Source organism: Protomyctophum parallelum (genome assembly GCF_964188405.1).
Source record: "Protomyctophum parallelum genome assembly, chromosome: 21".
NCBI lineage: Eukaryota > Metazoa > Chordata > Actinopteri > Myctophiformes > Myctophidae > Protomyctophum > Protomyctophum parallelum.
This window is the reverse complement of record NC_139713.1, coordinates 30,977,584-31,121,762: the sequence shown is the minus strand read 5'-3', so window position 1 is coordinate 31,121,762 and position 144,179 is coordinate 30,977,584. Positions and strand designations below refer to the sequence as shown.

The 144,179-nt window shown below is 41.8% G+C and overlaps 4 protein-coding genes across 7 annotated transcripts; all 4 read right to left on the bottom strand.

The window, feature by feature from the left end:
- Positions 1–38,473: 38,473 nt before the first annotated feature.
- On the bottom strand, positions 38,474–87,296 carry abl1 (c-abl oncogene 1, non-receptor tyrosine kinase). 2 transcript variants are annotated; one of them, XM_083794129.1, is made up of 11 exons: positions 85,416–87,296; positions 50,942–51,106; positions 49,027–49,322; positions 46,264–46,536; positions 45,805–45,889; positions 45,150–45,327; positions 43,865–44,049; positions 43,338–43,490; positions 42,593–42,682; positions 41,948–42,076; positions 38,474–41,731 (listed from the first exon to the last, which is right to left on the bottom strand). In XM_083794129.1, exons 1-11 carry the CDS (start codon positions 85,540–85,542, stop codon positions 40,071–40,073), a joined length of 3,342 nt encoding a protein of 1,113 aa, XP_083650255.1. In that variant the 5' UTR covers positions 85,543–87,296; the 3' UTR covers positions 38,474–40,070. The 2 variants fall into 2 exon arrangements, with proteins under 2 accessions (XP_083650255.1, XP_083650256.1); XM_083794130.1 differs by lacking the exon at positions 85,416–87,296 and adding an exon at positions 64,854–65,510.
- A 1,963-nt stretch (positions 87,297–89,259) lies between these two features.
- exosc2 (exosome component 2) lies at positions 89,260–96,065 on the bottom strand. The gene is made up of 9 exons (XM_083793137.1): positions 95,932–96,065; positions 95,501–95,602; positions 94,579–94,624; positions 93,781–93,870; positions 93,312–93,377; positions 93,125–93,193; positions 92,383–92,559; positions 91,779–91,907; positions 89,260–89,828 (listed from the first exon to the last, which is right to left on the bottom strand). Exons 1-9 carry the CDS (start codon positions 96,051–96,053, stop codon positions 89,748–89,750), a joined length of 882 nt encoding a protein of 293 aa, XP_083649263.1. The 5' UTR covers positions 96,054–96,065; the 3' UTR covers positions 89,260–89,747.
- A 4,494-nt stretch (positions 96,066–100,559) lies between these two features.
- prdm12a (PR domain containing 12a) lies at positions 100,560–104,303 on the bottom strand (the record flags this gene model as incomplete). Its single annotated transcript, XM_083793562.1, has 5 exons — positions 100,560–100,993; positions 101,207–101,321; positions 101,563–101,718; positions 102,246–102,436; positions 104,081–104,303. The coding sequence occupies 5 exons, from the start codon at positions 104,301–104,303 to the stop codon at positions 100,560–100,562; spliced, it is 1,119 nt and encodes a 372-aa protein (XP_083649688.1).
- Positions 104,304–109,209: 4,906 nt separating this feature from the next.
- fubp3 (far upstream element (FUSE) binding protein 3) lies at positions 109,210–143,680 on the bottom strand. 3 transcript variants are annotated; one of them, XM_083793669.1, is made up of 19 exons: positions 143,403–143,680; positions 136,004–136,076; positions 129,239–129,269; positions 128,694–128,743; positions 128,489–128,560; positions 127,079–127,136; positions 125,638–125,797; positions 123,598–123,696; positions 123,036–123,140; positions 122,485–122,605; positions 120,201–120,301; positions 119,112–119,241; positions 115,671–115,831; positions 115,313–115,386; positions 114,805–114,884; positions 114,291–114,347; positions 113,960–114,004; positions 111,622–111,825; positions 109,210–110,912 (listed from the first exon to the last, which is right to left on the bottom strand). In XM_083793669.1, the coding sequence occupies exons 1-19, from the start codon at positions 143,538–143,540 to the stop codon at positions 110,890–110,892; spliced, it is 1,782 nt and encodes a 593-aa protein (XP_083649795.1). In that variant the 5' UTR covers positions 143,541–143,680; the 3' UTR covers positions 109,210–110,889. The 3 variants fall into 3 exon arrangements, with proteins under 3 accessions (XP_083649795.1, XP_083649796.1, XP_083649797.1); XM_083793670.1 differs by having other exon boundaries at positions 122,485–122,587; XM_083793671.1 differs by lacking the exon at positions 114,291–114,347.
- Between the last annotated feature and the right edge of the window lie 499 nt (positions 143,681–144,179).

Genomic DNA, 144,179 nt, shown 5'->3' with positions numbered 1-144,179 from the left:
CTGAAACGTGACCCGACATTACGGAGGCACCGTCATAACTCTGAGCAACAATTGGGATGATTTTTAAACCACCGATCTCCAGTCCTGTGTTTATAGCGTCCACTATAGCAGCTGCACCACGAGATGCTGAGCAATCAATAAAACACAGAAAACCCTCCTTGATTTCAAGCTGCTCAACGTATCTTAAACAAATTGACAATTGTTCCGTTTTAGAGGACCTGGCCTCGTCTGCCATAATACTGAAGAAACCAGTATCCTGTAATGGGGACCGTACCCAAGTTCCCTCAGGCCTATGTTCCCTCAGCCCTATGTTCCCTCAGGCCTATGTTCCCTCAGCCCTATATGCCCCCTGTAAGGCATCAATTATACTATAATGCTACCCATACAGTAATTCACCCTGCAGCAACAGAACACATTACAGATACCAAGTTACAGCAATGACACTACTGCATGGGGTCTAGTCTATCTACTTTGTTATAGCAAATGCTCCACAACAACGAGGGGCGACTGTGGCTCAAGAGGTAGAGCAGGTCGTCCAATGATCCATGGGTCGGCGGTTCGAATCCCGGCTCCTCCTGTCTACATGTCGAAGTGTCCTTGGGCAAGACACTGAACCCCAAATTGCTCCCGATGTGCTGGTTGGTACCTTGCATGGCTTCCGCCGCGATCGGTGTATGAATGGGTGAATGTAATGCACAATCTATGTAAAGCGCCTTGGATAAAGGCGCTATATAAATGCACCATTTACCATTTAACAACACAGTGAAACAGTGAACAGTGAAACATTCCTTTAAATCCTGACATGCATGGCCTTCATGAATCACTCATCATGTACTTAATTATCTGTTTTGAATCTCAGGTATGTTTCCATTGTATAGTTGGCTCATCAACCTAGAGTACACACCTTAATGAACTGACACCAACTATTTAAGCTACGTTGACAAACAAAACTAGTTTAGCCTGTAGAACTTCCTGTCTCCTCATGTCCCCAAGTAACACTGTCCTCTGAAAGGCCATCTGCAATAATTCACCATTCACCTTTGCAGCTAAGGGTCCCTTTCTCGGACTGCAACTGTACTTACTGTATAAGACCCATTTATTGAAATCCCAAACATGGAATATACTTGGACCATGCATTATGCCACATATAATGCCTGTCTCAGGACGGCCACCTGCCAGTATACAGTGGATAACTTCCCAGTCTTGCTGGGTAAGTTAGTTGGGTAACTATATATCTAACTACTTTAACCCTGACATCCTGATTTTGGGCATGTCATTATAGGCTAAGAAGAAAGGACAATTGCTGATCTACAAGGTCACAACATGCCGTAATGTGTTGTAGCTTTTCCCCAAAAATAAGTTTTGATAAGTGACTTATTTTAAAATGTGTAGCGCAGTGGAATAGAGTAGACAATATATGACACGTCAAGAGTCTATTAGTACTGTAGGCTATACATTTGTGTTCTGGTAATTTGTTTTGCATGTACGTGGCAAAAATAAAACATTAATGCAAATGTCGATCACATGCACAAGCTGGCATAGTGATGCCCCCGGGTGCAGATAGCTGCTGTACTATCATGGTTATTGGTGGTGAAGACAATACTAATAATGTTAGTCTGGATATATCAAATCCTGTGTTGAGGATTACACAAGAATAGCATGCACGTTATGAACAAAATAACACCCAAACCAGACAATTAATTAAAACGTTTCATAATTACAGTCTGCTTGAGGTGTAATGCCGCTTTAAACAAAATAGCAGACAGTGGCACTGGTACATATCTGAACTCATCTCCTCCTCCTACAGTGCGTGTCTGTCAACCACATTACCACATACCAATCGTTGCATAGAAGCAGCATCCTGCCCCGTGGCTTTGACCCCCACCAGTTCGCTTACAGGGCCAATAGATCCACAGAGGACGCCGTGGCCACAGCCCTCCATGCTGCACTGTCCCACCTGGAGCAGCAGGGGAGCTATGCGCGGATGCTCTTTGTGGACTTTAGCTCTGCTTTCAACACCATCCTCCCCCACAGACTGGTGGATGTTCTGGGGGAACTGGGTTTTCCACATAACACCTGCATGTGGATTAAAAGCTTCCTGTCTGGTCGCAGTCAGAGGGTGAGAGTGGGACAGCACATGTCTACGTCCCTCAGCCTCAGTACCGGCTCCCCACAGGGCTGTGTGCTGAGTCCGCTGCTCTACACCCTCTACACACACCAATGCACCCCCGCCCACCGCAGCAACACCATGGTGAAGTTCGCGGATGACACCACAGTAGTAGGGCTCATCTCCAAGGGAGATGAGTCAGCCTACAGGGATGAGGTGGCGCAGCTGACGGACTGGTGCAGAGAGAACAACCTGCTCTTGAACACAACCAAGACCCAGGAGCTGGTCATAGACTACAGGAGGAAGAAAACGGACATTCCACCCCTGTTCATTAATGGGGACTGTGTGGAGAGGGTGTCCTCTTGCCGGTTTCTGGGAGTCAACATGGAGGAGGGCTTGACCTGGAGCACGAACACCTCTGAGCTGCTGAAGAAAGCCCAGCAGAGACTGTACTTCCTGAGGGTGCTCAGGGGGAACAACATCACACAGAGACTGCTGGTGTCCTTCTATCGGTGCTCCATAGAGAGCATACTAACGTACTGCATATGTGTGTGGTACACCAGCTGTACAGTGGCACAGAGGAAAAAGCTCCAGGGGGTCATAAATACGGCACAGAAGATCGTTGGCTGCCCTCTCCCCACACTGGAAGAACTACACAGAGACCGCTGTCATAAAAAAACTCTGAACATTATAAAAGACACTTCCCACCCCGCTCACTCACTGTTTGAACTGTTGCCATCAGGCAGACGGTACAGAGTGATCAGGTCCAAGACCAACAGATTCAGTAACAGCTTCTATCCCACAGCGGTAGTTGCACTCAATGCTGCTATAAAATGATCTGTTGCTGCGACACTTTTAGTTTCTATTATCCATTATCTATTACCTTCTATTACTATTTATTATCTTAAGTACAATAAGGGTTTGTTGTGCGATAACAGCTGAAAATGACATGCTTGTGCATTAGGGCTGCTGGGGTTGTGCAATAACAAGAAGTCATGTGTGTTTTTGTTTTATCTTGTACAGTATGTTGTTTTGTGATATGATGCACTGATTGGTTGGCACTTTTAATTTCGTTGTACACGTTGCAATGACAAATAAAGATCTATCTATCTATCTTTTGTTATGCGTACACACCCATGGTACTGTGCCAAGAGAACTCACAAATCAAGATAAACGCACGCACACGCAGTCAAGTTGTCTACCGATGTTATCTCAAACCCTCACCCTATAAACCTAACTTCCCACGGGACAGCACACCTAAACCTAACCCTTAACGCACCCCTCACCAACCTTAATCCGGTCGTCTTAACGCACCCCACACCAACCTTATGTCTAACCAAAGGATGCCTTCCGAGCCACTTCCAATGTGATTGAACTATCTGGGGCTGACATATTAGCCCCAATGTTGAGTAAATCAACAAAGGTGTTGCAGCACCAGGAGAGTGTGACCAAACTTGATGTGTTTTAAGAGTCTGTTTAATTATTTAATAATTTCGTTTTATGAAGGTTTACAATTAATACTGTGAATTAATTGCACTAGCAAAGTGTAACATGCAGTGAGGACGGAACGTTTGTTCTCTGGGGTCCCAATATAAGGAGTGCAGCTTCCGGTTCCCCCCTACGCAGGGTATGGCAGCATCCTGGGTCCTAAGGCCTTCAGGAGGCTGAAACCCTGTATTGGCATAAGCCAGCTGGATGGCCTCCTGCACAATACACCGGGAAAGCCATACTTTAGTAATATGGGTTTCCTTTAGCTCTGGTACCCCATGTCACAAATCCTGAAGGGAGATGTCTTGGTCATGTACAGTCTGAATATTTCATATCTTTTGTCAGGTGTGCGCTGTGAACAACAAGTCTGACTCAGCGTTTTTACACATTACCACATTTAACCAGACAAGGAAGGTAAAAAAAAAATATATACAAGGAACAAGGAACTGAAAAATTATACTCTGGGAAATCGAAACAATAAAGTTCCTTTAAGGACAGTTCCGTGAGTGCTGGTATTGTCTTGTTTAACAGGTTCTTCCTAGACCGTGCACCCGATAAAAGACATTAAGATTAATTGCTGTCGTGCCTGCTTCCTTGATGCGTGGTGAGACGAGAAAAAAGGACGAGACGAGAAAAAAAGATGAGAAAAAAAGACGAGACGAGCTGTTTTGGGGGGAAATAGTACCATCTAATGGCAATTTCATTGGGAAAAAAATGCTGTCTGTATTAGGCCTACTCTTATTACACTATTACAGTATTATACTTATTACACTATTACATTTATTACACTTGCACTTATCGGATTGAGGGAACATAGGGTCTGTTTTTAAATGGGAGAACATACTAGGCCTATGTTCATAGTGAGGGAACATAGGGCTGAGGAACATAGGCATGACCCCCTGTAGGGATTCTGCAATATCTGCATAAACCAAGTTTGCACAGATATAAATTATTTCGTTCTGGAAATTTGGGGATGTTGAATTAAAATGATTTGACTGCATGCTTTCAAATCCAGAATCATATTTAGAGAAGAATCTCAAGAAAATTGCCCCGTGTTTGTGAATCTATCCCCTCCCTGTGTCCACGGAAAGTCAATCCAAGTTTAGACAATAGCCTAATAATATCAACAACTTTGGACAGATACAACCTGTTCTTCTCTACAGTAGCTTTGTGACTTTCTGAAAGTTTAGCTGCAATAGAGCCTGAAGAGTGAAGATGCACTCTTTTTAAAGTGATCATGCAACTCTTATGGGCATCGGATATCGCATGTTTGTCCAGTTTCGAGCCCAGTCTACTCCAGGCACTCACGGCGGTATTACGAAATTAGTCCATGTTGCTGTCATTCTGGAAGTGTCGGCAGGCAAAACAAAACACTGCATCCTTTAAAACGGAATATTCCATCCACGCATGCTTCTCGTAATAGAAGGTGGAAAATTAACGTTTGTTTTTTCCCATTAACGTTGTGGGGAATTGCTGTAAGACAGCCGTGTTTTTCCCCAAGATCACCATCCACGCGGCGGGTTTGTTGTGTCCAAACTGCCCGGACACGGTGGTTGTGACTGCTCTGCTGGGGCAGGCGGGGCGATAAAATAATGTGACATGATGACTACTATAAAATGAATGTATTGTAAAACAAAACATAATAGAATTCAGATTTGTTTCTCACAATTATTATAATTTTATTAAAATAAAAATAATCTTGTTCTTTTTTACTAAAAAAAGAAGCAATTTCACCCCGGCCACCAGGGGGTGCAATGCAACCCCTGAACCCCCTCAAGCTCCGCCCATGCCCTGTATAAGAGAGATCACGAGGAGCTGTGTTTCCAGAAGCTCTTCCAGAACCTTGACTTCAGTCACTGAGGAGGACATCATCCCTGACATCATCATCAACACTTGGAGGACTCGTCCAGCTATTTGTCCACCATGGAGAAGACCAGGGCTATCACCCTTCTGCTTCTATGTCTGGCTCTGACCACTGTGCTCTGCAAGGTAAGTGCTGCTCTTGTTCATGGTCAAATTGTCAGGTAATTAATGGCAGAGGTTGGACAAAATTGCATCATTTTGTTTCTCAACTGATTCTGACAGGACATTAGGTCTGGATAAAACATTACGCTAATCTGCTCACTGCTAATACCTTAATCCAAGACGGCCCTATTAATAACCTATTATAAGGAAATATTTTCTAAATGTCATTATGACATTATGACACGACTAGGGGGTTTTCATGATTCATCCATTCCAAGCATTAGTTTTGCACAAAAAAACACTCCTGGGCTAAAAACGTCCATAGCCGTCATCATAAATGTGATGAGGTCAGCACATTTGGTGGCTATGGCCGAATATGATGAAAGTTATGCCTTATAATAGGTTATCAATAGGGCAGTCTTGGATTAAGGCAACATTTAGAGTATTAGCAGTGAGCATATTTTATCCTGGCTAGTAGAGCTAATGTCATAATCAGTTGAGAAACAAAATAATCCAATATTGTCCTGAGAGAACTACTACTATTATTTATTAATTAGTAATAAAATAATCCAATGTTGTCCAACCTGAGAGGTGTCACGGTTCAAGTCAGGAGAGTTTGTAGGACCCAAATGTAGGAGGAGGCAGAGGCAGAGCAGGTCATTTCAAAAGGTTTAATAACTCAAAAGAACTATAGAATACAAACAAAAACACTGGAAGCACAAAAGGTGTCAAGACAAGACACACGCAACATACCACAATGAACTAGCAAGGAAACACTGGGATCAGGGGGGGTATAAATACACACAGGCACAGGTGAACAACACTGTGATAGGCTGGGGAACAAACAGGACAAGGTGGAAACACTAGGCTAATCACAGCACAGGTTGACAAGGCAGGCAAACAGTAACAAGGCAGACAGGAAACATTATGAACAATTCTACAAAATAAAAGCACACAAGGGTAATGCAAAACTCAAACAGGAACTAGGAAAACAAGAACACAATACTTCATAGTATAAGTAGTATAAGTATAATATAAATCAGAGGAACACAACAGAAAAGTAAAACACAAACCATAACTGGAAAACATGAAAACCAACACATGTCACGGATCGTGACAAGAGGACTAAAAGGTTCTTCTTTATGGTTGTATCTTATGTATACAGATACATGTGGAGCAAGTCAAAGTGTAACGCTTAGTTTAGTTTGGCTTCTTTACCCATTTAATGGCATTTAGCTATCTCCCAATTTATATTGTAAAATCAATGTTAATTTAACTCTGTTAAGACACTCACACATTTCTTTACACATTTTGTACACTCTCAGAGTTACAGACCCATAAGGGTCCACTTGGTTCCAAGCTGTGTACCCCCTGGAACTCCCTCAAGGATCCCTGGGGGTCCCCGGACCACACTTTGGGAATCACTGTATGCTACATTATATGTACCCACAAGAGAGAGAAACAGCACCATCTACTGTTGCCCTCCTGGATTTTAACTTGATATTTCATTATTCACTTTTCTAGACTATAGCCACAGAGCCAGAAGGACCAGAAGACCACGCCAGGGAATCTGTTGAGACGAGGGGAGGAGGTGAATCAGTTGAGATGATCGGAGGAGGTGAATCTGTTGAGAAGAGGGGAGGAGGTGAATCTGTTGAGACAAAGGGAGGAGATGTAAGATATCCCACTTATTATTACATGGCTACTTAATAAATAAAAGTATTCCATTAGGGATGAAATAACACACAGCTGAATTGAGCAATTGACCAATCATTCAAACAAGCCGTGTAATAAATGCACATAACCTTCACATTGTTATGCATTGTTACCTTGTAAATCTGTTGACACCGGCATGCAATGTATTATAATGAGAGGGGTCATAACGCTTACAAATGATCATAAGCTACATTTGATGGCATATACACGAACAATAAAGCAAGCACATTGATAAGAAAGTGCTGTCTAAATAATTTAAGACAAACCTATATTAACTTATAATGCAGTCATGGTTATTATTTTTCCATCACTTCCATATTATACTAATATAATATGGAAGTGATGGAAAAATAATATGTCCCGATCGCTTCCGATCCCGATACCACAATTTCTGTGTTATCCAATACCGAATACAGATACCAGTGTTGTGATCTCATGTTGTGTTTATAGCTATCTATCTATATATCTGGTGTTGTGTTTATAGCCACACACACACACACACACACACACACACACACACACACACACACACACACACCTGGTGACATGTGAATGACTGCAACATTTCTGTGTCTTTATTCCAGGTGTCGCCGTCACAGATTGAGATCGGGTCATTGTTGGGGATAGCGGCAGGGGATTTTTTCGGTTAGGGGTCTCTGTCTCTCCAGCTCTTAAGTAAACAGAAAATAAACTGTTATCATAAATAATATTTGTGGGCCTGCACTTTCTTTGTTTCTTTTAGAACAGTGGTATTTCTGAAAAATGTGAATATTAAAGATATTTTGGGGTGAAAGTGAAATAAATAAATGTAAGGGTGCTGAATCTGGGGGAAAAAAATAATAATATATATAGGCCTATATATTGAAATTTATTGTAATTGAAATTTATTGAAAAGATTTCAAGCACAGGATGAAATCCTCTACGCCAGACTAACAACAGACATAAATACATATTAAAATTCACAAGTACGTACATACATACATAAATACATTTGTATTATTTCTTTTCTTTTTTTCTTTTTTTTACACTTTAAAACAAACCAAGTTCATGTGGACCCACCCTCTTTGGGTTTTTTTACTTATACATAATACACTTTCAAGTCCTGTATTTACCAGTCTATGACCTTACAAGCCAGCCCTATAGTTATATACCCAACCTATAACTCTGTTGTCTATAAAGTAAGACCTTAATTTTGACACCAGTCTCATATATATATATATATATATATATATATATATACACACACACACACACACACACACACACACACACACACAAAATAATCCACTCCATCTTTAACCACTAGAGGGTGGTGAATCTCCATCTTTAACCACTAGAGGGTGCTGAATCCACTTTTAACCACTAGAGGGTGCTGAATCTCCATCTTTAACCACTAGAGGGCGCTGAATCCACTTTTAACCACTAGAGGGTGCTGAATCTGAAAATCTTGGTTTCCAATGTTCTTGTTTTTAACTTTCTAATTTGCATGCATAACAAAATGGCTGCCAAACTATTTAATCGATAACTCTGTAACAAGGCAAGCTAAATTAAAATAAACTATTTCATCGATAACTCTATAACAAGGCACGATAAACTAAAATAAAGTGTCCATATCTATGTTCTGATCTGTTCAGACAATGTGTTCTTATGTTATTAGTGCTAAGCCTACTCCTACATATGCAACAGTAACATAAAACTATATGGTCTCCCTCCAGCATCGAATGTCCACACAATGATTATAATGCAAATAGTAAAGTTTACTGAAAAGCTTCGGCAGGATAAGAAGTTAACAACAGAGCAGCATGCTTTACGGCAGATTTGCAACGCTGCGGTCAGGCGCAAGACTGACCGAACGCTAGGGGGGGATATCCATCGAAAAATCCATCCCCCCCCCACCACCCTAGGGGAGGGGGGGATTGGGGGGTCTAACCACAAAAACGTGGGGTTATGCATGGTTAGGGTTTGGGGTCGGACTACAGAGAGGTTGTTCCAGTGACTCAATGTACATACAAAACTGCGTTTTGGCACAGTTATTATTATTATTATGAATTACCTGGCTGTGATTCCTCCTCCCCATTTGTCTCAAAACGTAAAAGTTTAACTACATTATCAGCAGCGCCTCGAACAGGTCAAAACTCACTGACCATCTGATCTGTAAGTTAGCCTATCCTATAAAATGTACAACACCTGGGAGGTTTTCAGGAGAGGATGTTTTAATGTAGTTAGTGTTAAACCCATGCAACTTGAGAGGAAAGAAAACCCGCAGCGCCTTACCTGGTGTTGACAGTTTTGACAGTGTTGACAGCTTTCATTAGCGCATTTAGCAGAGTCGATCTCCTCCTTCCCCATAAATCCCAAAATGGTGTAATAATATAAGTCCCAAAGCGGGGTCCGGCCGGGACCCCCAGAGGACATTGAGCGAGTTCCAGGGGGTACAACTACATGATAGTTTGTGGCCTCATGTGGACGCTCTCAGTTTTTTAAATTAACATTGATTATCAATTGCAGTCCCACAGCTAGAAATGGCATTAAAATAGGGTCCGTCCGAGCTGTATAAATCTTCTCTTATGGGGGTCCTTCTCTTCTCTTCAAATGGGGGGGTCCGCGGGCTAATACGTGTCCATTTGGGGGTCCTTGACATGAAAAGGATAAAGTAAATCCATTCATCTACTGATAGCCAATACACGACTTATCAAAAGTGGTGCGTGACACCAAAAGCGGTGACCTATCATTACAGAGTGCAAAGCAAATTGGGTCACTGATGGCGGTGTAACAACTCCCAAACTTCTGAAAACACAATAGAGTGTCGCAGTCCCGCCCCCTCAAGAGACCCGGAAAATAATTCCCCGTTCATTTTCCTCATAGACTTTTCAGAAAGTATTTATTTAAAGACGTTTACGCCGCGGACAAAGCCAACTCTTGTCGTGACAAATCATGACAACAAACAACATTTTTCAGGGTGAACAAATAATTAGAAAGAAGAAGAAAACGGCAGGTTACAACACTTTTGTTGTTTTTATTCTTTGTAATTATTTGTTTGGTCCAAAATATTGTGTTTGTTGTCATGATTTGTCACAACTCGAGTTGGCTTTGTACGACTCTTATAAAAGGTATTTAAATAAATACTTTTTGAAATGTCTATGGAAAAAATACATTGGAAATGATTTCCTGGGCCCAGCCAAGAAAGCTTAGAGAAGGAAAAGACACCAGCGTCATGGTGTCACGTGACTGGACGCCGGGGCTGCGCCATGACACCCCACCACGCCCCCATGTGCCAAAACTCACACTGGAAGTTTGATGAATACATGGGAGTGGATGGGAGACCGCTGGACATCTTGTAAACAAACATTATTTATGAACGATAGCGACCTTTGTCATATAATCGGTTCAGGAATATAATAGAAGACATATCACAGATTGTTTTCCGACTGGGTGTTTTTCGACTTGCTAACTGTTTCATTTTATTCAGGAATTTAAAGAGCACAGTAAGGCTCTGGGCTGAATGGGCTTAACCTGACTCCGCCAGCTGGTGGCAGTATTGGGTTCACAATCCTGCCTTCAAAAGCCTAACATTACAAACTAAATAACGCTTTAAAAATGTTGAGAATAAAGGATTTTGCAATATTACAAGTCAGTGGTGTTTTCACTAAAGTAAAAGTTGCCTAGCAGTAGCCTATCACAATATGCTCTACAAGTGGTTAAGTTTCAGAATAAATACGCAAATTAACAGTAGCCTTAGGACCAACCCGCCTAGTATAATACAACAGTAGTTTTAAGTAGTACAAGACACTGTTAAAAAGTGATTAAAGTATCATTGTCTTTGGCTTTGTTCATCCCCTGAGCTGGGGAGAGGGGGGGGCTCTCTCAGATCAATAGATGGATCGATAGGGACATCGATAGATATATCAATAGATGGAGTAAGAGAGAATTTCCACAGGCCGACCATCACTCTGGACCCTGGATGGATGTCTGTCAGTCTTGTGCAGTCTTGTGTCATCAATTGCCATTGTCATCTTGCCATAATATATGTTAATGGCAGGGTGGTAACTATAGGTGCAATTTCCCATTGACAGCCTATACATCCAAAGAGAAGAAGTCCTATCTGATTGTATTAAACAACGTCAAACTCACCAACAGTGCAGCTGTACGAAAAGCTTGAATTTTCCTCTTTCTATCTGCAAAGTGTTTGTTTCATAAAAATCCACCGTAGACAGGTTACGAGCTACTTTCTTTCCTTGCAGGTGCGCGTTTCTAAGTGTTGCAGTTTGGAAGTGCTCGTTAGACATCACTCAACTGCCCGGCGTACCACCTGATTTGAATCTGCACTTAATGCATGCAGGAGGCAGCAGGACGCTGCTTTACTGAAAACGAGCACTTCCAAACTCTGATGGCAAGATGGCCGTGGTGTTCGTACAGGGGTCAGGGGTCACGGACAGATGTGTCCATGGCGCATATATTAGTTTTTACACACCATCATGATGTTTTATCAATAGGACCAAAATAGGACCCCCTCATAACTCTGAGAGTGTACACATGGGACCAAATGGACTCGTAGCCTAAGGGTCCATGTGGTTCCATTTGTACACTCTCTCACATTTACTCAAGTACTGTACTTAGTACTTGGTTACTTTACACCACTGAATGTAATAATATAAATCTGCAAAGTGACTAACGCTGTCAATAATAAAGTGGAGCATTTGTCTCTGAGATGGCTAGCACACACACACACGCACACATGCACGCGCGCGCACACACACACACACACACACACACACACACACACACACACACACACACACACACACACACAGTGTTTCAGTGTGCTCTTTGAGTATTAAAACCACTTGAATTCACTCCTCTGCCTGTGCCTGGTTCGTTCTGCACCTGAGTCCTACACCTACACTTTTGCCGAGTGGCAAAGTGAGTTTAAGGTTGTTTAATGCAATCCGATAGGACTTTTCTGTTTGGATGTATGGGCTCAGGCTGTCAAGGCCAGAAAGTAGTTTTTTTGTGCCACACAGCAGGCGTTCCCGCATGACTTCCGGGTATGATGATATCACTTGCATACCCTCTATGTATTTAGTCTTAGTTTTAGTCATCATATAGCTTAGTTTTTATTTAGTTTTGGTCAGTGAAAAAAATGTCGACCAACATTCTTTCGTCATAGTTTTAGTCGACGAAATAGACACTGGAGTGTATATAATATACACTCCAGAGAAGAGGTGTGTGTGTGTGTGTGTGTGTGTGTGTGTGTGTGTGTGTGTGTGTGTGGGTGGGTGGGTGTGTGTGTGTGTGTGTGTGTGTGTGTGTGTGTGTGTGTGTGTGAACCCCTAATTGCTCCTAATGAGCGGGTTGGTGCCTTGCATGTGTAGCCCCCAGCCAAGACCCAGCCCGCAACAGCCTGCCAATCGGGCTCAGCCCTATTGGCACGGTGGGTTGCACATTGGTCGAGCCCCGGGTTCAATCCCCACTTCCGCGTAATGCTCAAGGAAACTCTGAGCAAGGAAGCTCTTAGAAGGAAGTGAAGTGGTCACGTGACTGGGCTGCGCCATGACACTTTCATGGACACTTTCATGGGAGCCAAACTCACACCGGTAGTGCAATGAATACATGGCAGTGAATGGAGCCGGCTAGACCAGCTCATAACAAACATTATACATGAACGATTGCGAGCTTTGTCATATAATTGGTTCAGGAATATGAAAGAAGACACATATCACACGTTTTTTCCGAGTGGTTGTTTTTCGACTTAATAACTATTTATTTTTATTGAGGTATTTATAGAAGAGCACATAGTAAGTTTTCTGCCTGGGCTGCTCTCTGCTCTTTGAAAAAATAAATCACATTAAGTAGTATGCACATAAGACAGCCTAAAATAACGTGTTATATATATTATTCTATTCTCCAGAAGCGATCACTTTACAAAAGGTCTCAGTCATTCATAAATAATGTTTGTTCATGAGCTGGTCACTGAGCTCTCATTGACTCCAATGCATTCTGCCGAACTTCCGGGTGTAGTTTGGCTCCCATGAAAGTGTCCATGAAAGTGTCATGGCGCAGCCCAGTCACGTGACCACTTCACTTCCTTAGAAGGAAGTGAAGTGGTCACGTGACTGGGCTGCGCCCACGCTTTGCGCACGCAAAGCGTGCGCGCGCGATTTTTTTGACCTTTATTTTATTATTTTAGCGTTTTTACAATGCCCTAACCCCTAAAAATGAGTTATTTAGGTAGTACAGCAGCTCACACACATGCACTACAGCCATATAGCGAGTCATCATATCATGATAAGAGAGATGATTACAAACTACAGTCAGAAGGTAAGTTTAAAAAAAAACAAAAAAAAAAAACATTTTTTTTTTATTTATTTTTTTGCCAGGGGGTGCAGTGCACCCCCTGAACCCCCTCAAGCTCCGCCCATGTCTAAAACTAGTGCATATCGTCAATATTATTCAATTCATAGGCTAAGTATGGGTTAAGGGAGTGGTTTATATACCAAAACTGCAGTGGATTCGTATTAATGCTCTTTTGTTGAAAAGCATACTCAAATAATATTTTCGTTGCGCCCACATGAGTTTGTTATTATCCACGCGAGAATCGACGACTATAGTCAACAAAAGCCATTAAAAATACTAAGCCCTTATACGGAGCCCTGTAATGGCCATAGAACAGAATATCTCGACCGGTCGAGATCTTAATATAACTATAAGATACATCGCATGGATTGGATGTAGCCCAAACATTTCTCGTATAGGGTTTTTACGAGAATCTAAATGTTTGGGCTAGATTGGATGCACCTGGGACGTATCCTCAGTGATGTTTCGGGTTTTCCAACATAACAGTCACCTTTCAAATAACACACACGCGCGCACAAAAATATGGTTTGTGGACAGTCAACTGTTTGCTAGCTGCAATATGACCAGCAGATGGAGGTGTTGGATATCACAGTCAGTCTGACATTTAATAAAGCTTTAATTAGTGTGTGTATGAATTTGCCATCTCAAGTGAAGTGTTACTGAACAGACGTGTGTCACCAATTGCATCCAATCTGTACTCATCAGCTTCCATTTGAGTTCCAATCCAGTTTCAATGTTCTCTGCTGCATATCGTCCACCTTCAATTGTTTATCATGTTTACTGTAAGGGGGTTCTCTGCTGATTGGATACAGTATACCCACCTGAAAATGCATTTTCTAAAGAGCTGGAGAGACAGGTCTCCCTGTTATATTACTGAACAAGCTTAGCTTAGACATAAAACCGAAAAAGATTCCACGTAAATTGCACACTGCCTTCATGATTTGAGTCATTTTCAAAAATCCACCTTATCCGTGGATATCCACGGATATCCCAAGTTTGTCAACATTGTGAAGCACAACGTACTCTAAAATCTCCTGGTTGTGTTGAAACCTCACTGTGTTTTATCATTAAGTCCAGTCCGTATATACAACCGTATAGGCTATGACTATGTCATAGCCGCTATGATATATTACAGCACTGTGTGCTTTGGCCCACAGAGCTAAAAAGTTGTGAATCGCTTCAAGTTTTCAAGATCTCAATCATTAATGGAGTTCATAATAAGGTGGCACAAATGTCTTTTCAATGTGCTTGTTCACCCCCACAGCCCCGCTGTAGGGGAGAACAAACAGTGGCTAGATGATCCAATATTCCAACAAATATTCAGGTTAGGATCAAATCTCAAAGGTTTGCAACTTACGCACACAAGTGGAGATTGGAGAATTGGTTGTGCAGGAAGGTTTCGGAGTAGGAGAGGTTACAGGTAGAAAGTTTTGTGAGGATCTGAACCATGAGGAAGTGAGTGTCTGCCTACCAGAGTGTCGAGTAGGAGAGTAGCGACACACTTTGATCTCTATGGGCTATAGTTCCAAACATTTCTCCTGCGGCTGGAACTATCCCATTGAGATAGAATGAGCACTTCCGCATTCCATCCATTCTGCAGTGCTGTCTACCTAAGTAAACAAGCTGCCATTCACTCAGGCTTGATTGGATGTTGCCTCTCCATGAGCCTTTTGACGTACATGGAGCACTTATTTGCCATTTTTCACTATTTTGAAAATAAATTTAAAATAATTCAACTAGCCTACATCATAGCTGTGTCACATGTTGTAAGCTTGTAGATTGGTTATTTTAAAAGGTGTTTCAAAATAGTAAAAATTGCAAATAAGGGATAAGAAATTAGAAATTAGGGATAGGGATAACAATAATCCGTGCCTTTTCTGGTTTTAACCTCTTAGCAGACTTTAACCTGTACCTTCCTCAGACTGTACCCTTTCTGCAAATAATTTCAATCAATCAAAACCATCATCCTGTCTAGTGTAGAACACAATAAGCGTAGCAAGGTAACCCTCAGCATCAAGCAGCCACAGGCAACGTAATGTCACCACTCACCATAGGGCCTTTCTTGGCCCCACCCCTCTCTCATTTGTTTATATTGTGTTAAGGATCCAAGATGGCCCCAGCACCAGGAGGGGGTGGTGGGGTGGAGGCTTAAGGCCTATTCATAGTCTGGATTTTCGGTGATGAGGTGACCACCACTCCAGTGGTGAGCTGACCACCGGAGTGGTGGTGAGTAAAAACAGAGAGAAGGGCTGGAGCGGTGGCGGTGGTTTGCTCTTCACCGCAGCTCGTGACGTCATGTTGTAGTTCGGTGGTCACCTAACCACCGTAATTCCAGACTATGTATGAGCCTTTAGGGTGCGTTCGGAAATGCGCACCGGGAATGTGGTCAGTTTGTTGAGTGTGGTGGGCGGTGACGTCACAGTGTGCCTTATTTACGAATGACCACAGCTGTGACGCATTCACACCACCGACACCGGACAACCCCAGCTTCAGGGTAGGGTCGCTCAGTGCGGGCACTCGGCACACACGGTGCGCAACGCACTGGGTTTTCGAACGACAACGCACAGAGTGCACTGAATAAACGAACGACAAGAGAGCACAACAGTTCATACATGAACGCACCTGAACGTGTGCAATGATAGCCAACGGCAGCGCATTCATGTGTTTGGGTCCAATCCATTCCAAAATGCACTCTGTTCCTACACGGAAGGTGGAGTGACAGGTCAAAGCAAAAATCACACGGGTGTGATTTTTCTTCTTACAAATGATTTGATCTGCCCAAAACATTGTGTTTACTGTCAGGATTTGTCACAACTTGAGTTGGCTTTGTCTGCGGTGTAAACATCTTTATATATATATACACACACACACACACACACACCGGTAAATACTTTTTGAAAAGTCTGAGGGAAATGAACGGGGAATTCACTTCTGGTCCTCAGGAGGGGACGGGACTGCGAAACGAAGTTACCATGCTATCATAGAAGCCATTTTTCTCGAGATAATAAAAATCTTATATATTACACACACACACACACACACACACACACACACATGCTGATATATATTTCAAGTAGCACAATTGCTTTGTATTTTATTGCATCAAAAATTGCACCAAGGCTAGAGTGAGGAACAAAGACAAAAATAAATTATCTATTTACAAAAATAGAAATGAAAAGAAAAAAAAAAAGTAGTGGCATGATTGGTATTAAAGGAGGAAGAAATTAAAATGAATAAGAAAGAGCCAACATTGACAGTACCATGTTATGTTGAAATCAAGGCAGTTTGTGCAAGTTGTGGTCGACTTGTGTCCCTAGGCATCGCAGTCAGACAGGGCACATGGAGTACAGCACAAATACTGTCAAATAGATCGTTCCCACAGGAGCTACAGAAGTGTGTACAAGGAACATATAGGCTACAGTGGAATTGTTTTTGGTATTTATTTTTTTACAGTGTGCATCTCTTGAAAAAGTGGAGATAATTGACTAAATACACGTTTTGTGCCAGAACTATCACATGGACTTTCACATGGATATAAAACTAGAGGACCAGACTGAATAGGCCTTAAGCCTCCACCCCACCACCCTCTCCTGGTGCTGGGGCCATCTTGGATCCTTAACACAATATAAACAAATGAGAGAGGGGTGGGGCCAAGAAAGGCCCTATGGTGAGTGGTGACATTACGTTGCCTGTGGCTGCTTGATGCTGAGGGTTAGCTTGCTACGCTTATTGTGTTCTACACTAGACAGGATGATGTTTTGATTGATTGAAATTATTTGCAGAAAGGGTATAGTCTGAGGAAGGTACAGATTAAAGTCTGCTAAGAGGTTAAAACCAGAAAAGGCACGGATTATTGTTATCCCTATCCCTAATTTCTAATTTCTTATCCCTTATTTGCAATTTTTACTATTTTGAAACACCTTTTAAAATAATCAATCTACAAGCTTACAACATGTGACACAGCTATGATGTAGGCTAGTTGAATTATTTTAAATTTATTTTCAAAATAGTGAAAAATGGCAAATAAGTGCTCCATGTATGTCAAAAGGCTCATGGAGAGGCAACAGTGTGCACAACAAATCAAAGAAATTAGCAGACAACATTGGAACTGGAACAATATAACAGCTGATTTGGTTCTCTCTCCTGGTTAGTTGAAAATGTGCAACCTACCTGAAAATGTATTTTCTGTTTATTGAAGAGCCGGATAGACCCCTTTTTAATGAATAAACACACAAAATAGCAATGATTATTATCACGCCTTGGAAATTATGAGTGTCTATTTCAAACAAAGTGTTTTTTGACTGGGGGGTCATATTTTGACAGCAGGAATTGCCTGTCATAATTTGTATTAGGATGTATCAGGATGTTGATATTCATTCTTCAGCCAACACTCCCCACTGACAGGTATAGTTACCCCCTCAAACCCACAATTCAACATTTTGGTTTTAAGATGTTGATATTCATTTTGTATTCATCCTTAGGACCCCAAATCACACCTTGGAAAGCATGAGTGTCTATTTCAAACAAAGTGTTTTTTGACTGGGGGGGTCATATTAGGATGTTGATATTCATTCATCAGCCAACACTGACCACTGACAGGTAGTATCCCCCCCAGAGAGGACGTATAGGGCCTTAGTCCTACTCCTCCTCCCAGCCAACACTCCCCACTGCCATGTAGGCCAGTCTTGAAATCATCATTAATTTCAATGACCCTCCGTGCATCAGCAGATAACTTTGTATATTCTTCTCTGAGCTCTGACTCATATAAAGTGTCTTTCCTGGTGAGGTAGTTAGCCATTTTGATCAGTGAGATGTCTTTCCTTTTCAGGTTGTTTGTTGATTTTGGAAGTTGAACTTTTTCCACAGGTGCTTCTGTTGTTTGTGACCCTTTCATCAGCTCCCTCTGCTGGACTTTCTGAAGCATTTTATCTTCTTGTCCTGTTGCTGGACTGATGAGTTATTTTTCATCAACAAGCTGGCACGCTGTTGGTTTTCAACTGTCAAGTTATTCGGGATTTTTTCCAGAAACCTTTATGCCCAAACTTGAAAAACGGCTTAGCCGACAGGGGGAACTGTGGTCAACTCAAAAAGACAACTTCTTTCCTCTTTTGTTTGTTTTTACTTTGGTAAATTGGTAGTGGTACAGGTAAGTACAGTTGTATTAGGTTGAAAACCAGTGGCATTCCCCTTGATGGCTTCAGGTTTCGGTCTTCCCAGCTTCAATGTTTGCAGTTAGTCTTTCAGTTCTTTCAGTTGTTCTGCTTCTCTCCATGCAGTGTTCTCCACTGCTGCTGCTCTCATACTGAACAAACACTTCCTGTTTTCAGTGCCTCGCCCCAATCAGTGATTGTCACCAGGTGCTGACTCATGATCAGTTGGTCGACACCAATGATTGATGCCAATTAGGCCAATTTGGGGTTTGACAGCACGTGGTGTGTATATGTATGACTAGCTCTTCACCCAAACTTATATAGATAGAAACTTGAATCATACTTATAATACTAGGTGTTTATATGCATAAAGTAGGTATAGGTAGCAAATAGTTACATCTAAAAATTATACATTTCAAACGTTCCTTCACAGAGATACTGAGATTTGACAGTTTACAGCGGTCAAAAGGACTTGCGCGCTCTGCTTGCGCACTAGTTGGCCATTTATGGCCTACTAGTGTGCAACAAGCAAGTATGCACTCGAAAGAGTGCAGTTCTAGTTTTTATTATTATTACAGTAGAAGTATTTTTCTTATGAAAGCAGAGAGTCTTATGTTTCATACGGTATATAGTATGTATATGTCGCTATAGGCCTTATTTTGTGAATATTGAGCAGTTCAGGTCCATGTCTTAGTCTTAGTTATCTCTGGTGGGCACAAGCTGAATTCAATGACCAATTACTGTCAAACTGTATATGTGTACAATGTGTACTGTTTTCCTCCTAAAAGTAGACATTCACGGCTTTCATTCAGTGTATGGTATGTATAGGATAGTATTTGTGCTCATTTTTATATCGGTCTGTTGAACTGAAAAAAAAAAAGAAAAACTGAACTGAAATGTCTGTCAACTTCAACCTTCCATATCTCTGCTGTTTTTTCAAGCGAGCAGCGTGCAGGCAAAAGCAGGTGTTAGAAAAAGGTCAATATCTCCAGAATGGAAGATGGTAAAATCATTTAAAAAAAAAATGTAATTGAAGTGGACAAGTTGGGCTTTCTTTTGATTTATGCGGTGTGATTCTCGCTATAAGAGGCCCCTCGCTGTGGGCCCCGAAAAAGTTCAGAAGTCCAATGTTAATCGCTCAGCACCACCAAGCCTGAGAAAATTGAACACTGTAGCAATCAATGTGTTTTAACACTAGCAGCATGAGCAAATATTAGCCCAAACATTTAGATTCTCGTAGAGGTTTTTTTCGATTCTGACGAATCTCTCTACGAGAGTCTAAAATATAACCCCGCCCCTAACATGCACATGCTTATTTTTCAATAAAAAAGGTATTTTAATCAACTCTGTCTCGGAATCTGGCGGCCATCTTGCTTTTCTCTCCATTGTAAATGCGCAAGAGAACCCTGGCCGCTAGGGGCGCGGGCAATATTCTGTTGCGCCGTTTACCGCATTTACAATGGAGGATTCAGAAACAGAGTGGATTAAAATACCTTTTTTATTGAAAAATAAGCATGTGCTGTGTTTAATCTGATTCCGAACACCTCACAAACAAGTGGGGCAACATTTAAAGCAGCTTAGATTTTGCATTTGTACAAGGTAAGAGTGATTTTGAGGCACAAACGTTCCTTCTTCGACGTTAGGGGCGGGGTTATCTTTTAGACTCTCGTAGAGAGATTCGCCAGAATCGAAAAAAAACCTCTACGAGAATCTAAATGTTTTACTTACTTACTTTACTTAGGCCTTTGAATTCCTTTCGGAACATAGGCCATTGATGAGTCTTTTCCACCCTCGTCTGTCTTGCGCCATCCTCTCCAGCTGTTTCCACGTCAGTCCCTTCTGCTTGACATCTAGCTCCGTGCTCCTTCTCCAGGTGTTTTTGGGTCTCCCTCTGCTCCGTTTTCCTTGTGGGTTCCATGTTAGTGCCTGTTTAGTTATTGCTGTGTTGTTTTTTCTTAGTGTGTGACCAATCCAGCTCCACTTTCTCCTTATCAGCTGTATCTCTATTGTTTCTTGTTTGGTGCGTTCCCATAGGTTGATGTTGTTGATGCGGTTTGGCCAGAAGATCCTGAGGATGCGTCTTAGGCAGTGGTTGATGAATGTTTGCAGTTTATTGGTGATGTAGTTGGTGGTCCTCCAGGTTTCTGATCCGTACAGAAGTACGGATTTGACATTGGAGTTGAAGATTTTGAGTTTTGTGTTGAGTGAGATGTTTTTGGTTTTCCAGATCTTATTTAAAATGTTGAATGTTGCTCTTGCTTTCCCTATTCGTGACTTCACATCTTCCTCTGTCCCACCGTCCACTGCTATCACACTTCCCAGATATGTGAATTTGTCGACCTCTTCCAGTGTCTGGCCTCCCATGTTTATTGGATTTGTGCTTTTGTTGTTTATCCGTATTATTTTGGTTTTTGGTCCGTTTATTTTAAGCCCCAATCCGGCTGCTGTTGTTTCCAGGAGTTGGCATTTCTCTTGCATCTGTTTGTGGGTGTGTGAGAGTAGTGCAATGTCATCCGCGAAGTCGAGGTCTTCCAGGTGTTCTGTGAGACTCCATTGGATGCCGGTCTTTTTATTGTGGGTTGTTTGTTTCATGGTCCAGTCGATGCACAGGAGGAAAAGGAAAGGGGAAAGCAGGCAGCCCTGTTTCACCCCAGTGAGCACTGTGAAAGATTCTTGTGCATGTCCCTGGTGGAGCACTTGGCATTGCATGTCCTGATATGTGTTCTTAATGATGGTTATTAATTTTGGGGGGATTCCGTAGTGTGTCATTAGGTCCCACAGCAGCTTCCGGTCTACACTGTCGAATGCCTTTTCAAAGTCGATGAAATTGACATAGGTAGGTGTGTTCCACTCTATGGATTGTTCTATTATGATCCTGAGGGTAGCAATTTGGTCACTGCATGATCTTCCGCTCCTAAAACCAGCTTGGTTTTCTCTCAGTTCGTCATCAACCCCCTTTCGCAGTCTCTCTAGGATAATGCGATTGAGCACTTTGCCTGGTGTTGATAGCAGCATGATCCCTCGGTAGTTGTTGCAATCCCTGAGGTCTCCTTTTTTAGGAATAATGGCGATAAGACCGCCCTTCCAGTCTGCTGGTATGCTTTCCTCTTCCCATATTTTTTTAATTAGCTGGTGTAGCATGGTGGTTGAGGTTTCAAGATCCGCCTGTAGGGCCTCCGCGGGGATGTCGTCTGGCCCTGTTGCCTTGCCATGTCGTAGTGCCCTAATGGCCTTCTTTACCTCAGTTCTTGTTGGGGGGGTACAGTTGATGTCGAGTAGGTGTGCTGCTGGTGGTATTTCTATCACTTGGGCAGGGGGTGGTCTGTTGAGCAGTTCCCTAAAATGCTCTGTCCATCTTTGCTGTTGTTCCTCCTTAGTAGTAAGGACTCGTCCCTGTTTATCCCGGACTTGGGAATTTGTCTGCCTAAACTTTCCAGCTAGTTTCTTTGTGGTCATGTATAGCTCCTTGAGGTTGTTTTTCCCCGCTGCTTCCTCCGCTTCTTTTGCCAGAGCCTCGATGTAGTTCTGTTTGTCACATTTAGCACTTTTCTTTACCTCCTTGTTTGCTATCTCGTAATCTTTGTGGGCTGCTGCCTTTTTTGCTCGGGTTTTGCATTTGTTTAAAGTGTCCTTTTTTGCCCTCCTTTCTTCTACTCTTCTCAGTGTTTCTGTTGACAACCAGGGTTTGTGGTTTGTTTTCTTTTTCCCCACTACTTCCTGACATGTCTCCTTCCATATGTTCTTCAGGCTGTTCCAGTGTTCTTCAACTGGTTGTTGGAGTTCTTGTAGGGCTTGAAACCTGTTCTGTAGGGTGGTCTGATACAGTTCAGTTGTTCCTATGTCCTGGAAGAGCTGGATGTTGAATTTTGTTCTGCTGTCTGAGGGGTTGATACAGCGCTTCAGCTTGAGTTGGAGTTTTGCAGTCAGTAGGTGGTGGTCTGACGCAGCATCTGCCCCCCTCTTCACTCGTACATCCAGGAGAGAGTGTCTGAACTTTCTGTTTATACATATGTGGTCGATTTGGTTTTCGGTAGTGTGGTCAGGTGATATCCAGGTGGCTTGATGGATGGGTTTATGGGGGAAAACGGTCCCTCCTATGACCAGGTTGTAGTCTGCACATACGTCTGCAAATCTCTCCCCGTTTTCATTCATGATGCCAAGTCCTTGCTTTCCCATAGCCAGTTCGTATCCATTGTTGTCATTTCCCACCTTGGCATTCATGTCGCCCATGAGAAGGAGGAGGTCTTTTTCCTTTCTTGTCTGAAGTATCTGTTGTAGCTGATTGTAGAAAATGTCCTTTATTTCCTCATCTGTATTGTTGGTGGGTGCATAGCACTGTATGATTTGTAGGTTGATTCTTTTATGGGAGGTTTGGAATCTTGCAGTGATGATCCTTGAGTTGATGGGCTCCCAGCTGATGAGGGCCTTCTGTGCTTCTTTGGAGAGCATAAATGCCACTCCTTCCGTGTGTGGTGCTTTTTCATCGGCGTGTCCAGAGTAGAGTATGGACTCGCCACTAGCCAATTTGACTTCTCCTGTCTGGAGCCATCTGGTTTCACACAAGCCGAGGATAGAAACCCTGTATCTCCTCATCTCGTCTGCGATGACTGACGTCTTTCCTGCTGTGAACATGGTCCTGATGTTCCAGGTTGCCATGTTGGTAGGTTGCCTAGGAGATAGAAGATTCCGACGCACCCTCTCCAAATGGTTTTCAGTATGCGTCTTCATTGTCCCTTTAGCTTGTGTGCTTGTAGGGTCTTCGGCTCCTAGGTTGCGGGGTTTCTTTTTCTTCATCAAAAAAAAATCTAAATGTTTGGGCTAAGCAAATATCAAACAAATCGTTTGGTGAAGCCTCACAGAAATTCTCGCTTTCTCAGTTCACCACACACAAAAACGATTTTTCTAGCTGTGTCTAACACTCTATCTCCAATACTTCACTAGAGCATACAGTCCTAAAAACGAATAAAGTAAACAATTAAACTTACAGATTAATATCCAAAAGCCCATGGAGCAGCCATGTCATTCTCTTCTTCAAGGAAGTTGCTGTGAGGTGGTGGGTGTGGTCTGTGCATGTCTTCTGTGATGTGTATGGCTGTGTGCAGGCAGGAGGGCGGGGCTAACTCGTCATTTACACCAGTGCTGTATTTTTGCTATGGCAGGTTACATTCAGCATACATTCACCTTACAACCTGTTACAGTACCAATGTAAAATATTCCCGCCTAGTCAAAACTACCCAGAATGCAATGCAAACTAAAGTACTTTACTGTAATAAAGAAATGTAGCAATGTACTGCAGGGTTATACAGTACTGTACTTCAAACTACAAGGGTTAAGAGTGATAGCAAAAAAAAAAACCCCACTTTGAGTCTTTGACGGCCCAAACATCCACACAGAACAACATTCCTCTCCGATTGGATTAACCCATTTTGGGCGGGAACATGAGTGCACATGAGTGACGTCATAGACTGGTCACATGGGGTCTGGTTTAGTTGACTCAATGTTTTCTGTTTTTCCTTCTTTTAGTGACCTTGTTGGCAGTGAGCACACAGTTGGTTCCCACACACAGTTCCCACCTGATGTCGTGTGGGAGTTCTGATTGGTCCAGACCGTACTGAATAACTGCTAGTTTACATAAAGTCTTAAGAGAAGGACTCAAGTCTAAGATATACAGCTCATCAGAAATCCTGTGGTTTCCCTTGCATCCTCCAAAGAGGATGATACGATCTCCCACCATGCAACAGCACATACCATACATTGGACCTGGTCCTTTCCCTTTGGGCTCAACCTTCTTCCAGGAGAAGGTCTCTGGGTTGAATTTCCAAAGATTATTGAAGGTCTTATTCTGCTTGTCATCCGCCACATATTTGGTGGTTGCCATTTGGCAGCCACCAAATATGTACAGCTCTCCATTGTAGGTAAAGGCTGAATGACGGTAGCGTCTTTGTGGACGACGAGGCTGTGCAGAAGGCGTGCTCATCCAGAAGTCGGTCTCTGTGTCAAACACTCTGATGGTGTTGAGGTACTGATACCCCCAGCCGTTGAGGTACAGACTCCCCAAGCCCCCAAATACAAACAACTTTGTCCCAATGATGGTAGCAGAGTGATGGCATGTAGTAGTTCCTCCGGTGATAATTGAAGACCAGACCATTGTGCTGGTGTCCAACTTGTACATTTCATTAGTGACCGTGTGGATACCTCCATAGATAAACATGTCCTTCCCCGACACACAGGCTGAGTGGCCCATCCTCGCCTCTGGAACAGCTCCAGAAACCCTGCTGAGTTTCAACCACATGTGGGCGTCCACATCAAATGCATAAAGCTCATTGTAGCATTCCCCGACACAGCAGCCTCCCCAGATGTAGACTGTATCTTCTACCAGCACAGATGTGTGTCCGAAGCACCTGGATGGAACCTCAAGGTGACCGTCTCCTCTTCCAGGACTCACTGGAGGTAACTTCTCCCAGAATAAAGACATTGTGTTGAAGACATGGACATCCATCAGTTCCATGTTGTCCATGTTGTCCATGTTGTCAGCTCCAAAGGAATACAGTTTGTTCCTCACTGCTACAGCAGCATGATAGCGTCGCGTTGGTCCTCCTGCTTTGGAAATGGTCCAACGCAACATAACCCTGTCTGTCTGTCTCACTCTGTGTTTCCCAGTCTCTCTCTTTCTCGGCGTGAACAGTCAGTATCAACACAAGTCATCATCTTATATATCCTGGTGTGAAATCACACGCAACACAAACTGTTACCATGCACGCCTAAACAACACCAATTTGCACAGCAGTTCTCATCTGCACCCTTTATTCTGGCAATAAAATGGTTTTAAGAACCAATAATGAGTTGTTTGTTTAGGGCAGTTATGATTGTTTTTGCCAACCAAGTCTATGGAATTTAATGTTTGTTATCCACAAGAAAATAGCTGATCTACAATCTCTCAACGCATCGCACTGCGATGCGTTGAGAGCTTGTAGATCAGCTATTTTCGGGGCGTGACCCGTCACTCTTTAGCTACTGACTGACAAACGGTGTGTGTGTGTGTGTGTGTGTGTGTGTGTGTGTGTGTGTGTGTGTGTGTGTGTGTGTGTGTGTGTGTGTGTGTGTGTGTGTGTGTGGCAACAGGGACGTGTGGATGTATCGGTCACGTCTTCGTCAGGTCATCAGGTATGTGTGTAGTCTACAACATGCAGAGGAGAAGTCATAACAGAACCATCTAAACACTACAACATGCAGAGGAGAAGTCATAACAGAACCATCTAAACACTACAACATGCAGAGGAGAAGTCATAACAGAACCATCTAAACACTACAACATGCAGAGGAGAAGTCATAACAGAACCATCTAAACACTACAACATGCAGAGGAGAAGTCATAACAGAACCATCTAAACACTACAACATGCAGAGGAGAAGTCATAACAGAACCATCTAAACACTACAACATGCAGAGGAGAAGTCATAACAGAACCATCTAAACTCTACAGCATGCAGAGGATAAGTCATAACAGAACCATCTAAATACTACAGCATGCAGAGGAGAAGTCATAACAGAACCATCTAAATACTACAGCATGCAGAGGAGAAGTCATAACAGAACCATCTAAACACTACAACATGCAGAGGAGAAGTCATAACAGAACCATCTAAACACTACAGCATGCAGAGGAGAAGTCATAACAGAACCATCTAAACACTACAACATGCAGAGGAGAAGTCATAACAGAACCATCTAAACACTACAACATGCAGAGGAGAAGTCATAACAGAACCATCTAAACACTACAACATGCAGTCATAACAGAACCATCTAAACACTACAACATGCAGTCATAACAGAACCATCTAAACACTACAACATGCAGAGGAGAAGTCATAACAGAACCATCTAAACACAAGTAAGACGCGCAAACGCGGGAAGCGAACGCAGCTTGTGTGTGTGTGTGTGTGTGTGTGTGTGCTACAGCTGCGCCCTGTGTGTGTGTGTGTGTGTGTGTGTGTGTGTGTGTGTGTGTGTGTGTGTGCTACAGCTGCGCCCTCTGGTGGCGGGCGGGTGGTGTAACAGCGGGACAGACACAGACACACACACACACAGACATTCAGCCCTTGCTGTCATAGTAAGTGGCTCACTGCGTTCGCAACTACAACATGCAGAGGATAAGTCATAACAGAACCATCTAAATACTACAGCATGCAGAGGAGAAGTCATAACAAAACCATCTAAACACTACAACATGCAGAGGAGAAGTCATAACAGAACCATCTAAACACTACAGCATGCAGTCATAACAGAACCATCTAAACACTACAACATGCAGAGGAGAAGTCATAACAGAACCATCTAAACAATACAACATGCAGAGGAGAAGTCATAACAGAACCATCTAAACACTACAACATGCAGAGGAGAAGTCATAACAGAACCATCTAAACACTACAACATGCAGAGGAGAAGTCATAACAGAACCATCTAAACACTACAGCATGCAGTCATAACAGAACCATCTAAACACTACAACATGCAGAGGAGAAGTCATAACAGAACCATCTAAACAATACAACATGCAGAGGAGAAGTCATAACAGAACCATCTAAACACTACAACATGCAGAGGAGAAGTCATAACAGAACCATCTAAACACTACAACATGCAGAGGAGAAGTCATAACAGAACAAGTAAGACGCGCAAACGCGGGAAGCGAACGCAGCTCGTAAATTGCAATAACAACAATTAGAATAAATTACGTACTTTTTTTTCTTTTTAGTTAGTAATTTTTTTAAGTTTTCTACTGTGTGTGTGTGTGTGTGTGTGTGTGTGTGTGTGTGTGTGTGTGTGTGTGTGCTACAGCTGCGCCCTCTGGTGGCGGGCGGGTGGTGTCACAGCGGGACAGACACAGACATGATCTGGTGGGTCTCATAGTTAGTGCTCAGTGCGTTCGCAACCATCTAAACACTACAGCATGCAGAGGAGAAGTCATAACAGAACCATCTAAACACTACAGCATGCAGAGGAGAAGTCATAACAGAACCATCTAAATACTACAGCATGCAGAGGAGAAGTCATAACAGAACCATCTAAACACTACAACATGCAGAGGAGAAGTCATAACAGAACCATCTAAACACTACAGCATGCAGAGGAGAAGTCATAACAGAACCATCTAAACACTACAGCATGCAGTCATAACAGAACCATCTAAACACTATACAGCATGCAGAGGAGAAGTCATAACAGAACCATCTAAACACTACAGCATGCAGTCATAACAGAACCATCTAAACACTACAGCATGCAGAGGAGAAGTCATAACAGAACCATCTAGGGACTTGTTTTTCTTACACCACGTCTTTGGAATTATTTAATGGGTGAGTACAAACGGAGCATTTATCACATTTATGCCGCATATGTTAAAGTTCTACCAGGACCCGGTGCAAGCCATCTATGCCTGTGATACATGAAAATTTACAAAGTATAATTAAATGATCACAGGCATTCTAGGTCTAATAGCGCGCCAATATTATTTGAAAACTGTCAGGATTTATAAGACATTTTTAGAATCTGATCTCAGGTCAGAATGCGTTAAAGAACCACCATTCTTCTGTGCGTTAGAATCTGGTCTCAGGCCACTGGTCTTAATATTACGACTCAAGTTTCATGAGGGAAACTTTAGTCATAACTCAAGTTTAGGAGGGAGAGTTTTGACATTGTTTTCTGTTTCTGTTTTGCAGAGGTGTGTCCGTTCTGTGGGAAGCCCTTCAAGTGGCTGAAAACCCACCTGCCCCACTGCAAGGCCAAGGCAGCACCCCCCACCCCCACCCTCCACCCAAAAGACTCCTCTGATGACGGCCTGGAACCTCCACCTTCCAAACTGACCCCAGCGGAACCGCCACCTTCCAAACTGACCCCAGCGGCGACACATCAAAAACCACTAGCAAGTAAGAAGTCCCTAGATGGTTCTGTTATGACTTCTCCTCTGCATGCTGTATAGTGTTTAGATGGTTCTGTTATGACTGCATGCTGTAGTGTTTAGATGGTTCTGTTATGACTTCTCCTCTGCATGCTGTATAGTGTTTAGATGGTTCTGTTATGACTGCATGCTGTAGTGTTTAGATGGTTCTGTTATGACTTCTCCTCTGCATGCTGTAGTGTTACTGTAGGGTGGGGCCACTCAGCCTGTGTGTCGGGGAAGGACATGTTTATCTATGGAGGATACAACAAGCTCACTAATGAAATGTACAAGTTGGACACCAGCACAATGGTCTGGTCTTCAATTATCACCAGAGGAACTGCTACAGACCTTCACTCTGCTACCATCATTGGGACAAAGTTGTTTGTATTTGGGGGCTGGGGGAGTCGGTACCTCAACGGCTGGGGGGTCGGTACCTCAACACCATCAGAGTGTTTGACACAGAGACCGACTTCTGGATGAGCACGCCTTCTGCACAGCCTCTTCCAGAAAGACGCCACCGTCATTCAGCCTTTACCTACAATGGAGAGCTGTACATATTTGGTGGCTGCCAATTGGATGACAACCAGAATAAGACCTTCAATAATCTTTGGAAATTCAACCCAGAGACCTTCTCCTGGAAGAAGGTTGAGCCCAAAGGGAAAGGACCAGGTCCAATGTATGGTATGTGCTGTTGCATGGTGGGAGATCGTATCATCCTCTTTGGAGGATGCAAGGGAAACCACAGGACAGAAAACATTGAGTCAACTAAACCAGACCCCATGTGACCAGTCTATGACGTCACTCATGTGCACTCATGTTCCCGCCCAAAATGGGTTAATCCAATCGGAGAGGATTGTTGTTCTGTGTGGATGTTTGGGCCGTCAAAGACTCAAAGTGGGTTGTTTTCTTTTGCTATACTAATTAAACGTTCCTGCTTAACCCATTCTGACCTGAGATCAGATTCTATAAATGTCTTCTACATCCTGACAGTTTTCTGAAAAAGCTATGTTTCTGTCAGTCGTTCTTAGATTTTTCAAAAATAGCAGACCTACAAGCTCGTAGCTTGTAGATCTGCTATTTTCAATACCTAAAGCACAACATAATGCTAACACCAAAAGGGGTTCCCGCCCAGAATGGTTTAACCTCCTATAAGTACGACGAGGCCGTCTGTCAGGACCAGAGCCTCTCTAACAGGACGGGATGTTTGCTACAACTTATTGTCACGTAAACTATGTCAGAAATGTATGTTTGTTACAGTGTGTGAAGATGAATCACCCATGATTGACATGAGGATGCACTCCTCTCTCTCTCTCTGTCTCTTTCTCTCTCTCTGTCTCTTTCTCTCTCTCTCTGCAGGGCGAGTCAGTGAAGTATTTCTTGGACAATGTAGATAAACTTGGTGATCCAGTGAGTTTATTACAACAACTGATTATAGTCTAGAGTGGACCTTGTAATTAACATCACGTGTACAGTAACTGTAACAGTCATCACTGAACTAAGACCTAATCCATCATGAAATAGAAAATATATACAGGACAAGTATATATTTGATCAGTTAGCAGATCTACAAGCTCACAGTATATCATAATGTGAGATTGTAGAACTGCATTCACTGTCATATTATTGTCTGCCTGTGTGTCACGTCCCTCACTAGTAGAACTACATTTCCCAGTTAACACTGTCATATTATTGTCCATAGAACTACATCCCCAGTCAACAGGATATCCTGCTGGCCCCTTAAACCCACGATTAATGTAGTTCATGTTATTGTCCACAGAACTACATCCCCAGTCAACAGGATATCCTGTTGGCCCCTTAAACCTACCATTAATGTAGTTCATGTTATTGTCCACAGAACTACATCCCCAGTCAACAGGATATCCTGCTTGCCCGTAAACCCACCAAGGGCATCCACGAGTACGACTTTGAGATCTGGAACGTTCCATTCAAGATGGTGGACGTCGGGGGTCAAAGGTCGGAGCGGCGGCGCTGGTTCGAGTGCGAGTGAATTAAGGCTTCCGGTGGACGATCTCTTCAAAATAAGAGTACCAGTATTGAAAAAAAGTTTAATTTGCACATTGAAACTACAAATTAAGCATTTAAATGATGCTATATGATGCTATAAGACACACACAGGGTTGGGAGGGTTACTTTTAAAAAGGAATCCCCTACAGTTACAAGTTACTTGCTAAAAAAATGTAGTCAGTAACGTAATCCCGATTACTCCATTTAAAAAGTAACTACAAGTTACTTTCAGTTACTTTTGGATTACTTTTAAGTAAAACTCAATTTAATTAGATAATACAAGTTTTACCATTGACAGACAAGAATGTTGAGCCTATGAAATTAAGATAAGGACAACTGAAATATGGTTGTCATTTCATTGTTAAGAAATTGACCTCTCTGAACACTTACATTACTGTAGAGTCATTGTGTCAACTTATAACAGATCATAAGAAAAATGCATCTTGACCTACAGAACCATTTTGATTGTTTGATTGACAACAACCATCAACTTTGACAACCAACAACTCCATCCATGTGTGGTCAAAGTGGCAAATAAAAACTCTTTTTGACATTCCTGGCTGACACTCATTTAGATAGACATGGCATGAGTTTAAAACATTGACTATTGATTGATTGATTGAAATATTTATTAACAGTTTGTAGAATTTACAGTACATTTTAAGCACAAACTCAATACAAAGACTGTCAACTGTGAGTGGACGACCCAATTAAGCATTACACTTGTTTACAACAGGGTCCACATTGTTCAATTCATCAAAACATTTAAAGACATAGACATTTAGAGACATACAAATAGACATTTCTATGTAGCTAAAGTACAGAACAGGAATTCATCATATGGGAAGCAAAAAAGGGAAAAGATACAATATACAGTGAGGGAAAATGGGGGGGGGGGGATTCAGATTTTACAGAGGCCCGTTTCGAATTGCAGCCATCCGTAGGTGCCCTTTGAGAGCGGTTTTGAAGGAGTCAAGGGATTCACATGTCTTAATGACTGTTGGTAGGGTGTTCCACATTTGGGCAGGGGTGAGGTGGGTTCGGGGGGTGAGGCCAAGTAGGAGCCTGACCAGTTTGTTTTGGGAGGTCTGGAGCCTTGTTTTAAGGGCCTTTGAGGTGCTGTGGTACCAAGAGGTGGATGCATAGTCAAAGAAACCTTGTACGAGGGCTCCTGTTAAGGTCTTCAAGGTGTTTTTGCTGACCAGTGAGGAGATCCTGTAAAGGAATCTTGTTCTTTGATTGACTTTTTTGATTACGTTGGTGGCCATTTTATCACCGGAAAGATTGGCCTCCAGGATGGAACCTAGGTAGGTAATTTGATCTTTTCGTGTGATAATATTGTCACCCACTCTAACCAAGAAGCCATCTGCCTTGCTGAGATTACTATTTGATCCGAAGAGGATGGATTCAGTTTTTCCCAGGTGTAAGGATAGTTTGTTATCAGCGAGCTAGGGTCCACCGTTTTCAATTAATCATAACATTTAGAGACTTCTACATGGAATATCATCATAAAGGAGGGAAAAACATATACGATGAGAGGGGGTCTCTAACATGCATCTTTTATTTATTTTAATAGGCCTATTTTTAATAGGCTTGAGTTCCAAAACAAGTAAACAACAATAGACCGCAGTCCAAATCACAATATGATCTCAGGTGGAGGACTTTGTGTGGTGCGCGCACCAGGGCCGGATTAACACCGCTGAGGGCCCCTGGGCACTGAAGCTCGAAGGGCCCCCCTTCACATGCATGCATAAATCTTTGTGCGTGTGCAAACTTTTGGCTGTTTTGGGCCGTTTTTATGCCGTTATATTGGCCTAGAGTCCCAGTAGCCTACCCCGCCCCAGAGTGACAGCCAGGCAGTAAAAAACACATTCTTTTTTATTCGACCCAGTCACCCACATAGTAAGCAAATGGGTAAGAGAGTGGCAAGATACTTTTCAACCTGTTCATAGACTGTTTTTTCCATCACTTTCGAGATGGAGCTTAGAATAGAAATAGGGCGGTAGTTGCCGGGTTCTAATTTACTCCCTTTTTTGTACAAGGGGGTTACTTTGGCCAGTTTAAAATCTTGGGGGACCTGTCCCTGTTTGATGGAGAGGTTAACTATGTGGGTGATGACTGGAGCTATGGAAAAGGCTGAGTCTCTGAGAAATTTGGAGGGAATATTGTCATGGCCAGTGGCCTTGTGGGGTTGGAGGGCACTCAGTTTTTTAAGTACCTCCTCGGTTGTTACCATTGTCATTTTAAAATCATCTTTACAAACACCAAGGTTTTTGTAGAAGGCTTTGATGTGCTCTACACCAAAACGCCCAGAGTGGGAGGGCAGTTTGCTAACCAGCTTTGTTGCAATGTTTGTAAAGAAGATGTTCAAGTGGTTGGCTACATCGAGTTTGTCAGTGATGAGGGTGTTATTCGATTTGATGTTTATGTTAGTAAACCTGGTTTTTAGTTTCCGACCACAGCCTAGTTGATTGTTTAGTAACTTCCATAGCTCCCGAGGATTGTTTTTGATTTCCTCGGCTTTATCATTGATAAAGTTACATTTGGCTGATTTGGTCATGGCAATTACACTGTTTCTTAGCTTGTTACACTGGGCTTTTAGGTTGCACAGTTTGGTTTGGAGATCACTGTCGAAGCGCTTGCACTTGGCTAGTTTGGACTTGTATTTAAGAAGTTCAGAGCATTTGTTGTCTCTGGCTTTCATTGCAGTCAGTATGTCCGAATTCATCCATGGCTCCGAGCGGGTTTTGACCCTGACGGTTCTCAAAGGAGCCATGATGTTTAGTACTGATGTAAATTTGGTTTTAAAGCCAAGCCATGCTTCTTCGACTAGTGAGCTCCTGAGCACATCGGACCAATCCAGATTCTCCAGTTCAAGGTTAAAGGCCTCACTAGAGTAGGTTTTGAGGTCCCTAGATACTGTATGACTGTTTTGTGACAGTCAAACTTTAGTTTTTGTATTTTGCGGGTACAGAAAATCATAAAATGATCACTGAGCCCACATACAATAACCCCTTTCTTTGAGATTCTGGATTTGTCCGAGGTCAGAATGAGACCAATGACAGTTTGAGAAGAATCACACACTCTTGTGGGTTGGGTAATTAGCTGACTGATAGCCTACTATGCAGATCACAAAACCGACTAAATTACTTGAACACATGGGAGCTTCCTTATGACGCATATCCGTATTGTAGTCGCCAATCAGGATCTTCTCTACACATTCCTCCCCAGCTAAGCACCCCTCAAGTATATCATAGAACTCATTCTGATCAGGGGGTCTATAGACGGTGCCCACTAATACCGATTTAGCATTTTTGAAAATTAATTCAACCCACACAGTTTCAATTTCATCATGCTGCAAGTCAGTACGAGTAGTGTATTCAGTATCTTGGTGAATATACATGCACACGCCACCACCATGCCTGTTTCTGTCATTTCTAATGACTGAGTAATTTTCTATTTCAATCTCTGGGTGACTGGGTCTTTAGTAGACTCATCAAGTTTAGTTTCAGAGAAACACAGTATGTTTGCCTTACCGTTCTGGAACAGATGTCTGATCTCAGCTAGTTTGGGAATCAAGCTATTCACATTCAAATGGAACAGGTGAAGGCCGTTGGATGCGACGATTGTGTTAATTTCGTCTGTGTTGAAGTAGTCAGAGGTGTGACCGAGGATGGGCGTGTCCGCGGCTGAGGTGTGAGTGGGGAGGGGCGGTGGAATGTGGGGGGTGGCGCCGTTGAACATGTCTGAACATGTCTGTAGGCCAGGTCAGATCCATCCTGGTGTCTGGGTCCGTGGCTGGGGTGGGAATGGGTGGTCTATTATCCTCTGTAGTCCTGGGTTGACTGTGGGTGTGGGGGAGGGGGTGGTGTTCCTCGTTCAGCTCCATGATCACTGCCGCTGGGGTGGCTTCGGCGAACAAGACGCCTGCGGTGGTATGTGGGGGTCCGCTGGCGTTGGTTGTCTGCAGTTCATGGGCTGATCTTGAAGTTGCGTCCGTGGTCCGTTCCGTGGGGGAGGCGCTCAAGGCGCTCGCGGCGCTCTGGAAGGCGTGGAAGCCGTGGTGCGCCCCACACCCCACTCTCCAATAAGCGGGAGAGGTGTAAAATTCACAGCAGCAGACCTTCTACTGGGGTCAATGCTGAAAAAAGTACCGTTTCCGGACCCAGAATGGACATTGGACAAAAGACGGCTCCGCGAGGCAACTATCTGGTCATACCCACGCGTTCGGGGAGATGTCCTCTATACCACACCCCACTCTCCAATAAGCGGGAGAGGTGTAAAATTCACAGCAGCAGACCTTCTACTGGGGTCAATGCTGAAAAAAGTACCGTTTCCGGACCCAGAATGGACACTGGACAAAAGACGGCTCCGCGAGGCAACTATCTGGTCATACCCACGCGTTCGGGGAGATGTCCTCTACCACACCCCACTCTCCGCTAAGCGGGAGAGGTGTAAAATTCGCAGCAGCAGACCTTCTACTGGGGTCAATGCTGAAAAAAGTACCGTTTCCGGACCCAGAATGGACACTGGCCAAAAGACGTCTCCGCGAGGCAACTATCTGGACATACCCACGCGTTCGGGGAGATGTCCTGTACCACACCCCACTCTCCGCTAAGCGGGAGAGGTGTAGAATTCACAGCAGCAGACCTTCTACTGGGGTCAATGCTCAAAAAAGTACCGTTTCCGGACCCAGAATGGACACTGGACAAAAGACGGCTCCGCGAGGCAACTATCTGGACATACCCACGCGTTCGGGGAGATGTCCTGTACCACACCCCACTCTCCGCTAAGCGGGAGAGGTGTAAAATTCACAGCAGCAGACCTTCTACTGGGGTCAATGCTCAAAAAAGTACCGTTTCCGGACCCAGAATGGACACTGGACAAAAGACGGCTCCGCGAGGCAACTATCTGGACATACCCACGCGTTCGGGGAGATGTCCTGTACCACACCCCACTCTCCGCTAAGCGGGAGAGGTGTAAACTTCACAGCAGCAGACCTTCTACTGGGGTCAATGCTCAAAAAAGTACCGTTTCCGGACCCAGAATGGACACTGGACAAAGAGGCCTCCGCAAGGCAACTATCAGGACATCTGAGTCTAGATGCTGTAGAAATAGATCACTCGTATGCATTTAATGAGAGCACTGTACATAATCAGTCTGTACAGACTCTAGATGATGGTATTGTTCAGAGTGTCATGGGACTATCTAGTGCTACATTAGGACCCTTCAAACACAGTGCCATTGAACCTACTACCTTTACTTTGAAGTCTTCAGAATGGGACACTGTAAACTCCTTAAGAAGTTAAGAGTCAAAGGAAATAAACATTTTAAGATGTATGTATGGCAAGAGCTGTTTGCCAGCAAAGTCAAGGAATCGAATCCATACTGTATAATGATAATCCGTTTTGTTAATCACTACTTTTCTACCGCTGTCGTTAGAAAATCAAGCAAGCCATGTCTGACAATCATTGGCGCCTGCCGGCATACTTCATGTGAGATGACCTTTAAAATACATCTCTATTCATTCGAAGACGGCATATTTCATATAGCTTATACTGGCAACATACATCACACAAAGGACAAATTGAGAGGTACAGTAGATACATTAGAAGCACAGAGCGTGCAAACTTGGGTAGATCAATGATGAACCGATTTGCACATAATGCTTACATTGAGGCAGTGAACAATGCAGACCCAAGGTCTTTAATAGCTGGAAATCGTAGCGGAGTTGGCAAAGACACTTCTTTGTACAGGCAGGTCAAATATGAACAGCGGAAACAAGGATGGAAGGAGAACAGTGAGATCAAAGCTTTGCACCGTTTGGCACATCAAGTGATGTGTCGGTCACTCACGAGCGACTCGTTCATAAGAGCCGATTCATTGCCGTGTGCGTGAATCGGATCGCTCACGTCTTAAATGAGTCGGTTCACGGTCACGCCCCCCCCAGCATGCACGCACACACACACACACACACAAACGGATGATCACTTGGTATGCTAAGTCGAGTGGCTGTGTGTCATCCAACATTTACATGTTAGTAGTAAGCATACTAGTGCAAAAATAAAAACCATAAATTTTTATACAAATGTAAGTGTACACTACACTACTTGCTTTCCCCTTTTTACCTCCTTTATGATGATGAGTTCATGTTTTTTGGCTGGATATATATATAAGTCTATATTTGTATGTCTCTAAATGTTATGATGAATTTAACAAGTTGGACGCTCTTGTAAACAAGTATAATGCTTTATTGGTCGTCCACTCAGTTGTACAGTTTGTTTGTATTGAGTTGTGCTATAGACAGTACAGTCAGTCAGTCACAGTGCTCGCTGCAGGGACTCCGGAAGTACCACTGAACCGTGAACCGATTCAGTGAATCGGATCATTGCCGTGGGCGTGAACCGAATCGCTCACACACTGAAATGATCCGTTTGGCACATCACTCGGAGTACAAGGAACATATAGGCTACAGTGGAATTGTTTTTGGTAAAACATTTTTTTACAGTTTATAATGGTCAGCTTGGTTAAAAATCTTGTAAGAGAGCAAGTGACAGGTATCATCCACAGTTATATTTCAGTCCAGTATTTCCCCCAGGTTGTTTTTTTAATTGTCTCCACCAGGCCGAAGGCCTAGGGGGAGAGTATGTTTTGCACTCCGTCCGTCCGTCCGTGTGTGTGTCCGTGTGTCCGTGTGTGTGTCCGTCCGTCCGTGAGCAGCTAATCTCGGCCACCGTTAACCCGGTCGATGCCAAATTTTGCACACACACTCCCTGGATGCCAACGATGAACCTCTGCCCCAAACTTTCCAGAACGGCCTGTTATAGCGCCACCAAGAGGCCGCTTTGTGCAAAACAAGTTTTTGCACAGTACACCTACAGATTTTGTCCAAACATCACGCAAATTCGTACACAGTCTCTCTAGAGCCATTCAACCAAACCGGTCTTTCAGATTTCCAGAACGGCCTGTTATAGCGCCACCAGGAGGCCGCTCCAGGAGGCCGCTTTGTGCAAAACAGGTTTTTGCACAGTACACCTACAGATTTTGTCCAAACATCACGCAAATTGGTACACAGTCTCTCTAGAGCCATTCAACGAAACCAGTCTTTCAGATTTCCAGAACGGCCTGTTATAGCGCCACCAGGAGGCCGCTTTGTGCAAAACAAGTTTTTGCACAGTACACCTACAGATTTTGTCCAAACATCACGCAAATTGGTACACAGTCTCTCTAGAGCCATTCAACGAAACCGGTCTTTCAGATTTCCAGAACGGCCTGTTATAGCGCCACCAGGAGGCCGCTTTGTGCAAAACAAGTTTTTGCACAGTACACCTACAGATTTTGTCCAAACATTTCGCAAATTGGTACACAGTCTCTCTAGAGCCATTCAACGAAACCGGTCTTTCAGATTTCTCAGACTCCATCCTGATTGGCTTCCAAAGTTCACAGGAGTGCTCAGTTTCAAACAAAATGCTGCAAATCATGAACACATCGCGTGATTTCCGTCAAATTGTGCACCCACATTCCCACTAGGCCGAGGACAAAATGCCACATGAACAATTTTAACTCAGCCTCAAGGTGGCGCTATAACTGGCCGAAAAGTGTTTTTACCTCTAACTGCACGGATCTGTGGATAACTTTGTATGCCAACTCCCTAGAGGCCAAGGAAAAACCTTTGCCTGGAATTTTTCACATCTGCTCATCCTGGTGGAGACCTGTGCCCAGAAGGGCACTTTTTCTAGTTATCTCTCTTTTTTATAGCTGGGGTGTAAAAGACCTCTGAAACAGCATTTGAACCATGACACCAAAATCCCAATTGAGAGCAACACAAATTAAAAGCTTCCTCAGATGCCTGTTCAGTGGTAGGGGAAACACTATATTCAGTCCGATTTCTCTTGACAGAAGAGAGAGGGAGGAAGGAAGAGGGAGCGAGAGATTAGGCAAAGATGCTACTGATGGCTTTTGTGACTGGTGCGTACTGTAGATACTGTTGAATAAAAGTCATTAAAAACAGGAAAGCACTCACTCTCAGGACAGCAGAAAAACAACATTCAGATCCATAGAGTCCCTGACACTGCACCCTGTGGTTCCCCCTCCAGTGTAGACTGGAGACAGTGGTGTTTGGTTTACAGATCAGATGATTCAGTCCAACAGAGACAGATTAGCAAGGCTACCACATTGTTGCACTTCTTAACCACTTTCAACCTGACATCCCTATTTAGGGTATGTCATATAGGTGGTGAACACTTTCAAAACATGTAAAAAAAAGATAAGCAAATGGTAGATCTACAATCTCATAACATTTTGTGACGCGTTGTGAGCCTGTAGATCGGCCATTTTAGTGTGATACCAGAAGTATAGAGTAAGGCTTTAGAGTGGTTAAGGTGGCAACGTTTCTTTTATAAAACGTAGTACTACTGATAGTGTTTAAGGCACTATTATTTATTGCCAACATGTGCTGAGAAGTAAAAAGTGTTCAATCCGTCTAGTAGGCTTGCATCCATCATTCCTTTATGGCACATAATTGCAAATACTGCAATACGCATTCATTCAGACTAAATACTGACACACATGCACTCGTTTCCACCATTCATACTGTATATATCACACAAACTGCAGAGGAGTCACGATGCATTGACAAGAAATACATAGTACAAGCTACGGGCAAAGGTGATGTGGCTAGTGACATTAGGCTATATACACTGTGCGATTCCAGAAGCTCCCTAAATCTTACAGGTTGAAATGCAAAGTATGAGATTAGATATTTGAATGTTAGAGCTAAAGGCATCCTCAAACATAGCGAGGTTTAGCGTTGTTTTTGCACATTGTCAATGGCAACAATGCCAAATGTAACACACTGACAGTAGAAATGAATGTGAAAGTGTTTTAACTAGTAGTGTCATCATAGAGGATAAACAAAAAAAAAAACATAAGACATGATCATTTAAAAAAATGATGTAAAAAGTCATGTTGATGCAGTATTGGCCCCCAGGCCTCTCAGTAAGGCCACTAGACATCATGTCCATTCATAGTTAACATTTTTCAATATTCAACTCAGTTTGAAAACGTCTAGAGAAAGACTCCTTTGATTTCACGCACGGTAACCACAGGCTTTAGCGTTTTGAAGTGTACCACAAAGTGTAAATGTACAACACTTTGCTGTAACACTACCATGCTCTACCATCTCCTCTCCAGCGATCAGCATGGACCACCACATTATCATAACAACCATGGTTCATGCAGTCACCCAGAGAGATGGATAGTAGCATACAGTTATCAGTTCAAGTTTCCTCTCTTATAAGGTCGAGGGGGTCTGTGGTGCTACCTCTGAACAATGTCGCTGATCTCTTTTACAGAGCAAAGCAATTTGCTGAAGTCCTGCTGGGCGCTGGCGCCCCCAGTGGCATTGGGGCAGATCTGCAACTCACGCAGGCTGCTCTCAAGCTTGTTGATGGCTTCACGGAAGGCAAACTTATTCCTCATTTGCTGAATGGACTCCACGTAGCTGATGCAGGATTTCGATAGGTTCTTGCCAGCCTCCAGTACAGCACTGTGGCTACCCGTCTGCTCAGAGTTGCGGCCGATGGCGGCGCGAAGCAGCTCCGTGCCCTCCAGCACCATCTCCCGCGTCACGGCCGAGTTGGGCGTGCGTTCGGCCGGCTGGCGGGGTGCCGTTTTGCGGAGGGACCGTCTGGTATTCATGAGGGGGATGAAGGCCGTGGGAGAGGTCTGGTCGCCCGCTGAAGAGAGGGAGGAGAATCCCCCCATGCTCTGGCTGGAGGTGAAGGTGGATACCGAGGTGGAGGAGGCGGAGGTCTTTAATGGTTGAGGTTTGGAGCTTGAGCCCAGAGACAGCTTCTTGGAGGCTTGGTCACAGGGAATGGTCGGGTGGTGAGGTTCAGTGGGAAGCACCTTGGCTTTGGTGTCTGAGGGAGAGGGCAACTCATGAGTGGGGCTCCGGGAGTTTTTGCCAGATTTGGCATTCGAGGGTGGGGGTGGAGGTGGCGCTGGCTTGGGCTTCTGGAACCTTCCTCGCTCCCTTGTGGACGAGGAGTCAGTGGTGGTGTGTTTGTTTCGGCGAGCCCTGCACTCGTCGGCGGCTGCACCCAGAGGGGGGAATACGTTGGGCTTAAGGAGCTCAGCCTGTAGGGCACTGGTCTTGGAGTTGTCCAGCATTTGGCCACCTAGTCTCCTGACCAGCTTGGGCGTTAAGGCTTGGGGACTGGAACCCGGACTGGGCTCAGTGTCTTTAAACACTTCATCTGGTGCATCCTCTGCCTTCTTGGGCAGATGCGGTGGGGGCGTGAGGGTGCCCAGTCTAGGGGCGTTCTCCCCTTTATGCTCACTGGCCCGTTTACGCGGGAGCGCCGGCTTGCCCCCAAAGGTGCCCGAGTCAAAATGCCGCTGACCAAGGTCTCTGGGAAGGGTGACAGACTTCCACTCAGTGCCATGTGAGCCAGGAGGCATGCTAGAGGCAGATGAGGACCGCAGGAAGCGCTTGGAGTTGGACACCAGCTCCTCTTCACTGGGCGGAGTGGTAGCCGTCTTGACCCCCTGACCGGGCGCCGCAGGGGCTCCTTTTTTCCTGGGAAAAAGTGGACCTGGAAAGTTGGGTGCCCCGTTGGCGATGCCCCCTGCCCCATTGTTATTTGCTCCAAGGAACTTCAGAGAGTTTAAAGAGTCATTTAATGCTACCGATGCGCCATTGTTGAAGCCATCCATGTCTCTGTGCTCTGGGGTTAAGCCCCCCCGCCTCTCCAGGGTGCCATCCATCTCTCTGAAGGAGGAGCTGCGCTTGGGTGGGGCCGGGGCATTCTTCTTCTTTTTCTTAATAAGGTTGAGGAAGCTGCTGCCTCGGGTCTTGTCCTTATCCTGGCCTTTAGGTATTAAGCGGTCATCTTCACTCGGGCTGCTGTCGAGAAGTGGCCGCTCTTTCCTGGGTAGCATGGGTGATGATACGGCCCCCTCTGGCTCCACGGGGTCTTAGGGGTGCACGGAAAATACAGGGAACAATCAATGAGTCAGTGACCGGAAAGAGTAAAACAATTAAAAAAACAAACTAAATGTATATTAGATTAGTACTGTCAGTTATCGCTGTGACAGACACGGATAGACGGGGTGTGTTAACAATACACCCCTGAACCAAGGGTGTAAACACAGAAAACAGGTCTACTCTGGTGTATGTACGCAAGTCTCACCAGGACTGTCTCCGTCTCGGTTGTCCATGTTCCGTCGTACAGGTCTGGTCTTGGTGGGAAGCTCTGGAGCCTGCTGGATAGGTCCCAGTGTCACCTTCTTCCCTTTTTTCCCAAGCTCTTTCTCCACCTCTGCATACAGACATAACAATAGTGAAACATTGCTTCTTTCTGACAACATGGAGCGTGCGAACAGGGCCAAGTAAAAAAAAGATCAGACCCGTTTGAACTAAGTGGTGTACTGTACTTGTGCTGTACTAGCTCTCCTCCCTGGCCTGTGTGTGTGTGTGTGTGTGTGTGTGTGTGTGTGTGTGTGTGTGTGTGTGTGTGTGTGAGGGTGTGTGTGTGTGTGTGTGTGTGTGTGTGTGTGTGTGCACAACAGTGACACTTGCCAGGATCACACATTGTTGGGCAATGGAGTGGCTGCACCACTCAAATAATAATAATAAAACTTCATTTGTATAGCACCTTTCATGACATGAAATGCAGCTCAAAGTGCTTTACAGAGCAATAGAGAAAAAAAGAAAAGAAAAGCAAGGTATACAATACAATGTCATAATGAACACTTATTATATGGAAAATGTTTATCATCTCGGATTCCTGGAACTACAATATAGACGCCATACACGTATGAAAGCAAGTACTGACCATCACAGATACTGGACTCTTGAAACATCGTCTCGAAGGCCTGATGGGTCTCGGCAAAAGACGGACGCTCTGCAGGGTTCCACTTCCAACCTGGTATGAATGAACACCAAAACACCCCATCAGTCTGTACATCAATCCTCCAGCTGACATTGACAAGTACTGTATATATTGATCGATTTGATAGTTTATTTTATTTTCGTGTCCTGCACACAAAGTTCCCAACACACATATGTGTTTAAAATACACCATTTTACACTTACAGCACGTTTACAGTAGATTCATATAATACATTAAATTACATTATATAAGACATATCTATTTGCAAGTCTTTTTGTCTGATTGACATTTTCATTTTATTTTGTTAGCTTTTATGTTTTGCTATGGGTTAGCAGTAGCAGATAGAGACTGAAAATAGAAACGTTCCCCTCTGAACTATCACTAGAGTTCTCTCCTACAGCATGTTATTTCATCTTATCAACCCTAGTGGAGTACAGCAGTGGTCCGGACTACCTGTGGTCCTTGATGGGGTTCCAGGTGGTCCCCAGCTAAGTGATGAGTTTGTAATGTACCCTTATTCATTCTTTAACTTTTGAGAGTGTAAAATGAAACCAAATTCAACGATAACAATTCTTTAGTTTTGGTTCAGCACGTCTAAATCTCATCAAATGGTGGTCCGTGGCTCAAATGCCTTGACATGAAAAAGGTTTATAACCACTGGAGTATATTTATGATTTTTTCAACTCACAGGCCCTCATGAGTTCATAGACCTTCTCAGGGCAGCCCTCTGGCCGGTCCATACGGTAGTCTTTCTCCAGCAGCTCATAGACTTGGGACAGGTCGATGCCAGGGTAAGGAGACATGCCGTAGGTAGCAATCTCCCAAAGCAGCACGCCAAATGCTGGAGATGTCACAAAGGTTTTATTATTGGTTTAGTTCACAAGTTCGCACAATAATGAATGACGGTGACATTATCCAATTGTAATGGCATAGTGAAATGGACATATTTTATGCAAAATGAAGAAAAACACCATGGCAGATGTTTTCCAAGACATAATTTGTGTATCTTCAGCAAGAAGCAATATGAAAGCAACTTCTCTAGTGACAAAGACAAACCAGGCATAATCTATACATTACCAATATTTGGGTATGCTAATATTATGTCCAAAACAGATACTTTTCTGGAAATGAAACAAAGAACCTGTGTTCTTGCTCTTATTTAGTCAAATGCTCTAGTTTGTGATAGCTACTACAAGTGAGATTCAGTGTGCTCACCCCAGACATCTGACTTAATCGAGAACTTGTTATAGGCCAGACTTTCTGGAGCAGTCCATTTGATGGGGAACTTGGCTCCAGCATGTGCTGTGTAGGTGTCTCCAGTCATCAGCCTGCTCAGGCCAAAGTCAGCTACCTTCACCAGGTGGTTCTCCCCTACCAGACAATTACGAGCAGCCAAGTCCCTGGAGCAGAGATGACATACAGCAGAATCCAGTTATTTAAGGACATAATGTGCTAATCAGATTTTGTTTTGTCAAAATGTTTTTCATGTTTTGAGATGATTAAATAGACAATATAGTTACATTTAAAAAATAATCAATGTGTTTTATCACATCCATTGCAGAGTTCGCATTCCACTTGTGTTGTGTGTAGAGCGGAGTAATGGGCCGCGTCTCGACAGGCTTGAACATTTGGACGAAGATTGTCAAATATAAAAAGACATAAATTATCACTGCCTCTAGAGGGATACCTCATTAAACATGCCAGAACAAACACTAGCTATCTTGCAACACAGCCTCGACTATGGCACATTTCAGTATGTCCGTGACAAAAGATGTCTTTCCGTCTGTGAGCTGTGAGAAAAGGAGCTGGACAGAATGGAGAGAAAGAGCGAGCATGGAAGCAGGGACAGGTAAAGTGAAGTAATCTATGAAGTAATCACAGGCAATCACAATGACTGTTTCCCAAACAGTGGGTCGGGACTCGGGACCCACATGTATGTCACATATTTACGGGTACCTTTATTTGTTTCCTACATTTGATTTAATTATTATTTCAAAACATCAAAAAAGAAATACTTTTGGGGTCACGGGCTAAGATGTTTGGGAGCCACTGACTGATCTATGACACTTCTTGACTTGGACAAGGTTTCAGCCCGATCAGAGCAAAAAGTGCAAAAGAAAAAGAGTGGAGCTGGCAGTGTGTAATGTGGTCCCACGGTTTGTGAGATTAGCATAACAGCCACAGCATCATGCTTTGGGAAGTAAGAGCATCATTTAATAAAGTGGCATTACATGAGCTCCACTGTGACTTTAGAGGCTAATCTATTTGTAGGTCTTCACTAGAAACCTGAGCAAAACTGGCCATTCACAAGGCCTGCCCGGCTTATGAACAGACAACATACCGATCTACAATCTCACAACAGGTCGCACTGTGACGAGTTGACTTTTGAGCTCGTATATTGGTCATGTTCGCCACATGACACCATTGGATGATTAAGCGCTTAGCCTCGGAAGCCCCAAAAAAGCTAAGTAAAGTCAGATACTGATGTGGTTCCGCATACCTGTGAATGAAGTTCTTTCTCTCCAAGTATTCCATGGCAGAGGAGATCTGCGTAGCCATGTAGAGAAGCACCACTGCGTTGACTTCCTCTCTGTTGCACTCCCTCAGGTAGTCGAGCAAGTTGCCATGCGTCATGAACTCTGTGATGATGTAGAATGGTGGCTCTCTCGTGCACACCCCTAGTAAAAAAACCAAAACACACAGTCACATACTGTAGTCGCTCGAGACAGACATCATTTTCTAATGATTCTGCCTAACAATGTGTACCGTACATTGGAAAGTGCTGAAATGCAAAGAAAATAAAGCAGCTGTGCACTCTCCCCACTTACGTTTCGCATTTGTAGACGGTTGTAAATAAATCCTGCAGTAAATGAACTCCATCTACGCAACCGCAAATCGGTTCTTAGCAAAAATATAATTTTGAAAATATCTTAGTTTAAAGATATCAAAATACATTATCATGATGAACACAGGCAGCATCATAATTGGTCACCCCACCGTTCCTGTCTGAGGGGGAGAGTCGTCTGCCTTGGTAGACGCATTACGGTATGCCTAGGCATACCTTTACTGATGAAACATCCAATGCATAGATTTCAGTACCGATAAAGACATATTTGAGGGGGTAAGACATGTGATGGACGGGGGGGCCAACATACCCAGTAGCTGAACCAGATTGGGGTGTTTAATCTCTTTCATGACAGCCGCCTCTTTGAGAAACTCCTCCACTTCCATCGTGTCCTCCTTAACAGAATGGCAAAAAAAGCACAGAGTCAACGTTTGTCCAAGCACTACCACAAGTAAAGTTGCCAGATGTTGCATCGCTGCACCACCAGGTGGCGGTATAATGAACACCACACAGCCAAGCAAGATTCAACCTACTAGTGTGTGTGTGTGTGTGTGTGTGTGTGTGTGTGTGTGTGTGTGTGTGTGTGTGTGTGTGTGTGTGTGTGTGTGTGTGTGTGGGTGGGTGTGTGTGTGTGTGTGTGTGCGTTTTCAGAAGCCTGGCATTTTAGAATTGGCCTCAGGTCTAGGCTAGTGATGCACTACAAAAACAAGCTTCTCGATTCATCGAAAAAGTAAAATCGACAGAATAATCACTAACGAATATTGCACACCTTAAGCGTCTTGACAGCCACTGTTAGACTGTACTTCTTCCAGACGCCCTCGTAAACCTCCCCGTACTGGCCCCCTCCCAGCTTGTGCTTCATGGTGATGTCGGTGCGCTCCATCTCCCACTTGTCGTAGTTGGGCGACACGCCATAGATGGTGGGCTTATTGCGCTTGGGAGCCGGATAGTGTAGAGTGGTGATGAGTCCGTCGGCCACCGTGGAGTGGTGATGCACCAGCTCCGCCAGCGTGTTGAAGCGGCTCTCCGACGACACGTACAGCTGGAGGAAACCATATACAATGACACCCGATGAGTCCATTGTCATGTTAGCAATGTCATACGGAGGGTGATCTGCTGTGCTTGTCAAATAAGTTATTAACCCATTCTGACCTGAGATCAGATTCTAAAAATGTCTATTACATCCTGACAGTTTCATTATTAACCCATTCTGACCTGAGATCAGATTCTAAAAGTGTCTTCGATTTTTCAAAAATAGCAGACCTACAAGCTCGTATCGCGCCACTCGGTGGTGCGATATGAGCTTGTAGATCTGCTATTTTTAAATAGCTAAAGCACGACATGATGCCGACACCAATATGGGTGCCCGGTCAGAATGGGTTAAAATGTGTCACTCTTGACTGTAAATAGTCAGGAGATGTCAATGAATATCTAACTTTAACAGCTAATCGCAATGACCTTAATTAAGTCAGCCTATTCTAGTACACTTGCTAAGTTTGTGTATGTAGTCAGTCAGAGCATCTAAATTCACATGTAGCATAATATTCCATTTTGAATTAGAACCAAAACTAAACAGACAGCCTAAGTTCCTTCCATTCCATCCAGCTTCCATTCTTTTTAAAAGAGAGTATATCAGTGTGATTTATAGAGCTCACAGCTCTACCAATATGTACAGATATGTACAGAATATGTACAGATATTCAAAGGGGTTAAAACTGTAATCCGTAACTTTCTACCGGAGAGTTGAACCTGAACCACCTCCAACCACCACAGTTATACTCCATATATACTCAAATAACACAGTGGTTCTAATACTTTTACATTTCAAGGACCCTAACTCAGTGCATATTCAGTTTTGTATATTCATTTGTAAACTCTCACAGTTAAAGACCTGTAAGGGTCCATTTGGAACCCTCTCAAGGAACCCTGAAGGTTCCTGGACCCCACTTTGAGAACCACCGATTGGTATTATTATTATTATTATTATATTATTCACACCCAATAGTTGCAGCTTGAAGAATTAAAAAATGTGTGCTTAATATTTTCTAAGATCCCTTCACAGATCCCTCACAAGGCAGAGTGAGCATGAGAAAGGCATTTGTCAGGCTGTTTGTTGCATGGGGGGATATTGGTCAGGACTGACTGGACAGTCTTTTCCATTGTCCAGGTCTTACATAACACCCGCAATTACTCATTCTCCACTCCGCTCCATGCATAGCCCGCTTCACACTGAACACATACAGATCATTTTGTCACTCATGAAAGGGCTCTTTAGCAGTACAGAATTACTGTAAGGGGGGAAAAGACCCTTGAAATCTAAAGGGGATTTTATTGATCCATCATAATCCAAAGCCTTTACAGTATGCTAGCTAACCCTCATGGACACTTTAGCCACTTAAGCCCTATATGCTACTAAACATATACCGAAAAGATCAACACGAGCAATCATGCGAGTTGGGCTTTTTGATCTGCTAGTTTCAAAATGTTCAAGAACAATCTAGCTTAAGTTATAATGAGGCCCATACTGCTCCTGTTGGTTTTATTGACAAGGGGCTTGAGTAATCAGTTATTGTTAATCACCCAGTCCGTGTGCTAGTGAGGTTCATGGGTGAGAACTGAAAGTGCTGAACACAGGAGAGGTAGTACTGACTTATTGGAAAAGTCAGACATACCAAACTTGTTAGCAGTGTAGGCAGCAGTACTGTAAGACACTGTGAGGTCTGTGTCATCATACATCTCTGCATGATGTATGTGTGTGTGTGTGTGTGTGTGTGTGTGTGTGTGTCTGTGTGTGTGCTCACACTCGCCGTCTGTCCGTTTCTTCATTTAACATGGCTTCCCTATTTTGGGCATGTTATTGGTGAAAATGTCAATCTTTCCCCACAATTGAATGATTTCCAAAATGTTCACAAAAGGTTGCCAGGCGACAAAGTATAAAGGCTGAAGTGGTCAAGTGTGCGTGTCGGCCTGTCTGTCTGTGCACGCCTGTGTTTTCATGCATACGTGTCTGTGTAGATGGCCCGTCACAAGATCAGTGTCAGCGTCATGGCTCGCCTTCTGGTCTGGCCTTCTGTTGACTGGCCATTATGTGCAGGATAGTAGTGGTTAGAGGCATTCCTGGCATGCCTGAAGTTCCTTAAACCATCTCACGTCTCTACAGTACAGTTGATGACACAGCCAGGTTGGCAGCCCTAAGCAGACAGTGACATGGCCTGGCCGGGAGGGGGGTCAACTTTATCAGATTTCTTTGAACATCTGACCTCGATCTATAAATTACACTTCATGCAGTCAATGTGTAGTTATGTTTATAAAAGTGCAAGCCAGAGTCAGGGATGTTATTGTAAAGTTTTGGGGACTTTGTAGTTCTCTAACCAAATCGAGAACTGAGCTTCAATTTGTAAAAAGGATCTCCCCGTTAGTTCTGTAAAATGCTTAAAGGTCCACGTTGGTTGGACCACACGTTGACAATCGGTGGTGTAAACAATTGCACTTCCACACCAGCTGTGACTCTCCCGACACCCCCGATGCCTACCTTGCTATCAGAAGCCGTGTTGATTCTGTAGTGGTAGACCCTCCCCTCGTAGCGCAGAGAGATAGACCTCTGGCCGGGACTGCTCTCACTCTCGCGGACCAGGAAGCTTCCGTTGATGCCGGAGCTGAGCAGATACTCGGCTGCGTTGCGCGACACGGGTCCATGGTACCAGCTGTGCTTCTCTAGGCTGTTGACGGGGGTGATGTAGTTGGAGGGCACCCAACCCTGGCCATTCTTGGTCTGTGCCTCACACCATTCACCGTTGTGGTTGTATCCCAGCACACGAAGCTTTTCTCCTGGTTGGGAATACGATGGGACAAAGCATTAGACTGACAATAGCCAGGGCAGTGAGGACGTGGTTTACAGTGATTTTTATAATAACTGGGTACCGAAAGGTGAATATGAAACCATTACACGTGGTTGGCACAGTATTAGTTACACAGTAATAGATACAGGTATGTAGTTATAGTACTGTATAGAGCATTTTCCAACGGCATCAGCCAGTCATAATCAAGGACCGGAAAAAAAAAAAAATTAACGTATTATTTCTACCTGCTAGGACCTAGACTAACCACATGAAGTTCAGAGCAGATGTAAAAAAGGAGGGGGCCTAGTATAGATCCGGTTTAAGTGGTTATGGTCTCGTCTCGGTGTGTTTTTAAGTCAGACATGCAGGAATCGACTGTATCTAATGTCATGTTGACTCAGATTGGGGACGCTGGCTGGGGCTTTTGTTTTCCACTGGTCATGGTGTCGGCTAGGCACACTGACATCACTGCAGTGCTCGTGTGTGAGGTTGGTTTAGATTGGATATGACACCATTGTCACACCATAATGTGTTCCAGACACATCAGTAGTCGTGTTTGAAATATACTGTAAAATAATATAATATATATATAATTATTTTTATATAAAATTGCTTTGAAGAGTGCATTTCCTTGCTTATTCCAGTGCATGCGTGCTCTCCTTCCTTCCTCTGTTTGTCTGTGTGCTCCCACTCTCTGCAGTGTTGTTTTCCAGTCGCTTCAGTGGAAAGAACTCATGTGAGAGGCGAGCCCACGGTCAGGAAGTGAGAGTCACAGAGGCAGTGGCTGATAAACGGGGGATGCGACAGGACGGAAAGCAAATATGTGGCTTTCCAATCAGAGGCTCGTCGTGCTTCTAAACACCTGCAACATATACCGTCTCAGCCGAGGCTAGCGCCAGAAGCATGCTAATCCCCGTTTTAGAGAAAACGGATTACCGTTTTGAATAATACTACTACTTAAATTATGAAAATATTGTGTTGGATTCAAATTTGAAAACATTTAACTTAATAAAAAAACAAATTACTTGGATAGATTCTTTTAAATATAACTTCTATTATAGAACAAGTAAATATAGAATATCCATAAACTGAACATATTTGATTCAACAAATTAAGCCTCATTGCATTTTGTTCCGAAAATTATACTTTAACTATAACTTATATACTGCTGCTGAGACCAAGCTAGGGATGGGAAGTTGATAGTGGTAGCGGTTGAACGCGGAAAATCGCAACATAATGTCTTATTTATACAAATGAACATTACAGTGCATAGCATGACCAACTGACATCAGCACTTGACTGCAGCGAACGTCCAAATAAAGCTTAAACAGTCATCCGTCTTTCTGGAAATGTTTTCCACTACCTTGTGATTTCCTAGATGTCTCATTAACAGCCGTGGTTTCAGATCAAAGCCATTTGTTCATTTGAAAAGACATCCCATTAAAGTACTGGTGAACACTAGCATCCAAATACAGTTAAAACAGTCCCCGGACATTCTGGAAATGTTTTCCACTGCCTAGCGAAGATGGTAAATGATAGTAGTATTATTTTTTTGCCCTTTAAAATTGGTCAGTAACGCCTAGTCAAAACACAACACATAGGACAGACCTTTTGTGATGCTGAGGGTGTTGTCACCGCTGGCCACAAAGTCGTAGAGGGCAACAAAGAGGTTGGGGTCATTCTCACTGGGCCCAGCCAACAGATTCTCTTTAGAGTTCCAGCGGGCTGCTTCTGTCAGACCCTGGGGTTCAAAGTCTGGTCTCTGGAGAGCTTCTGAAACACAAAGAGAGCAACAACAACACATGAGTATAACTGACTGACATATTACAGTACAGTAGTACACAAAAACACATCACAATAGAGAAAAGTGAACAACATGAAGCATGGTTGACGGGTGAAAATGTGAAATTAATGAACATGTGTGGATGTATCTCATCTGCAACAATTTGGCGTGGTTATATGTTACAGTGTTTGATTTTACCACTCCATATAGCATAGATATTGCTCAACAACATTTATTTAACAGTTTGGGTAATGTAGTCCCCTTTTTCCCCCCACTGCAGGAAAGGAAACCTCACAGTCAACAATCAATGGTACTTTACTTCAACTTGTCAGCACAGCGGCAGGGATCCCCTCCATATAGTGGAACGATTAACTACAAAACTTTAATAAAGGGCACTTTAATAACGGAGCATCCACCTGGACATGCCCCCACCATGTCCGCTTTTCATTTCCTGTGCCATCCCCTCCTTTCCAGTTCTACACTAGTCACAATTATGCACTTATGAGAGTGACAAAAGCTAACTTGGCTTCATTTTAACTGTAGAAAGTCTTTTAAACATCTCTACAAATAATTGTTGCAGGAGGATATGTGTAGAACAGACCTACTGGACATGCTGTGACATCGCTTGTTTTTTTAAATTACATTCTCGCCCGAATGTACTTTTCCTGAGTAATTTAGCTGCTTGTATATGTATCTGTGAGCCGAGTTGTTTAGTTTTACATGTAATTTCTCTTTCGTTTGTCTTGATTTGGCATATTTTATTATAATTCTGTCCATTTACTTAAATACAAAAATCAATACAAATATGGTGGGAACAACAACTAATTTAGGACAGTGGTTCTCAAACATTTTCATTTCAAGGAAATCCAAATTGTATTGGGGCATGGAGTCATTGGCCATTTGGAAATACCTTGTGCCAGGTACTGAATAAGAGTGCTAGATCAGATTTAGTAGATCATATTTAGTACAGGATTCTGTCTAAATGTAGGTGGGGAGATAGATCTGAATAGTCATATACATTCTGTCACTGGGCTAACTTCTACCCTGTCAAATAAAAGCAAAATTGTCCCTCATTTTGATTAGCCCCTGGAAGCCCATCAAGGACCCCTCTTTGTTGACCACTAATTTAGGAAAACAAAGGTCTGACCAGAAGCTCGATTGTATGCCCTGCAGCTGCTGTCACGCATGTTAACTACACTAGGGCACCTTACATCTTCACCCCAAAGGCTGGGGAGACATAAAAGGCTGCAAGGTCAACATGGTCAATACTAAACACTGACACCTCTTCAGCTGAAACAAGTTACAACAGGCTAGAGAACAAGTTTTCAAAGGGTGATGTATTCTGCAAGTAGAAAAGGATATCTGACTACAGCAAAACGCACTTCATTAATAAATACACAAAAATGCATACATCTTAAATATTAACACAATGACTGGCTGCCAAGAACGTCTATAGACATCCTATCAAATCCAACGCTTATCAGTGGTTTACGATAGATCGCACTCTTTGCCAACTTATGAATGGTTCTAGGTTGCTAGACGACCGATGCAACCGGAAATGAACCTGAAGTGAAAACTCTGTCCCCATCCGTCTCAATGTAAATAGATTTACAAAATACATTTTCTGACAGAGACGAGAACCGCATTGGCACCTGTTCTTCTATAAAGCTATACTTGGAGATTGTCCTAAATACATCTCATCTTTCCTGAAATGGGACTCTTCTGAACCCTACCACATCCGGTCAAGTAATTTCCCCAAATTCAAGGTACCAAAAGTAAACTCTGAACTAGGTAAATCTGCCTTTAGCTTCTGTGGCCCAAATACATGGAACTACAAAAGACATTCAAATTGACCACATTGGTATTTGGTACCCTTGTATCGTTTTAAAACCTTGGTGAGCATACAGACCCCCACAATATGTAACTGTTTTTAGATCATTTTGAAATTTGTTTTAGCTTTTTATTTGTAAACCTATGTAATTCACATGTATACCTTTTGTTTTGTCAAGAATAAATAAAACTTGGCCCAGGCCGTAGCGTAACGGTCTGGGCACCGGACTGGTGATCCAGTCGCGGTGTGCCGCGGGTTCGACTCCCGGACCCGACACGGCCTTTACCGCATGTCATCCCCCCATCTCTCTCCCGTTTCCTGTCAGCCTACTTTCTATCCCTTAAAAAATCAATAAAGGCGTAAGCCGCAAAAAAATATCTTAAAAAAAAAAAGAAAAGAATAAATAAAACTTGAATGAATTTATCTCTGATTCTTTTCCCAGATTGCGTTCTTGGTCAAAACAAGCTTTATTCAACAGACCATAAAGAACCGATGATCGTGTCTACAAAATAAATCTTCCGGGTGAAATAAAAGACGATCGTCCGTCACTCTACACACACAGCGTTTGTTTACTTCCGGTTTAAGTCTCGGGTCCAGTGGGCCTTTCAGATAAGGGTCTTCAGTCTTCACTGAAAAACACTGACAGTGGCGTAAGGAAGAATTCCTTAATTAATACATGGCAGTTAATGTGTAAATATTAACTGAAGGAAACAGAGCACTTGTATTCTTGACTTGTCTTGACTACAGCTCCAAAGATGGAGACACCACTGATTATACTGTTACCCTATGGGGGAGAATGAAGAAAAGAGAGATTGGAGAAGGAGGAGAAAAAAAGAGATTGGCTTGCGAGGCTAGAGAAATACAGACTGATGGACAACTAGAAAAAGTGCCCTACTGGGCACAGGTCTCCACCAGGATGAGCAGATGTGAAGAATTCCAGGCAAAGGTTTTTCCTTGGCCTCTAGGGAGTTGGCATAGAAAGTTATCCACATATCCGTGCAGTTAGAGGTAAAAACACTTTTGGGCCAGTTATAGCGCCACCTTGAGGCTGAGTTGAAATTGTTCATGTGGCATTTCGTCCTCGGCCTAGTGGGAATGTGGGTGCACAATTTCACGGAAATCTCGCGATGTGTTCATGATTTGCAGCATTTTGTTTGAAACTGAGCACTCCTGTGAACTTTGGAAGCCAATCTTAACCAATCAGGATGGAGTCTGAGAAATCTGAAAGAGCGGTTTGGTTGAATGGCTCTAGAGAGACTGTGTACCAATTTGCGTGATGTTTGGACAAAATCTGTAGGTGTACTGTGCAAAAACTTGTTTTGCACAAAGCGGCCTCCTGGTGGCGCTATAACAGGCCGTTCTGGAAAGTTTGGGGCAGAGGTTCATGGTTGGCATCCAGGGAGTGTGTGTGCAAAATTTGGCATCGACCGGGTTAACGGTGGCTGAGATTAGCTGGTCACGGACGGACACACGGACACACGGACGGACGGACGGAGTGCAAAACATACTCTCCCCATGCCTTCGGCTGGTGGAGACAACTACGTGCAAGAGGCATCTGGCGACCTACTGAGGTCTGGGACAATGAGCTGCTATCCATCTGTTTCACAACATTCATGAGCAATGTCGAACCTTATGCAACACGACACCTACAATGAGAGGACATCATTCCATGGCTTAACCAGAAGGCTTAGGATTTGTCCAATGAGGCATTTGGTGAAAATGTGATTTTAGTGTTAAACTTATCAGACCAAATCTGACAAAATGACTATGTATTGACCCCATTTACATTGCCTACTGACATGTGTCCAGAGAAGGGTTAAAATATATTTGCCAGCTTCAAGCTTCAGTTCCATCCACTCTCTCCAGCCATTGGCTGTGCGTCAGCGGTCGGAGGCAGAGGGGTCAAATTAGTTTTAACTTAAGTGTAGTTACAGACAGCGGCGATGCGCAGCGCTCACCACGAGACGACATGTCACGACATGATGAGTCTGACAAGCGGCAGCCCACTCCCGATGGATATCAACGGGCCGGCACATTCTCCCTATGCTCGTCCTGTGAAAGCCTGGCCGTTACTAGTGATGTAGTGTGTTGCCTAAATGTAATCCATACACATGAATCACACAAACACAAATACACTTTCACATGCACAGATCCACTGAGGAAGCTTAGACTGCACCACCACAGTGATGCAAATAGCCTGCATCCTGCATCCTTACACACTACATTGAGGAAGGACGGAATCATGTCACCATCCGGGGGTCCTGGGATGCAATACTGTACTCGGATGTCGCCAAAGTAGTACTGGTAAAATGTCCCTGGGAGCCATCTAATACCAGTGTGGGGCGAGAAGCCCTGATGGCACGAGACCTGGGCCCTACATATGGGGCTTTCCCCATGTATGGGGTTTTTAATGATACACTGACTGACTGACGGGAAATGCATGATTCCATAGTTAAATGTGCCCTTTGCGGCAACCACAGTGGTTATCATGAGACTGTCACAATATGATCATATATTGGCATTCCCATGTCCATATCTGACATGGTGTGATTGATTGATTGATTGATTGAAATATTTATTAACAGTTTGTAGAATTTACAGTACATTTTAAGCACAAACTCAATACAAAGACTGTTAACTGTGAGTGGACGACCCAATTAAGCATTACACTTGGGTCCACATTGTTCAATTCATCAAAACATTTAGAGACATACAAACATTTAGAGACATACAAATAGACATTTCTATGTAGCTAAAGAACAGAACAGGAATTCATCATATAGGAAGCAAAAAGGGAAAAGATACATTATACAGTGAGGGGAAATGGGGGGGGGGGGGGGGGATTCAGATTTTACAGAGGCCAGTTTCGAATTGCAGCCATCCGTAGGTGCCCTTTGAGAGCGGTTTTGAAGGAGTCAAGGGATTCACATGTCTTAATAACTGTTGGTAGGGCGTTCCACATTTTGGTGGCATAGGAGCGAAAATAATTTAGTCCCTTGTTTGTGCCAAATCTGGGTTGGTGGTTTGTTGCACTCCCTCTGGTGTTGTGGGTGTGGACTTCGTTTACATTAAGGAAGTATTTAGACAGGTACATGGGTATCTTGGTGGTGTATCGAATCTTGTGGACCAGACCCATTGCAAGATGCTGTACTCTGTCGTCGACCCTAAGCCATCCCAGCCTGTCAAAGTGGGCAGGGGTGAGGTGGGTTCGGGGGGTGAGGCCAAGTAGGAGCCTGACTAGTTTGTTTTGGGAGGTCTGGAGCCTTGTTTTAAGGGCCTTTGAGGTGCTGTGGTACCAAGAGGTGGATGCATAGTCAAAGAAACCTTGTACGAGGGCTCATGTTAAGGTCTTCAAGGTGTTTTTGCTGACCAGTGAGGAGATCCTGTAAAGGAATCTTGTTCTTTGATTGACTTTTGATTACGTTGGTGGCCATTTTATCACCGGAAAGATTGGGCTTCAGGATGGAACCTAGGTAGGTAATTTGATCTTTTCGTGTGATAATATTGTCACTAGGGCTGCGAATCTTTAAGTGTCCCACGATTCGATTCCGATTCTTGGGGTGACGATTCGATTAAAAAACGATCTTTTCGATTTTTCCGATTCTCCATTCAAAAAAGATTTTTTTCCGATTCTAAAGCAGTTTTTTTTATTTTTATTAAAAACAATTAAATAGAATTTTAGCATGATCTACTCCAGTCTTCTGGCATGAAAGCAGAGTACATTTAGTAAAAAGCTTGTATAATTGTAAAGGTTTTATCAACTGAATGATTTAAACACACAAAGGTTAAATCCAAGAGTAAGAACATGTCTCATTTATTTAGCTAGCACAAATTTGAACCATTACAAAAGTTACAAAATCTTTTCTCACTCAATACCAGAACAATACATTAGTATTAAAACAGGTTTAAAATAAATACAATTGGCAGGCTTAGCTTAGCTGGTAGTAAATGCACTATGCAGAAACCCAGGCCATAATGCATTGCATGCACATGTACATTAAATCATTTAAATGTACCTGTGCATGCAATGCATTATGGCCTTTTTTTTTCTTGTAGAGGAGATCTTGAATAAACAAGAAGGTGGCCGCACACACCAATAGCTAGAGTACCAATATTTATTAGGACAGCAGGTAAGACAGGAATATCCAACGTTTCGGCGGTTAAGCCTTCATCAGGGAATGATGAAGGCTTAACCGCCGAAACGTTGGATATTCCTGTCTTACCTGCTGTCCTAATAAATATTGGTACTCTAGCTATTGGTGTGTGCGGCCACCTTCTTGTTTATTCAAGATCTCCTCTACAGTTTTCTCCCGTGTGCCGGCACTGCCACAAGGACTTTGGCGTGCGTAGAGCCTCTTTGTACACACTTTTTTTTTCTTGCACAAATTTTGTGCAAAAAAATTAAAAAATTAAAAAGAAAATTAAAAAAAGAATGATTTTTGGAAAATGAGAATCGATTCTGAATCGGACGGCATTAGAATCGCGATTCTAACTCGAATCGATTTTTTTTGACAGGCCTAATTGTCACCCACTCTAACCAAGAAGCCATCTGCCTTACTGAGATTACTATTTGATCCGAAGAGGATGGATTCAGTTTTTCCCAGGTGTAAGGATAGTTTGTTATCAGCGAGCCAGGTGCAGATTCTACCGAGTTCAGAGCTGAGGGTCTTTTCAACCTGCAGTTTGTTCCTGTCCGAGACCAGCAGTGCTGAGTCATCTGCGAACAGGAACAAGTTGCAGTCACAAGCTGAAGTCATGTCGTTAACATATATTAGGAACAGTAAAGGCCCTAGTATGCTTCCTTGTGGGACGCCACAGCTCACTGGGAGGGGAGGGGACAGTGTTCCGTTCACCTCCACCATCTGTTCTCTCCCCTCCAGGTAGGATTGCATCCAGCTCACTGATGTGCTATCAAAACCAATAGCTTTAAGCTTGTTAACCAGTATGGAGTGGTTCACGGTGTCAAAAGCCTTTTGGAGGTCCAGCATGACCATGCCGCAGTATTTTCCAGCGTCCACCTCGTGTTTGATGTGGTCGCTCAAATAGAGGAGGCATGTGTCAGTGGAGTGGGATGTTCTGAAACCAGATTGGAACTCGTACAGCAATTTATTAGTGGCAAGATACTTTTCAACCTGTTCATAGACTATTTTTTCCATCACTTTCGAGATGGAGCTTATAATAGAAATAGGGCGGTAGTTGCCGGGTTCTAATTTACTCCCTTTTTTGTACAGGGGGGTTACTTTGGCCAGTTTAAAATCTTGGGGGACCTGTCCCTGTTTGATGGAGAGGTTTACTATGTGGGTGATGACGGGAGCTATGGAAATGGCTGAGTCTCTGAGATATTTGGAGGGAATATTGTCATGGCCAGTGGCCTTGTGGGGTTGGAGGGCACTCAGTTTTTTAAGTAGCTCCTCAGTTGTTACCATTGCCATTTTAAAATCATCTTTACAAACACCTAGGTTTTTGTAGAAGGCTTTGATGTGCTCTACACCAAAACGCCCAGTGTGGGAGGGCAGTTTGTTAACCAGCATTGTTGCAATGTTTGTAAAGAAGATGTTCAAGTGGTTTGCTACGTCGAGCTTGTCAGTGATGAGGGTGTTATTCGATTTGATATTTATGTTAGTAAACCAGGTTTTTAGTTTCTGACCACAGCCTAGTTGGTTGTTTAGTAGCTTCCAAAGCTCCCGAGGATTGTTTTTAATTTCCTCTGCTTCATCATTGATAGTTACTTTTTGCTGATTTGGTCATGGCAATAACACCGTTTCTTAGCTTGTTACATTGGGTTTTTAGGATGTACAGTTTGGTTTGGAGATCACTGTTGAAGCGCTTGGCTAGCATGGACATGCATTTAAGAAGTTCAGAGCATTTGTTGTCTCTGGTTTTCATTGCAGTCAGTATGTCCGAATTCATCCATGGCTCCGAGCGGGTTTTGACCCCGACGGTTCTCAAAGGAGCCATGATGTTTAGTACTGATGTAAATTTGGTTTTAAAGCCAAGCCATGCTTCTTCGACTAGTGAGCTCCTGAGCACATCGGACCAATCCAGACTCTCCAGTTCTAGGTTAAAGGCCTCGCTAGAGTAGGTTTTGAGGTCCCTAGATAAGTAGATATGACTGTTTTGTGACAGTCAAACTTTAGTTTTTGTATTTTGCGGGTACAGAAAATCATAAAATGATCACTGAGTCCACATACGATGCCACAAGTGTGACATCTAAATAATGACTCACTGGCCAAAATCTCTACATTTGACCTCACAGTTCCATATATAGATATAGCCGAGTTGTCATGACATCACTTCCCGGCTGAGGATGTTCATGTGTAGGACGGTTGTCCAACCAACCAATTCAATTCAACCAATTCAACTATTAGACTCTAATAGTTGAATTATTCCTGTATAGAAAGTGACAATCTGTTTGAGAGCGATGAAATGTGATGCAATGTGATATGACCTTATTACTTTCGCAAGCAGAGCACGCAAGTACTAGTTTCGCCCAGGACGATATTCGATGCGTATGCACTGTCCCAGCATATTCGATGCGTATGCACCGTCCCAGCATATGACGTCAGGGTATAAGTGGTATAACTAGCTCTCAATGATGACGCAATAAAGATGTGGATTAAAGGACCCAATGCCAGAGTGTAATTGGTTTTCGATGGTGACGTAATGACGATATGTTTTAGGGTCGGGAGGATTAAAGGTAATGCTCCTATGTATACATGTATGTAATCTGGCACCACTGCCGTATCAGGCACAAGTAGTCATTACGTCATTTGCTGGGACGGTGCATACGCATCGAATATGCTGGCACGGTGCATACGCATCAAAAGTGGCGCAAAGTAACCACAGTATACCGCTAATCAACTTACAAATACACAGAGGCATTTAGTATTAATATCACTATAGTCCAAGAAAATTTGAAGCAATTGACAATTTAAAATAAATTAAATAAATATACGTGACAACATATTATATAGTTTATATAACTTTTTTTTCATCGGATATCGATGATTTATGTTTCTTTGAGAAACTAAAAAGGGAGCCAGAATAATTCTAAATCGATAAAACTGTATTTCTTTTATAGATAGAAACTTGTACCATACTTCATAATACTACTTTTTTACATGCATAAAGTAGGTAGGTAGCAAATGGCTAAACCTAATAATTCAACATTTAAAACGTTCCTTCACAGAGAAGCTGAGATTTGACAGTTTGTAGCGGTCGACAGTACTTGCACGCTCTGCTTGCACACTAGTAGGCCATAAAATGGCCTACTAGTGTGCAACAAGCAAGTAGGCACTCGACAGAGCGGCTGCAGTGCAGTTCTAGTTACCTTTATTTTACTTTATTGTGTGTCTGTTTTGGTCCTGCATTTCAGTCTTTTATTTATTTATTTTTCTCAAGGTTAATGTATTGTATGTTCATGTGTAGTCTAGTGGTGTATGTGCATGCATGCACGCCTTCTTGTGTCAAAAAAAAACAATAACAATTTAATAATAATGATAATAAAAAATGCAAGGTTTCATAGTTATCTGCGACCTCTGGTCGCAAAAAAAAGACCACCCCTGGCCCTGGGTCCCGGGACCCATTACATTGAAAATCTATTTACATAACATGTAGAAGGCCTACTGCCAGCAACAGTATATACTGTCTGTGTATATATAATTATATGACTCCATTTCCCATGTATTTGCCAATAAAGATGCCCACGGAAATGATTAGCACAAACATCTGCATTTTACGAGCCATTTTAACCACTTGATATGAGATTTCTGCATGGTACCCACTAGCTCATCCATTGTCAACACCTAAGAACAATCCCTGTAAATAAATGACTTTGTTGTAATGTAGCAGACACTGTTTCTCAGAGTGGATGATATATAGGAAATACCGGACCGGAACGCACTCTCCTATTAGTTTGCATTGCACAGTGCGCTTAGCGCCCAATATATCATGTGATATATAGTGACGTCATGGTGGGCGTGGTCATGTATTGACTTCAGGTCCATTTGTGTCCACAGAGTACAAATTGTAACCAAATGGACTCCTCGGACATTATAGTTAGATGACAATTGTATAAGTAACTCTGGATAAAGAATTTGATTTATCAATTATAAATGTTATCACAATACATAAATTGTTTTATCCTGCTGTTCTTATTTCAAAAGTATTAGCCAAGGCTACACTTTTATTGTGCCTTCTGTAATCATTGAAAAGGAAGGCTCTGCCCTCAATTTATTTCTAAGAAAATAAATAAAAGGTTGAATGAATAAAGTACTTTTCAGACTTTAAGGGAAATTCAAGCTTTAGTGCTTTTCATGGTTTAGTCCTCAAAGTAGCCGTTTTTTTGTCGACTTGTGCTTTTGTTTGAAATGTACCCATTCTACACATACTGTGAAGTAAAAATGTCAATCAAAACAATTCAGCATGCATGCATGGATAGCAGCCACAGGTTCATAGTCATAGCCTATCTATCGTGTGCGACCGTCATTCCCTAAACAGAAGCTTTTCACTTTTCAGCACTGAAAAAGCTATGTTTCTATGTCAGTCGTTTTCAAAAATAGCAGACCTACAAGCTCGTAGCGCGCCACTCGGTGGCGCACTATGAGCTTGTAGATGCATAGCATAATGCTAACACCAAAAGGGGTTCCCGCCCAAAATGGGTTAAGATCCAAATCAGTCAAGTCTGTCTGCAAGAAAATGGCATATTTTTCGGTCATCATTGAACAAAGGTAAGTTTTTAGGTGACGGACGAATTTATTTGTGTCAAGGATTAAAATTAATTATAGGATAAAAAGGTTACAATTTAATTTAAATGTTAGCAATAAAGTTTGTGTTCATAATAATAAAACAACTCAGCTGGACAAACTGCAAATCTTTTCAGATGTTATGGGGGCCAGTTTCAAATTGCAGCCGTCCGTAGGTACCCTTTGTCTTAACGACTGTTGATAGGGGGTTCCACATTTTGGTGACATAGGAGCTAAATTTAGTATTTATCGATTCTGACATTTTGCTCTTAACATGTACAAATGCAAAATCTAAGGTGCTTACCCGGCGCCCCACTTCTCCGGTTAACCTGCGATCTGCGTTTAAAACCCGTAGGTGCGTCGTTTGCAATAAAATAAAATAAAAGTGTTTTGATCCTCATCTACTGTCTCGGAAATTCGGAATCTGTCATCCATCTTGGATCTGTCCTCCATTGTAACTGCGCGACAGAGCCGCTGGCGATCAGGGTTGCGCATCCAGTCGCACTCATTGGGGGAGACGAGGAGAGATCCAGGATGGACGACAGATTCCAAAACAGTGGATCAAAACACTTTTTTTAATTGAAAACACACCTAAATGGCATATTTTCTCACTTCCTGGACTACATGTTGTCTCAGTAAGACAGCCCTCCGTCTATCCACAAGGAGGAGCAGTGCACCAAAGCATTATGGGAATTGTAGTCCAGGAAGGAAGTGAGCCCAGTGTCCATGACAGAGACACTGGGCTCACTGCTAAAATCTAAAACCACGTATTACACACAAAGACCCCCAAGAAAGTGTTCTAAATCTTCTAAACGTGAAAACGCGGAAAATCCATAGGTTTAATCATACTGCTCTTCCAAGATGGAATCTCAGCTTGGTCAGGTTAGATATTAATTGCTCTTCTGAGCTTCATGCAGGGCTGCCTTAGCCTGGTGAACCCCTCCCTGTTTACCAGGCTAGGGGTGCCTTTCAACCAGCCTAGATATTATTTCTCAATAGAAGAGAAGGGAGGCCACTTCCCACCTCTACAGATGTGCTCGTTATTAGCACACTCTTCCATGAAGACTTAAAAATCAGACCGGTCTGAATTGAGTGGTGCTGTACTGTACTCCTCCTTGGCCTGCGTGTGTGTGTGTGTGTGTGTGTGTGTGTGTGCGAGTGTGTGCGCGCAATCTACTGGCTACTGGGTGTTGCTACACGTACGTACACATACATGTACAAAAAACACCAGCAGTGTTAATTGAAATCAGAGTGTAAAATTGGATACAGTCCATTTTGGTGCTTCATTAAAACACTACACAAACTGTGCATGGCGCGTGTGTCCGGTGCCCTTGGGAGACCCACACCACACGCATGTCCATTTTACTGACCACAAATACCACAGCTCTTTGTGAGATAGTCAGAGTACACTAGCACATGTACTGAATAGGAGCACAATCACACATTTAAGACTAACTTAGGCTTAGGCAAAACACTGCACGACATGTCACTCAACAGGAAATTACACAGACTTGCCAGAAAAAAATGCAAACTTTTCAAGGTGGAAAATGGGTCATTTTGTTTTTGTCAGGGGCACTCAAAGTGATTAAATGGAATTAGTGGAATTCTTGAAGTACTCGCGGAACTATGACGGCATCGCTATGCGTAATAGGAGAGCACTTAAAACTCTCACCGCAACATACCGATATGTGATAAAGAATGTCATGTGTATAGTGTAACCGAGATATTTCAACGACCATCATAATCCAAGTCACACTACTCTACATCCTGGGGAGGGTGAAAGGTACCCTTCCTGGTTGGATACTTTTATTGCATCACCTGGGTGGGAGGGGGTGGAGAACAACACAGAGGACAACCAGGACTTAGATCTCAAGGCCCTAAAATGCAGATTGAAGACTGGGGAAGTGTTAATACCAGGGGTGACACGCTACTGAATCTGGGAGAAGTGTTAACAGCCTCTCTGATGGAAGAAGACCATGATGATTATAGTCGTTAGATTAGACTTGAGAGGAAAAAGTTCTTTGCTCTTTAATTTGTTCATATGGTGATTGAAGAGTTGGGAGAACCCCAGAAGTCTCTCTATTGAGGCTTACTACCTGCATTTTAGATTTCCGTCTCTCTATTGAGGCTTACTACCTGCATTTTAGATTTCCTTTTCTTTTTACGAGCCCCGAGGTTTAATCTACAGAAAGAAAAATAACCATGCCATATTTATGCGTGACATTTTGTATGGCATATCTATGCATGCATGTATGACAGACATTTGACCTCATTGTTTACTTTTGTCATATGATGCCGTTTCAAAAACAGCAGATCTACAAGCCATCTATCTACACATTTAGAGTTATAGATATGCTTTTAGGGAGGCCATGTTGAAAGTGGTTAATCAGTGTTATTCACTTTACTGGGGAGTGTTGCATGGCTTTTTGCTCCATTAAATCATTCGGTTGCACAATCTCTGGCACAGAATGGACTTCACTGACTATTCCATTACAAATCAACTATTCTCCTCGTGTGCCTTGCTTTTCGTTGATTTGCATTAATCTTTCATTCAGACAAGGCAAATTCAATTAGCCCATTTTGCTTCGAGTAAAAAAGTTCCTACGCCAACCTGAAGTAATGGAAAGTAAGTTAACTGTAGCCTGCACACCAACGACAATGAATTTAAAGCATATAGGGTTTACATTAATGTTTCCACTGCATTATGCATAGAACAAATGACCAGGACGGAAGGATCAAAAAAGCTACAGAAAAGGTTGCAGACTGAGATTAGAGGCCACTCTCCTCATAAACAAACGTTAAATGGGACATGGCTGGGAATCAGATTTCCTTGTATTCTCTTCTCGCTCTTTTTTCCACTTCTCTCTGCAGCTAGCCAGTGTGTCTGGCCTCCCTCACCCTCCCCTGCACTCTACAGCTTTCTAACCCCCTGCCCCTCCTCCACACACACACACACACACACGCACACACACACACACACACACACACAGTCACAGAGAGAGAGAGAGAGAGAGAGAGCTACGAACAGCCAGGGCTCCAGTAGAGAAAACTTGTCTAATATATCTTGTTCCCAACATTATTTTTCTTTACCATAGATAGACTTTAATGAACAACAAAAACACCCTATGAACGTACAGAAGAGCCTTCCCAAAACATTCTTACCTTCCAAGTAGCAGCTGGATGAGGATGAGAGGCCTTTTTTAGATTTACACCCCACCAATTTCAGGCAAATCTCCAACATTTTCATTTGTTGTTTTTCCACTTCCCGCTTAAAAATGTGCACCTTTTTCAAATCCAATGTCACTCCGATGTCCACCTTCTAGTAGTGGCAATAACAAAAAACCTTCTAAAGCGCAAAAGAACCGAAAACAGATGAAAAGGACATAATACAAAGACATCAAGGGTGCTTATATACTTTCTTCGCAGATTCTTCCAGCTGTTGCAACCCCCCCTATTTTCTCCAGTCTTCTTGACTTCCAAACAGAAAACTGGACTCCGCTCTAACCAACAAAGTCTACAAACTTTTTCCTCCCAGTGGCTCCATCTTGTTTTTCCCTTTAGTCCTTTGCGAGCCCCGCTTCAAAAAGATCAGAATCAACCAAATAGTGCATCCATTCAATCTAAAAAGTGTGCCGGACATGCAGATGTGTCAGTGGAGTGGGCAGCGTTGCCGTCCAAACACTGCCATTCCTCTCCCCTGTCCCCTGTGTGTGAGTGAGCGTGTGTCCAAAGCAAAGCAGAGGGACTTGCTTCATGCTACAAGCTGCCAACAAAGGCCCTCTTTCAGGCACAGCCTGCTGTGCTGAATGACATCAGCTGGCTAGGCCCCTCCTACCTTCCCTAGCAAACACACGCGAGAGAGAGAGAGCAGAGAACCACCACCACACACTTGATAATAAGAACACAAACAAAACCACACCAACATGCAGCACAACTCATGCCAACCAAAGTGATGAAAGCTCATGAGATCCAACTGTAAACAAAGTCAAACTTGGAAAAAAGAACTGGGGAGAAAAGAAATCCCTTGTTCTTCTTGTGTTTGCGAATCACAAGACGATTACAAGAAGCCCCTCCTCCCACATATACACCCACAACCCGCCTCCCCCCTTTCTCTGCCTTTCCTCTCCCTCTCTCTCTCCCCCCAAGCCATGCTCTTTCCCTTTCCTAAAATGTTTACAGGACAAAGAATGAGTTCTGGAAGCTGGACCGGCTTTTTAAAACACACAGTTGAAACTTGGGAGTACAGAGCTGATAACACGGAGGAAAGCATAGCCTTCACCGTTCTCCCATCTAAACTTAAAAGCACTGCTCAAACAACTGCCAGCCATGCGTTGTCTCAACTGGAGGTGAATTGTGAAATGTATGTTTGAAGTGATCATAATGAAGACATTTGTCTCAGGGAAACATGCATAGCCATGTGTTTTTGGAAAAGGAACAGTTGTTTGGCCATTTCTGGAGGGAACAAAGAATGCTTGGCAGAAGCCAGGGGCTCTTGCGACATGACTGCACTATCTTCTGCCTTTTCTCAGCTGTCGTCAAGCACGCCTCTACGCAACTCATGACAGGTTGAGTGGTTCGGCCATACTGCTGCAGGAAACGTGCCAAGCAAGAAGAAAAAAAGAAGAAGGTGCAAATGTGAATGTTAGATGGTCTCAGAGCAGTGGCAGCCAACACAGTGGCTAAAAGAACACCCCTTGAAGACTACCCTTCTCCGAACCCAATGGCATTTATGACCTTTTATGATTAATGTTGATGCAAAATGATTACAGTCATCAAAATCCACATTGAAACTCTTAAATGTTGAATACCTGCTTTAATTTTAGTGCCACTGGTTAATTAGATGTGTAAATTGAAGAATGGACGTGGGTTTGGTTTTGTCTTAAGGCCCCTCAACATCAGATTTACATTTGAGGTTGATCGGATGAGGCATTTATGATTTTATTTAGAAAAATAGGCCCTTCTTCTGCCCCTTTTTTAACCCATTCTGACCGGGCACCCATTTTGGTGTCAGCTAGCTATTTAAAAATAGCAGATCTACAAGCTCATATCGCGCCACCGAGTGGCGCGATACGAGCTTGTAGGTCTGCTATTTTTGAAAAATCGAAGAGCGACTGACATTTTTAGAATCTGATCTCAGGTCAGAATGGGTTCATCAGACCAGTGTGTGTCCGGCGGAAACCTCGTATGAATCTGATCTCAGGTCAGAATGGGTGCACCTGGTTGCTGCTCAAGTCTTCCACATTGGGCGCCAAAATGAGGTGTTCCAATGCGGAAGAGGGTACTTCCAGGTTCTTCATGCGCTGGGTGAGCAGCCTAATTGAAATGAATAGGTGGGGGCGGGGCCATTCGTTCTCTAATAATAACTATGGCACAGACACACACGTGGACAGGGGCGAAGCTAATAGAAAACCTAAACTAATAGAAAGGGCCCCAGCATGAAAACAAATAGGCCCCTCCCTTGAACAACATTATACTAGATATACTTTGCACCTTTTGTACAGTACCCATTTTGTATTTATGTTTTATGCTCCGTTTTGTAATGTAATGTAATGTACTGTACTTTATTTTTACTGCACTGTACATTTTCACGTCAAGGACCCCCAAATTGACACTAATTAGCCCGCAGACCCACATTAGAAAAGGTATGCCAGGGACACCCATAAGAGTGGATTTTTACAGCTCTAGCAGTGATTTGAGGCTACGGACTCACATTTAATGGCATTTCTATCTCTGAGAACCCAATTTATATTGTAAAATCAATGTTAATTTAACTCTGAGAGTGTACAAAATTTGTACACCGAGTTACAGACCCATAAGGGTCCATTTGATTCCAAACTATCATTTAGCTGGGAAGTCGGGACCCCCTGAAACTCCCTCAAGGACCCCGAGTGGTCCCCGGACCCCACTTTGGGAACCACTACTGTACGCAATTTACTGCTGGGTGTGGGGGCTGATTATGTCATTCTAGAGTACTTTTAGCATCATTATAAATGTCAATAACAATGGTGCGTTCACACGGGCAGATGTAAAATATGTAGTCTACCATTCATTGTCAATGGAAGCCAAAGAGCAAAGATGCATGTAGCTGCTCCAAATCAACTCACAACGTCTTTGCGCCGTTGTGTCTGCCCGTGTGAACGCAACATCAGTCTTACTAGCTTTAAAGGTATCTTCAGTGATTTCAGTTCCTCCCCAGGTCACCCCTGGGGTCAAAAGAAGCTTAGGTTTCATTTTTGGCTAGAGGGCTCATCCTTCATCCAATCAGGATAGAGAGGGGCCTTCCTCCAATCATGATCGGAGGTGGGCCTTGGTGCACGTGCTGTTGGCCTGTTACGTGTCCCCCCCACTGTAGAGCATGTGCACATCTTGTTACAGGGCGGACCAGGTTTTTTTCTAAATCACCCAAATCACTGAATGCTCCTTTAAGTATGATCATGACCTCAGAACCCATTGCAGCTCCAAGTCACATGACACCAGGGCCTACCGCATGACATCATAATGCAGTCACATGAAAATTGAAAAGCACTGATTGAGTTACCGACCATCGTATGTTATAACAGGAGGAGGCACAGACAATCTATGCCAAACCCACTTCAATGACAGATGCTACCCCAGTGCATACATATTCCACCGGAAATGGAGGTTTGGTCATCAACTTGATGACAATAAGAGCGCCGCAGTCCCCGCCCCCTACCAGGGCGCAGGAAATGATTCCACGTTCATTTCCTCATAGACATTTCAAAAAGTATTTATTTAAAGATATTTTAAGCCTCGTACAAAGCCAACTCGAGTTGTGAGAAATCATGACAAACACAATTTTTCGGGCCGAACAAATAATTAGAAAGAAGAAAAAAAAACGGCTTTGTTTATTGTCATGATTTGTCACATCTCGAGTTGGCTTTGTACGATGCATAAAATAAACCAGGACAATTTACACTTAGTCTCATATCACCATATTGATCTATTACTAATAGTTATATTCTGTATATAGTTTAAAAAGCAGATGGCTTGCGCACAACCAGATCTTTGCTGGTGCTGGACAAAAGGTAGATACATACAGAGGAGTAGTCCGCACAGTCTTTGCTCCAACAGTGTTTATTTTGTTAAAACACCATTAACTCAGGACACGACGTTTCGGCTGTGAACGGCCTTCATCAGGTGATAGTAATCAGTATATGATAACCTCCCTTACATAGTTGTCGTAACGTCATGAGACCGTCGTTAACAACAGGGCAGGTAACTTTCAAACCCACAGAGTGATATAAAATAAATTGAACAACTATTAACTACCACAAGAAGCAAGTTCACAACATAACAAAGTTTAAAACTTGCTGGTATTTAGCTTGTTAGACTGTTTAAATATGTTTAAATATTTTGAAATGTATTTAGCCAAAATATAAGAAGAAGATTCTGTATATAGCCCAGCCCTACAAACCCGGCCTACGTCATCACTGCTGTAATGGCATGACAAACATGATTATCAATCATCATGAGGATTCATGCCACAACCAATGCACATACTGTGCTGTAGCTACTAGCTACAATCAAGGCGAAATGCACTCGCTTCCTTGTGCTCCAAGAAAGCCCCATTAACAATACCACAGTCACACAGCTCTGGGGAAATGAGAAGATGAAGGGAAGACGGACTATAAAAACCAAGGAGGAGGAAGAGAAAAAAAGAAAAAAAAGGTTGCAGATGGAGAAACATGAAGCACATTGTTTGGCAGTGAGCTCATAGGAGAATCACTCGCTGGCGTTTTATAATCCGGTCTCTCTCGGTATGTTAACAGTTAGCTGACGTACACACACCCACGGGATGGTTTCTGGGCCTTTTCCACTTTTGTGCCCCCTCTCGCTTAGAACCAGACCGATGCCAGATCCCCTCTCGCTTAGAACCAGACCGTTGCCAGATCCCCTCTCGCTTAGAACCAGACCGTTGCCAGATCCCCTCTCGTTTAGAACCAGACCGTTGCCAGATCCCCTCTCGTTTAGAACCAGACCGTTGCCAGATCCCCTCTCGCTTAGAACCAGACCGATGCCAGATCCCCTCTCGCTTAGAACCAGACCGTTGCCAGATCCCCTCTCGCTTAGAACCAGACCGTTGCCAGATCCCCTCTCGCTTAGAACCAGACTGATGCCAGATCCCCTCTCGCTTAGAACCAGACCGATGCCAGATCCCCTCTCGCTTAGAACCAGACCGTTGCCAGATCCCCTCTCGCTTAGAACCAGACCGTTGCCAGATCCCCTCTCGCTTAGAACCAGACCGATGCCAGATCCCCTCTCGCTTAGAACCAGACCGATGCCAGATCCCCTCTCGCTTAGAACCAGACAGATGCCAGATTTTTGCCGATCCCGACTTTGGAGAGTCCCATCCTAGAACACGGTCATCAACGTTTTGATCGACATTTTGCCAAAGTCTGAAATATCTTCAAAATCTTACATTTGATTTAAGTAGCCATCTCTAAGAATATTGAAATTATAAGCAAGCAAAAATAATCACACCCGTGTGAAGTGAGGGGCGCTCTTATCATACTGTTCATCTCATTCTGGCCAATCACAATTTGCGTCCGCACTTTTGTCTTCAATGTTTGTGTTTACACAAACACTCAAAGCTAGCACCCCTCAAAAATAAACACAAATAACATTTTGATTTAAAAAGAAATTGGGCAAGATTGATGTCATCACACATTACGTCAGAGATCCACAGGGAAGCCACACCGTTATTATTAGAACCGGTCTTGTTGCAATTAACACGAAGACTTGTACTGTTCCTGATTCAGAATTCTTTAGCAATTGCAGACACCAGTAATGAACCTTCTGGGGGATCCTACAAAATCCAATACTTTGCTATACGCTATATATTTGTTGCCCAGTATCCCCCAAGGAGATACTAGGGTTCATGTGGTTATGACACTATGGCCCATATCAAAACAACTGGTGACTGCTCAGTTAGTTTTACAGCCCATTACAATATTATATACATGCACACACATTCCTCCTCGGTTTATGCATTAACACACACACACACGAAATCAGACTCTTGTCTAACAATGTCAGAAATGTCAGACGACTTATACTTGGCATCCGTCCTGTCCCACTATGTCGGAACGCCAGTTATTGTACTTAAAACCAGGCAGCCTTCTAATTACAGGGGGCATGGGAGAGGAGAGGAGAGGACTGGGCACCGTGCATGCGTTCGCATTGTGTGTGTGTGTGTGTGTGTGTGTGTGTGTGTGTGTGTGTGTGTGTGTGTGTGTTTACTCGGAAGCCCGCTGGAGAATGTAGCCAGAGTGTCTGAGTCGTGCAGGCATATACTGTAGTAGAGATGAGTAGAAGGGGTTTTGGATTCCACCTAATTCCATTGCTAGCATGACCCACAGTAGGGCTGGGAGATGTTACCCTCTGGTTGGGGACCCGTGGCAGTTGGAAGGTTAAGGGCTTAGGCTTGGAGCCTAATGGGAACATGGTCTGAAAGAATTATTCATCATGCGCCAGAACCTGAGACTAGCCCAGTTGTCATTCATCACACTGCATTATGATCCACCAAGTCAACCTAGATGATTCAGACAAAATCATTATACACTCAGGCACACACACACACACACACACACACACAAGATCAACAATAAAGTTTGAGTGCATGCCTGCATGCATGCACGATTGCACAACACTGCAAGCAATGCATACGTTTTTTGCGTGCTCGGCCGCGCGCCTGTGTGTCTGGTCACGCTAAGACTGAGACGGACCACGTTGGTTCAGCGCAGCAGGCAAGTCTCCTCCCTTTCCGCCCATAAACATCACTTGAAAGTTACGTTTAAGAAAACTTTCATAATTGTGACAACAGCTAAATGTATGCAACATTGTTTACACTGTCGCTACAACATGGACCTGTGGCTATCAACAGCCGTGGGGACGGTGGATGGAGAGCCCGCTCTCGCTAGTAAACGTACAATGGACAGGGCTGCAGAACAGTATGGATCTCCCTATAATATTACAGTAACATTCATCTAAACGTAGAAATTTAAAGTGGGTAAAGCACAGCCACAGCGCTTGCAAAGAGTCACAAAACCAGCAGGAGTTTTGCCAATATTATGAAAATAATCAGCACCCAACGTGGACTGTGCTCAGAGGTTCTGAGGCACAAAAGCTTAAAACCAGTGAAAATGAAGAGGTATTTCCACTCACCAAACTTCCAAATCACACTGATAAACCAATGGAGTTTGTTCAACATAAGAGGAAGAACTACATGGCCAACAACTAAAAAGGTGTCCTTTCCTCTCATACGCGTGGTAAGAAGTGGTAGCCTAATATTATTAGTCTACTACGCTCATCAAAAACACAGAAAATGAACTTATACTAAAGCCATAACGTTAACTAATAAGAGTTCACTATTTAGTTTAGCCTGTTATTTAATCTGTTGCCAAAACATCACAGCCCATTAGGCTGTGCTTGCTACAGACAGGCCAGACTGACATACATACTATAGAGCCTGCCCTGCTCAGATTGGTGCAATCAGGCCAAAGCAGTGTTTTTATAATAGCATGGATTGATAGCAGGTGCCGTAGGACAACACAAGCAGGGTATGCCAGGTGAGGAAGCAGCAGCGGTGCTAATCTCTTCATCGCACACTGGAATGCTGGAAACCAAGACGGGAGGAATGTAGGGACAGCAGAAATATGCATATACTGCATGTGCGTGTTATATTATAGTGTGTGTGTATAAAAATACAGAAATCACACTGTGCTCATCATACAGCCACCATTAAAGTATTTTGTTCAACATCAAGTCCACTTAACATCTTCTGCAGAAATTATCTAGCCGATTAGTGTTGTGCAGTCATCTATAAGAGCAAACACTCGCTGTTTTTACAGCAATTTGTTTTGGAAAGCTGACTTGATGACATGTGTGTGTGAACAATACGAGTGGATTGATGCTCGGGTTGATAACTGAACAGAAAACGCATGTATCCTGATGTAAATCTACTTGGTATACTTAACCCATTCTGACCGGGCACCCATTTTGTGTTGGCATCATGTTATGCTTTAGCTATTGAAAAATAGCAGATCTACAAGCTCATATCGCGCCACCGAGTGGCGCGATACGAGCTTGTAGGTCTGCTATTTTTTGAAAAATCGAAGAACGACTGACATTTCTAGAATCTGATCTCAGGTCAGAATGGGTTCATCAGACCAGTGTGTGTCCAGTGGAAACCTCGTGTGAATCTGATCTCATGTCAGAATGGGTTAAAATCTATATATCTTATAGATCTTCGATATATCTTCCAGACCTTGTTTTCTTTATAAATGTTGTCGGCTAGAAGGATGCATGCCATTGACGCATCGATGCGAGTTACAGTAGCTGAAGCTTCTCTCAATAGTTCCGGCTTCGTCTATTTTTACTATTTGCAAAACAGTGAATCGCTTCATATTCAGGTCAATAACTTTTCGCTTACCTGATCATCTCAGCATATTAAATTTTAAATGTTAAGTTTCAGAATCAGAATTCTTACGGCCACCGCAACTGAAAATGAAAAAAGTCCTAATGAAAAAATTCAAATGCTCCAATCTTAAAAATAACTGAAAATAGCTGCTCTACAAGATGTCAATGAGTCGCAGACACTCGCTTGTAGATCGGCTATTTTTGCTGTGTAACATGCTTCCATAGAAGATATGCATGGCCTGACTTCTACAGTATATGGAATCCAAATGACTGAAATCAGTCGTGGTGACTGAGAAGTTAATCCATGAACACCTGTGACCTGACACTCTCAAACACACCTGAACATTTTTAAATAACACATTTGTAGGTTCAGCTAAAGAGATACTGGAATCTGTTACTATCTCTACCATTAGCTTGACTCTAGTTTATTCATTTGGCACACATAACAAACATGCGGTGATGATTTAGGATTGGAATGCTATCCAAATAAGCAAAAGTATCTCCATCACTGGGTGATTGCTCCTTAGACCTAAACGAGTACAGTTTATATCCACTTTGGATGGGCACGCATAGTAAACAGGGCTGAGAAGCCCAGTAAATTCCCTGTCTCTTTTTACAGACTTATCAACCTTGACATAATGCCTTGCAGACGTTGTCTACATGTCTGGGTGAGGTCTATACTTGTATGTCCGTCTGTCCAGGAGGTAAAGAGACGAGACAGAGCCACAGTAACAGCAGCTATGACTATGGAGCTTTCAAGACTGCAGCGAGCATTATGGCTGGAGCAGCTTGGGCTCTTCTTTGTGTTTAAGTGGATCCAGATGCAGTGTGCGTAGCAGGCCCCCCTCTTATAGCGCTATGGAGAGGAGCTTAGCAAAACACAAAGAGACAGGACAGAATATCTGCACTGGGTGGACTGGACTGATGAAAAGACATTAAGCGAGACACTAATTTGAGTCAGCCACCAGATCCTCCATGATGGCTGAAGGAAGGGGAACGTAGGTGTACAGATTGTATATACACACTGTAGTTTGTCTTCAATGCATTAATTTAACGTTATCAAACATCCCATGAGGTTACCAATATATCCTGTATACATTTTCCTGAGATTGATGCTGGTCGATTCTTTATCCCTCATAGCCTTATTTATTCACAATGAAAACAAATAAATAGCATTTGATCAACACTTAAATAAGGATAAATAGATTGACATCACTGTCAAAAAGGAACTGCCCCGGTGAATGGAAGCCATTTCCCAACAATGTGAGCTGGGACATGGCTGAAAACACAGCCGGAGTCGCCATTCTGTGAACCTTTGCAGGTCACTGATTTCCACTCTGTGTTTTGGTTCCTTTGCGTCCAGATAAACTCATGAATTTTCCTTCCCGAGTTCCCTCAGCAGTGACAGTTCAGCACGTGGTGGCACTACAGCTCACACTGATTGGTCAGCTGCTGTATCAGCCATAGGAAAGTAGTACAGGTTTAGCTTATGTTGAATGCTCAGGTGCCATATAAGGCAGGGATTGATGGTCATTATAAATTCATAGGTAAAATATGAATTACGGTTCAACACTTATAAGAAATGTCATACCTCCATGTTTATGCCAAATACCTACATAGCTATGAATATGACTATGGGTTCGCACTTATCTTATATTTATAAGTGTACTGTGTAGCAACAGTGAAAAAAGCACATTATGGGTAAGCAGTGCTCTTATTTTACTTGCCCGGTCGGGCAACCTGAAAGCAAACTCCACCTGCCCGAAAGTTTTATTTACCTGCCGCCAGGTAGGTGGGCAAGCCTTAGTGTCAACGCCTGTTAGGATAAATTAAATATAGAGAATACTTTATATATAAATGGTCAAGAGGTTGATTGCTTGTGCTAACTGGTCCACTAGTCAGCCATATGATATCAGTTGAGGGCAGTTGACATCTCAGTGCAAACTAAAGTGCCAACGTGTGCTGAAAAATCACCATGAGTGAGCTTAATGCAGAAGGAACTCAACTCAGTCACCATTTTATGAAACTCAGCCTCCAAGCAGGATTGCTTTAGAGTTTATCTGGGTGCAAGGGCAGTTCCTCGTTGACAGTAACTAATTATCAACATAAAAGTGCAAATCAAAATAATTTTCTGGTTGTCTTTGGGAATAAATAAGTGAGTGAATGTGTGCGATACATAATCACCAAGTAGGGGTGGGGGATATCATGATAAATATGGTTGAGAGTGAGACAATACAATGTCTCCACGATATTCCTTTTCAGAGATCATGTGATACAGTCTATGATTTGCAATTCTATACCTTAATTTATACTTCTGTAGAACGACGGTTTCGTATTTTTGTTACATTGTAGGTGGTTACCGTGGTTTTACTGTTAAGTAACTTGAAAAATAACCATTAAAAAAAAATATCGTGCCCAGGCGGTGGCGTAACCGTCTGGGCACCCGACTGGTAATCCAGTCGCAGTGTGCCGCGGGTTCGACTCCCGAGCCCGACACGGCCTTTACTGCATGTCATCCCCCCATCTCTCTCCCGTTTCCTGTCAGCCTACTGTCTGTCCCTTCAAAAAACAAATAAAAGGCGTAAGCCGCAAAAAAATATTAAAATATATATATATATATAATATATATCGTGATAATATTGTGTATCGTGATACTGCTTGAAAACATAGTGATATTATATTTTTCCATATTGCCCACCCCTATCACCAAGTATTTGTTGTTGCTATCCTCCAACAAGGACTGGAATATCAGTCCGATCCATTAGCAATGGCCGATACAGCTGTGCCCAAGCTTGCAAAGTTATCACAAAATCCCTTCCTAACAGTAACTCGGATACTTGGGTAATATGTAAAGTGAATACAGAAAATATATAATGTACACAATTGCTGTCGGGCAAAAGCCTTGTATGACATACTTCATTGTACAACAGTGTCACACAGAAGTAGCTCATAACGCATCGCGATGCTTTGTGAGCTTGTAATGTGTCTATTTTCACCCAAAAGCAACAAAATCCTGAGATAAGATGTAGAATGATGATAAGGTTAATATTCTGCTAATAGACAAATACATGTTGACTACCAAGTAAGCATGACAGACAGACCAAGGACGTCATTCTCAAGAAGACAGAAATTGGCATGACAAGAATTATCCCGATCTTAATTTGTTTCCCCCTGGGGCAGTTGTGCTCCGTTAACACAGAAGGTTTCAGAATGAGAAGGTCGTGACTGGATGGAATTTTTACCACGGGATGGAGTTGGCATCCTAGGTAGCAGGTTGTCCGCAGAGAAAACAACAGCTGTGTCTGGGACTCTGCCTGCTAGGGCCTGGAAAGAGAAATAGCGGGGTGGGGGTTCTCTCATTTTAGGAGTGGCAGAAAGCTCACACACATAATTCCCATCTAGACGTGGTTTTGTGTGTGCAAACAAACATGGCGATTCAACTGAGTTACATTTTCAAAATAACAAATTAAGCCTTTTCATCTTTGCCATCAGGGATTACTGATGTGTAAGGATTATTTCTAAACGAGTTTAATTTTATATTGGCACACCATCTTCAAATCTACTACATGGTACATGATGGAAACGGTAGAGCATGGAAAACTAGAAAATCAGTTCAAAAATATTAGTTAGTTCTCTCTTCTCTGCCTTGTGCCTTCAAGTCCAAGTTTGAGCAGTTTATAAGGGATATTTCACTTTAAAAACAAACTGTCATTTTATCTTCTACAACAGAAGGTTTTTAAGTTGCTTGATTCACATGTTTATTTGGACAGCTGACAGTAGGCTCTCTTTACTCTTAAAAAAAAATATATATATATATTATTTTAGTAAAGAGAGTAAAGAGAGCCTACTGTCAGCTGTCCAGCAGTCCAAATAGTATTAAATTAAATTTCAGAATGGTAGACCTGAGGCCTACCATACCAGGCCTCAGGCCTACCATTGTGTGGCACATCTATGCGCGAAATGTCTATGTTCACAGGCTTCTGTGTGCGGCCTATGAGGGCATCTGAGCATTTGCGGCACTACAAGTCTTACACCATATGCGTTTGGGAAACCCAGCCATTGTCCTTCTAATACGTGAGGGGCCGTGTTTTTTCAATTACCATTTCATTTATTTTTAATTTATTACTATCAGTCACCAGAAAAAAAGGACGTAAATGAAAAAACCTCACATATTAGAAAGACAATATCGGTCACCAGAAAAAAGGACGTGTTTTCGTTCTATCATGGTTATCTATCATGGTTAAAATGGAGTTTGAAGTTACAATGGGTTTGTATAGGAAGGGGGCGGGGCAGCTAAAATGAATATCAAATATCTAAATACTGAATCGAGCAACTTAAAAACTGTCTGTGGTGTTCACATAAGCCTGAGTAGACGATAAAATGACCAAAAGGTTTTTTGAAAGTGAAATATCCCTTTTATCCCAGACAGTACAGGCCATAGCTGAATGGGTAGATAGAAGCCGCCTGGGAAACAGGTCCCCAGTTCTCGCCCCGGTTTATGTGTCTATATGTCCCTGAGCAAAACAGTGATACTTAGGACGGCTTAAATGCAGAAGACACATTTCATGCCGGTCACGTGAATTCACATTATCATGTGTCTGCGCTCAGGGCCCTGTGATTGACGGATGCTGGTTTCACTGGGCCAAGACCTGTCTGCAAAAGATGCATGATATGTGAATTCACATGAGCGGGCAGGATAGTTTACCAGGCCAACATTTCATATGAGCAAATATACAGTGATTAGTATCCGTTAAATAAAAGCATGCCAAGCACTACTTCCAGGGACATGGAGGCTAAAAACAAATATATGATTTGGCCAGTTGGGTGTACGTCCCTCCAGTGAATAAGGGACCTGATGAGATTGATCCTATTGTAAAACATATCGCAAATGAGAAGCTAATGACATGTGTTGGTAATAAGAAGGGGTGGTAAAATGTGAAAGATCCGTTTAAATCTGGTTGATTATTGTCTCCACCAGGCCGAAGGCATGGGGAGAGAGTATGTTTTGGATGTCCGTGTGCTGTGTCCGTCCGTGTTTGTGTGTCCGTCCGTGTACAGCTAATCTCCAGCACCGTTAACCCGGTCGTTGCCAAATTTTGCACACACTCCCTGGATGCCAACGATGAACCGCTGCCCCAAACTTTCCAGAACGGCCTGTTATACCAGGATGCAGACTTTTGAAAAACATTATTTTTTTATATTACTACAGATTCTGTCCAAAAATCCCGCAAATCGTTACACACTATCTCTATAGACATGTGTTCAAGCCGGATCTGTCCGACATTTCATATTCCATTCTAATTGGCCAACATTGGCTTTCAAAGTTTTCAGGATTGGCCAGTTTTGAACCTACGGTACATCTCCAAAGATGTATCATCAACATATTGCACAAACTTGGGGTTGTCACTGATAAACAAGCACAAATTGATTAAATCAATTAATTACCAGCTACATTATTATTATCTGCTATAACTGTCAATTTCAGCACACACACACACACACACACACACACACACACACAAGTCTGCTGCTTCGCATTACTTTACCTGAAAGTTGACAGTAGAATCCAGACACACAGACGTGACTGCTGCTGCACACAAACAGCACAATCCCGTGGTGAAATTGACAGTATAAATAAAATAATAGTTGAAAGTGGGCGTGCAACGTTGACAGTATAGTTGGCGTGCACAGCAGCGTCCCATTGGCAGAGAGCAAAAATGCTCTCCCATTGGCTGCAAAATGTGTGTGGTTGCCTAGAGACGAGGCTGCCAATGAGAAAACCAGCTGCCTAGAGCAGGGGTTCTCAACGTTTTTGGCCGGGGACCCCCGTAAATGCTTTGGCAATGTCTCGGGACTCCCGCCCAGCCCCCTCCCTCCCGACCCAATATAAATTGACTGCTACAATAACCTTAATAATAGACAATACACCATAAATAAATACTGAAACCACATTATGAAAATGTGTATGCATGTACTAATACTATGTGTAGGCCTACTATGTAAACTCTTCATTTCCATTTTCCAGCCATTCAGCAAAAAAAATTAAAAAAGGGTTTTATTTTTTGTCTATAATTTGGGGACCCCCCAAAATAATTTGGCGACCCCCCGAGGGGTCGCGACCCACAGGTTGAGAACCGCTGGCCTAGAGGACTAGCTTGCACATTGATGATAGACTCAGCTTGCTATTGCATAGCAGCTGGTAAAAAGAAATAACAGAAAATGTAGCTGCCAATTAGTCTAAATCAGCAGACACGTTTAACTCCATTATTGCTTGCTAGGTGGTAGCATAAGCACACCTAACCTGTGCCACCCATCCGCTCTCACTCTACGATCCTTGTTTCATTTCCTAATGTGCCATTGGTCTTGTTTTGGAAACTAAGTATTTAATAACTTTGTTTTTCTTGCCTTGATCTCCTACCCCCCCCTTCTTCCCTTTCTTTGGGTCTTGGAAGAAATAACACAATGGGAACTATGGACAAAAACAAATTTCATCCAACTTTTTACTTGTAAAACCGTGATGTGACAAAAAAGATGATTCTATGACCAAATCGTTTTAATATCAATTAATTGTTGTTGGTTTACACTAAAGCCAAAGAACCAGGGTGCAGGGCAACAGATTAAATGTCGGAATGTGTGTGTTTTCATTCCTTGGAGCCACATGGCTGCGACGTGGCTAGCCAGGGGTAGGGACAAGCCACCAGGGGCCCAACAGCTGGCCTTGAATGAGCCTTACCAGGAGGCGCCTACTGTGCTTGTGTTTGTGAAGTGCATACACACCTAACACACCCCCCCCCCCCATCTTCAGGACCCATGGGGATCATAGGGGGAGATTTGGTGTCTAGACTGTACAGATTCCACGGGTTCCAGCCAAGAGAGAGAGAGAGAAGTGGGCTGACTGACTCCATACATGCTGAATGCAGCTGCTGCAAGAGGAGCTCACACAGAATGCTGAATATACCAGGAAGTGGGGATGATGTCATACAAGACTAAAATAGAGGAGGGGTCAGGCAATCTGGCCACACCCCAAAATCTCCCCTTTTCTAACCTACATGAATTTAAAATAAATATAAATAAGGGTAAAGTCAATGTCATATACCGTACTATAACCATGACAATTTACAGTTATTGTAGTTGTATATAAGATAAATATGAATGAATGAATAAGATAAATATGACTTATGACTTAGTTGTGTGACTAATTCTCAGTCTGACCCCCACTCTAGATATACAACCCCCCACCCCAACACATTTTTTACTGGAAACCACAGGGGCTGGCCTACAATACATAAGTAAGGCGGTGTAACTGCAAGGAGAGGGGTCCACTGATAACACTTTAATGTCAATTACAGTGGAGATTATTAAGCATACTCACGCTTTAAGTTTTTTTTTTGGGGGGGTGGGGGGGGGGGGGGACAGCAGTATGTGTTTGTGCCATGTTTTACTCTAGAATCAAACATGACATTTTCCCTTAAGGCTAGTTGTTACTGACCACCCCAAAATCTCACTTTTCCAGCTGGAAACATGTGTTGCAAAGTCATACCTCATCTCTGCCTTTCATTTTCTTGTCTCTCTACTACACTCTCCTGTGCAAATAAAGAAAACAAAACAATAAAGCCAAAGACACAAGAAAAACGTTTCACTATTCACTATTGCTTTTAAAAGAAAATTAATTTGAAATGGTATACCCTTGAGGCTGTCGGGGCAATTGTTATCAGCAGTTGATTTGACATGTCACAATCTACGGTATTTGGGGCCTTGCAAATCGGGATTCGGGGCCATACAAGCCAGGAACAATGCATGTCGGAATACATGCCATTGGCAACCTGTGCAATACTCCTTTACCTAATGTAGTTGTTTGATCATTTTGTTTGGTTCTCTGAAACCTTTGGTCCTCTCACCACTGCACACTTCTGGGTCATTTCAATCCGGCCCCTGGAAACAGTATAGCAGGTTTAAGTGCCTCCATCCTCCACCCCTGAGATTGTGGGTTTTCGTCCCATTTACCCTGGCAGTGTTTTTTCAACAAGGGCATGAAAACAAATGAGCATCACTGATTCATTAGATACATTTACACAGCACTTCCATATCCTGGACGCAGCAACAACAAAAAAAAGGCACACAGAATACAGCACCATCCTAGTTCCCAGTCAGAAAACGAAACCTACAGCAGATACAGAACACAGGAATCAACAGGGGATGTTGCAGCAGTGGTGACTAGACTTGACAGTGGATTGTGAACACACTCTCAAGTGTTTCCCCATAGACTTTAGTGGCCAATGGCCACCCACTAATTGAGAAGAGCTGCCCACTAACGTTTCCCTCATTCCCTTCAACGATGTCAACTTTTAGCAAAGCAAACAGCTAATACCATGTGTGTTGTTCTGAACTCCAATTAACAAAAAAAATACTTTTAGGCAAGTAATACGCCATGCCATGTAGTTGCTCAATATTATCGATTCATTTCACATTTATAACAGCTGGTGTAAAGATTGAACCAAATTCAGAAAAGTGTCACAGCAAACTAAGAGGAAACATCTGCCCTGATTGGCCATCACTCCAAATTGAACTTTTTTTGCCACTGCTCATTTGTTGGATGCAACTGTGTAGATCAGCTATTTTGGGCATTTTTGTATGACACTGTTGTACAGCAAAATATTAAATAGGGCATAAGTGATCAGACTGATTGGTTATTTCAATTTGGTCAAATATAACTTTTTCACGTCAATTCATTGATACATTTTTAAACAAGATAAGATTTTTCAAGGTAATAATTGCCAAAAGTTATAATCGATGGATGAAGTTGAACTCTTTTCCACATTGTCAGCAAGTCGTGGCAATGTCACCATGTTGCTGACTGAGTCAGTATAGCTCATCTACTGTACCATCGGAAATGAATGACTGCACTGCAGGCCACTTTATCACTTGACTGCCAGTGTGAGTGCAACATTTAGAAGAACCTTGAGGAGTAAGTGATATTTTTTGTATTTTGTTAAAAAGGTTAAAGAAGCACTATATTCTGATAGTAATGATTGCTATATAATCTTGTATAACATAACTAGTATAACACTGCAATCAGTGATGCAAATAGCCTGCATCCTTGGACACTTGGACACACATAGGTTTTCAATGTAATGGGTCCCGGGACCCAGGGGTGGTCTTTAGATGGGTCCCAGGGACATATGAGTCCTACTACAACAACGTTAGAGTACAGTATTGCATCCCAGGACTCCTGGAGGGAGACATAATTGTGTCCTCTCTCAATTTTTGTGAGTCTAAGGATGCAGGATGCAGGCTATTTGCAATGCATCACTGCTTAGACTCACTAAATTGAGAAAGAACGCAATCATGTCACCCTCAGGGTCCTGGGATGTAGTACTGTACTCTTACGTCGTTGAAGTAGAACTCAGAAAATGTCCCTATGACCCATCTAAAAGACCACCCCTGGGTCCCGAGTCCCATTACATTGAAAACCTATTTACATCACTGCTGCAGTGCAGACTCCTGTTACTAAACAATGTGAAAATACACTAGAGCAGTGGTTCTCAACCTTTTTATACCAAGTACCACCTCAGAAAATATCTGGCCCTCCAAGTACCACCATAATAACTGTTAAAAATACACTGGAGCGTAGATGTATGCATGCGCATGCATGCAGTGGTAACAACGATGAGCCCTGACAACACAGACATATGTGGTGACGTAACCAATCCATCTTTCATAGTTAGTAAGCTGACGAGTCAGCAGTAGGTTGCGCGCTCTGCTCGCGCACAAGTAGGCCATTCATGGCCAACTTGTGTGCAATGTTCAAGTTGGCAGCTCGACAGAGTGCATTTCTATTTTTTGTTCCATTCCTAAACCAATAATGCTGCTTTAACGAAAGTCTGTCTAAGCAGCACAACTGATGATATTTTTAATGTTATTAATCCGTCCTCAGATCTTCTATTAACGGCGTGTGCTGTCACACTCATTTCAACACAGCTGGAGAGCATATTTCAACCAATTGCTTGGTCAGAAGAACTACTTGTAGTAATATAAATATTTCATTCCACTCTTCCATTCTATTCTTTTTTCGCGACTCCTCTGTGTACCACCAGAGGGGGGCTCAAGGATGTACCACAAGTTGAGAATCACTGGACTAGTAGTATATTCTCCACATCTCTCCAGATCTTTAATAAAACAGAACAACATTTCAGGTAGGTGACAAAAAGCCAGTCAGGAGAGAGTACCAATTTATCAACATCATTTGTATAGTGTTCCAGTTCCAAATGTTCTCCTCGTTTCTGTTTAATAAAGAGTTAGATTGAGACTGAACAAACACACAATATTGAGCTATTCAACACTCATTTTATTTTTAACCAAAGAACCGTACCAAGAGATTTTTTAGACATTCTTAGCATGAAGGAGAAAACCAATGTGCATCCACGTTATGTCTTATAATGAAACCTTCAACAGTGGTAATTTTGCAGGCCTTGTGGCTATCAAAAATATTGCACAATGCAGTTGTAATCAAATAATGCCATGCTGGTTCAAGACAGCTGAACATTAATATAATTATATTAATTCGCTGCTTTGTTTTGCAAGGATAACATCAGACAGACACTGGCCATTTTAAGCATGTTCGGAGTTAAATAGTAAATACCCAATGAGAAATGAACAAGCTACATCACAGTGAGTAGTAAATGAGAATTGGCCTCGGGTGTGATTTGTAATGAACAAAAGGGACATTATAAACAACCAAATGGGCAAAAAACAGGCTCCCCTGTACTAAATATGCATGAATATTATTGAATATAAATTACCCCCCCCCCCCCACCCCTTGCAAATAACTCTGCTTCCAATGTGCTCAGACAGATCTCTCCAAAACGCTGTGCAAGATAGCCAATGACAGCATACCTCCACACTGTACTGTACTCGACAGTGCCGAGAATGGAGACAGGTCTTTGCTTGCCCTACACCGTCTCACTCTCTCTCCCAGGTGGCTGCACGCAGAGACCTGAACATGGCTGGTGAGAGGTAGCGTGGTGCTGGCTAACCTTGTACAATTGGTACAAATGTTCAACTAGGCTCACCAGGAAGAACAACAATACTGCAATGTAAAAGTATGTGCTGACATTACCCTCCACATGCACTGAGTCACATCCCTCTCATAACCTATTCCTCTCCTCACCAAATGCAGAGGAGCAGATGGTGGCGATGAAGGGGCCACAACCTTTAATTCTGTTTTTCTGACCTGGGAAGGTCTTTTTCCCCCCGGTATATTGTGCAAGAAGATCCATGAGTGGAATGTATCCCTGGCTGCCACGGCATTCAGGACTCATTTGGTAATGTCATCAGCTTTTAACTCAATGGCGTGCATCCGATTCATGAATGGCAATCACCTTAAAAAAATCAAACTATTAAAATCAGTCTCAATTAACAGATTTCCCTACATTTAGTTTTTGATGAATAGTACTATACATGAAATCATGACCAGTCTAGATTAGCTTGGACAAATACCTTCCATTGACATTGTACTATGCCTCACTAATGCTTTATTTTATACCCTACCTTTCCTCATTCCGGCTGGCAGATTATGATTATCTGGCCATAATCAGTCTGGGGTTAGAAAGAAACTCTCCATGGGCCTATATACTTGGCACTGGCAGAACCACAGAGCATTCCAGATAGGATGTAGGAGATCCCAAAGACCCTGGTTAATGCCTTAATTCTGACACAAAAGGAGGCATTTATTGACAAACTATGATGTCTTGTGTGTTGGCTTAATGTCATCTGCCTTTAACATACAGGTGTGTTTTGTAACTTTTATTGTAATATGAAAATAAACAGACAAGATTTGTAAGAATGTCTTCTGGTATGTGAAAACAACTGCATGGACGTAACAAAAAGAAAAAGGTGATCAAGCAAATGATCACACCCCTCTTGAAGCAACTGAAGTATGACTTTCTGTGATATCGGAGACACTGCTCCTGCTTCGACGTATAGGAAAGGTTTGCTCTATATTAGTTTAGTAGCGAACATTGTCAATTTGTCATTTCGTCTTTATATCAGTTTTATTGGTCCATTAGATATTCCTGTTCTTTCCTTGAGCTTCCTAGGTAGTGGGTACTGTGCTTAAACATGTAATTTGTCTGTCCTAAATGTGTTGGCACTGGCAGAGCTGTTTAACACTATTTGCCTCTTCTCTTGGCCACTTGTAAAGGAGACATCAATGTGTTATTTTACTGGTTAAATGAAGGTGAAATTACTTTAGACTGGATTTCCATGGTAGAAGTCATTTTCTCTTACCGTGAACAGCGAAAACATTACAGTGCTGGGCCCCATGGCGCGATGACTCTCTTCTCCCACCCTTGATGAAGGCCGGCAGACTGGGTCTCCTCTGGTCCCCGACAAACTTCCCCGGCTGCTGCCCCATAAGGGCAGGGTGCCAGGCCGCAGCCGGGACTTCTCCAAGCTGGACTCACTCCCTCGCCGTCCGAAAGTCAGCACAGCAGTCAGGTAGTGAGAAAGTGGAGAGGAAATTGGAGTCCCTTCCGCCAGCTCAGTTTGGCTTCCCCTGGATAGCAGGTGATGGCGAGGAACACTGCAGGTCTTTTGATATATCTCAGTTTATCATGCTTTGAATGGCACCCAAGGGTTTCAGAGTTCAAATAAAAGTGATTTGCATTAATATGAGGGGGTAAAATACTTCAGATACACTGATGATGATGGTGGTGGTGGTGGTGATGATCTACGGGCAGATTGTAGTCTTTTGACAGAGAAAAACACATTCACGCCGCTCAAAAATGCAAGAATAAGCATAATGTAAGTCTATTCGACTGCACAAAAATGAAGTTGCAATGTTCTTTCTAGAGATTAGTTAACAACACTATGGCACAACAGTAAACTATACCCAAGAGGACCAGAGGTTTATCTAAGATATACATAATCTAGGGATCAATTAGCTCCTATAGTAAAGTGTATAATGTATCTTAAGGCAATGATGGACCAGTAAATTATACATTTAGTCTGTAGGCATTCAACATTTTTGAAACAAAGTTGTTTACACTATCACTATTCTACAGAGTAGTAGATGATAATGTCAATGTGAGACATTCATTACTCTGTTAAACATTTCAGCTTCTTTTTGGATATTGGAAATGTGAAGCCACTTCGATTCACCATGAAGACCAGCAATCTGACAAGCTAACAGGTCAAACAAGTCTTGTGTGTCACAGCAGGCCATAGATGCAAACACCATTGCGTCCCAAGTTGACAGGCAACATAGAGGTGTTGGTTTTAAAGCTTTTAACTATGAAAAGCAAACTGATTACTGGCTTTAAAGCTTTTAACCATGAAAATCACAAAAAACAATTCAGTCATAACGTTGATGCCAATATAATATTTGGTGCAAAGAAGACACTTCCCCATCCCATGGCAAAAGAAGGCACTGTCAAGTCAAACACATGAAACCATCCTATTTAGCCGATTAACTGAAAATGACAAAGTTCTACAGGACAGAGGATTGCTCCAAAATAAACTATATATTTACACTAACGAGCGAAAGTGTGAAAAGGCAGCATAATTAAGGCCAAAGAAGAAAGTCTACACTGCTGTCTGGTCAAGTTAGCACCCCAAAGCTAAGGTTGGAAGAGATAGCTACGAAGGCTAACTTCTTTAGCAGCGCGAGACGCTTGAAACACACACACACACACACACACACATCAACAGTTGGCTCGCGCTGATAACACGCCGGCGATAACTTACGTCGGCCACAGTCAGTCAGTCAGTGGACCTTTAATGTTTACAGCCCGAAACATTAACCGTGAAACTAACTAACTCTTTTTGTCAATGTGTCCCATCCATCATCATCCAACCCCTGCCTAGTGGACATTCAATTAAAAGTTTCCAAACTTCCGTGTCTGTCTTGCAGTCAAGAGTTTCTCTCTCTCTCGTGCATCGAGAGGCACTTTAATCCAGACACAGAGATTCGAGGCAGCAGCAGCAGGTCACAGACAGTGGTGAAACACACTCCGGTCGCGATCATCAATCAAACACGCCAAACTCTTCGTTCGCTGCACACTCTCGGCTCAGCGGCGTGTCCGTTCAGTGTTCCCCAGTGAAAATATGAGCAATAGTAAACTTTGTCCGAATAGTTGTCGCTAAGGGCGCCATATTTCTACTGCAAGGTGGTTTACTGAAATATGTGGGTGTGGCTACGTTCGACGTCAGCGAACGTGCGTGGGCTAGTACTGAGGAGACGCCCACTCTACCTTATTCCACAAGCCACAAGGCTGGTGGGTTTTTGTCAGAGGTCAAGGTGTCCATGATACTGTAGCACTAGCATTGTCCAAACCCCAATTATTGAAATCCACTACACCGAATAGACTTTCTTGGACCAGGCAAATGATGCAATCCATGCTGCATTGATGATGCATGTATAAAGCCAGACAGTCAGTATACAGGTTTTGTTAGGACACTGATAACATTAATTCAGAAATACTACCATTTAAAAATGTGTAGCACATTGGCATTAGTAGCCTACTACACTACATTAGGATTTCACTAGAACACATTCAGGGGTTCATTGGTTGATTATTAATATTGATTGATTGATTGATTGATTGAACATTATGCAGAATGGAATGGGTACATAATACATTAGGCCTACAGGTCAATACAAAAAGTTATTTTCAATTAATCAGAACATTTAATGGTACACAATTAATCTATGAAAAAAACCATATATAGGCTAGAGTTACAAAAGGGAAAAACATGTACAGTGGAAAGGAAAAAAGGGGTGTATAGGCCGTAGGGGGGTACTGCCTTTTTTTTACAGGGGCCGTAGGTACTGTTTGAGAGTGGTTTTGAAGGAGTCTAGGGATTCCCATTTCTTAATGGCTGTTGGTAGGGCGTTCCATATTTTAGTGTTGAACTCCCTCGGGTGTTGTGATTGTGGACTTTGTTGACATTAAGTGTTTAGACAGGTACATGAACATGGGTATCTTTAGTGGTGTAGCGAATCTTGTAGACCAGGCCCATTGCAAGTTGCTGTACTCTGTCGTCAACCCTAAGCCATTCCAACCTATCAAAATGGGCAGGGGTGAGGTGGGTTCTGGGAGTAATGCCAAGTAGTAGCCTTCTGTGGTACCATGAGGTGCATGCATAGTCAAAGAAACCTTGTATGAGCCTGAGGGCTCCTGTTAGGAGTGAGGATCTGTGGTATTATCAATGCTTCTCAACTTTTCAAGAACCTCCAGTTTGATGCACTAGCCATTTGATCAGGGACGTGTTGGGCCACTAATTCAGCCTGGGAAATGGAGTTAGAGAGGCCATGCGCCGGAAAACCTTGCCCTCCAGCGGTGCGGACCAAAATATTAACCGGTGAACGGTGGCAGTGATTTGGCCTTAATGATTAAGTGTACAGTGATGGGGACAGACGAAAGACAGCGAGATCGACATGGTCGGTCGATCTCGCTCCTCCTGGGTCAGACTGTGTATAAATGTAACCATCTGGACCTGTAATGGTCTACTTGGTTTCCAAACTTATGGGTCTGTCTTGCAGTCAAGAGTTTCTCTACTTGGTTACCTCTTGTATACTCTTGGGCCCCATAATTTGTTTCACAAGTTCACAACTATCAATTATTTAGCCAGAGATCCCCTGGAACCCCATTCAAGGGGCCCTGGGAGTCCCCAGACCCCATGTTGAGAACCTGTACTACTCAAATGAAATAGTAGTGCAGTGACCAATATTAGCATTTGTTTAAAAAAAAAATCACACCAGTGTGAAGTGAGGGCCGGTCTTATCTCATACTGGCCAATCAAAATACCTGTTGCCACAAATTTACGTCATACGACATTTGACCTAATTTCTCCTTTCATTGTCGATGGCAAATATGAGACGTGTGGGGACAAGATGACGTAAATCTTCCCTTTATTGTCAATGGCATTTCATGTTTGTGTTGCGGACATTATACGTCATATTTGGCAGACATTTGACCTAATTTCTCCTTTAAATGTCGAAGGCAAATATGAGACGTGTGGGGACAAGATTACGTAAATATTCCCTTCATTGTCAATGGCATTTAATGTTTGTGTTGTGGACATTGTGGGGACAAAAATAAATTGGTTACGTTTGCAAAATAACATGAATCAAATATGACTTTGGAGTATGTGCTTTATATTACTAACATAATAATTACACAAGGCAAATATCTCAAATTGTAGTAAACAGACATACAATGGTTATTGTACATTATGTCAACAAACGTGACTTTTTTTTTTTTATTCCACTCAACCCTTCTCCATACAAAACCTTATAAACAACACTTGTATGTATACTTGTAGAAAATATTCACCAACAAACAATAGGAACAGTTGCTTTAGTGGCTTTTAAATGCCACATCATTCTGATACTGTAAATCAAACTATGATAACAAATGTGACCCGGGACTGGAGACATATGGACTTTTCCTGGTCAAGCTGCCAATTATACTGCATCAAAATAGAGATGATAAAATCCAATGTCAGTTGCTGGGCTGGTGCTCAATCCGAGTTATCTTGGTTCTAGACTTGGAATGCAGGACAGGCATATTTTGTCTTGTAACAAGACAGACGGGATGGGGTTTCATTTCACTGTCCCTATCCCTCCTGTTCTATCAGCTTCTGTTGTGTCATCATCACAATCTCCTCCATAACCTCTGGTTTTAAAATGTCTTTGACCTATAAAGAGAGCATGATTACAAATAATTCAGCGTAGGCTTAATGATGGTTAATTAATTGATTAATCAGAATGCTGTGAATCGCCACAAAAGCATATTGTGTAGGAATAGTGCATGTTATGTACATCTTGCACTGAAATAAATAACGGTAGTGGGTCGCACACACCAAGACTTCAGTTCAAAATATTTATTTCATTTTTGAACAGGGACAAACGTTTCGGCTATCCAGCCATAACACCATATTGTCGTAAATATTACCATCATAATGCGTGATTGATTTGAATAGGCTTTGTATGTAATACATATTTGCACACTGTTTGAGCAAACACGCCATGTAGCCTAGATTAACTAATTTTGTTTAGTTTGATCTCAAGGTGCACTTCCACATTCCACATTCTAAGTATCATAGCCTAGTGAGGTTATAGGCTGTAGTGTAAATAGCTTCAATGTCAAGACAGCTGTTGCCTCACACAAATTAGTATCTTTAAGTAACAACTAAATATTTACACAAGCCTTTAGGCAGCAGTAATATCAACTGCATCCTCCCCAATGTGCTTTGCGAGATAGATTACAGTACATCCATTGGATATTTAATCCTACCTAAATATTCAAGAAATAATTTAAGAAAATAATTCATCTTAAAGTTCATGCCTGTATCTCTCCGTTTATTCATTTTTTATTTTTTTACTGAATTGCATTACATCATTTTAATGCAAGTATGCAACTATACATAACTAAAAATACATCGCATGGATGCACCTGGGACGTATCCTCAGTGATGTATCTGAGATCAACGGGGTTTCGGGTCTACCAACATCATACCCCTCACTCAGGCGACCAAGCCGGGGTTGATCAAATCCCGACTTAAATCCCAGTAGCTACCCTCGATCAGTCCATCAGGGAATGAGCAAAGCCACACAATCCGTTGCTCCAGAACTACTGTGCCGGGACTGGGAGAACCAGATTCTGGCGCGTGGAAGGACTAGGCTCTGTGGGTTGACTCCTGTCAACATTACTTTATGTAAATAGCCATGGTGCAACATAATTTAGTAACTCACTTGCTACAAAGTATCTAAATGAGTAGCTATGAGGCTACAGCCTTCAGTTACCCATCCCTGGTGGCTCAACCAGATAGTATGCATACTCTAGGAAAGATCTAATCATGGAAAAATGGGACCACAATCTGTTAAAAACTTGCAGCACTTGTAATGTATTGCTATTTACCATCTCTTTCCAGTCTTTAGCTTTCAGCGACAAGAAAACGTTTATTCATTTATTTATTTTTTACTGAATTGCATTACATCATTTTAATGCAAGTATGCAACTATACATAACTAAAAATACATCGCATGGATGCACCTGGGACGTATCCTCAGTGATGTATCTGAGATCAACGGGGTTTCGGGTCTACCAACATCATACCCCTCACTCAGGCGACCCAGCCGGGGTTGATCAAATCCCGACTTAAATCCCAGTAGCTACCCTCGATCAGTCCATCAGGGAATGAGCAAAGCCACACAATCCGTTGCTCCAGAACTACTGTGCCGGGACTGGGAGAACCAGATTCTGGCGCGTGGAAGGACTAGGCTCTGTGGGTTGACTCCTGTCAACATTACTTTATGTAAATAGCCATGGTGCAACATAATTTAGTAACTCACTTGCTACAAAGTATCTAAATGAGTAGCTATGAGGCTACAGCCTTCAGTTACCCATCCCTGGTGGCTCAACCAGATAGTATGCATACTCTAGGAAAGATCTAATCATGGAAAAATGGGACCACAATCTGTTAAAAACTTGCAGCACTTGTAATGTATTGCTATTTACCATCTCTTTCCAGTCTTTAGCTTTCAGCGACAAGAAAACTGCATATTGAAAATGTTTGATATAAACCTGGAATCTCATGATCTCCTATATAGAATTAATTATCTAATAATCTCAACCAGTGTCTTACCTGGTGGTGAAGAGAAGACTCATAGCAGTAGAAAACACTGGTGTCGTATAGTTGGACTTTGTGTGCAGACAACGCCAGTAAGCAGTTCCTCAACCGTGAGATCACTTCTCGATCTGACAGAGATACAGGCTGAAAGAACAAGGAGAATTAAAGTATGTGCGTGCGTGTGTGTGTTCCTAATGAGCATTATTTACAGTGCAGCTAAAGTAATAATTCAACCTTTCAGACGAGCATCGATTAACGCAGACGTTGTCGCCTGGATCAACGACAGGTCTGCTCCTGGCCTGCTCAATAGCGGCGCGACAACGCAAGCGCGACAATTTCACGGGACCACGCCAGCGTAAATACGCTTGCATTGTTGCCCCTCGACTTCTCATACATGGGTACATGAACCACATGACCAGGCTGTTTTCTGTCCCCTCAACGTAACTCTGCCTTACTATGGCTCTGCCTGATTTACTATCATCCCTGATGATGTCACGTGATGTCATGAGACCTGGGCACCATATACGGGGATTTTGAGTGATACACTGACTGACTGACGGGAAATGCATGATTCCATAGTTAATTGCGACCTTTGGTCGCAATCAAATTTAGCCCTCACCTCCAGGCTAGTGTAGAAACCCCCAGCCTCCTCGTCCTGTTGTGATGGGGTTGGGTACAGCCACACAAAGCCATTGTTTCCCAGAATGATGGATGCTCCACAAGGAAGGTTGTGGAAATGGGTTTTTTGCCTCTTGATCAGGGAAGGAGAGATCTGCACCAACACTCCTTGACCTAGCTAGTGACAGATACATTAAAAGATGATAAGATTAGATAATGTAGTTTGTCAACAACGTTGTGTGAACAGGGTAATGCAAAGCTGTTTATCTAGTGACATTATTTTCAGATTTTAAAAGCTGCCTAGTACCAATCAGAAATCCAATGTTGCAGGCTAGATTAAAAACAACACTGATTTTGTGACATTACACACAAGGCATGTAAATCCCTTAGTTTTCTGTATTTTGTCATTTGTACATGCCATTTGTACTGGTGTTGGTGCCATGATCATATGCATGCACAGAACCACACACATTGCCAACTTGTATTTCATGGCTGTCAAGTTTGAACAGGCACTATACCAGGCATATTTACACAATAAATAAATGATCGATATACAGTCAGACCAAATGTTTTCTCCCAGTTCTTAAATATCAAATAACAAGAACTTACAATAATTATTACAAAAATATGACTAGATTAAACTGAATAGCTAAATTGTCATATAGTGAACAGAAATGTGTTCATTCATTTTATTGCTTCACTTGTAATTGATACAAGATGACAAAGTGTTTGCTATAACTTACCTTTCCATACTTTAAACTGCGAGTGTGAAGCAACAGGGCTCCATCTGAAAAGACAGACTGTACCTCTGCCTAAAAGAGCCAGAAAAAAGGTTGAATCAAAATGATGTGAAAGACATAAGAAAAGGAAAATAGCCCATTAAAGTCAGGAGTCAGGAAAGATCATTGTAAATTGTAAACATGCGAGTACACTTATGAGATCTCCTTCCTGGAGGTACTCCCTCATAGTCAGTTCATCTTCTGCTGATCTTCTCCTCTTAAAAAATAAATAAAAAGAAATTTAGACGATTGCAAAACAAGTTCACCAAATTGGTACTATAAACTTTTGATTAAAGAATATTAAGAATAGATTCTTATTTACATCAATAACTTATACAAACCCACAACGCATCATGATGTGACGAGTTGTAAGCTGGCAAATCGGCAATTTTCACTATTTTTTTTACTCTCACAATGTATGCAATTATGACATCCAAAAAATAGTGACCCATAGTTGGTGTGGTTAAGGTTAAGGGTGCAGTTAAAGGGGACACAATGTCAGCAAGGATAAGTACAGTTACCAACACACTGGGCCAGAGCTACTATATCAAAACAATGTAGCACAGAGAGTACTTCTCGTAATTTCAATTTGTAAGAGTTGTGCACATATAGCAACTCACCAGTTCTCCTCCAGGCAGATTAACTGAAGATAGCAGGAGAACTGAGTCCAGTCGGGAGTTGATCTCCACCTTCCAACGTTTCTGCTGCACCTACAAACATCACAAGAAGACACTTAATAATATAAATTGAAACACAAATTTAAATACAATCAAATAATTGTATGCCTCCGCCGGCAGACATCTGTCGTTTTTTCCCCCCAACCGTGTGAATGCCTTGAGGAAATTTCCTGACATTTAGCACAAACATCAAGAATGAACTCATTAGAAGGGGTCAAAGATTAGGCGCTCGGGTGGCACAGTGGTAAAGTTCCTGCCCAGTGCCCACCACCGCAGAGTCAGTAGTTCGAAACCACCGCTTGACCGTGGTGCATCAGACTTTGTCGAGCGTCTATACTCACACAATTGGCATGGCACGTGTTCGGGGAGGGAAGCCGAGCCGAGCCAGGCCGGGAAGCTAGGTTGGGCTGGGCAGGGCCAGGGTGATATTTGTCAATGCATGTATTCCTACAGGCTGGTGGTGCCAACTGCCAAGTTCCTCACAGTCAGGTGAGCCAGTAGGATAAAAGAGCAGTGACAAACTGACAACACACGATCGCCTTTGGCGATGACACCCATTTGGTTCTGAACTATTTAAGGGTTTCAAAGCCATACCCATGTAACTTGAGAAATCCCGGACGGGCGATGCTTTTTACGGATGCTTTTTACTTTTCTTCCACACAATCACCTTCCCTGGTGTAACCATGTGCAGAAATTATTTCTTGAATTTATAATGAAATTAAAATCAAATGATGATCCTACCTCAGTGATTCGGCCAACAACCACATCTCCAACTTCTCCATAGTACCTGCAACACAAAAACAGTGAAATGTGGCAAAACAATCATACTTACATAATTTATTTTTTATTAGTGTTCGAGTTTGAAAGCACTCAATGCCACGGTCCTGCGTACATGTACCACCTGTTTCAAAATTGCACGTAATGCAGGAGGAGCAGGACGTTGTGATATTGAAAAAACGAGTACTTCCAAACTCGAACATGAAAATAATCACCTGCAGTGAACGGAATTTATTGAAAGTAGCTCATAATAACATGTTAATGGTGGTGATTTTTATTAAACAAATCTTGACGGATACAAATCTATGGGTATGGCGGATAATCCAAGCTTTCCTTACAGCTGTAATATTGCACAGTTTAACGATGTTTATAGCAGAGTAGGTCTAATAATGATCTACCATGCTTGCATGTTCCAGTCATGCATTATTTCTAACCACGTTTAAAATGATACATTTACGCTTTGGTTTAGTAGAGCTATAGTGTAGATTTTTGTCCCAACAAAAACATTAAATGCAATTGACAATGAATGGAGAATTTACGTCATTATGTACATATCTGAGCAAATAGGCTATTTTTGTCCTACACAAACATTAATTTCCCATTGACAATGAATGGAGAATTTAAATCATATTTAGACGAGCAAATTGGCTATTTTGATCCTACACAAATTCCCATTAACAATTAAGCAATAGAAGTTGATAAGAGCGCCCCTCACTCGACCTGTCCTGTATAACCTAGGCTACTACACAGTCAGTATAGTAGTAGACTCACATTCGCAATCTATAGCAGTTCAACTTTGGCTGTCCATTAGCCCTGGTCCAAGGCTTACAGACAGAGAGAGGCTCGCTGTAAGCCTTGGACCAGGGCTAGCTGTCCATTTACTTACCTTGTCTTAAGAGGTCTGACACAGATTAGTTTGTCTACTCTTTGCACCTCTCCAGCAACAGATGCTGTCAGATTCTCATCATCCATGTAAGTGCCATGACCCCTGGACATAAAGCATAATAAAAATAATATGACATGAGTAATGAAACGTTACATAAGGTTATAGTTTATTAAAGCCCACACTGTACTTTCGGACACACATATACTTATACTACAACCAACTGCTGTCTGTATGTACAAAAACATTCTAGGGCCCGGCTAGCAGAATGGGTGCATTTCAAACGAAAGCACAAGTCAATACAAAAACTGCTACGAGGATAAAACCAGGAAAAGCACCAAGACTTGTTTACATCAGGGTCCTCCATTTTCAATTCATCAGAACATTTAAAGACGTACAAATCACCATCTGCTCCTTGATCTTACGATTCTTACCTCATAAAACCTGCGTCCGAAGTGATCACATCACCGGGGACAACCAGATCCTTTCGATCTAGAGAGGATTTTGACAGTGAAACTTGTTTCCGAATAACTGGTAATCTCATGTCAGCAGCCATGCTTGTTACACATCAGACTTCAGACTTCAGCGTCTGTGTTGGCGCCTTAAAGTGACGTCATCACACACTTTTTAGCTTATTTTTCTTTCTTTAATTTCCCCCTTTTATTTCAGAATGCATTTTGTTGTTATTATTATTATTATTATTATTATTACATATATTTAAAATACCATACATTTGTCAAATAAGGTTGAGGCATAGACTGTAAAGGGTTGAGGCGGGGGAGACATTTTTCTTTTCATGTTCACATGGCGTCCTCCAGTGGTTGCATACTTCCATCATACTTCAAAACGTGCTTGCCTTCTCCAAACGGTACATAACAGTGAAATTAGGCTAGCACCTATGGCTAGCACAATGTCACATCATGATCCTTGTCACATCTTCAGAGTGTGGAACTCTTCAGGCAACATTGATGTAAATAGGGTAGACCTACATAGCACAGACAGACCAATGATTTATAATTAAAATATATTTTTTGTAAACTGTATATTATAAAACAAAAGTGTGTTCTTTATTAAAATTCATTAATTAAAATCACAACTATAAAAAGAGATTTAGGTGAATACCCTGTAGCTGCATGGACTAAAGCGGTGACCATAGATCACCCCCCGCATAAGAATACAATAGGCTACATCTACACAGTGCAATTCATCTTTATCTGCTGTTCTGTGGTTCTTCTCCAGGTGGCTCTAGGCCTTCCTCTCTTCCTCTTGCCTTGTGGGTTTCATGTTAGTGAATGTTTTGTTATTGATTTGTTATGTCTTCACAGTGTATGTCCTACTCCTATCCATGTCCATTTTCTCCTCCTATGGTGTCTTGACTTGTGAGGTCCCCTAGGTTTGCATTGTATATTGATTGATTGATTGATTGAAATATTTATTAACAGTTTGTAGAATTTACAGTACATTTTAAGCACAAACTCAATACAAAGACTGTCAACTGTGAGTGGACGACCCAATTAAGCATTACACTTGTTTACAACAGGGTCCACATTGTTCAATTCATCAAAACATTTAAAGACATACAAACATTTAGAGACATACAAATAGACATTTCTATGTAGCTAAATTCATCATAATATGATGTTGGGCCAGTAGATTCCTAGTAATAATAATAATAAACTTTATTTGTATAACACCTTTCATACATAAATGCAGCTCAAAGTGCTTCACAGGGCAGGACACAAAAATAAAATACAATAAAACACAAGTAGTTAAAATGATAGAACAATGGCAGAGAACAAAATTGAATATAAGAACATAAAATAAATAAAAACAAATAAAAACACCACATGCAGCAAATCAGTCAGGGCAGGAAGCCAGGAACGTGCATAGTAGACGTTGGAGGCAGCGGTGGAAGAATGTTTGTCGGTATTTTACCGAGTATGTTATAATGTTGGTGGTTATCTTCCAGGTTTCTGAACTGTAGAGTAGGGTGGATTTGACAAATTAGTTGAAGATTTGCAGTTTGGTTTTGCGTGATATATCTTTTGCTTTTCAGATTTTGACTGCATCCTACAAAGCTGTCCACCATACTCATCCTCTACTGTAGAAAGAAACACTGGTGTAACCTTGGCTGGGCGGCGAACCCCGGACCTCATATCAACAAGGCGCATACGTTACCAGTGGACTAAAGCGCCAGACCTGATACAGAAAGAACCAAACCTAAAAGTCACCAAGCACAGACAAATACATTTGTCACGTTTAATATAAATGTTTATTTACATTTTACTTCTTTACTAAAGACATTAGTTATAATTATTAATTCCATCACTTAATTGTATCAAATAAATCCATTAAAGACTTGGCCTAGTTGGTCCATCTGTTAAATCCATTAAAGATATAGCTGTAACTTATTCATTCTATCACTGAGGAAATCTCTTACATTTCACAGATTGCACAGTTTTTCCCTGTTCAAATCCCAGGTCAGGACTTCCTCCTATAGCTAGTTCAATGCTGGAGTATTTCAACTTCCCTTTTACTTCAACAGCACTGAATGAATGATATGGTGGTGTAGTCCTCTATGATCGGTCTCTCATCACAGATATTTCATGTTCAAATTCCAGTCCTCTAATACTTTTCAACTCTACCTAACTGAAGGCTAAAATACAAAAGAACAACAACAACTATGAGAGATGGTGTACTGGTCTGATGTTCAGGTTCTCAACACAGAGGTAAGGTTCCATGTTCAAGTCCCAGATCTCCTAGTTAAATTCTGGATAACTTTGAAATATATATATATTTCTATTAGTGCACGTAAATTCAACATTGCACAAATAAGTTAATATCACTTTTCTCTCTGCACAATTAGCTACACAACGTCCAAGTGACGAATATGCCAAACACTCACTCAGCAGTCTCAGCTCACTGACTCTAATTCAATGTCTTATGATTATGAATATAATTAAATGTAAATGTGGCTTATAAACCCATGGAGGTTGGGCACTTTGTGTGCAGAACACGAAAATAAAAGAATCAATCAAAAATCAATCAACAATCAATCATAGCAAAAATAGTTGAAAGTGAACAGTGCCAACATTGTCCAGTTGAAAATGAACTACGCCGACACGCCATCCATACGACGTTGATACGCCGACCTCTCTCTGGACGGCGTATCAACGGCGTATCAACGTCCGCTCACGCCGTCGGACAGTTTTTGACTATTTTTTGTGTTTTCAGACAGTTGAAAGTGAACTGAAAATGAACTACGCCGACACGCCGTGCACACGACGTTGATACGCCGTCTCTCTCTTGGACAGCGTAGTAACGGCTATGGACGTCCGCTCACGCCGGAAATGTAAGAGATGTCCTCAGTGATAGAATGAATAAGTTATAGCTATATTTTTTATGGATTTAACAGATGGAATGAATTATTACAACTAGGCCTAGTCTTTAGTGGATTTATTTGATACAATTAAGCGATGGAATTAATCATTATAACTAAATGTATAAAGCATTAAGCAATGTAATTGCTTGTAGTCAGTCAGTGGCCTTAATGAACAGATTCATAAGACAAGTTATAATTATAAATTGACACATGTTCATGACTTTGTTCATATCAACTTTCACGTATTTTTTGTATTGTAATTTTGTATCGTTTTGTTTTTGAAGATTGTGTTTTTTTGCCATATCTTTCCCTCAGCATCTAGCGCCATCTTGTGGCTGTAAAGAGGCAGCCAATGAGACTAGTTCCATAAACAGTGAAAAACATATTGTACTCTATAGATGCTGACCCCATGCACTTTACACCAAACATTGAATCATTAGACCAGACAGGAAGCAGACCAGACATGCTAATTACTTCAATTAATAATGAAGCTTGAATGTTTGCACTGTCTCGGCTCTGTATTTAAGAAAAGTGACAACCTTGCCAAGGCTCTAAATACATCTGTCAACACGACTCTATTCAGGAATCCTGTGTCCTGCCACACATATAGCAATTATGTGTGTTTTTTTCACTAGAATTTTTATCTTTTTAAGTGCCACTTTTTCAACAACAAAAACATCCGGTATGCTTTTGAATTAAAATGCATTAGGAAACATACAGATACTCAGAATGAATACCTGACAAAAAGATAGACAGACAGTCCCAAATCCCCATACAGGCAACAAGGGTGTTCCTATATTTGTCGGACACTGAAGACAATATCCAAGTTAAATTATTATAATTCTATGTGAAACACCACTGGTAGTTACAGTGCACATTATCTAATAAATAATGAATAATTTAAAATGTTTTACTTATCAATCAATATTCTTTGGTCTAGAAGTTAGAGAGAGCGAAGCTATATCAAACATCATTTATTTAGACTATAAGAAAGCACAAATGTATTTACATTCACATTTACATTACACTTTTCAAATTAGACAATGCTCAAAAGTTCACATTATGTACAAGAATAAAGTGACAATTTAAGTTTACAGAGTGACATTTTGATATAGCAAAAACCATGTACACATATGGCCAACATTGACCTGACCCTCTCTGCCTATGGTACAAATAAATCACTTTGTTTTGTTTGAAAGTACAATTTGCCTGAGTTTGTGGGAATGAGATGTAAAACAAATGTAATGCAAACAGTAGAAGTAGCTGTGTTGTCTTACATAGTTACATGAGATATTTGCTCACATTTAAAATGTCCTGTAATAAGGAGATGTGATACTTCATATTAAATATAGAGAAAGAAACAGGACAAATTACTTAAAAAATAAAACATTGTTGACATTTCATTTTGTATTTCGGGTTCCAAAATATAGACAATCATTAAGCTGTTGTTCCGTTTGAACTATAATCACATAAAAGCCAAACGTATAATTTCAATGAAAAAAAATAATAAGGCAACCATTTGAAATGTCTTCGACAAATGCAGTACTATTACATACACCCATTTATTTGATGCAGGGGTCTTCCCTCACAACCTGACTCTTGAGTTCTCCACTATTACCCTATACGCTAAAGTGCAATGTTGTTTTGCATGACTGTCTCTTATGCCTCTTCCCAGTATAATCATAGCACCATGGTGGGGATGTGGTGTACCATGGGCATCTGGTGCTGATGGGGTATGCTTGTCATTTGTGTAGAAGGAGGAGACACTTGGGAGGCCGCTTCAGCAGCCGCTGCTACTGGCTTGTGCCTGGCACTCTTCTGGTGTGCCCGCAGGCCAGCCAGCTGCGAATAGGCACTCTGGCAAACGTGGCACTTGTACGGTCGCTCACCGGTGTGCAAGCGCACATGGTTTCGCAGAGTGGACGACTGGCTAAAACGGCGATTGCAGAAGCGGCAGACGAATGGCTTGTCCAGGGTATGAATGCGCATGTGGGAGCGCAAGTTGCTGCGTGAGTTGAACCCTCTGTGGCAGATAACACAGCGCATTCGGCAGCTGGCGGCCGAGGAAGAGGAGGGAGAGCACGAAGAGGAGCCATCACACGGATGGGATTCATCTGTAAAAGTACATAAAAACAGGAAAATGTGTCACAGAAGAAGATTGCAGTAAACATGTTGGTAGACAGAACTGATACTTGATTACTTGAGTACTAAAGGCCTATAGAAATCAGCTAAAGCCATAGAAGTCCCATATTCATTAAACATTCCTAAAGAGATAATGACCATCATAATGATCTTCTCTCATATAACCTGCAGGCAAAGGGCCTCACCATTGCGGATCTTTTTCAGAGGTTCTTCTTCTATGCCAGGAACACCGGGAATTCCAAGGAATGTGTTGTGGGTGTTTCCATACCAGACAAGAAGTTCCTGGTCTGGTGGTATGGTCTGAGAAATTAAGAAAGGAAGGAAGGAAACTGGTCAAATAATGTAATAAAGTAATATTTCTATTGTTTGCCATTTGACAATGGTGAACTGAGTCAGGGCCTTTGCCAAATTGAGAAAATAGATCAAATATGCAATTATACTTTTGGCCATCATGGTGCGCTATTATGCAAACAATTTGCACAAATGATGTGCAATATGGTATTCTATGGGTCTCTAAACTGCAGACTGAAGGAATTCTCACCTCTACAGCTTTGTAGAAGATGCTGGTACCAATCTGTACCACTTCCAGGTTCTGCTCCTGCTCATTGCGGGCACATTTAATGTAGGTCATCCAACTGCGCTGATCTTCCTGGCTGGCATCGATAAAGCAGCGCACTGTGCCATCCTCATTGAACACCTGGAAGCACATAACATGTAGAATGCCTTTTAGAATGGTGGAAGGAGTACTCAGATATTTTACTTAAGTAAAAGTAGCAATTACAATGTGGAAATACTCTGTTACAAGTAAAAAGCCTGCATGTGTTCAAAATGTCACTTGAGAGTAAAAGTACATTACAGTACCTATTGACATAAAAATATATAAAATGCCAAAAAACAAGCTCACAACGGGTCATGTTGAGCTTGTAGATCGGCTATTGTCAATTAGCCTATATAAAATAGGGCTTTAAAATATTGGTTAATGTATGTTTTATAATATAAGAATGTATATCGGTTACTATAGTAACTAAAGTGTTCAAATAATTGTAGTGGAGTAAAAAGTACAATATTTGCCTGATGATATGGAGTAGAAGTTTAAAAAGTATTGAAAATCGGAAATACCTCAAATTGTATGCTAAATGTACCAATATTGCTGTCAATCACATTCACCTTCAACACCAATAATGCAACCATGTTGCAGGGCATCATTGCACAATTTGCACTCACCTCCCACATTAAGTTGTTGTTCTTCAGCAGGTCAACGTGTTCAGGGGACAAGACTCTGCCGGTGAAAGGGCCCATCTCAGTGCCAGCCTTGATCCATGTCTTTGAGAAGATGCCGAGGCCTTCACCGGGTATGGAGCTCTGGGCAATTATCACTTCACTGGGAAGCACAAGGCTAGACAGCTTCTGCACCTCTGGAGAGAAAATTATAGAAAATGTAAATAGAACTTAAGCTATTGATATAAAATACAACAATTAGCTGTTGTTGTCATCATTATTATTATTGGAAATAATATGCCTATAATAAAACGCTGGTGAAGATGACATTTAGAAAGGCCTACAATGTTTTAACTCATGTAGGCCTGGATTCTTCAAAAACCTGCCAAAGCAAAGGGCGCAAAAAAAAGAAAAGAAAAAACATGCATGCTTCTCACGAAATAGGATTTTGGAAAAGTCCTGAAAGCAGTAAATGGGCCACATTTTGGCCACGAAATATTAAGCTATTCTCATCCGCCGTTTAATTCGATTAGCGAGCTGGTGTGAAAAGTTTCTGTTGGGAAGAGAAACCGCACTGTGAGCATTTTCATCCCCATTCAGAATAGGCCTAATATGTATAAAAAAGGAAAACTCTTGCTTTTCTTTAATGTCGGAATCAAAGATTTATTTTTGGGGGGTATTTGGGACCGCGAAAAGACCGAGCGACTGGGGGTTAAATGGTCTCCTATTGCCAAGGGTCCAGCGATTTGTCATGCTTCAGATGTGATATTCATTAAACCTTACTGGAAAAGAAACGGCTAATTCCAAATTCATTATCCTTTTAAGAACTTTGTAGCAATAAATTTGCACTGAATGAAACGAGGACTTGTTTAAAAGACGCAGGAATTTCTCAAACAAAAAAATGGAAAGGCGATTAGATGGTTGACATGCAATGAATAGCATTAGAATTAGCCTTCACGGCGCATTATGCGAGGAACAGAGATCTTTTAAAGGCTGCAGAGAAAGAGAAAGGCTCCGGAGCCCCATAGCTGCCAAGAGAGGAAAAGAAACTGTCCGGAGATTGATGAATGCAGGATAAAACCCGGGACATCTCAAAGAAAGGGAACCTTTCTCTCCTCGGGGTTTAAGTGGAAACTTTCCCAGGTCAAGCACAAAGTTAACCAAATGAATTTAATACCCGCAGTCTTTCAGTCAGCAACAGTTACACGCCTAACAAGCTTCTAAATGAAAGGTCTCAAAAGCCCTAAACGGGTTAATGCGTTAAATGGGTTGAAATAAAAAAAAGCAAAATTGGGAAAAACGGTAATAAGCCCAAGGCACATAAACCTTGGGAAAGGTAAAGTTCTCACTGTCTGTCTGTCTGCGGTCAAACCTCGAAGAGCATGCAGGAGGGTAGGAGGCTTTACGCACCGGGAAATCATAAGACCTCTATAGCCTATAATTATAATACATGAAGGTATAGTTGTCATGGGTTTTCTTTCATTGGTTGTATAATCTGAACATTGTCCGTAAAAAAGTTTAATGTGGATATCATAAGTTAAATACATTTTTGATAGATTGGCTATAGGCTATAAGCAAATATCATATTTGTCTAAATAGGCCGATTTATAATGAAATAATAAGAATAATAATAAGAAATAGCCAGTATATTTAAGATCTACTAACAAAACATTAGGCTACGCCGTCACCAGGTGACATTAAAAACGTTAAACATATTATAAAGCCTATACACTAGTCCTGATTTATAAGTAAAGAATCACGTCGGAAACGTGCACAAAAACAAAAACACTGAAAACGATCACATGCACCAGGCACTATAGTAGCCTACTAACAATAATTACCTCCCACGAAGGACTGTGCGAGCACCTCTGCGGTGAAGGCTGTCTTGGGGCTGACCTGGCTCTGCTGCCTCTCCTCCATCAGGTGCTCCCCGAGCACGTTCCTCCACCTGCCGTACAGGAAACTGTGCAGAATGTCCGAGGTGATGATGTCGGAGAGCGAGCGACTCGGACACTTAAATCCAGACTTGAGCGCCAGAGTGTCTGTGGGTAGCACGGAGCCCATGATCAAGAATGAAGCTGCAGGCTGCTGCTGGTGATGATCAGCGGAAAGGCTGGTTCTCCGCGCTCCTTCTTCTAGAATGTCTATGTGGGGAGAGTGTGTGTTGTGTTGTGTTCTGCTGCTGAGCTGTCCCTGCCTCCAGTCGCAGCGCAGCGAGCGCCTCTTTATAAGTGGTCGGTCGGTGGTGTGACCCCTGTCTAATTAGTTATTAATGACACTCCCCCCATGCAGTAGCTAATAGCTATAGGCTACTGCAGATCCGCCACAAGAAAAGCACCATTAGTTCAGTCAGTCCACCCCTCCTTTCACCAGGAGCAATGAAACGATGTGTGTGTGTGTGTGTGTGTGTGTGTGTGTGTGTGTGTGTGTGTGTGTGTGTGTGTGTGTGTGTGTGTGTGTGCGTGTGTGTGTGCGAGAGAGAGAGAGAGACAGTCAGAACCCCAAAAATAAACAAACCATTTTTTTTGTTGCAAAATGCTTAACACTTGACACTCTTTTTTACACGTGCATGGACCTCAAATTAGGCCAGCAATGCATGATGTCATCTACACAGTTTAGAGACGCACAAATAGGCCGAAAGAGCATGTCTTTTAGAGGTTAAAAATCTACATTTTATAATCTAAACCTAATATCTAAAATAAAATGGATGTGACACTTTGCGTGCTCAATTATGTTTCAAAAAACATTGCTCACTTATTGGACCTGCAGGACCAAAAATATAGGTCATTGGTCTGGGAGTGGCTCAAACTATTTTTTTCTCATGGCATTTCGTATTCATGTCATGGCAATATTAATGTTTTGTTAAGAGTTAGCGCGGGAACAACAGAATAGAAACAAGCCGCAACGTGCTTTTAGGTACTGCATTGTTCCCATGCAAAAAATGCAAAGCTGCTTTGACGTGGTTCACTTTTCTAGCCCTTGTTGAGGTAAGCGGTTTAATATTCATGGCTGTTCTTAGCCCCAGTATTGTGACAACGTTTAGATGAGTATATACGGCTCTTTTCTTCTCAATAGTCACAGTCCTCAGTGCTTTTTCCTCTCCTGCCTATTTTTCAGGCTTGATGGACTGGGGGTAAATGGGCAGTTTTCCTTCTTTTCCAACAGAGAGGACATCTTTATTCCATCCCCGGCTCACGGGTTTCCTATTCAGCTCCTCTCCAAGTAATGTCAGGGGCCTGAAAAGTGCTGCAAATCAATCTTTCATGGTGTTTTGAGGGCAATTTGACATCCATGCACTCCTTTCACTCCAACAACTACAAGGGGATTGTCCGAAAAAAGGGGGAAAATGGGCAAGTTGGGTTCTCTGGAATGGAGACTGGACGAATATGGACTATAGGCCTATATGGCGATGTAATGGGAAAGAAGATAATATGGCAACACTAAGTAACAATAGCGGATAGTTTTGAACGCAGAGATAGTGAAAAGGAAAGGTGAGTGACAGGGCACGAAAAAAGATTACTGCGAAACAGCTGCTTTTTATGAGCGGGCCCCGCCCACATTTGTCTCACTTTCCCAGATGAAAATTCTCCCCTCTGTGAATGGCATTCTTTCTCATCTAGATTGATTTACATTTATTGCATTCATTGCACAAATCCAAACTAAATGGCGGGGCCCAAGGGGGAGGGCCCGCTCTTTATTAAAGAGGAATTAAATGAATTGAATTGGGGTAACGCATGGATTTGATTTGCTTATTTATGCATTAACCTATGGCATTATTTCGAGCTGGTAAAGCCTCGGGCATGTCACAAATAGCAAATCATCCCGCTTAGCCGTTCTATTGTAAAACAATTTAAAGTATTATTCTGTCTATTTAAAGCTTATCAAATGAATATAGATGATTGACAATTATTGCACAATGAATGTGGTCATTGTTTTATTTTAAAAAGCGCATGTGATGGGATGAAAGGGCATTAAAAAGTAGGCTATCAATGAAAATAGTTAATGCTCATCAACATAAAAAAGATTCCAGTCTAGTATGTCGATAATAGAACAAACATTTTTCAACATTTCACTAACAAACAAATGAAAGCAATAGCAATATAGCTAAATGACGAAACTGTCTTTTAAATTATGTAACCTCACATGCATTGTAGCCTATACCAAACATAAATTAATTCAAAGTATATGTATCTACAAGCCTTGTTTAAAAAAGCATATAGGCCTGTATGAAAATCATGGTCATATTCACTCAAACTATATTAAATATTGCAAATAATTGCAGTTCTGTTATTTGTAATGGGCTCGGCTATTTTCGCTAGTTCAAAAATAAATAAAACATTATCATTTTTTTCACTTTGATAATCATTATACAACAACTATCAAACGGAACGGAGTCAGCAGCGGATTCGGTTTTGGAATTGGGAATCAAATTAGGCCATTATACAATCGTACTTGGTCGCTCATGGTGTCTCACATCGAAAACATATAGCAGATCTACAAGCGCACAGTGCACATCAGCCCATGCTGCTGCGAGCTAGTAGATCTGCCATATTATCAGTGTGAGACACCACAGTCAGTGTGAGACACCACAGCAGCGCATATAAAGGCCTATACATCCAGGCGTTATTATATGTCTGCGCCTCCGCGAACCCCATGCAGACACACTTAACAGCTGGGAGTGACTGGCAGAGTGAGTCTCCAGGGATCGTCCATAGGGCCATTAAAAAGAGATTAAGGTAGCTGTCACAGCGTGGTGGATACTGTGTAGATCGGCTTATCTGTTGCAAAGGTGAGAGGTTTCCGTCTCTCCCAAAAGGGGCTTTCTCATGCTGTACAGCACCGGGGGGAGACAGGACACCTGCTTGTCTAAGCAGAGCCTCTGAAGTCTGAACAGGAGAGGAAGGTGGATACATCTGTTTATAAATTAATTATAGGCTAATAAACAGACTAACAGAGTTATCTCCGTATAATTCTCCATATAATGTTAACACTGATTTTGGTTCTGGGTTGATGGAGACGTTAGCTTGCCTTGTGGTATTTGTTTAAAATATCGCAAATGTATGAGTCCAAATAGGTGATTATGCACGGGACCGGGCACTTCCGGTCAAAAACCAAATACAAAATAATTATTCTTATTAATTAATATAATAATAACAATCCATAGCGATTTGCAGTAAGCAAGAACAACACCTGGTACATCAAATACATATAGAAATAGTCATCAATAAATCATCAGTATAGAGATTTGATGTTGTTTAATATCGCAAACAATCGACAGCCCAATTAGTTGATTATGCACGGGCCACGGGGCAGCCTCGTGACGTCACTGACGAGCAACGTATAGAAGTGAACGGGGAGGATATAAAGTACATATACACGGATTGTCGGGGAATCTAGTGTCATAGCATTTGCAGTGCGCCAATCCTTGGTCTTTGGGTGAGACCGGGATTTTATAGGTTACTAAAAGCTATATCCAACAACTTCCCAAAGGGTTAAAGTTAAAGACCAATGTGCCATTCTTGTTGTCATTGATAATTAATTAGGTAAAAGAGCTGTATGAATTAGAACCACATTCAATTATGTCAACCTCGGTGGCGCTTCTTCCAAAGATACGGCAACAGTAAAAGTATATGGACACAAAGAGATCAATAAGGGCCATTAAATCAACGCACTTCGTGAGAAAAGCTTGGCAGAATTAATCATTAACCATTCGTACATTCAGCATTTTGAATCGCCAATTATGGCCTGCATTCACTTATTGCTATATCACATCAAGTGCTTGCACATTAGGTTTCAATACGGCAACATAAAGAAACCATTGAAAGTGAAAGGTATAGGCTAGAATGGCCCTTAATAATTGTGCCCCTCCAACCCCAGCCTGGCATGTGATCTGCGGAGAACTAAATTATGACACGACAACAATGGACCACCAGGCCAGAGCTGTCCACACAGGGTCGGCACATTAAAAAGGAAGAGGATCAAAATCAAGGGTTGGATTTGGAAACAGCTGCACAGCATCAATGGGAGGGCCAATACGGAGCCGTGCAGGGTCCTGTGTGTTGGGAGCCTCCCTGCCGAGTGCAAAGATGCAAAAATGAGATGGTGCAGGAAGAGGAAGGCCATCCTACCGCGGACACCGATTCGACCCAAAGGACCCTCAAGGATCTATACTTGTATAGGCACAGAGATTTAGGCCAAATGGGAACAATTTGAAGGTTGAAACGTTAACCGTCATTGAGTTTTAAGACCACAATTCATTTATCATTTGGATAATGTTGCAATTGAATCAAGTGAAGAACTGAACCAGAACCAGATATATTTTAGCCTATAACAATCAGTGGTGCCTCTATAGGCTATTGTAGCTGATAATATATATGTACATGAATTGCACCAACACGTGTTTAAATTGTTTGAGGGGTTGACAAGAGTATATACACAGGCATTTGCTGCAAGCAATAGGCTTTTAGCCTATTATAATCTGCCATACTTATACATTGTCAAATAGTTTTAACCCTACCATAAATAAATACCAATTTCGAGAAAATGGCACATATGGAAGGCTATACCTCCCCTGTAATGTCTGTCTATGCAATCAGCAAATTGTCCAAATACTGGTTTATCCACGTCTTCAGTGGTATAATGGATCCAAGACAGAGACAGACACAATAAGAATACTGATACAATTCAGAACTTTTCCCAAGAGAGCAAAGTAAGACCACCCTCCGTCTGAGATTTGGACCACAAACTTTAGTCTGAGGAGAAAACTGATGTGCAAACCTTTGCAAACATTGTGAGCCGACAACAGATGGCTTATATGTAATTGACTCTACTGCATTCATTTTATGTGCTGCACAAGCTTGAACATTGTGTGTGTAGGGCAGGCTATATACTTTGCATGATGTTTGTAGGACAACATCTTTGGCACTTAACATTATGAAATAAAAAAAATGCATGCTTCAAGCACAAGAGAGGCTTGCGGAACATTTATTTTAATTTGTGAACTGAAAATGCACTATAGAAAAAAAATATATTTTCTGTTCATAAAACATGAAAACATACAGTTGGACCTACAGCATATCCCTATAAGTTTAGAACATAATTTGTACAATATACTATAGAAGTCTGAGGTAAACTTTCAAATGTAAAACTAAATCAGCATTATTAACACTTGGTATTGGAATGAGACTTGGAACACCAATAAGCCACTGATAGATATGGGCATCAGTTTAACAGTCGACAATAAAAAGTAGTCTTGAAGTTTTTAATACATGTTTAACTGTACACATGAGGGGAAAACAAGAAAACACCATAATTATATCCCTTTTCATTAGGAAATTAAGTTAATACTATAATAATTTCTGTCACAATGAATGCATTAGATCACACAAAGTAAAAATAAAAATAAATGAGTTATTAGCACTGGACTGGGTCCAACTCTTTGAGTGCACAGTGGAAACGAGGTGAATGGGGTTTTCCAAATTAAATGCTCATTCATTTGTATATACTGTATAAAACAAAACAAAAACACTACAATTAATCATCACACAGGTACACTTCCAAAGGCTTAGCAGTCTTGAATAGTTAAGGTACATAAAATACACAAAATCCTATAATTTCTTATTTTTGTCCATAGCAAGATGCAACATCAAATTTCATATCACACATTCACAAACTTTGAACAATTTCAGTATGAAAAAATAAAAGAGGGACAGTTTTCCTGTGATAATGACTCCATGGAAAAAAAATCTTTGATTCAATTATATATCTCGCTCTATATATCTATATCTATATACAGTTATAGATATAGATATATTTAAATAAACTATTTTTGTCAAGTATCTGAGCATATATACATGTTTTACAATAGCAAAGGCAAAAAAAACAAAAAACAACAATAACTGAACAACATCCCCCTAAGTCGTATATCAGTGAAATAAATTATCCATTACATTTCCATATTAAAAAGAAAATAATTAAAACTACAAGTTAAAAATCTTTCAAAATATAGAACCCATCTTTGTTTCAAAAATGAAATAAGATATTGCACCTTTTTTTTTTAAACCAGAGTACAATACAATGACAATGAAAAACAATACAAAGCACAGGAATTACATTTGGAAGTGAATGTCATTTGCTGACAGTCACTCCTATTACTTTGTAACAAAAAAATACATTTCCTGTAACAAAACATCACAGTTTCATTTCACTGATTTATGTAAAAGGAAAGAAAGCAAACAATTGTACACATTCTTTAAACATCTTATGACATAACAAAACAAAAATATATTCAAGACCGCTAAGCCCATTAACAATTTTATTGCAACAGAACTAGAAAAAATAGATTATATTTCATTTTCTGAAATGTTACATCTCCTGGGTTCATTTTGGCGATTAAATCTGAATCACAAAGTAAATATATAAAACAAAACAGGTCTCTATAGTCCAAAAGGGATCCCAGATATAGTTTATTCAAAATAACAGTATACGTAAGTATTTAGTAACAAATAAATTGTTCCTGATTTAGAAATATTCTTATAAGTCATTCTAAAGCTAGTGTTTCTCACTAACAAAATTCTTCAAGGCGTTGCAAATCTAGAAACCCCTGTTATTAAAGGTTTTGTTTCCCCATCCTTTCAGTGACTGAAAAGTCTTAAAGGGAATCCTCTCGTGATGCTGTAAAAACAAAGGTCATAGTTTGTAAGCAATAACTATTCACAGTCCTATTATGTGCATCAGTGCCTTTTCACGAAAGTTCAATCACTCGATTTCTATTGTTGAACTACCAAGATACGTTTAAACAACTGTGTGACATTTCCTCCTTTGGGATGCTGTATATGGGTTCTCAAAGTAGTGAAAAGTAACTAAGTACATTTACTTCAGTAATGTAAAAATACGTCAAAATTGTACTTGAGTATTTCCAATTTTAGTACTTTTACTTCTACTCCACTACATCTCAGATGCAAATATTATACTTTTACTCCACTACAAATATTTGAAACTACTTTGTAGATTTTGATTATTACAAAACATACATTACCCACTTCTTCAGCCCTATGCAGTATACATTTCCGCCATTTGAAAATTGCCGATCTACAAGCTTACAATGCATTGTGCCGTGATGCACACATTGTAAACTTGTAGATCTGCCATTTATAAAATATTTGTATACAATTTATATAGCCTACATTTGAAAACTTGTGAAATGGGTATGAGCATATGGGTACTTTCTACTTTTGGTACTTTAGCTAACATTTTTTATACCAATAGGCTACTTTTGTACTTTTACTCAAGTACATTTTTTATTCCAGACTTTTACTTACAGTACTGATACCGTTTACTTAAGTAAAACATTTGAGTATTTTGTCCACCACTGGGTTCTCACCTGTAGGCCAGGGGCCAAGGTCTGCTGCACACCCCACTACAGACTGGAGGGTCATTGGCGTGAACATGTGATCCCACTCATTCCATACGTCGCTAGCCGAGACCTGAAACTCAGAGGTGTACTGCTGGGAGCTGGGAGCCGCCGTCTGGCCTGGAGGAACCAGATAAGTGTGTTGTTGGATGGAGCGAGGGGACGCTTCCGGGTCTGGAGGAACGAGACATGGATAAGAGCGTCAAAAGACATATGAGGTGTTAAGGAGACAACTTAACTACCGCGCACAGTCAACAACTGTGCGTGGTAGTTAACGCATTTAACCACTGAAGCTCTATATCAGGGGTATTCAACTAGATTAGGTCGGGGGCCACAGCTGTAGAATGATTGTGTGTGGAGGGCCGCACAGCGTGCGCGCAAAGTGCGGATTTTTTTGGATTCTACAAATGCATTTTGTGTTCAAACACAAAGATCTATGTAGGCCAGGGGTCCTCAACTAAAAATGCTGAAGGTCCACAAATAATAAGTAATAATAAATACGTTTTGAATAAGACCATGGTCCAGTCTCATGCGTGCGCAAATAAAATTGCGGGTCGCGGGCCACGTGGGCCCCATGGGGTGGGGCTGCCCCCCTCGCCCCCCACCCCTAGAAACAACTATGCCTGATTACTGTTATTATGATAATCTAGCACTTTATATATCGCAAAACAAAAAAAACAAAACTTTTTTAATTTTTTAATTATTATTCCAAGAGCCACTAGGGGGCGCTCCGCAGGCCGCATTTGGCCCGCGGGCCGCCAGTTGAATAGCCCTGCTCTATATACTGTACTTTGTCATACGGTGAGCAGTGAAAACAACCCATCTACAATTTCACAGTGCTTTGCATCGACGTGTTGTGAACTTGAAGATTTGCCACTTTCAACACCAGGTTGAAAGTGGTTAAATCTTCTTTGGAGTAACAAAATTTACCAATAGTCTGTAAATGCGCACTCAGTTCTTACAGCTGACAGCTTGCAAAACATATTTGCTTTGGGCATACTAGCAAAATACATGTCATTACCATTTTAAGATTTTGAGTTTCAAAGTAACCGAGTGACTGGCAATTTCCCTGTCCTGAGTCAAACGTCTTTACATTGCTTGACTTCCACTTTTGTCCAAATAATATACGTTCTGTATATCTCTGTGAGGAGAATAATAATGTTAATGCTTCTACATGTACAGATAGGAGAAAAACACGCTCGCCATTATTGCAGTAAATTCTCACACTTACAGTATGGCTCGTTATGTCTACCTCAACTTCTCATTTGATGAGTTTTAGGAATTGCCTAAAAGACTTTAGTGGGTTGAAAAAGGATATCTGTAACAATCTTAGGATCATATGGCAGAGGGATCTAGCATGTGAATTAAGTGAGGACGAATGGATGACAATAATAGTAAATAGAGGGTATGAGTGTGACATCATTATACCCAGAAGTTGTCAAAAAACTACTTTCTGGCCTTGACAGCCCATACATACAAACAGAAAAGACCTATCCGATTGCCTTAAAGAACATTAAACGACATTAAACTCACTTTCCACTCACTGTATGCATGTGCATAAGCTCTATACTGGGAAACATAAGGGAAGTCAGAGGGAAATTTACTCAATATAAGTTAATTCACAGATTTAATTATACTCCCTCTAAACTCAATAAGATGGGCATACAACACTATAATTTATGTTGGAAAGGCAAAACGGAAGCGGGGAGATTTTTACATACTTTGGGAGTGTGAATTAGTCCATCTATAGATTCAGAGGAAAAGTAATAGAATATATAGGGAACTGATTGGACACACCGTTTCACCTCTCTTGGGGGATCAACTACAAATACCTGGTATATCAAAATAGGTCATATGTACTAGGTAGGGTGGTCACGGCTGCACGAAATATTCTGAGATTATGGAAGTGCACATAGGATGTTGGCAAGCCCAAATAATGACCGCTTTTTAACTTACCGGTACTTTAGTATAGTATAAGTAGGACACAGTGGTCATGACGGTGTATGGCTGTGACTACATGATCTGTGTGTGACATTACCTGTAGTTGTTAATTGTTTATTTAGGGACCAGATGGTATGCTTTTGTGAGGTCTTTGTGCTCAAGACTGAAGAAATAAAAACGTCTCATGATGCATAACTTAAACATTCCTATTTCCTACTGTATTGGGCTGATATGTCGTGGGGTGAAAACCAGGAAAACTAATTTGTGATGCTCTGTACAACACCATAGCAGAGGGTCAAACCGTCAAACTCCATAGCTGCTATGGATAAAACTTAGCAAGTAGGCACCTCTGAGTAATGTTACTCACCCCAGCCCTTCTTGTATTCAGGGTTATGCTGTCCTGTATGCTGTCCTGTAAGCAAACAGAAGCATAATTTCAGATTAAATTTAGAAAACCATAATGCACATGTTACTTTGGCCAATATTTAATTCATTTATTATATCATCTATTAAAAGTATTGTGATGAAAAGTTAAATGGTTACATAGAGTAAAGTTTGTACTATAAGCCACTGTGAACCAATTAAGAGAAGGACAAACAAGATAAGCTACCACCAAAAAAACAAGGTGAAAGAGCAAGTAAGCATACTGCAGATAAACGGCACCGATGCCCTTCGTGATATCCCTAAATGACACTTGCCTAGCTTTTTTAAATACTCCATCCAGTCCATCCGTTTCACATGGGGTGTATTGTGACCTGAAACCAGACACAGATACTACATGATGGCCTCATGCATTGGGTTGCAGATTACCATCCAGACAGGGATCCTTGTTTTCGATTACCACCAGCCCTTACAACTTGATCTTCTACTGGCTCATTTCCTTCCTGACAACTTTCATGAAGTTTCTCATTTTGAGAACCACCTCTCTTATGCATTCAAAGAAGATATTATAGCTGGCCACAGGGAATGTGAGAAAACTACCCCAGTCTGTCAAATGTAATAAATTCACAATAAATGTTACTAGTTATTAAATTAGTTCCCATTTACAAAGTTATGGAACAGTTTGATTTTAAATGGGAGAATCAAACAGATCTTTTCCTTGCTCAGAATGACATCTCTAATGAAAATAATTTCCCAGTCAACGTATAATGTACATGATCCATTGAGTAGGTCTTCAATAATATTTCCCCAACTCCTTCGTAAATCACTCACTGTGGTCCTGTTGTCCTTGTTGAGGCTGCCATATCTGAAATGTTGTACCCATTCCTCCAGTCATTAATGTCTGAGGCCCACTACAAGAAGAACAGAAAGAAACACGCCGATGTGAATTGAATCCATTTTAAAACTCATGCAAATGGTGAAATTTGTAATATAAATATAACTCAAATTAACCCATTCATGAAACACTTAACATCTTATGAGATTAATTTAAAACACCGGCATCTTCATTTTGGGGATTCCATTTTAGGCAATCACTTTAGCCCTATATTATGTCAGATGACGCAGACAATCTCCAAGTTCACAATGCTTTGCATCGCAAGTCGTTGTGAGCTTACAGATAAACCATTTTCATCCTAGGAAAAAATGTATAGGGCTTAAGAGTGTTAATTCAAAAGAACGTATTCATGAAGCACTTAATGTCCGATTTAGCAGATCCATTTAAAAGCTGATGTAAACAAGGTACGTTGAAGGGGAAAACAAGTTTAGAAAAGCTTCTTACTGATGAGGAGGAGTAGTTGGTCCTTGGGTGACAGGATTCAGACCAAAATTGCTGTTGCTCCCCATTATCGGGGCCTAAAGCAGAGAAAGGGAAGAGGAATCAAGTGAGAGACCACACTTGTGGTTAAAGGAGCCAACAGGCAAGGTCAGAGGGCAGGGCTGGCCACTGATGCACTCCATTAAGTCCATTTGATGGATTCTTCATGTTTAACCCTTGGTGACATCCTGCTGGCTGCTAGGACCACAGGAACCAAGCTCGCCCCAGCAGCTCCCCACAGTGACATGTGCACTCATGAATATTAGCCCAGACAATAGCGTTTTGGGGGGTACCATAAGGGGCCAGACCCCGGACCACCTACCCCAACTCTCTCATCGATCAGCTGACGGGCCTTCTCCAACTGTTCAGGGGTTCCTCTGAGAGAGAAGATGCGTACATTGGGGTCAGTGTTGGGTGGTGGGTTTCTCTGTAGCTCCACGTGGGCACGAGAGTGTTCCTTTATGCTCTTGATGGTCTCTCCACCTAAAAAAAAAAAGGAAGAATCAAGCATTAAATAATGATTGCACAAATGAAACAGCAGCATCTGCTTCAATTTTATATCCAAGTTCAAAAAGGTAAAACAAGGAATGCCCTTTGGATTTACTTGCATCAGGCTACTAGGAATCATGTATCTTCATCAGAAGCATTTTGACTCGTGTGACAGAACAGACATGGTGGTGATACTGTGATATCTTATAAGATCATAGCATGTGTCTTAACACTTTGCCACCATTCTATCTTAACATCCATGTAAATCAGAGACAAAGGAATCCCCCCCCCCCCCCCCCCCCCCCCCCGTTCTCCCAAGTTGACAAATCAGATGCCAGCTTCCCGACGTGTGGGGACAGCAATTAAACCAGCAGGGAGAAATTAAACCTTGCAGGCAGGAGAAAAGGGCCAAAATTGAAGCGTATCCTCCTTCTGGGATATCGTTTGTCTCTCTTTTAGCCTTTTCATTCTTGACTCCGTGTTGTCCTCTGTGATGAGGGGTGGGAGTACGGAGAAGACAACCACCTCCACATGCCCGCTCCAACAAAGAGGCTGAGGGTGCTTCCCGGGGGGACACCGGGGCTGTCCCAACATCAATTACACATTTGTTCACTGGTGGCTGACACTCAAGATGGCCCCGGCTGACCTCGCAATGAAAACGCTCATCAAAAAAACCTCGACTCCTCCTGTAGCCTATTCCTCGCTGCCAATAGACTGCACATGGGCCATTAACCCATTGTCAACCAAATGAAACTTCTGCCTTAATGAAGCCATTATGAGCTCCTCTAGTCAGACAGCAGAGAGCAATGAAGACCCTGACTATTCATTTCATGGACTAGGCTTTGGTGCAGACAAATAATACTGGCCTTATTAATGAGACTGGTTTAGTGAACTGGAGAAAAGAAGGGGAGACAAAAGTGCAACTGGTGGCGGCATTTAGGGGACAACCAAGAGACTGGTTAGCTGCTGCCGTGTCTGTAATGGGAAAATGTCGACACTAGCTCTTGGGAATCTAGGGAAATGAATACACAAATCTAACTAATTCAATGTGCTTGGGGAATTTCTTTTAACATACAGAACAGAGGCTATGAAAGTGGCTTTTAATCACTTTAAAGCTTGCATCCATATTTTGAACAGTTTAAAAAAGAACAACAAGTCAAACATTTAAATCTTTTCAAAAATGGCTGATAAGCTTACATGTTGTGATGCATTGTGAGCTTGTAGATTTGCTATTCATCACTGCACATAGGAGTTTTATTAACAAACAAGTATTAGCCGCTATACAAAAAAGGGTGAGATCATGTTATGTCCAACTTGAGAAAACCATTGCGGATGACTGGTTTTGCTTTTCCAAGACAGCAAGATAAGAAGACATTTTATTTCAGGGTACGCTTACTCTTGTGAATTTTAACTGGAAACGAATTATTCAAGTTCGCCCACTTGCGACACAATTGCTCCTACTGGATTCCCATGTTTATGAATGGCAATATGACATCATATGGACTAATACGTCTATATAAATTGGTTGTTATGCCGTTTGAACTAAGTCCTCTTTAGTAAAGTTGGAGCGGGCAGCAGGCTGGTGGGTGGCTTGATTCATCAGCAGGCAGAATGTGCGTACGGGGGGTCAGAACAGAAGGGCCAAATGGGCTGCATATGGCATCGTAAAGATATTAATCACTGCATCCTTTAAGGGATCGCTGACAGGACCCAGACCCCACCGCCATCTCCACCATATTGGCCCACTTCATATGGTAATGCGTTGAGAAGGGGACGCAACGCCCAGGTTTATTTGTTTCCCTGGCCTCACTAAATGGACAAAAGACACTTGACATTTCTATTGCCATGTTTTTATCATAGGTAAAGAGGCCCCCTTGGGCCACGCCCACCACTGCGAGCGCACACACACACACACACCACACACACACACACACACACACACCTTCTTCCAATGCAGTGGTCAATGACTTTTAAATAGCTGGCAATAGAGTGGGAATGAATAGCCAATAAGCTAATTCCTCCTTTTCATTCCGTCGCTGCACTCTATTGGGCTGAAAGGCCCTCATTAGATGCCAGGCAGCCTTCCACATGATTGAGGGCTGTTATTATGCACCTTTAACAATTAATGTCACATTACACGCATTATCCCCGTCATTAAGCCCTTAGTGAAACCAATGAATGCCACTTGTGCTATATACATGAGCCTGGGGTGGCGGTGGTGGTGAGGAGGGTGGTCACGCACTCTTCTTCTGTTCAGTTTGAACCACACTGCATTCAGTTATGAGAGGCAAAAAAGCTTTATCCAATGACCTTGCTATTACGATGCATCACTATGTTATACTTAAGTTTAGACAAGGACGTATGTTGCAACATTACTCTGCATCAAACGCATCTGTAATATTGTTTTCATCAAAAGTTGTTAACTTGTTTTGTCACCTTCTTCAAACGCTGCGTTCACACAAAAAGCTACAAAATGACCAAGAAGAAGTGTGTGTGTGTGCCAGCTATATTGCTGCCGAGTCACTGTTGAAGAGTTGCTCAAGCCACACTGCGTAAATGAAAAGGGTCAGGTTAAATGGCACAGGGAACTGGTTAATTGTAGGGAGAGAGAAGAGTAGAAATAGTGAAACAAAAACATAAGATTGATTGATGCTTCACTACGTCATTGGGGCGCTGGAACAAGTTGAAGCCAAATCAACTCATTTTGGAGCGCGTCACGCCCATCACGCTGTGACAAGTGGCGGCTGTCAGTTTGTAGCTTCATGTAACTGGATTCCAATGGAATTGATTCTTAGCCCGTTTGTTTCCGGTAGTGTGAACGGAATTAATAATGTAACATGGCTGTCATATTATAGCATGAATTTCAGCCAAGACTACAACTGACTCCATCATTAGGAGTCAGTCATTGCAGAGGCTTAGTGGCTATGTGACATCCAACTTCCAATGACCAGAATAGATTATCCAAACTGTAGCTAGAGCCAAACTAAACGGCAGGCCGCATTATGCAATTCTTTCTGGTGTGACATCACATAATCAGTTAATAACCGATGTTGAACACTTTCACATCACTTAATCAACATCAGACTTCAAAATCCAACCGAAGACCAGACAAATCTTGTTTTCAATAAAATGTGTGCCATTATATTCAAGCTAGTAACAAAGACAACTGCACAGATGCAGCACAACGAGTTTAAGTAAATGTGTGTACAACAGCAATAGGTTATTTAGTGAAACCAGTTAAACTGGTTTAATTGAATACATATTATGTCCTCACCTTTACCGATCACTAGGCCACACTTGTCAGCAGGTACGGTATATGTCACTTCCTGCACTGCCCCAGGCCCTCCCATGTTAGTGTCACTGCGGCCTCTACGTCCAATCAGACCACCAAAACCATCTCGCTCCTGTAAAGAGGGATCCATATAGTGAAAAACACTTGGCAAATATACATGACACTCTGCAGAGACCTTTAATGGGGTTAACATATCTAAAACAAGACTAAGTGGTATTGCCACTAGTGGAGAACGTTTTGGGAAGGATTCTGGATCAGTTGTTAACTTATAGGGGGTTTGAGAGAGTATTCTGGCAGACAGCCAAGGAAGGAGGTGCAGTAGTAAAGCCCGGAGAGGAGAAGCTTGGATCAGGATCTACAGGCAGCGTAGGCAGAATCCTACACACTACAACATCCTCTGGATGTTGTAGTGTGCAAAACGTACAGGAGTGATATCACTGCAATAACAACATGTGTGCCTTGAAGGACACCTGCCTGTCCAGGACCACTTCCCAGGTTCCTCAGACGGAGTCTGAGAAAGGGCGAGAGCCCGAAACGTCACAGCAGCACTCGGGTGCAGTAAAACGATTCTACACAGTGTGCGAGCATTCTTCTTTTAGTTTTCATGTCATATTTTTTAGATTAGCACCTGCCCAACTTTGGGTTTCCTCCCTTATATTGTTTGTGAGAGATACACTCAGATTGATGTAGCAGCAGGGTTCCGACAAGGGTGATTTACAACTACAATTAGCAGAAGCTCTCATCCACAGCGACATATAATAAGCAAGGTACTTGCATACAAATTAATCACATACATTTAGTGTAGTACATTTTAGTTGCAAATGTATCTATCCAGCTAATCAAAGTTTTCCACTGAATCAATTATGGCATGTAAAATCAAACAGGCCATGATTTGCATGGTGTCATATGAAAAATAGGATAAAGCTTGTAAATGTATTGGTCATATCGCTGCCAAACAATTACAATGCAAAGCCTAACTATTAGACTACAGTCAGGAGTTTGTTAAAGACTGAGACTTGTTAAAGACTGAGACTCCACCAACAATGTGTATAAAATGAATGTTTTTAGTACCTGTGCTGTATGAACCAGCTCATTGATGAGGCATACTGCATGCTGGCAGTGGTCAGGCTGGCCTATCACCTGGGCAATCCTCTCAGTACTGACCCCATCATCTGGAAGAAATTTAAAAAAAGGTTGGTCAAATCATGACGCCTGACTGGTTGACACATTGCACACATGCCCCTTTGTAGCAGGCGAGAGGTATAGAATGAGGCAAGAGGCTGCAGCTTTAGTCTTGGCTGTTCTGCAAACAATTACTATTTCACCTACAATGTCCCAACAAAAACAGCTTCCGATAACATTTTAGGTAAGATATAGGCTGTGCAGTTGCTCAATGTCGATGGCTAGTTTAAATGTTTGCCAACAATATTCGTGAGGCAGAAATGTGCAAAAATTCTAAACATGAATATTGCATAACAACCGCCTGTGACTGCTTTCTTTTAGAAATTAATCTTGTAATGAAATCGTTATCAAAAAAGTAATATAACTTGGATATGTCTATGATTTTCATCTCATCATATCTGTTTTATAAAAACAATCACTCACTCCAGCCCAGGGCTCGAGATTAACGACGTCCCGGGGACTGTAAAATATCTATTTGGGACTTAAATGTATCTCATTCGGGACGGTTTCGGGACGAGAGGAGTTTTTACACTGAAAATGCGCATTTCGTGTGCACCGATGAGCAGCATGAGAATTTGCCGTGCCGTCAGTCAGACAGTTGACAACAACAACGCACACACTACCATTCACCCAAAGGAATCATAGGAATTATATTGCTTTTACCCCGTGGATGGGACATTTAGATTTAAAAACTATAGGTTGGAAGCATGGATAAAGCCATGGTTGTGTGCTACAGAAAGGGACATGGGGCTACACTACACAAACGTTTAACGTTAGCTTCCATGCTAGGCTTGCTAGCTGGCATCGACATTAAATAATATGTTGGTATATATCCTCTGAAGCAACAGATGTTTTCTAATGCTCAGATTGTTCTGGAATTGCTGCCCCAACACTGTGGAAGGCACTCCCCAAAACGCTCTCATTCCACAGTTTTTATTGTGGATTGTTGATATTATTGATTTATTGATTCCTTCGTCTTAGTATTCCCCCTAATAAAGTAGTTTTTATTTGTTTTCTCATGCCACCCATGTAATAGACATTTGAGTATTCATATACCTGCATGTTTATCTGTTTGTCTTGATCAAGTAGCCTACCACCAAAGTTGTATAAGCTACTGTAGTCACTATTGATTCACTGGTACACCAAAATAACAAAATCCATTTGAAAATAAATATCACTGTTCTCATGTCGAATATTGATATGCAATTAAAATGTGATTAATTTAGATTCATTAATTACAAAGCCTCTGACACTTTTTTGCCATGAGAAAATAATTGTGTTAAGTGTTGTTGCTGTTGTTGTAACCGTTAGTTTTTTACTCTTTGAGACCGAAGACGAATTTCCACACGTGGACAATAAATGAAACTAACTAACTAGCGGTAACTAACTAACATAAATTTTATTAACATTTTTAACCAAGCCCTATTTTTCATCTGGGAGCATTTTGACTAAATCAGTGTATCTACAGAAGAAACATTAAGCCAAACAAATAATGTACTGCATGTATTCAATACATGCAGTACATTATTTGTTTGGCTTAATTGTATTTCTATTACAATAGGAATACAGTTATTAATTTCACAATTTGAGTGGTGCTTTTTTTGTACTTTTATTTTCCCGGGACTGTATACATTTACTTCGGGACGGTTCTAATTGTATTTTGGGACGGTTCCGGGACGTTGGTGAAAGAAGTTAGTCTGGAGCCCTGCTCCAGCCCATAGAATATTGTAATTAATCACTTAAACCCTATACTCTACCAGCGGCTTCTCCTCCCCTCATCTCCCAAATGCATTTTCCTAAAATAACCAATCTACAAGTTCACAAGGCGCCTCAACGCATTGTTAGCTTGTAGATATACCATGTTCTCTGGCAGTTTGCCAAGCTACCTAGAATAGGGACGCTAGGTTTCATGTGGTTATATCACACCTCAAGGGGTTGATATAACAATATATTGACTTACCATGTGATATCCATCTATACATTCACAAAACCTGTGTCTGAATGTGTCTACGTGTATGACTGTTGCAGGAATAACTTGGCCACCATCCGACCGTGTGACCTCAAACTTGCGGTGCGCAGCAATGATGCGGGGGTGTGCAGTGCCAAGAGGGAATTCGGTTGACCAGTGGTTGTCGTTGTCGAGAACTGAAAAACCATTATTTAATGTTTTTACCTTGTCTGAACTGGATCCTGACACCAGCATCATTTTGAATCTTCTTAATCATCTCTCCATTCCTGCCAATAATGATTCCCACAGCAAATCTTGGTACGGACACCTGGGCAGAGAGAACAGACTGCACAGTCATTTAGAAAGAAATGTAACTGTTTAGATGGAGAATTTAGAATTATTTTTTTGCATTTTAAATGACTTGCTTTATTATAATAATTGTTATTATATAATTACTATTACTCTCTAATTACTAATTACTCAAGATCATGCTGAGATCAGTAATCTTCATAACACTCTTAAGCCATTTAGACCTGGTGCAAGTTGCAACCTAACGTTGTCATACCTCAATCCGGGAGCTACCTCTGTGTCTCAGTTGTTGCTATACTCTACATGTAGCAACATCATTTTTTTGGTCTGCACAACTAAGTAAGTAAAAGTAATTTATACTTTGTGGTATGACAGTGCCCAGTACGAAAAATAGCCCATCTGCCATTTTCAGCATGGGACATCGTCGTGCAAAGTTTTGCATAAAAAGATAAACATAAGATCCTTACATCCAAGGTGCTTCCACCCATTTTGGGTACAAAGTCTCCTCTGCCAGCTCTAAAATCCGTCTGTTCTTTGTCCCGAATGAGCTTCACCACCAACTCCCGGGCTAGCTGAAGATCAATAGAAAAACAGGAAATCTTTCAATAAAAACATATTCACAAATGGAAAATAAATCACTGATCTGCTGTGGGCTAGGTCAGTGGTTCTCAACCTTTTTGATATATTTCAACCTATTTGATATATTGTAGTACCCCCAGTTGATATATATATATTTTTAATCTTTGGGACGTCAATCTACACAGTAACATCTTGGAACAAACAATATCGGAGTAACAAAACTGCCAGGGTTCATTTGATTCCAAACTAGCCAGGTACCACTTGGAGGAAACCCTCCCAAACCCATAGAACCTCTGGACTAAACTGGCAAAGCATACATAGTAGGCTTGACAAACAAAAAGTCTTGACAGGCTTTCAAGTCTTCACATGCACAACGGACGGCATGCAATGTGTAATATTGAGAGTAAACTGTGAATACATTTTGCACACGTCAAGGTTTGCATGACTGACCTGCACTTTGTAGGGGTCCCCGGTGATTCTCAGGGGCTTGTCAGCTCCAGTGGGCAACGGATCACTTTGAATCATAAACATTTGTACCCCTGTCCTCTCCTGCACTCGTCAAATCAGAAAGAGGAAAATGTACAGTAAATATGACAACTTAGTGTGGTGGGGGTAGGGCTGTGCTTCTAGTCAACACAAATTACACAGCCGTCCCAACAGAAATGACATCATGCTCAACACACAGGATACAAATATATTGTGATTTATTTTGTCCATCCTCTGGAATGTTGAGACAAAAAGGAAATATTCATATCGATATTGTGGGGATGACTATAGGTGCTTTCGCAACACATTTACAAATGAAGATTTATGATATCGTTGCTGTCCGGAAGACAATACCAAACTCCATTTGAGGTTTTTAATTATTCTTGCCATATGATATTATAACACCCTTTAGGTCTGTGTGTTGGTAAAAAGAAAATCACACCTGTGTGGACCGAGCGGTGCAGGCTGCTCAACAACACCGCTGGCTGGCTACAGTTATAGTTATAGTGCTCAGTGTGAATGGCCCTTTAGGCAGCTCAACAGTGCCACTTTAGGTCACCCAGCGGTATTGCAGCTGTTCTTACTCTAAACAGAGAGACAGACAGACTGCCAAAAAAAATTAACCAATGGAAAGTATTAAAAAGTGCTTTGGCGGCCTGGGCCGTGGCTCAGCGGTCCAGGCACCTTGGCCGGTAGCCCAAGTCTGGCAGTGTGCCGCGGGTTCGACTCCCGATCCCGACGGACTTTACTGCATGTCACTCCCCCATCTCTCTCCCCCATTTCCTATCAGCCTACTCAGCCTAATCAGTCCCTCTATAAAAAAATAAAATAAAAGGCGAAACCCACAAAAAAATAAAAACCTCAAATCGCCAAACTATCTGCCAAACCAGCTAATTCCACCCGTTTAGCCATCTTTTAATTTATTTATTTTTGTTCATAAAAAACACCCTTACATCTGTGTGTTAAAAAATATTGAACCAATGAAAATAATTACTTGAGCTGGATGTTTTTTAATTTCCTTCTAAATTTACATTTTGGAGTTAGGTGGTTTCTTCCAGACAGCAGAGATATATACCGGTAATCAGTAATAATTATATAAGCACAAAGTGTGTAAAGGCTAAAAATAACTAGAACAGTCAGGTTATTACATCACTTTATGGTAATGCAACCTTTAAAACAAAGAAAAGACAATATCACAATATCCAAAATGACCCAGACAAGTCTCATATCACAATATCAATATTGATTCATTGCAGAGCCCTAGCTTTGGGTCCAAATGGCGAGTACACAACATCGGTCATGAACTCATTTTGCAGCCTTTAAGTAGTTATTAACTAATTTCATATCTACTTTTTAGCATCTGAAATATGATTATCTCTAGATATGTACTAAATATGTAAATATCTCGGTCTGTCCATTATTAGTTGTTCTATCTTTACAGAAATGTGTTTGTGTTCGACCTACGCTTCACAACTGCTTTGCTAAGTTGCAGACTAGAACAAAGTAACAAACATTATGTAGCCTGTTAAACGTTTCGCTCAGGTTGATATTCAGGAGATATTTTAGTGACAATACATATCTGTACAAAAATACACCGCCATCATCAGCTAAAAGCTTATTTCCATTGCGGTCCCTAATAATAAAATGTGAGTGATTTTGAGTGGCGTGTGTTACCGTATAAGCTGCAAGATGAGGTAAGATGTAAAAAGTAATCGGAGCCTGATCAAATATAGTGGATATCCCACAAATGCAAAATATCATAACCATAAAAGGTTATCCAGATTTGCTGAATCAGCAACGTGTGGTGTCAACATTTCAATACTCTCATGGAGCCATACCATGATATGATATACACCAGTGGACTTTGCTTCAAACCACAAACCGGTTTGCTTCACTCGCTCACTGCACAGGACTCGTTTCTCAGGCAAACACCGGTTGTGTGCGAGCATAACGTAAAAGGCTCCAAAAGTACATATTTCAATATGCTACCAGAGTTTATCATACCTGCAGCTGTTTGATGGTTTCTCCTCCTTTGCCGATGACAAGACCCACTTTATTGGCAGGGATAAGAATCTGTTGCATGGAACTGCCATCCATGTCGTTGTGGAATCCTGGCCCATACCGACACTGCTCCACGATATCCTTTAACAGCCTCTTGGCTCTCCTGTAGGACCAGTGAGGGAAACAAGACTTGAGTCATCTCTCTACAACACAAGGAATATCATAGCTACACCCAAACCCATGACACATACTGCAATTGGAATCTAAAATAAGTGTTCAGTCAGTGATTGATAAAAGAAGTCGAGAGAAAACACATTTTTACCATTAATTCTTGCTGTGCCGCTAGGTGGTAGCATAAGTATAGTTAAGCTGTGCCAGCGCTTGTGTTCACTTTAAGAGGATCTGTTACATCCCGCTGTAGCCCCCTGCATCACTGTAAGGACAACGTTTACCTCTCACCAGAAACGTTTACATGTCGGGAGCAATGCGAGACAAAGTCCCAAATGACATCCGAACTTCACCAAGGACAGCGCTCGTAGTTTCCAAGTTAAGCTTTGAATATCCTGCTTTTAACCAAGGTAAATGGAGAGGAGTTGTAAAGATCCCATAGCTGGTGGTGACGGAGGCGTTGCATAGCAACCAGACCAATGTTAAAAGCTGCTATGGGGCTCAACCGCTTCATATATGGAGTATACGGGGGTACGAACATGTTCGTACATGGCTGATAACGTCCCATTGCTGGGGGGTACGAATATGTACGGATTTAGCAAAAAAGAGTTTAGTAGTACCGGTAGGTATAAATTGAGCATGTCATGCAATGATGAACTGCTGCTTAAAGTAGCCTTTCAGTGTGTCAATAAAAGTAAAGTGGACCTCATCCACAACTCTTCTTAAATTTTCGACTATATTTTAGTGCAATTCTTCTCCCATTTGTACAGCCTTGATTTAATACTCCATACTAGTATGTGTTGGTCATCCAAAAGAATATCTACAAGCTACCGACAACGCATCGCAATACCATGTAAGCTTGAAGGTTATATCTGGTGTATTTGGCAAATGATTCGCACATTCAATTTAAATTTGTGAGACTGAAATGAAACATTTGCACTCATGTGTAAATAAATGAGAAGACAGTTTTACAAAGTTTAAGCATCATCGTCACAATTCCACTTTACCCAATTTCGGCCACACTGGTAGAAACGTCAAACAGGCTCAAACAACTCTTTTATATTCTTGTTTTTTTTTTTGTTTGGCAGTAAAGTAATTGATTTAGAAGAATATGGCATTCTGACCTCACGTATGTTTTGAGACAGAGGCATGCCTCAGAGCAAGCGAAGGTTTTGTTTACACCAACAAACTAATCCAGCTAAGACAAAGAATGATGAATGAGACTATGGTTATGGAAATTAAACATGAATGAGGTGCACTAAGTTTGGGGACTTACTCAATGTTTTCTGGACTTCCAGTGAGAGTGCAGGGTCTGTCTATCGTTCCTCTCGTGTCTGTGTAAGAACAATGACCAGGTTAGTTTATTTACATACCCGTCAGATATATACAGTAATTCAACACTGCAATCACTCAAAGTTCGTATTATTTGTAGTTTAAGTTCGTAGTTTGTAGTTCAAAATATTTGAAATTGGCACCGCATGAATGGAAAACAAATGTAGGCTTAATAATGTGTTTGAGTCGGGTTGACAGAATTGCAATTCACAACACTACAACTACCAGAATGCTTCCAACTGTTTCGGTTCATTCGAGGTGCTCCTGAGCGAGATGCCTGGAGAGTGACTTATTTTCCATTGTCTTATGAACGGGCAGGTGTTTTTGCAGCCATCATGCACTCACATACAGGCTGCCATTAGTGTGACGTTATCTGATAAGGGATCCAAGTCCAGTGTAGCCCGAAAAGGACTAAGATCACCTTTCATACGTCATGCAAAAGAGGAATTCCAATTCAAAATGCACAAAAACACTGCATAATCATGTTTAGTATGTCTTCATGAAGAGGGGATTTGGGTCAAAATAAGCTATGTGCCCCGATCTAAGGAGGTTGATATCGGGCCCAATATCATTTACCTGTATTTCAGAGGTTCATAAATCTGACTGGCTCACTATAGCCATTATAAAATTAGATTGATGAGTGACTGCATATACTGTACCAATGAAATAGCATGGCTTCTGGAATATCAGAGATACTTTGGTCTGAAATCTTACATCTTTAACAAATACTGGAAAATATCTGAAAAGGCCTCAGTTGACATGACCTGTGTTGAGCAGGGTTAATTTCTGATGTGTCTGTGTGTCTATCACTGACAAAGCATATTGGAAATAACCAGTAAACGCACACAGTTGAACCAAGTAGGAAAGATCACATCTGTGTGAAGTGAGGGGCACTAATATATTAAGATTAGATTAGGTGATGTAATGGTGATAAAACAAACGGTGCCAACACAAACATTAAATTCCATTAACAATAAAGAGCCAATATGACGTAATGAGTTACAAAATGACGTATGTTTTCCCTTCATTGTCAATGGCGTTTATTAACCCATTTAGGCCTGACGTCGAAAAAAAAAAAAAGTTAGCTCTGAAAGAATATTATATTCAAAGATTTGTGCCGCATTTTTACGATTTTTCAAAAATAGCAGAACTACAAGCTCGTAGTGCGCCACTCGGTGGCGCGCTATGAGCTTGTAGATCTGCTATTTTCCAATAGCTAAAGTATAACATAATGCTTAGTTAAAGGTTAAAGGTTAAACAAACATTGAACTAAAGACAAACATTAAACCTCTATATAGGAGGGCCTCAAAAAGGAAGCAGGGATAACAGGAAGCCGTCCAGAGGTTAATCTTACCTGCAGCTATTTGGATCTTACAACCCGATTCCAACTGAATTCTTGAGATCTGCTCTCCTCCTTTTCCAATGACTAGGGGAAGGCAGAGAAAACAACTGAAAATGGCCAGCTTTAAGCCCCCGTGAATTTAAACGTGAACCCCACAAATGGAGCAGAATAATGTCAATACCAGGACAGAATTTGGTGAGCTCAAGGGACTACTTACTGAATCCCACCATCTTATCAGGCACTTTGAAGTCTTCTGTGGTAAGAACCCTTTAAGAGATTAGAGACGACATGAATAACCCTGGTTGATCAAGGATGAATGAATAATTCTAGATACATCTAAAAAGGTATACGTCATAGAAAACATGTTTGTATGTTGTACAGAGACAAGTAAAGGGGTCAATTAAAGTACATTATTCACACTCTATGTGCTTCGCACAAAATAATATAAAAGTCCCTCTCTACCCCTCACACACAGACACACAATCTATAAACCCTAACCCCACTCACACACGACACAGTAACACCCCCAACACACGCACACACACAAAATAACCAAAGGCCTAAAGAGGAAGACCTTAATTCTGCTTTTAAAAGATGCTCCAGCTGTAGTATATCACAGGTCATTGTTACAGAATAGGACCAAAAAGTAACTTAATACACGATCAGCATATATATTCCATTTCAATAATCCATGTCAATTAGCATATACCCATGTCTCCCATCAACAGAAATGCTCATATATAGTTACATTACATATCTCACCTTTGATGTACCATTCCAGCAATGTGGTTTCCTACAGAGAGAGACAGAAGAGCAAAAACTGTTATTATGCAAGTAATAAACTGAGATTTACAATTGCCAATAATTCATCTCTAACTCATCAAAAGTAGAAAACGATGTTAATGTTAATAGCCAATGTGAATGTGTGAGAACCGACGGTGCCCTCCAAAGCCACAGGCATTTTGCATATTGTTGGGAACCCCTTTTGGTGTTAGCATTATGTTATGCTTTAGCTATTGAAAAATAGCAGATCTACAAGCTCATACGAGCTTGTAGATCTGCTATTTATGAAAAATCGAAAAACGACTGACATAGAAAACTGTCATTTTCAAACAGACATTTTTTTTATCTGATCTCAGGACGAAATGTGTTAAATAACTTTGTCCTCATGTATTCTGACTTTCCACTCTCTCTCTCATCCTCTTTAACACACCAACAAGATTCTGTATGAGGGAATACCAAGGATGAGACAGAACATAGCAGCCAGGAGAATGAGACTAGCAGGACACTGCCAAAGACACCAAGAACTGCCAGCCAGCAGCTGCTGTGGGAACCAACACACGGGCATCGATCACAAGGAAGTCCCACACTAACATACGTGGATGTACTCAAGAACGACGCAGGAGTGCAAATTACCAATGAACTTGTCAGATGTATGGAAAACTGGGATGACTAGAAGCGACGATAGAGGGCTCGTCTGAGGACGACCTAGAGAGAGACAGCGTTGCATTGTGCTGCGTTGCATTTGACCCCATTAATTTGTTGACGCAAAACAACGCAACACAGTAGGTGGAGCTTTGGTGTAAGAAATCCAGTGTTTTCCTTAATACTGAACAAGTCTACACTTTTTTTTTAAGAGTTGTTAAGACGAAAAGATATGAAATGAAGGCGACAGTGCAGGAATCGAGTAGAAGAAAGACAGCCATATAGAAGAGCATAGTTCAGAGAATCTGTTCAGATGAAGCAGTGACAAAATGCAATGTGAGATGCACAATGTATGACCTTTAGCAGTTTGTGAGATTTGCCATGTACATACACACACAAAAACCTTCAGCCTGGTGGAGATATTAAGTCAGGCCTAAAGGAGCTGGGAGCAGATGGAGATGGCCCTGCAAATCCTGTGTGTCATAGTATCTGACCCATGGCAGGGAGTCTGATTCAGTATGGAAATTAGGCTTTTGAGTGTTGCGTTTCGATTGTGGTTGTCTGGAAAAAGAAGGTAGCCCCTGGGTCAGTGGTTGATGGAGTCAAATTGAATTTTGACTGGTAGCAGCACCAAGCAGGGGTTCACTAGGGCCAGGGGTCACTTACGGATATGCTGCCAACAACCTCAACATCTCTGTTGAGAAATATCAGGTTTGATCAATGTTATGTACATTTCAACGGACTTCAATTCAGCTGGAAAAACATTGGGTCATTGTGAATGTTTAACAGACTCTGTAATATCCTGAACTCACAAGAGTAGCAAAATGCTACATAGAGATCAGCTTGGCATTGCATGATGTCTATCTGGACTACCAGCCCAGGTGCCTGGAGCGCTCGGCTGGCCCAGGCCTAATATAGTGAAACATTGAAGGTTTTACTTCAATGTTTGGATTACAAACACGGACACACAACTACTGTAGTTAAGTACAATACAATATGTCAAAGCTATGCATTCAGAGTTGACATAGCATACAAACTGGTCATTAGACTGACCGCTCATTATTCATTATATTAGTGACAGTCCCAGTTTCAATTCACCCTGATTGGTTCCTGACTGACTAACCAGCAGGCTCATTCTGCCTTGGTCCGTCCTGGTTCCGCCTTGTTTATGTTGAATTTGCTAAAACAAACATGTGCCCAGTCACCATGCTGCACCTGTGATGTTCCTTTTTACTGACACCACGTTTAAAATAACAATTGAGTGCACAGAATATGAATATGAAGCAACTGAAAAACATGATATTTCAATGGTAGTGAGATGGAGCAAGAAGATTTTTGTCCAACCACGAAACGGCAACCAATGCGCGCGAAGAGGGGCACAACCACAGGCGGGATTTGACAAAGGGTGAATTGTACAAAAACTGTCAGGTTTAATAGGGTTTATAGTGTTATTTAGTTATAATGCGTTCTGTCATCAGTCAAATGGGCTGTCGTACTCGTGGCACCCAATGTGGCAGAGCGCAGAATTATTTGGGGAATATACTTAAAAAGCCATAACCATATAATTTTGCCTTAACTTTGTTGTCTTCAGACATTGACATTTGACAATGTCTGACAGATACTAACATTCTGCAGATACTTACTGTATTTTTAGAATAGCTAAAAGTGATGTAATTTTGCAATTGTGGGCAGCGGGCATTACAGCTGGAACCAGATCTGCTTGCTTTGCTTAGCCAGATATCTAGCTGGAGCTGCCATGAGCTAGATAAGACTTCATTAACAAGCACTGTTGTCATCTGAAGTCAGTAAGTAATGTAAAATCCCTTGTTATTTAAGACCATCCACTTACTATTCAATAGGAAAAAAGCCTCTGCAAATATACAAGGCTAAATCAAAACATACACTGTGTTTAGCACCCAAAATAAATGTAATGCATATATTGGAAACATCTTGTCTTGGACTACTGATCCAAAGAGGCAAAAATCGGTTCTAGTTCATTCTGAATATCTATAAAAATTGAAGCCAAGCTTAAATGTATTGAAAACAAATAGGAAATTACTCTTTCAAACACAATGGCTCTAAATGTAAATAAATGCAGCAGAGTGGCTCATAAACTCTGGGCCTAAAAGTCTAATATCTCCCCTGGATTATAGAGTCTAGTGGTTAAGATGTTGGCTTTCCATGCGGGAGACCCGGGTACAATTCCCGGGAACTGAAAAAAACACAACCCTAGTACAGCACATGGCCACATACTGTTACACTTAACAATGGTGTTCAATAAATTGCTGTCCTAACCAGGAGTCGATCCTGGATCTAAGTAGTAGTAAGTAGAACACTTGCTTGACCAGGAAAGATATTAGCTGCAATACCGTTTGCCTTCTCAGTGATAGGTTTTTCAATGTAATGAGTCCCGGGATGCAGGGATGGTCTTTTAGATGAGTCCCATGGACATTTTAGACAGTTAGGAGTCATATTTTGCCATTTTTACAAATTGCAGCATTTAACTCCATTTAATTTTATATGGTTATAATGTAGTTGTATTCATGTAGAAAACAGAAGAAATGATGAACTAAAGCTAGCAAAATAAACTAGAGTAAAAAAAACAGTAAAGTAGTACAGTAGTGGGTGAAGAGGTCGTTGTTTTATTATAAACTATAAACTGCATTTTGGGATGCAAAATAAAACCCATTTTAATCTCTGCCTTCTAGTAGGCGACGGCGTTGAAGGCTAGAGTAACATGAGTCTTTATGAGCAATATATAAGCAGTTTTCTTATGTTGTTCATCACATTGCAGAGGAATGCATTTAGAGTTATCCACACCTTTTCCACTGTATTAAACAGCTTCCTTTATGGAGGGCTGCAATACTGCAGTAATATTGAATAGTTTTGCATGATTGTGCAATATAAGATGCCGACACGAAAAACAAATATCAGGAAAGTTTCAGCTGTGCACCCAGCACATCAGAAAACCTGTACAAATGACAAGTGTCTACATCCCAGGTAAAGAAGGTGAAATATACTGTATAAGTGTAACCTACAATTATATAATGTAAGCCTAGCCAGAAAAGTCAAACTACCCAGATCTACTGAATTGGCAATTCACTGTCAACATGTCAATACAGTCACACAGTCTCCGTTTATCTTCACAGTGGACTTTGCCTCAGACCACAAACCTATTTCACTTGCTTGCAAAATAAGGCTCGTTTCTAAAGGGAAGACAACTTGGGTGGTGGCCACCAAGCACAGCTGCCTTTCTTAAACAAGTGAGAATCTATTATAATGGTGGTGGTGTCTGGAATTCATCGTGGTTCTTCAGCAGTGCAGCACGTGGGAGGAGAGAGCTAGAACTATCCCCTGGGTGGCCTACTATGGGTAGCAAGAAATCTGTCACTGTGACTGTACTGAGCTAACTTAATTCACTTTGTGGCGAGCAGAGAGCAGATAATCCCGCTCTTGAAATAACGAGAGAGTGACTGCCGATCCCACTGATAAGCCCATACTGTATATTGAAGAATAAATTGGGGTGGCGGGTCTTCCCTGGCAAAATCCCATGCAGGTCGGTCCAGCTGTGTCCCAGATTAGCGTCTCACAGACAGATGGACATTGGACAGACAGACGATGCACACGCAGATCAGACGGACCAAGGGATCCGACATGAGTGAACAACGGTCGGACATGCGGTCAAACATGCGCCGCTCCCGTGCTTGCGGTTATGGTTGTCGGTCGATTAACACTCGGACCAATAGTATGTCGGAACTAAAGCCTGTCCACAGACAGACACGAGCATAAACATAATCCCTGCCCCCAGCCTTCTGGCCTAGTAGTGAAGATAATAAATATTAGCATTACCTTTTGTAAGCTTGTTCTTGACAATCGGCTGGGAGCGACCTCCTGTAGATGCAACAGTACCGACCAGTTCTGACATTGCATAGATGTGCATAATTGTCTATGCAAAATTATATAATGAAATATAAATATATAAAAAAAAAAAATCTGCCAAATTTTAGGAACGAAACTTGAATGTCATTTTAGAGCTCCGATGACTGCCCTAAGATGAATTGTGCATTCATTTGACCGAAGCCGTCCAACGGCTGAATAGCCACTTCCTATCCACACTGTGGGCAGTATAAATAAAATAAAGTAATAACACAAATCTAAATTTAGGATATTAATCGCAATCCAATGAATGAAGCTTTGGAGCTCCAACCAACCACGTCTCTGCAACTCTACTGGAGCGAATTATGGAACACCATTCTAACAAAAAGATAATCCTTTGTTGGGTAATTGATGACGGCAGTGGAGAATGCGGTCTAACACGTCGATCCAAATTCTCCCATAGGTGTTCAACTGGGTTGAGATGTAGTGACTGACGGCCATAGCATGATTCATATCATTTTCATACTCATCAAAACATTCAGTGACCCCTCATGCACTTTGTGGATTGAGGCATTGTCATCCTAGAAGAGACCACACCCATTAGGATGGACTAGAAATGTTTCATCATACCGATCGTGTATGATGAAACATAATGGTAGGATAAAGATGATCCCTCACAATAACTTTGTATTAATTATTTGCAGCCAGTGACCCAAGTGGACCCAAACCATGGCAGGAAAATGCCCAGCATAACGGAGCCACCAACTCAACTCAACACCAACTCACTGAAGGGGTTAAGGCAGTGGTATTCAATTGGCGGCCCGCGCCCCCTTGTGACCCCTGGAAGAATTTTGAGAATAATAAGAGGGCTAATAAAAGTTACAGGTATGGTGTGTGCGATATTAATTGTGAGATTACCATAATGACGGTAATCATTAAAGGACCACTTTTCAACCTATATTCATATAATAGGTCCTCACTAATAATCATGATAAAATGGCACCTTTTTTTCTACTCTGTCTGTGTCACATAGGAGGGCTGTGGGCAGTTCAGAAACCCACCCAACAGTGACATCAATGGAGAATCCAAGCTAATAGAAACTGCAGGCTTTCTAGTCCTGAAAAGTTGCAATGCGAAAATGGAAGCCATCATTCTCACAATAATAAACCCTGTTAGGGTCCATTTGGTTCCATTTGTACACTCTCAGAGTTACAGACCCATAAGGGTCCTTTTGGTTCCAAACCATCATTTCCCTGGGGACCCACTGGAACTGCCTCAAGGACCCTGGGGGTCCCCGAACCCCACTTTGGGAATCACTGCTCTATGTAATCTGATCTTTATAGTCTGATAAACTATTCTCACGTAAATAAATCTTGTTTAAAAAACAATCTGCCTAACGATGATGTCACTGGTGGTCGTGGACGGGTTTCTGAACTGCCCACAGCAGAGTGAGTGTGGGTGTGTGTGTGTGTGTGTGTGTGTGTGTGTGTGTGTGTGTGTGTGTGCACTGTCAAACAGGTCTAGGCCTACATCTATTCTAAGGTGGCATATACCTGTATAGGCATATTATCCTGCTCACTACTGTGCGGAAATATACATAAATCTTCGTGTTTGAGCACAAAAAGCATTTTGAGAACCCAAAAATGTCCGCACTTCGCGCGCACACTGTGCGGCACCCCACACACAATCATTCTACAGTTGTGGCCCCCGGCCTAATCTAATTGAATATTGAAGTTAGGGGCTCTCACTCTCACATTTGTCCAGTGCGAACACTGGGAAAGAATTAGAACGCTAAAGCGAGGGAGAAAACAAGCAAGTGTGTGTGTGTGTGTGTGTGTGTGTGTGTGTGTGTGTGAGAGAGAGAGTTGAGAGAGATGCAGCACGAGAGAGAGAGAGATGCATGATCATGTTTAATGTCAATGTTGAAGACATTACAATTCTATTTTAGTGAAAATAGGTTCTTCCTTGGTCTACTGTACTGGGAGTGTGGGTGCAAAGATTCACGCAAACACCTCCATTCCTTCAGTGGGCGAGACAAAAAAGCCTCGCCAGCATCCTGTCAGCTGGACCACTTTAACAATAACATTAATCAATGAGTAGTTTGAATGATCTGATCTTGAATTTCCCCGGGCAATGGTTAGTCAAAAGTTAGTTCACAATAGTGGAATGTTCTGGACAATGCTGTTATTGTTTATGTTGACAGACTGAGATTGTGAGGATCCTTACCAACATCGTCCAATGAATGTTTCTGTCCTCCATAGCTGTACAGGGAGGGGTCTATCTGGTCACCCATCACCACCTGGAGACAGAAGAGGAATGATATGCATTAGGTCACAGGTCCCCATTTGATACAAAACTCTGCATACTGTATCCAGTAGTTCCCAAACATTTTAGCCCGTGACCCAAAAGAGAACTTTTATGTTTCCCCGGGACCCAAATAATAAATAAAAAAAGCAGATGGGCAATTTTCCCAACCCACTGTTGGGAAACAGTGTTAATACTATTACTATTAAGTACTATATAGTGCATACAATGCTTTAGACACCTTGGTCTCCACAGTTTGTTTACACCACCCTCCAACACACATTAACCCATTAAGAACAGAAGCCGATTCTACAAAATGCTTTCTATTCTAATTGAGTAGTTCTCAAACTTTTGAGATTAAAAAAAAAAGTTCAACAAATAGATGTACAGATCGTTGCAGATGCGTTAATTTGTCTCCAAGATTTCAAGATTTCTGGTGACAGACACATTGGACAAAGTGTGTGCTAGCCTATCACTCTGTTAATTAATTGCCATCCGGTTGCGTTTTGCATTCCCTGCCAGAAGACTGCTGAAATAAAACAATATGAATCACGACTCAGCACTTGAATTTCTCACCAATCACACAAAATGTTCACATTGGTGTCTCTGCCCCATCAGTGATGTTCGGCTAGTTGGAAAATCTTGGTGGTGCAAGAACTGCCGATACCAACTTCGGCAATGTGTTTGTTTGCACCGCAATGACGTTATTTTGCCCTTTATACCTCACAAACTTTGTTTAAGAATGCTACCCATCGTGTTTTAAGTAAGGCTTTGACCTGAAGTCTTGTTTTCTTAAACCTTTAAGGTTCTTCGAATGACAAAAGTAGTTTTAGGAATGAGACCTGTGTGCCCCATGAGATATATATATATAGAGAGAGAGAGAGTGAGAGAGAGAGAGAGCTTGGTCCCAGTCCACAAAACGCACTATATACAGTACCTCAGCAAAGTGTCAGTGGTGATTGATCAATCAATAGAGTAGATGCCTCTTGTGACCCTTTCCAGTTGAAAATATGTAATTTGTGTCAAGCTAAATGGTTAGACAATAGACATACAATTAAGGATGTCCCAATAAAGTACCGACAACACATGCCTTTTTCTATATCTAGCATGCTCGTTCAACAAGGTTTGGTGAACACTTTGCCGATCAATTTGTCTGCACTTTCAACATTTTAGCCGCTGTTAAATGGTAAACACATTTCTACCTCGCTGTCACAATTTGTGGATTAGGGGAGGGAGGGGGTGATTCTGAATTACTTCACATTTGCCAATAATCTTTTTTTCCCCCCACCTACCCACAGTTTTGCTGCCAATACGCTTCCCAGCTTCAATAGCTGTTAGCAAGCAATGTGGCTCGCTACTAGTGGGCTGTGCCGCTCAGCTGTGTCAGTTTGTGTACTGTACATCAATATGTACATCTGCGTCTTTGTTTCTCTGTCGCTCCGTTTTGGTTGCTCCCCCTGTATGGGACAGTAGCCATTCCACTGTGTAGATGAAGCACATGTGTGTTGTTGCACTCTTTAGAACTCTCCCCAAAGACAACGAAGCTACAGGATGTTGACAATGTTGGAGTAACTTAAGACATAGAGATAGCTGGAAACACTGATTATGTTTTACATGCTTACAATATCAAATAGGATGCATACATGCTTGTAGCAGGGGCGAGTGTGTACGCCATACAGCTGTTACTGATCAAAATTAAAAGAGGCCAACACCTTGACCCAATCCCTAGTTTTTCATCTGAAGCCATTGCAGTAGTTTTGCTTAATCTGGATCCATGTTTCCTGGATACTACTGACAACGCACTCCCCATCTGCATTCAGGCAACTACTGGACACAAATAATGAAAACAAGCTCAAATACTTGTCACTGTTGGCAAGTCACATTTGTTATCTCCACCAGGTCAGTGGGCTGTGCAGGAGACTATATCATTATCCCGTGTCTGTATCCGCGGTTATCTCCCAAACATTGAATATCTTTCCAATCCGTCAATGACAACTATGTTATTCTCAGACACACCATCCATCCAAGCTACAGGTCCTTGATGGTGTAAAGTACAGTAGGACTAGCCAATCTGGAGGATGTTTAGTGTACTCTATGTCTCCTCACTTCACTACAAGCTTTGCTATTATTGCCTCATAGTGCGCGCGCACACACACACACACACACACACACACACACACACACACACACACACCCCCCGGGACATTTTATAAGTCCTACTTCAACAACGTTAGAGTACAGTATTGCATCCCAGGACCCCTGGAGGGTGACATGATTGAATCCTTTCTCAATTGAGTGAGTCTGGATGCAGGATGCAGGCTATTTGCAGCACTAGTCTGTAATATATATTATGTTCCTGCAGCAACTCTTCTATTCACACCAACATTGCTGTGGTCAAGTACTGTTGGTCAAGTTTATTAAGATTGCTACATCTCCTCCCTCCCCACCCCAATCCATTTGTACACACACAAGCTGTGATCAAATTAGTGGCCAAAAAGCAAAAGGCTACAAGTCATTTTCAATGGAAGTCAGCAACATTAAGCTTCAACTGGCACCAAACACTGTCACTGCTTGACGGGAGTGATGTGATAATTTTTTTTCAACACTCCAATGACGCAGTGAAGCGTCAATCAATATATTTTTGTTGCACCATTTCCCCTTGCATTTCCTCTCCCCAGAATTCCTGCTTCCTGGAAGAAAATCTTATTCTTGGCGTTAACCAGTTCCCTGTGCTGTAAAACCTACCCTTTTCATTTACACAGTGTGGCCTGAGCAACTCAACAACAGTGTAGGCGATCACACTTGGCCATGATGCATCTTTTGCAACAGAGTAGGGATGTTAATAGTTAATCGATTAATCGCCGTTCAGAAAACAATTAAACTTAAGTTAATAATTGAATGGTAATTAATCGAAAATTCTGCGGTTCTATCATTGGGTGGTTTTCTGTGAATGTAATGCTGTCTGCGCGAGCGAGTGGCAGAGGAACGCACATACAAAGATGCCTGTCCCGGTATCGTCAATGTTCAAATAAATATTTGTTTAAGGAATATAATATGCCTTTTGTATTATTTCTGTATATCAGCTAAATGTAGATTATGTTAGACATTGAGGGAAATTAACTGACTTCTTTATTATTTTTTACAAAAATGCAGCTTAATCAACTAACCGGTTAATCGATTGATAAGGTTATCAAAACTTAATGAATTAATTGATCATTCCCATCCCTACATCAGAGTTAAGTGAATTGTGCATGTTCAATAATATGGGTCCATTTGGTTACACTGGTACACTCCCAAGAGCTAAAATAACAGATGACTTCAGGTCTTGGTGGCTAGTTACACCAGAATTGGTAACCTATTTAAGTGTGTGACTCCAGTGCTTACTGTTTGGAAATTTCAGCTGCCATTCGGGAGCAGAAATCCATCCAGATAATCATGATTCATCAGGTAAACAGACTGGTTTAAAATGATGGCGCACTTGAAAATCGAAACCGCCCATAATCAATCACAGATTTAATTTCAATAGGTTACCTATGTTGGTCTAACACTGATTTGTAAAACTCTAGATTAGATAGATTATGAGACCATGTGTGTATTTTGTTAGGTAGACAGTCACACAGGCATTTACAACTTCAAACTATATTACATCACCTACAGCATTTCACAGACACACACTTCCCTGTTCCCTATACAACCAACTTTATGTACAAAATGTAAAATGTTTACATGGAATAAATCAGTGGTCGTCAAAGTGGGGTCCGGGGACACCCAGGGGTCCTTGAGGGAGTTCCAGGGGGTCCCAAACTAAATGTTAGTTAGTAACCATATGTACCATATGTACAGAGAGTGTACATATGGAACCAAACGGACGCTAACGGGTTCATTTGGTTCCATTTGTACACAGAGTTAAATTAACATAGATTTTACAATGGTGTCCCAGAGATATGTCATTAAATGGGGGTCCGTAACCTAATGCATGTCAAACTGCGGGGTCCTTGAAATAAAAATGGTTGAAAATCACTGCTAGAGCATCTTTTAAAATCAAGGACCCCCAGATTGACACTTATTAGGCTGCAGACCCCCGTCTGCGGGCTAATATGTGTCAATTTGGGGGTCCTTGACATGAAAAGTTTTGAGAACCACTGCGATAAACAACAATGTTTAGTCTAATTAAGTCAAATGATTGCATTGATTTCTATTTACTAAATGCAGGTGCATGCTTTTTGGATGGATGCAACTTGCAAGGCTCCAAAATCCAAATCATCATCCCTGCCTAATAGTGCCTATGTCACTTTATGACTTTGGCTCCGAGCAGGTCATGCCTAGTGGTGTAGATATGTGCCCCACTGAGTGTCCCTTTCTTGTTTGTATGTGTATTGAGAGCATGTCAGTTACAGGTGTGTTCAAAATCAGTGACGTTAGACTAGCTTTTACCTCACTGTGTTGTGTGTTTGCTTTAGGTACGATTACTGTGAGATAAGACTGATTAGTGTCATTCACCTATACCTACTGCTATGGCATATCCTAAACATTGTTTCTATACAATACTGCACTTGTACAGGGAAAATAGCAGGAGTAGGGGTGTAGAATTGCTAGTATTAGTGTATTTTGATATTGTTTTTGTCGTCTGGCAGGGTTAACCGACTAAAAGCCAGACCACAACAATGCAACTACTTGCAACGATTATTTGCAAATGGCAACAGTCTGCAACTGGTCAGTCAGGCAACTGCAACGGTCACAAATGTGGTTTTGTTACACAGAGTTGCATTGGTGTGGACTTTAAGCTAGTGCTACGAGGACTATCAGTCCGTAAAGTGCCAGCCTTTGAATAGCAAGGTTCTTGGTTTGACGATCCTTCTGGGCACTGCCAACTCATCCTATGAGTAGCATGCAGGTAACTAAGATACATGGCAAGTAATGGGAGCTGGCGGTAGGTGTGGCTCTCCACCTCAGCAATCCATCTCCCAGGGTCTAGTACAGTACATTGTAAAGGGGATAGACACCACCCTCGTTGCTTGGCTGATACGGACAATAAGCCAGTTTGACTTACTTAACCTACATAATTACATTCGTGCCTCTGTGAGATTCACTCAAGAGGTTAACGCTCACAGTCTCGACAACAATCAACTTAACTTGCTTGGGAATGAACTTGCAGAGCAGTAACTCCTCATACAGGTCTCTGTGGCACTGCCGGAGGTGTAACAACAAGTTTATTGTGTTTCCTCAGATTATCACAAAAAGTGTGCAATATTTTTTGCATATAGGGACTAAATCATCCTCAATATTTTTTCAAGGCTGATTTAATTGTATCTTCTTGCTACTGGACTTTATGCAGATTCTGCCAGTTTCAAACTGATTAACAACTACTAGGGGAAAGACTGATTGACAAAAAATTGCAATGTACCTTAGAGTTTTTGTATGAAGTGTCAGTGCTCGTGTCAAACAACTGTTGAAATATAATTAAATGTGATATAAACTCACAGAGTTAAAGTAGATTCTACAATTTTGACTACATAAACATGAGTTGATGCTTTTAGTCTATTTATGGTTGGTCCCCATTCCCCAATGCTGGAGGGACAGCTGGCTACAACAACTGTTTCAACCTGCGAGACTAAAACCAGAAACGCTAGTATGCTGAAGCATTGGTCCACAAGTTCCCAGCCCCAGCTCTCATGCGAAGTACACACAGCTGAGAGAGTGGAGGGGGGACCTCAATGTAGAGGGTATGCGCATGCATAAAGTGAATGGCAAATTGAGTGGCAAAGTGAGTTTAACATTGTTTAATGTCGTTTAATGCAATCAGATAAGACATTTCTGTTTGGATGTATGGTCTGTCACGGCCAGGAAGTAGTTATTTGCCACTCAGTTGCATTCCCACATAACTTCCGGATTTTATGGCGATGTCACGCGCATACCCTCTATTATGCTTATCTGGGCATTTCTGAAGGAACAAACTGTAAATAAATGTATATGCAATGCCAGAGAATTATGTTCAACTTTTAAGAGGTTTCATAAAATATTCTTAAATGGAATAAAGAGCAAATATACGTTATGGCCGACAGACACTGTGGAAACTGTAGCAGTGTCCAGGTTTCCAGGCACAATTAGTGCCAACTATGAAACAAACAACTTTGGAAAGATACACACATGACAGCTCAACATACATATAGATGTAATAACTTGAAGGAATATCAGTTAAGTAGTCTTCTGAAAACATATATTGTAGTGTTTTGTCTTCTACGACTATTCACAAGTATAGTAGGTAAATCCCAAGTGTATAAAACAAGGGGTGGGCTTATTTGAACAGGTGGCGTTGGCATATTGGCTACCTCCTATTTTGCCAATTTGTGGGCAAATGCACTAATCCCACTAAACTGACCAACGAGGTTATTATTGTGATCCTTAATAACTTTACCAATACGCCCAAACTGCACCATGCTAATGGCATGCATGCTACAACGTATAGTGGGCTAAGGATGAGTGACAAGCTAACCTAGCAGTGCAGCACTGACACTGCTTTTCTTTCCAACAAATCTCTTGATGTTTCCAGTGACAAAAGCACCACCGTTTTATTGCTCATGTTGTTATTAAAGAGTGCAAGTGGTTTAAGAGCTTAACTTTAGATCATCACACAGTATGTCTGACAGCCATGGTTTCATAAGGAACTAAACAGCAGGCTGCAATGGATGCTTCGAGCTCGTGTTAGTGGTAGTACAGCTAATAAGCTAACTGAAACTTCACAACAGGTTGCACTTTGCTGCTCATGTCGCTTTATTCATTATTAAAAGTTACATTCGCTTCGACGTTGGCGGGGCAAGACGTTTATTTGACACGTCTGACATGTGTTGTTCGTTGCTGTTGTCGTTTTGTGTTAACATTTATTTACTTTAATTTACAGACACTGTTGTAGTGGAAGCTGGCGTTATGTAGCTTTGGCTAGCAGATGAGCTTGTTTGCTGTGCATTAGCCAAGTTAAACTCCCGTTGTACGGTCGGTACGAGGGGGTGTCGCGCGACGAAAATAGCAGATCTACAAGCTCACGAGGCGTTGCTGACGCAACAGCCCGTGAGCTTGTATATCGGCTATTTTCGACGCGCGGCACTGTCGTACGGGCGAATTCTAAACACGGCTTATGGAGTGTTTTCAGTAGGAGGAGGGGAGGGGGGTTCTTGGGGGGGTCAGGGGTTGGACAAAATGCACTTCCAAAGCCACATGGAAAGCAAGGGGTCTGTTTTTTTGTTGTTGTTGGTGTCATCCGATTAAGGCTTATTATTACTCCTACTACGGGTCTTATTCCTGCTTCAACGTGAACGCATGTTACCTGTCTGATCCGGTGCATGGCGTCTGCGAAGTCATCCTTACTCGTCCCACCGACACCACCACCACCAGGCTGGCCCAACACAGACACCGAGGCCTGGTGTCCTGGTCCACCCTGCACCAGCTCCGCCATCATCGCCATCCAGCAGCAGCAGCAGCAGGCAGGCAAGGCAAGGCAGGCAGATCGAGCGAGGTCCTCGATCGGGACACACACAGTACACACAAACACACACACCCACACACACTGTGCTCAGAGACACACACTTCAGGAAAAAAAAAAAAAAACTAGCAACACACGTGCCGACCCCTAGCTCCGCGAGCCAGAGGATCTCGCGAGTTAATCACAGCGCATGCTCAAATGAGTGTGGTGGTTTGTGAACCACAGATGAGTAGTTGGAGAGACCAGAGCTTTATAATGATGATAATATTAAATTATTAATAACATTATATTTATATATTGTGTGTGTGTGTGTGTGTGTGTGTGTGTGTGTGTGTGTGTGTGTGTGTGTGTGTGTATATATATATATATATATATATATACCGGTATATATATTCTAAGTTTATTTTTTTCTAAACTGTAAACTCCCCCAACCAACACCACTTTCAAGAAGATATCTTCAAGAAATATGTATATTTTGTTAATAAACTGGAAAATAAATTGGCATAATAATTTAGTTCACAGTAGAGAGCCACTGACACTGTAATGTTTCTAAATTGACTTGTGCTAGTAGTTTGTAGTTCTAACATTGTAATCTGTCTGGTCAGAGTGAAACTAATCTCA

What these genes read in the sequence shown, in the direction of transcription:
- abl1 (XM_083794129.1), bottom strand. Translation starts at nt 85,542, where the DNA reads ATGGGGCAGCAGCCGGGGAAGTTTGTCGGGGACCAGAGGAGACCCAGT. An exon ending in CACCCTCAGCATCACAAAAG is followed by an intron (nt 49,323 to 50,941) that starts GTCTGTCCTATG and finishes ATTCCCAACCAG; the next exon opens with GAGAAAAGCTTCGTGTGCTG. An exon ending in AGAAAGAACTTCATTCACAG is followed by an intron (nt 44,050 to 45,149) that starts GTATGCGGAACC and finishes TCTCTGCTCCAG; the next exon opens with GGACTTGGCTGCTCGTAATT.
- exosc2 (XM_083793137.1), bottom strand. Translation starts at nt 96,053, where the DNA reads ATGGCTGCTGACATGAGATTACCAGTTATTCGGAAACAAGTTTCACTG. An exon ending in GCAGTTTAAAGTATGGAAAG is followed by an intron (nt 92,560 to 93,124) that starts GTAAGTTATAGC and finishes ATCTGTCACTAG; the next exon opens with CTAGGTCAAGGAGTGTTGGT. An exon ending in AGTCTTCTCTTCACCACCAG is followed by an intron (nt 89,829 to 91,778) that starts GTAAGACACTGG and finishes CTCTCTTTATAG; the next exon opens with GTCAAAGACATTTTAAAACC.
- fubp3 (XM_083793669.1), bottom strand. Translation starts at nt 143,540, where the DNA reads ATGGCGATGATGGCGGAGCTGGTGCAGGGTGGACCAGGACACCAGGCC. An exon ending in GGAAGTCCAGAAAACATTGA is followed by an intron (nt 125,798 to 127,078) that starts GTAAGTCCCCAA and finishes CTGGTCCTACAG; the next exon opens with GAGAGCCAAGAGGCTGTTAA. An exon ending in TGGCCTAGTGATCGGTAAAG is followed by an intron (nt 115,832 to 119,111) that starts GTGAGGACATAA and finishes TTTTTTTTTTAG; the next exon opens with GTGGAGAGACCATCAAGAGC.